This window comes from Amblyomma mixtum, chromosome 3 (assembly GCF_055824585.1).
Source record: "Amblyomma mixtum isolate Tamu chromosome 3, ASM5582458v1, whole genome shotgun sequence".
In the NCBI taxonomy this organism is placed as follows: domain Eukaryota; kingdom Metazoa; phylum Arthropoda; class Arachnida; order Ixodida; family Ixodidae; genus Amblyomma; species Amblyomma mixtum.
The window spans coordinates 102,974,279-103,118,457 of NC_143014.1; the positions used below are offsets into that span (position 1 = coordinate 102,974,279).

At 46.3% G+C, this 144,179-nt stretch overlaps 3 protein-coding genes across 3 annotated transcripts in view; 2 read left to right on the forward strand and 1 right to left on the reverse strand.

The window, feature by feature from the left end:
- Nucleotides 1–12,813: 12,813 nt before the first annotated feature.
- Nucleotides 12,814–93,764, reverse strand: LOC149351197 (annulin-like). The gene is given in 23 exon segments (XM_089580492.1): nucleotides 12,814–13,141; nucleotides 18,772–18,911; nucleotides 22,550–22,710; nucleotides 24,172–24,316; nucleotides 25,861–26,006; nucleotides 28,502–28,581; nucleotides 29,371–29,536; nucleotides 30,089–30,195; nucleotides 33,693–33,831; nucleotides 34,595–34,769; nucleotides 34,917–35,027; nucleotides 35,644–35,762; nucleotides 35,924–36,062; nucleotides 36,419–36,510; nucleotides 36,513–36,551; nucleotides 40,197–40,415; nucleotides 70,045–70,308; nucleotides 73,092–73,307; nucleotides 80,891–81,112; nucleotides 83,547–83,705; nucleotides 85,862–86,143; nucleotides 91,133–91,396; nucleotides 93,610–93,764. Coding segments are annotated over 23 exon segments (3,603 nt in total). The 5' UTR covers nucleotides 93,632–93,764; the 3' UTR covers nucleotides 12,814–12,945.
- A 10,739-nt stretch (nucleotides 93,765–104,503) lies between these two features.
- Nucleotides 104,504–109,023, forward strand: ast (single-strand DNA endonuclease protein asteroid). The gene is made up of 3 exons (XM_089580494.1): nucleotides 104,504–104,938; nucleotides 106,386–106,590; nucleotides 107,095–109,023. Exons 1-3 carry the CDS (start codon nucleotides 104,778–104,780, stop codon nucleotides 108,808–108,810), a joined length of 2,082 nt encoding a protein of 693 aa, XP_089436620.1. The 5' UTR covers nucleotides 104,504–104,777; the 3' UTR covers nucleotides 108,811–109,023.
- Nucleotides 109,024–111,455: 2,432 nt separating this feature from the next.
- AlaRS (alanine--tRNA ligase, cytoplasmic) overlaps nucleotides 111,456–144,179 on the forward strand; it is a 43,083-nt gene continuing 10,359 nt past the window's right edge. The window contains exons 1-18 of the mRNA XM_089580495.1: nucleotides 111,456–111,590; nucleotides 112,903–113,050; nucleotides 113,536–113,724; nucleotides 113,878–114,023; nucleotides 114,785–114,976; nucleotides 118,460–118,604; nucleotides 119,199–119,344; nucleotides 121,375–121,483; nucleotides 121,633–121,671; nucleotides 122,229–122,340; nucleotides 125,442–125,566; nucleotides 125,783–125,936; nucleotides 126,023–126,192; nucleotides 126,507–126,623; nucleotides 129,819–129,959; nucleotides 136,301–136,441; nucleotides 139,518–139,630; nucleotides 143,321–143,429. Of these exons, the coding sequence (XP_089436621.1) occupies nucleotides 112,913–113,050; nucleotides 113,536–113,724; nucleotides 113,878–114,023; nucleotides 114,785–114,976; nucleotides 118,460–118,604; nucleotides 119,199–119,344; nucleotides 121,375–121,483; nucleotides 121,633–121,671; nucleotides 122,229–122,340; nucleotides 125,442–125,566; nucleotides 125,783–125,936; nucleotides 126,023–126,192; nucleotides 126,507–126,623; nucleotides 129,819–129,959; nucleotides 136,301–136,441; nucleotides 139,518–139,630; nucleotides 143,321–143,429 (2,286 nt within the window). The 5' untranslated portion in view covers nucleotides 111,456–111,590; nucleotides 112,903–112,912. The remainder of the gene's footprint in view (nucleotides 111,591–112,902; nucleotides 113,051–113,535; nucleotides 113,725–113,877; nucleotides 114,024–114,784; nucleotides 114,977–118,459; nucleotides 118,605–119,198; nucleotides 119,345–121,374; nucleotides 121,484–121,632; nucleotides 121,672–122,228; nucleotides 122,341–125,441; nucleotides 125,567–125,782; nucleotides 125,937–126,022; nucleotides 126,193–126,506; nucleotides 126,624–129,818; nucleotides 129,960–136,300; nucleotides 136,442–139,517; nucleotides 139,631–143,320; nucleotides 143,430–144,179) is intronic.

Genomic DNA, 144,179 nt, shown 5'->3' on the forward strand with positions numbered 1-144,179 from the left:
TGCGATGAAGATCCGCCTGTTTGTAGAAGATTGCGTTCTGTAGCGATTGTAATCATCAAGTTACTGAGGAAGGCAGTCGAGCACAGCAATGGGACATCCCGCCAGTAACGAAGGAGGAAGTAAAGAAAGCCTTAGGAGCAATGCAAAGAGGGAAAGCAGCTGGTGAGGATCAGGTAACAGCAGATTTGTTGAAGGACGGAGGAGAGATTGTGCTACAAAAACTAGCCACCCTGTATACGCAACGCCTTGTGACCTCGAGAGTACCAGAAGCTTGGAAAAACGCTAACATTATCTTAATTCATAAGAAAGGAGACGTCAAGGACTTGAAGAATTACAGACCAATCAGCTTATTGTCCGTTGCCTACAAGGTATTTACGAAGGTAATCGCTAATAGAGTCAGGACAACCTTGGACTTTAGTCAACCAAATGATGAGGCAGGCTTTCGTAGAGGATACTCGACAATAGACCACATTCACACTATCAATCAGGTGATAGAGAAATGCGGAGAATATAACCAACACCTATATATAGCCTTCATTGATTACGAGAAAGCATTTGACTGAGTGGAAACCTCAGCTGTCATGCAGGCATTGCGGAATCAGGGTGTAGAAGAGTGTTATGTGAAAATATTGGAAGATATTTATAACGATTGCACAGCTACTATAGTTCTCCATAAAGTCAGCAATAAAATTCCAATACGGAAAGGTGTCAGGCAGGGAGACACGATCTCGCCAATGCTCTTCACTGCCTGCTTACAGGAGGTATTACGGAGACTGAAATGGGAACAGTTGGGGATAAGAGTTAATGGAGAATACCTGAGTAATTTGCGATTCGCTGATGACATTGCCTTGCTAAGCCACTCAGGACAAGAACTGCAAAACATGATCAATCAGTTAGACAGGCAGAGCAGAATGGTGGGGCTCAGAATTAACATGCAGAAAACCACAGTAATGTTCAACAGCCTAGCAAGGGAACAGCAGTTCTCAATTGGTAGCGAGGTGCTGGAAGTAGAAAGAGAATATGTCTACTTAGGGCAGGTAGTGACCGCAGATCCGGATCATGAGAGGAAAATAACTAGAAGAATAAGAATGGGGTGAAGCGCATATGGCAGGCTCTCTCAGATCATGAATGGTAGCTTATCAATATCCCTGAAGAGAAAAGTATACAACAGCTGTATCCTACCGGTACTCTCCTATGGGGCAGAAACGTGGAGGCTAACAAAGAGGGTTCAGCTTAAGTTAAGAACAATGCAGCGAGCTATGGAAAGGAAAATGATAGGTGTAACGTTAAGAGATCGGAAGAGGGCGGAGTGGGTGAGGGAACAAACGCGGGATAATGACATCTTAGTTGAAATCAAGAGGAAGAAATGGGCTTGGGCAGGGCATGTAATGCGAAGGCAAGATAACCGCTGGTCCTTAAGGGTAACGGAGTGGATTCCAAGAGAAAGCAAACGTAGCAGGGGACGGCAGAAAGCTCGGTGGGTGGATGAGATTAAGAAGTTTGCGGGGATACAGTGGCGGCAACTGACAAAGGACAGGGTTAATGGAGAGACATGGGAGAGGCCTTTGCCCTGCAGTGGGTGTAGTCAGGCTGATGATGATGATGATGATGCGTTCTGTACACATAAATTGCCATGAAGATCAAATAAGCCTGCAAACGGACTTCAAATCTGTGCATAACAGGTGTTGAGCTGCAGATTCAACTAAATGTTTCTAAAATATATTCCTCACTTTCCAGATGCAATCTGCCCTACTCAGATGCAACTGCTTCATCGGCGACTCCTTATTACAACCGGCTATCGTATAAAAACACCTCGGTATATACTTGACCAACAATATTTAATTGTTCGTTCACATCAACTTCGTGATCTCAGCAGTTTGTGAATCTTTCTGCTTTCTGCAGCAGATGTTAAAATTGTTTTCAACGGGCATTAAGGTTCTTCCCCACACATGACTCATTACGTTAAAATGGAGTGTGCGGCCTCAATATAGAACCCACTCCAAAAGTGTCTCGTCAACAAGTCACTGCCGCACGCAGTGGTTACTGATCTCTGACAAGTGTCGGAGACCTCAAAATACCGGCCACTCTTTGCCTCCTTGATGACAACAGAAGTGTTGCCAGGCTTAGCTTGTTCCACGATGTAACTACGCATTATCCTAACCACTTTCAACCTCCAAAGCTCGCATTTTTCAAATCACAGCAACAACATATTGTGGGTGACGTACCCGCACGGAACCCACCTCGCATTGTTTTCCCATCCAAATTGTAAAAGACTGCAGCGACCTTCCAAACAATACTCTTCGCCTCCGGAGCCTGAATAAATTGAAAGGGACCGTGGCAAATAATGACGCCAAAGTATGTTTCTTTCGTTTTCCCCCTCTTTTTGACCTGCCCGTGCCGATTTCTCCATCTCGCCCACGTACTAGCTTGGTCATGTTTTCTTTGTGAGTTCAAGCAACTGCTAGTAGTAATGCACGCATTAGACACCGTTTTTACTTCAGTGTACCTGAGTTTTAGTTTAAGGTTTGTGTTTCCCGTTCATTCTGTCACTGCTCTGGTATTTTTTGCTTATTCCTTGCTTCCATCTGTATGGTCAAAAGTATGTTTATAAATTCGACCTCATTTCTTGTACCCAACCCTCTTGTGCTGTCCCTCCTACAGGGCTCTTGGGATATTTCAGATAAGTGAAAAACTGCCTGTGGCTCGGAAACAGAGTTTAGATTTAGTGCTTGAAAACGCTGCATCCCTGTCTACACCATGTGTTACGCTCTTATGATCTCAAATGTATAAGACACAACGCTAGCATTTTACTAATCCACATGAATAGTGATACATATATATACAACCATTGGCTCATTGTCGATGTGTACAAAGCATTTGCCAAAGTCAGTTCTAAGAAAATTTGGGGAACTCTTGAATTTAACCAGGCCAGGGAACAAGCGAGTTTTCGGCTACTAGTAAACGAATAATATTCATGTTATAAACCGAATTACAGACATCCACAGAGTCCAGCGCGTCTATACCTATGACCCACAGATTGAAAGAAACATCGGGTTCAGTGAAAACGCTGGATTAAGTGCAAGCCCGGCGCAGCCAAGCCATCCGGGAATCATACCTAAATCTACTAGAAAATACTGCGAGGACTGCACCATCGAGGTTACCATCTTGAAGTACGAAGTACGAGAAATTTACAAAAATGGCAAGCGGCCATTACTGATTCTGCGCATTTCAGCAGTAGCTGTTGTGCTCATTTGTGTTGACCTTTATGTTATGCATTCTACCACACCATCGATGAGGCAACGACCAGTCTGACTGAGGTATTTAATGCATCAAAGTCTGCCACAAACGGAACATGAGGCCAGACGTATTGAACTGATACTAAAACACCCACATATCGTAATCAAGCATTGCTTTTCTTTCTTTTCTTCCAGCTGCTTCTGCTTCTCAACCGAGGGACCCAGGATCCTGGTGCTCTTTACGTTTTGTCTCTGGTTCACAATTTTCAGGGTCTTTTCTTCGCTGTCGGTTCCATTGAGCTTTGCAGGATTTTGTCGAAGTTGGCGCTTACACGTCCTCAATCGCGCTCACAATCCACAGCGCTGTTGGGCATCTTCTAAAGAGGCCTCATGATATCTGCAGAAGTCTTCTTTAACAGAGTAACGTAACGGGTTTTTAATCATGAAACATTTTTTGCTCTCATTATCGACAAGCTCAGGCACTGTGAAGCCCAAGCCGAAACTGAAGCTTTCCAAAATATTCCAAAATTCTATGTACGAAATGTATTCAGGCGAAAAATAAACTTTCCCTTCTCAGCGCCTTGAGAGATATTCGAGCCAACGATAGAGCAAATAGAGCAGCTTCATTTCCCGATGCTTCAGACCAGTCGGCCATCGCCGCAGCGCCTCGCCTATGCATTGTATTTGGTACATAGCTCTTGCTCGCGACTAAATCGTCGCCGTAATCTTTTATCCGTTTGTTCTAAGCTTCCCAGTACACGGTGACAGTAGCGCTACCGCCGTTGCCCCGCAATGGATGCGAATGAGTCAAGAGGTAGAAAGAGCGCCATGGCACAACGTGTTTCGCTCTATGCATGGTGGGATCAAAGACCTGCTTTTCAAACCGGCAGGTACCGGACCGCACTAGGGATCGAACTCCTCACTTCCCGCATACGAGGTGGATGGACAAACCACGAAGCCACCGTTGCGGCCTGTCATAAGGCAGGGGCAATGGAATCAACGGGCGAACAGGATTTCTGACAACATTGTTAACATTATTTTCGCGGGAACTGGCGTGGCCAAATAGAAAAGAGTAAGCGAAAAGTGGCAAAGTCAGAGAAGGCCAGAAAAGACAGCTGCACTGAACATGTGCCGGCACGCATGTCCGGAGGAAGAACTGGCGTTAAGGAAAGAAGTAAGAAATCTGAAAAATACAAAACTTAAAATTCACACCTGCGAGCATACATTTCAAAGTGCAGTTAACTACGCATGCACAGTAGGAGACAAAAATAGGCAGTAGGGTCTTGCTGTTCACAAGATATCCCCTGATTTTCCCACCAGGCAACATCGTACGACATCTGTTTCTTCCTGAACTGCAAGGCTTGCGCATGTGACCTTGACGTCTGCATTGGAAGCATTTGGGCTACAATTATCCTCATCCAATTTGCTGATCCCTTGTCTAACCTCTGCAGATTATCCACTCACGGGCACTTCACTCAACGGAGAAAGACTAATCAATCCCGCCAGCACCAGTGCTCAGGCAAGAATTTTTATCATTCCGTATGATTGAAGCCGTCTTGGAGTATATCGCGAAGCCAACCACCAAAAGAAGCAAACTGCCCGGCATTTCTGCGTCTGAAAGCGTATTCTATTCTGCGAACTCGGACGGCTCTCTTTTCGTTTAGCGTTGAATATTATGTTATCGAAAATTCCGGAGTTTGCACACAATGCTGCTGCTTTAAATCGGTATCTCTACTCAAACCTTTCTTTCGCGAATGTTTATGGTTTGACGTGCATAGTTTCGAAATGTGCAGCAGGGTTTGCGGTGAATGAAATAAATGAAAGAATCGAAAATTTCAGGAAGTGCCCGCCGTAATTGTGTAGCACCGTTAGTTAACGCGCCCAACTCCTACCTCGTTAATGTGCTGTCACAAAAGTGGAAGCTAGAGCTGGCGCCAGCAAATCAGGGACCGAGCTCTCAAGCCATGTCACGTGGAAGAACGGCTCGTCAGCGGTCACTCGAGAAGTCGCGATAGCCCGGCGCAAGGTAAGGAAAAGCGCCGGCTGGCCACGCGCTGATCCTGTGCGCGAACAGCTGTTATTTGTTGGCGCGAGCTGTACAGTGCCAATGAATTGTGCAGGCAGGGTGCAGCAGTTTGCGGGGCACAATAAGAACCAATCCGTGAAAACATTTACGCTGCTATCAAAAAACGCCATCATTTCCTTGCTGCCGTGGCCAGCCAGGGCAGGGCGAGTAAGTGCGCGCGGACAACGCAAGTACTGACGTCACGCAACCATTGTTACCACGGTTAGCGCTCTTTGAGCGGAGCGACTAAAACAACTCGTAGATTTACTAATTTAATAGCTATAAATTACCAAACTGGAGGGCGGAGGGTCAGATAAATTAGAACCCTTAAAAAGCCTGCATAGTCATGATTAAAAATACAAACAAAAACAAAAGAAAGCTTTTGCGGCGATGGCCGCTTCCTGCGCACGTGATGACGGAGGTCATGGAGCCGAGCTCCTGTTTACGCGGACGTAGCTCGGCGGCCCGGCGGGCGACCTTGGAGCGGAGCGAGCCTGCTCCCAGGCGCGCGGCGCAGACCGCAGCTGCGCGAGACCTCCTCTTATTCCTGCTCGCCACTGCCTCATTCGTATGCCGCGGCATTCCCATATCGCGAAGACGGGACAATGAAAGCTCCAATGAAGCCAGTGGTTAGCGACGCGCGAAACCTGGCCACCGTTCGTTCGATGCATTGTACTGCGCGGCACTGCGACCCTGCGGACAGGGCATTCTCTGCCGGCCGCCCAGCTGTGCTGTTGCGCGGCCACCCGCCAACGCACACTCTGCCTGCCCCACGCGGCCGCGTGTTTCGCAGGAGGCTGCAGCTGCACAGCGGCACTGCGAACGCAGCCTCACAAATAGGCCTGCGACAATGGAATGGGCAGGAAGCATTGCATGAGCCACCGCTAGGCCTTGTCCTCGAGCGATGAGCGTAATGCTTCGCTTAAGGCTTCGGAATTCTTTGAGTGGGATTGCGTCCGCTTTAGGCATTTTAGAGCGGGATGACAGGGTGAAGAGGGCTGCGCGCAATCGCTTGAAGAAAGGAAAAGGAAGAGACGCGAGACTGAGCTATTAGCAAAACGCATTATTAGCTACTTGTGACCTGTGAACGCACTAATGATTCAATCAATCCGCATCGATCAGTCTGAACGAAGACTCACCGAATTATGTATTAACTATTGCACGTCGCTCGTGAATTCCGATCGCTACGACGACACCGCTCGAAAAGTCTGCTGAGTTCCGTCAGCCGTTCGCATAGAATTAGGACAGTATCTGCTGCCACGTATATTCCCCAGTAATGTTGACTTCCGCATTGATTGATGCCGGCATGAAGCCCGTCGCCAACGAATTAATGGTCCCTTACCACCCGAGGAAGAACAACCATAAGCTACGAAGGCCGCTATTGTGCGGGAAAGCCGCACTTTTAATTCCGGTTATTGTGCTCTTGAACTAGCGTTCCAATATGCACACTATACGCAAGCTGTTACACTTCCGTGGCACAGTAAAAACATTACTGCCTCAATCACGACGCATTTAGAACCACGAGAATTTTAATGACTGGCACATACACCACTGGCGGGGGTATCAAAGCACCGCTCCCTGCTTGAAACGCTGAGCGACTGGTTTGTCATGCGCTGAGATGCTGCTACGCTTCCGACGTCGGGAGAGGGTTGGCGCGACCGACAGAGCTCGCATCTTTGACGATGGCGGAGTCAGCAGACTGTACCGCATTTTCCAATACCTGTGGTGTTGTCAATCACGTTCATTTGAGGAGTTCATGAACATGCTCAGCCTTCTCAGATACATACTGAGGCACCTCGCGGTCACCTCCGAAATTTTCTACTGTTATTGGCTGCCGGCGTTTTCATTGCAAACACTGACGTGTAAAATGTGATTCACGTGCTTGCTTTTCTGTATGCACGCACCAACGTCACTGAAAATTCTGTTTATCACCTGTCGGTGACGGGATCCTTCTTAAAGGGCAACTGCAGAGGTTTTAAAATTCGACGAGATTGAAGAGCTCGAATGTGTGAAACTTGCAGGCAAAGCATGTGAAGTTCTTTTAGACTAGAATTTGAAATGGTGACATATTCGCGCCCGCCACAGCACCAAGTGGCGGGCGCATGATGACGTCATCTGCGGTTCCGGTACATTTCCAGCGCATAAGCGCTTACTTTGAAGAAAAAAGAACCATAGTACCGAAGGCAAAGCCCATCGAGCGTTGTTTTGTACATCCAACGACGCATGGCAGGGTGTGCTTTAGGGCAGCAGAAATTTCAAATCTTATTGTCACTGACGTCACACCGAGCTTCTCCGCACTGCTTTAATGTTGCGAGAAGCCTAAAATTTATTCCTCGATCACGTCGTCATTTTAAACGCTAGCTCAAAAAAACTGGCAATGCTTTACCTACAGACTATATAGACTTGGATCCGTGAATATCACCAAAATCTAAAAACTGCTGCAATTGACCTGCTTTTCTCAGGCCAGCTGGAAGGGGCCCTGAAGCACGTATTCTTGACGGTGTAGTTTTCGTGCTTGTGAGGCTTTCTCTCGCCTCTGAGGAGCAAACACACACACACTCGCACACGTAGACACACACACGCACGCACACGCACGCACACATACACGCGCACGCGCACGCGTGTTTACCAGCCGTGTAAAAGAGCGTTAAAAAGAATAGCTAAATGCTACAGGCATGCTGTCTTCGCTATGTCTCTCTTCAGCTGGGCGGTCTTCAAAGGGCAAGGAACCGCTACGGCCTGCCCGTAAATTAACAACATTTTGAGTAAGTTTATCTACTGCTAGCGGCCCCGCGAACATATCAGCAAATGTGATACACTCTAAACACAAATACATCTATATGGGAGTAAAAAGGGAGTAAGTTGTCCTCTAGCGCAGTCCCTTGTTTAAAAGGTGTGCGCTAGAGGACAGCTTTACACCCTTTTTACTCCTTTCTGTTTACAGTGTATGTTCCAGAATGACTTGAGCCTGCACTGTAAACAAGAATAAACCCAAAAGGAAGCATAAATGGTGGCGGCCACCCTCTTTACTCCATTTGTGAAAACATTTACTCCGTGAGTGTGGAGTAAAAAGGTGTACTGTCCTCCATTTTACTCCCATGAGGGAGTAATGGAGTAAAAAAGAGGATTTACCTGCATTTACTCCAGTCTATAAAGGGAGTTAATTCTGCCAAATACTCCAACAGTGCCGAAATGGAGTAAAAAAACCCATTTTGTGCAATCTTCCCCGCCACTTAGCGTCTCGTCTGCTTCTGGTTTGTCGTCGGATAATGGCGGTGAGTGGAGACCGCTTGGTTACCATCGTCGCTGGATCTCTGCTCACTTCTGCTCCTTCACGGGTGCCTGCCGCGGTACAAGATATTGGTTTGTCGCCGTTTTCCGCTACAGTACGCTGCATAATTGAATTGCTCCTGTGAAGCCTCCAGTGCTCTAACCGTACCTGACTCTCCTTTGCAAGTGTCGCCACCCTGTTACAGCCCCCGCTTAGGCCTAATTCTCACAGGCTTTTTTCAGTGTGGTTCTCGCAATGTGTTGCAGCAGATTATGTGTTTCATAAACATGGAACTGTGATAAAACATAGTGTCAACGCTGAGCTCTTGGCTGAACTGATGAGGCTACATTTTTCCTCCGTGATATTGAAAAGACAAACCCTAATGAAGTGAATATGTAGGCAAACATGGCCATTCCAAACTACAATCAGGGGTGTTTTCAGGTTTTCTGCTCTGGTTTTTAGTCAAATATAGTGTGGTGAATGACCGTGAAAACTACCCAGTGACTCCTTTTCAGTTTTGAACTATTGACTGTAATGTTACATTCCTTTATCTACGAACATGGCTAACCAAACGAGCTCGTACAGCAAAAGAGACGACAAGCAGACGACTCCCGACGCCTACGCCGCCGCTGGGCTTGCAGACGGCGAAAAGAATGCGTGACGCGGGGTAACATTATGGCAGCGCAGTTTGCCAAGTTGGTTTGCCGGCGCCCCACAGAGCTACTGCCCGTTTCCGTCGCTGTCACTGCTGTAAGAATGAGCCTGAATGAGAATAAACAAACATGACACCATTTTTGGGTAGAGGACAAGCCATTTGCTCCCTTTTGGGTGTTTTTTTGCTAACAGTTTGGGCTAGTTGGTGTCACATACTAGAAAGCAGCCAACAAACGGACGCCACGCAATAAGGAGCACACACACACACACAAGGCTGTGTGTGTGTGCTCCTTCTTGCGTGGCGTCCGTTTGCCGGCTGTCTTCTAGTATGTGATATGTTTGCAGCGCCGCGGGTTTCGAATCCCAGTCCCGGCAATGTTTTTTTATTACGCGACAGCGTATACAGCTCTCTGTCGAAAAGCCATCGGCGTATAGTAGTCGGCATCGCGTGTCGGAAATAATGGGCGGCTGGGTAAAAAAAATCGTATCATGCCAACCGTTTGCCGCAGAATGTTCCGGATGGTGTCATACGATTCGCCGTTTCGTGCAGCCTAAACTTACTAGTAAAGTTAGTCTAGCTTGGGGCAGAGATTCGAACCAGCGACCTATAATCGCGGGCTACGTAAAAAAAATGGATCATGGTAATTTGTGGTTCTAGTCACTGATGTCTGATTACTCTGGGAAAGGCGATGACGACTGAATTAAATTATTGCAATTGATTGATTAATTAAAGAAATTGAAAATGAAAAAGAATGGAAAAAGGGGGTTCAATGGTGTCAAAATGCTCAGGATGAAGAGCCAATGCTTGATGACGCTAACTAAGCAAATTTATATTGTGTAATTGATTAATTAATTGAAACAATTGAAAAAATGAAAAGTGCGTTCAACGGTGTCGAACTCCTCAGAATGAGAAGCCTAACCCACTACGCTATCGCGTCATACCCTTAAGGCGGAGCTTAAGTGTCCTATCTAATTTTGAAGCGAAAAGCTTGGCTAGGCTCGTGAACACCGCGCTTCGCGTGAGCCGCAGGCCAGATTTGCCACTTCTGCGCATGTGCGAAACCGAGCGACGTCACGCGCAGTGCAGGCGGCCGCCGTCTCCGTGATAATAAAAAAGAATAAAAATAACCAGAGAAATGAGAATAAAAAGAAATGAAAGAAATAAAATATCAGAAATAAAAAAAATAAAAGACAAAGAGTGCGCCAGGAAACTCTCATATCTCGGTGGACACTCAAACCGCGCCGTAAGGGAAGGACAATGAAAAGAACATCGGTTTTAAGGAAAGGAAACGACGCCTGTCTCTCTCATATCTCGGTGGATACCCGAACTGCGCATTAAGGACCTTAAGTAAAATGAAATGAAATGAAAATTGGTTTTAAGGAAAGGAAATGCCTGTCTCTCATATCTTGGTGTACACCCGAAAGGAATGGACAACACAGTCCATGTCTCTAAAGCAACCTTCTAAGACAGCACCGTATTCACTACACGCGCGGCTCCTCCTACGCCTCCGTACAGGCAGTGTGTGGACGGCCGAACGCCTCCACCGTTATCGTGGTGCTCCCAGTGCATTGTGCGCCAATTGCGACAGCCATGACGTCAAACCAAGCGTAACTGAACCTTTTCGCTGGTATGTCCAGGCTTAACCACAGCTAAGCCACTGCCAATTTATGGTTTGGCTCGGTTACACTGACAGCGGCGACGCAGCTCAACCCAGGAACGGACGCTTCTGAAAGGAAGAGGGCGTATCTAAGGGTTTAACACTACGATTGACTGGACAGAGTTCTCTTGTGTGCAAAGAAATTCTTCATATTTTTTTAATTTTGATCAAACGTTTACAAGACGATACAAACAAACTGATGCACTCCCGTCCGCTTTCTTGCTCTTTGCTTGCTGGTTGGTAGGATCAAGAGCATAAAGTGACATCTCCAGCACATGTTTCAATGGTATATTAGTGGCAGACAAGAGCAGCCGCTTACATGACAAATGTAGTTTATTTGTGGGCAGGAGAGTACAACGCGCCTTTAACAAATACAATTTGGCAACCTCGTAGGGGCTTTTTCTTCCTCGTATTCCTGTGTGCGTGGAGTAGCGTGCAGGTAATTATATACACCGTGTCGCCTTTTCGATAAAACTCTTATTTTCCGCGCTGTGTTCCCGTTTAAACTTTATAGCATGTCCAAACAAAAGTACATAAGACGGCACCATCGTGTTACCGCTGCAGCGGAACTGGTGAGGTGTGTGCTCTCATTGCAGCACCGCCGACAGCGGAGAAAGCCAGCAGCGGCGCCGCAGCGCATGGCAAAATGCAAGAATACTAAGACCAGCGCCAACAACGCAGACAAAGTATACAGAGGGCGACGCTTTACGGCGTCTGCGCAGTTCCCGCTGGTTTTATTGTTCCTATCATGAACTAACTCACCCTGCTCTACAGACTGCAAAATACAGATTCCTGCCCAACTTCTCCCCTCTTACAGTTATCTGCTTCGAAATTTCATACACTACTATTGTTTTAGAACAATGGGTATCAACCACTGCATATTCGAAGCTGTAATCACCTACTTTCTGAGTTCCTAATTTTAGCGTTTTTATTCTTTGACACGTTCCGCTCCGCTCCACTAGCATTTGCAAGCCGAAGCAGCGTCGGCGCCGGAGGCATGCTGGCGCTGGGTGAAACGGGAGAAAGCTGGAAGCGCAGCGGCAAGATGCGAGAACGGGAAGACTCTCGGAAGACTCGCCGACGCACGTTTGATGCCGGCCACAAGTACCTGATGCTCAAAAATCCTCCGGTGATTTGAAGCATTCTTTGAGAATGAACCGAGCGGCGTCCAGTGGCTCGGTAACCACCACACGGCACCCAGTATAAGCTTCAACGCACCCACTTGAATTAACGAGCACCCTTCTTCGCACAGTCGATCCCCACGTCATCTTCAAATCAGCCTACTTTGAACATAAGTCTCCTTTCTTCGGGTTACAAAAAAAAATACTGAAGGTAAACTCTGGAGGGCACGGGGGGGGGGGGGGGGGGGATGGGAGGGCTATGTTTGCGCTCTGTGCACCCAAAGAGAGGACACTTTGCTGGTTTACTGTACGGCATGCTTACTGCAAGGCCAGAGAAATGGCGATATACCGCCTTATGATTTTTTTCTCGTTAGTTGGGCAGGCTGAAGGAAAAGGATGCTATGCACGAGGTGGGCAATACATTAACTGCATTTTGAATCGTGTAGCGCAACTGCAGGCAACGGTTATGGACGACTGGTTTTTTTTCCTATTAAATTGTGGTACTATAGAGGGATATTAAAGTTGAGCACAGCACTTCCACCCTTGGATGCCAGAGTGTCCGTCGCCAGAGTAATTTTTGTATTTATTGTGGCACTGAAAGACTGACCTTACACAGTGGTATAACGTGTACGTTTAATCAGGTATTGCCCCTACATTAATCATGACAGGCCATGCCACGTTAGGAAATTGCACGTGGACAGGATAATGACGCGTAAAATAGCGTAAACAAAAAGCGCATTCGAGATTATTGAGCACTCTTCTATTTACCTTTTCAGTGCGCTCGATGAGTTTCAACGAGAAGAGAAGACCGTATTCGGAAAATGTTTAATGCTCAGTATCCAGCATGACTTTTCAAGTGACGAGCTAACTTGAAACAGGGAAATTTTTTGGTGGCGAAACAATCATTTCATAAACTCTCCGCCGGGCACTTTTGTACTCATCAGGCGGTGGCGGCTATGGGCATGGTGACCATGTTGGTAGATTCTAAGAAGGACGACTCTCTGACATCGATAGCCTTGAAGCCATCCACGTCGCTCAGCTCCTTAGAGCTGAATTTCGCAATGATGGCTTTTGGTCCAGCGGCTTTGGGAGTCAGGTAGAAGTTGACAGTCACTTCTTCACCGGCGTGAATTTTCCTGGAAGAAAACCACTTCGTGTGAGGAGGGACATAGACAAATCATTTCCATTTCTTCTATCAACCCAGTAGCTTAACCCCTTCCAGCCCAAATTAAAACTGTTTCATATATAAAAAATGATATCCAGACCGCTGTGGCCGCTGTTCTCTATTAGTTTTTTGCATGATTCCAAATAGAATCTGCGCGGCTTAATAGGTGCAAAATGCTTAGTCCGGCGATTTCTTTGAACATTTTGTTTATTATCAACTGCTTTGAAACCACGCTTGTCTTTGCTGACGATGAGGTGTGTGTCACTGTTCTCACCAGAATGACATGGCACACGTGCCATCTACGCCACTATGACATGACACACAGCTTACTTTTTTTGCTCATTGCATGCGGGTCAGTGAGCGCATTCTTGAGTCAATTGAAGACAAGCACTGGTTCTTTTGAGAGGTGGCATGTAAGAGGCAGGGCGGCCACGCTCCCGGTATCCAGATTTACAGCTGCTAACTCACAGCATCCAGCCTTCTGCACTGTCTAAAAATTTGTAGTGCGAAATTCTCAAAGGCTGAGTTGGTGCAGAAACTTTTGAAGCATTCGTACGGCAAAAGTTCTCCTTGCGATGGGGGACCGTATTCTTGATTCCTGTCTTGTTCAGCAGTAACGTGCTGCGTCCACAAAATGGGACTTCTTGCCATTACTTTTTTTGGATGCACAGATGAATTGTTGGGCAGTATTTCATAGCGATTTCAATGCTTTCGTATTATACTTTGTCTTTGGGTTCATGCGATCAATGTTAGCTTTTCTTCATCTGGTGAATTGCCATCCCAACAAGTGTGATAGTGGGCCGCTGTAGACACTTCTTCCGTTCCACATTAAAAGTGCTTGCACTGAAAACGACCACACTCTTATTCTGCAATGAGGCATGTAGGGTACCAGTGGTTCCATTTGGAATCATTCATATTTGCGAAATGCTTTACTGCCTGCAAATTCGTTTCACCAAAAGGGTTTATTTGGAACGAGTAACATGAGGCCTGCTTCTACCCTTCTACGTGATTAGAACGAAATTAATTTTCTTTTTCTCCTGCATGGTGCAAGGGTAGAAGCGGTGTGATGGGGACAGCAAAGCGTACGATATATGCCTGTAGGTAGGAAGGTGGTAAAAACTGTGATCAGGTGAAAGGTCAATAACATATGTTGAATTGGCAAATGTCGGAACTTCTGCAAAAACGGTCTGAATTTCTTGTTAAATTCAAGGCTGTTGGCCTCTAAATTTAGTGATTCCAGTTTTTTTTAGTTTTCTTATTGTTTTTTCCTTTTGTACAGAATTTCAAAAACTGCTTGCCCTTACAGCCATCGGCTAGTTTAAGGTCCAGAACATGAAATAACATGCAGAAAACGTCAGGAAATATGAAGCAATGTGCGATTATGTATTGCAGATTGACGCATGACTAATAGCAGAATATAAAAAATGTAAAGGCAAGAATTTCAAGTACCGGACAACACTTCTTATCTGAATTCAGTTTAAGAGAAAACACTGAATACAAAGATAACATAATCGTTACAATGCACGGGCCACAAAAGTTTAAAAAAAATCCGCAAATGTGTCAACAACTAAACGCAATTAGATCAGAGCAAGAAATAAGCACAAGACCACAAGTAACACGCTTAAAGAGCAATGCAATAATACGAAACACAAGTCATACAATTACATATCAATGTAATAATGCGAAACAATCATAACATACTAATGAAATATTTTTTTTTCAGAGTATTAACAGAGCTAGTGGAGAGGTTTAGTTTATGTGGAAAACTATTCCAGACTTTAACACCAGCGAATTACAGAAGTTTTTCACCGTAAGCATTACTAACAGGCGCCAGATTAAAATTGCCGTAAGAGAGGTTTCTAGTGACAGGGGATGATGGCCGAAAAAGATATACACTGAATGGGTGGTTGTGCTTGGCTATATTTTAATGCAAATAGCTGTTTTCGATTGTCACAAAGATCAAAAGGCAATATTTTTAATTCCTCAAACAACGGCTAACTCGAATCGTTGAACTTATTGTGGGTTATAATTCTAACTGCGCGTTTTTGTAATCGCCGAAGGGGTTCGAGGTATGCACTGAAGGTTGAGCCCGAAGAGTCAATGCGATAGGTTAGATGAGCATGAAAAAAACGCGAAATAAAGGATTCACGATATATCTTTGTCGAAGCATTCGCGTGCTTGTAATAGCGCAATGTAGCCAGATGCTATCTTCTCATAGGCTGTATCAGTATGATTATTCCAACGAAAATCTTTGTCCACTATGACGCCAAGACATTTAATTGGATTGATTTGCTCAAGCAGACAGCTGTTGATGAGAATTCTGATGATATATCTATTAATATGTTTACTTCTCGAGTGACATATGATGAATTTCGTTTTATTAAAATTAAGGGTGAGTTTATTGACAAAAAAAACAATTTTTGCATTTTTTTCTAAATCTGCGTTTGCCTTCACTTCTAACTCATCGGAGTGTCGGCCGTAGCTATGATCGCTGTGTCGTCGGCCTACATCACAATTCGGGACGAACTCAGCATGTGAAGCAAGTCATTTGCATACAGAGAGAACAACGAAGGCCCCAACACGGATCCTTGAAGTACGACTGTATGAATATTCTGTAGTGATGATTTGTTGTTATTTATGATAAGCGCCTGTTGATGGTTATTGATGTCGATAGAAAATAAATCAACGACCTTCCCACGAGAACCGCCATGTTTTAGTTTCTTGTGAAAGGTAGTGTGATTTATGGTGTCAAAAGCTTTTTTTTGCATCTAAAGATATGATTGCTGCAAGTTTGTCATCATTTAATGCTTTGTTGATCACCTCAGTCAAGAAAAGACTTGCAGAAGATAAGTAATTCGGGCGAAAGCCATGCTGCTGCGGGCATAGTACATTGAACTTGTTAAGGAACTTAAAAACATGACTTGCCAGAACTTTTTCAAAGATTGTATTAATGACACTGGGAACAGAGATGGGTCGATAACTAGATGGATCCCAAGGGTCACCGTCCTTGTATATGAGATTGCTTTAGCTACTTTAAGAAGAGAAATGTTAACCGTAACTTGTAGAAAATAATGAAATAAATTGCATAATACTGGCCCAATAACGTCAATATTATTTTAGATTACACGTGCCGGAATTTGGCCAAGTCCAGAGGCTTTATTGGCTGACAATATGAGTATAAGTTATTTCAGATAGCTTAATAACGTGCATAACGACCGTATTCATAATAGGACTGGAAAATACGTGGGTCTCTGAACCCGAGAATCCCAGAGCTAAAGGTGTCCTAATACTTGCGAATAAAGAGTTAGTTTTCTACCATGCTTCGGTCGATATTGGCGGGAAGAACACGGTTTATATGCGGATCAGATCACTTCTTTAACTAAAGCCCATATTCGTTTTGTATCGCCGGAAAACAGTCGGATATTAGGGAGACAAATTTATTGTGCAGACTTTTGTACTGTGCCAAATAATAACGGTTAGTTTTGTGATGCCTCCATTATGATGCCAATATTCTTTAGATTTCAGGAGGTCCAGGATCTGCTGGGTCATCCGTGGACAGAGTGGGGTATCATATGAATGCACACGTATTGTTTGCATACAGTTGACCACGGTCTCTAAAAATATTTACGATTCGACATCAACGTCATGGTCATATAATAATAACAGGATGTTGTGCTAAAAGAGTGTTTCGTATCATGGAGTAGTGAGTTTTCGTCATGGGCTTATAGTTTTCTGGTTTTAGTTAGCAAGTAAAGAATTGTATCGCAAGTAAAGAATTGGGTTGTGGTCAGAAATAGGTTCCTGATAGACACCAGCATGAACTAGTATGCTGAGGTTTGTTAAAGCATGGTCAGTAATAGAGGATGTTGTACGTGTTACAAGCGTAGCACTTCTAATTACGTTGCGGAAGTCGAAAGATTTCAGCATAAATGAATAGTGTTTATTGGATTCCTTCTTAATGTAGATATTGAGGTCCCCAATGACGACAGTGGTTTTTATATTTATTGTTATCAGCGTAAAAACAGATTCTAGAAACGAAAAGAAAACTGGAAGACTACCATATGGAGATTGATAAATGGCATTTATGATTAATAGAAGTTCAAGCTTAACGAACAAAGATTCGACACCAGAGGAACTGCACAAATATATGTTGGAATGCATGAAAAAGCAAGAGCGCGTTTTAAACAAGCACAACAACACTGCCTCGAGCCCGCGTCGTTCTTGGATGTGAAATTATTGTGCAATCGCCAAGTGTAGCTATTCCGTCGTTCTGTAACTAGGTTTCTGTAACAGCGATAATTTCGTAAGGCCAAGAAAGTAACAAGGTGGTTGAAGGTTTTTCTCGAGTTGTCTATGCAACAATGGAATATAGACAAATTGGTATCACTGCGAAGTTCTTTAACTTCTGTTACGGTGTACGACATGATAAAGGAAGAGGAATATAAAGTTCGGTTTTTTTAGATGGCTTTCGTGAGACCATCTTCGCAAGTCACATAACGTAAGTACCTTCGAGTTACCAGTCTTCCTGGTTAATATTTTTTCTTGAGACACCAATGCATACTTCCAACTATTTTCCCGACTGGTCAGCATAGTATCTGCTAGAAGTGCCGTATTTTAAAGGCAAAGTGCTCATTCGAGTAAACTGGATCACTTAACTTGATACCAAGCACTCAGGTGTTAAGTTTTTGCTGCTCTCAAAAGTTTGCCGCGGATAGATCTCTAAGTGAACTTTACGATTATGTTGGGAAGTCCTTTGGATGGAATTCGGCGTACGGCGTCGATGTCCTGGCTTGGAAGATCCGCTTGCAAACAAGTGGAAATCCTCTGAAGTGTATCAGCTAAGTGCTGTTTTTCGCTTTCTGGGATACTTTTCAATCCAATACTATTCCTCCCACTGTATTCTTTTAATTCATCGAGCTGCATTTTCGTTTCTTTCAGGTCTTTCACCAGTGAAGCCATCGGAATCACTGGTCCTGGACAGTTAATGATATTGCATGGGGGGAGAAGGGGTGGCGACAGTCTTTACTAGTTATTGCTGGTTATGTCCGCCCAGCTCGTTTTATGACCAGCAAAAACATACAATATAAGCCGAAGAGTCTTTGGGCTTAATTATTTGTTATTAAACTTATGAGCCTGTCGAGTTTTTGTTCGATGAATGCCCCCTATGCAATACCCGCAAAGACCCTAAGGGTATTTGCGATAAATAAATAAATAGTAACAATTCGCAAGAGACAGATATTCAACCAGATTTTCAGTTACCGCAAAGTCTGGGGTCCTCAGCCAGTGTTCTAGCTTGCTTCCTCATGTGTTCTAAACAATCACGTATATGCGCACCGTATTTCCTGTTACTTCAGAAAGGTTGCAAGCACCGTTTAACCGACAGCCTACTGCTGCTAGGTCCAGGCTTGTTGGTTGCCTAAGAAAAAGAATAAGCTTCGTTGTGGTATAGTGTTTAATACCCACGTAAGACTTTTGTTGAGAGCTGTGGCTCAAAAAGCGCCTTGTAAATACTTACGTACTTATTGCTTTAGTACACTCGCGAAGAACATAAGAGAATACTCACACAGTACGCACTACTCAACACCTTTTGCGAACACTTACTGCTTAACTGGCAACCTCAGCGGTTCCGGGAGCCCAGGTCCCTCGATGACGAACATCCCCTTGGTCAGTGGCTTTGGCAGCGGGTTCCTGAATGTGGCCTTGACTTTCAGTGGCTTCTTCACCAGCGCGTCGCCCTCGGGCTGCAACAGCAAAGGTTCACAGTTTTCAACGATCGCTCTCTCTTATTTCAAGGAGTACGGCAAAATGTTATGTCAGAAAAAAATAAAAAAATTACAGCACCGAAACTACAGGAAACACATTACAAATTGACGGTCGATTTGCGTAGTTAGGCCAAATGAGAATTAGGTGCGCTGGCACTACGGTTTCCACCTCGGTTCCTCAGTTCGAATCCATTGTTCACGGACGGAAGCTGTTCGGATAAAGATAATGGGATGCCCACATATGCGGAATTTGTCATTCTCTACTTTACATTCACAGATCCCTGGGAGTCCTCGTACCGCTCCTGGCCCAGTGGTTCAGCGGTTAAGCGAAGCGCCACTGAGCTGCGGTGGCAGGTGCTGCCATCGATGGGGCTTGTCAGACCCAGGTTGCTCTTCCCGAGCAACCTCGAGCGTTGAATCATATATATACGTATACTATATACACACACACACAAAGGAAGGAAGCCAACAGTCATCAAAACCAGAGCAAGCACAGGGAAAGTTTACTTTTTTTGGTGTTCAGTGCGAAAAGATAACTGATAAGAAAGCAGAAGAAAAAACTACATGCCACCGTTGGGATCCGAACCCACGACCCCCGAATTTCGTGTCCGGTGCTCCACCAACTCAGCTACGGCGACGGCTGTACAATCTTCGGATTTCAGGGGTATTTACGTGTAGTGTAGTCGAACCTTGAGAGTATTCACCAGCGCCACCCTCTACCATAGCGGCAGAATTACGTCCTGTATTACCGCGAGTGCCACTCGATATACGATCGAACGGTCTGGCAGGTTGCCCAAACCCGGTGGGCAGGTGGTCAACCTGCCAATCAGGCTGCATACCAACAAACAAACACACAACGGCGAAATGCGGGGAATGGCCTCTATAAGTATTATCGCACCAAAAAAAATTTTAAACTTGATTCTGCCATGAACTGGGCAAGCGAAGTCAACAGTATTGGGGAGCTCTTCAGTAACTAAAGCATGACGGAAATGTTAGATGCCTCGTAACATCCCGAGGTCACTTCTGACCAGTACCAAAAAGGGAAACCGAAGGCTTTTTATAGGGGGCGCTTTTATAAATACGCCCTACGTATCAGGACAGCGAAACACCGTTTTCACGATTACTGATAGTTATGTTAACTAAGTCAACGGCTGTTCATATTTTACTGCAGGATATATGTGTTGTTACAGACATTTCAGAATAGTAGCTTGAATTTTCCTTCCTTCTCTTGGCCTATGAAACAATGGTGTTTTGTTCTAAAATGCAGTCCTGCTCCCTCTTCACCATTTAAAGCTTGCTAGTAGTTTGCGTCTGAACATATGTATCATGCGAACTTTTGCCGAAAATTCGATAACAATAGGCAACAGTGTCAAGCTGCACTCCCAGCTTCGGAACGCTACTTTTTGTTGTCTTTTGTTTGTCTTTCATGCATCATCTTGAAGTGAAAACCCTACAAGGCGAAGATGTAAGTGTTCGCGGGAATTTAGCCACATTTTTTTTTTATAGAATAAGTACTGAAGAGATTTTAGCTTTCGCGAGAACACACGTACATGCAGAAGTAGGTTTGAAAAAGGTAAGAAATAAAGACCCTATAAAGAGTCGAGGCATAGAACAACGGACCTTTTTCCAGAACAAAGATCCTTAACACCAGCACGCGAAATAAAAAAAAAATAGTCTGTCTATAAGGCAACTGCGCTCCAGAAAAGGATGGTGTGAAAGGATATCTTGAATATCTTGAACAATGAAAATGGGGACATAGGGAAAGGCGAATTTCCACGAACGCCTGCGTTCGTGGAAATTCAATGATCCCGCAAAGATTCCTTGAGCGGACCGAACAGCTGAAAGTCGGAGGGAAAGAGATCTTCTGGACTGCAGGGAAAGTGTTCCAGTACCTCAAAACCGAACTCCTTGATGGTTTAAATGGCGTAGCGAGCCGTGTGCGGGCATGTGTTGTCATGCAACAACAGTTTCTTGCGCTGTTCCTGCAACGCGCCGTCTGCGACTAATACGTGCGCAGACGGCCGTCATACTCCCTCGCATAAGTCGAGTTGTGCACCTGTGGTCACGCGTGCGTAGTTTATCCAGCATTTACCTTCCAGCTAATGCCGCATAAACATGTCCGCTCCACTAGCAGTTCGCGCCAAAGAGGAACAATGGACAATGATCCGATATCTCGGGTCGGAGGGTGTAAAAGAGGCTTAAATTCATCACAGACTTATCACATACGGGGCAAGTTCTTTACCATGCAAATGCTTTTTCATAGATAGAGAAGTTTAAAAGTGGCCGGAGGAATATGTTACGTGAAGAGGGAGTAGGGTACCCATCAAACTCGATCACGAACGACAATATTCAGCAAGCTCGAGAGATGGTTCTGGCGGATATGTGATTTACGAAGCCATAAACCAGTTGAGTTTTGAGTCGCCGGAATACCCTCCCTATAGTCCAGATCTCGGTCCGCCCGACATTCTTTGGGCTTTGTGAGGTCATGGATTTTCCACAAACCTAGACGTGTGGGAAAAGGTGCACGAGTGGCTTGAAGACCAACTGAAAACCTTCTTAGTGGAAGGAATACCCAGGCTTGACGCCTGATGGACTGTAGGGCATTGAGAAGGAAGGGGGCTATGTAGAATAATGATGCACGTGTTATTGACCTACCTTTGTGCAAATAATTCGGGGAACGAAAAGTATGGGTCATTTTTTACTTATTCTCGCACTAAAAGATAGTTGGAGGATTAGTACCGTAAATGTTAGGAAAATTCGCAATGAATGAGAATAACAGGAATAATTCAAGAGACATGGGAGAGGCCTTTGCGCTGCAGTGCACGTAGTCAGGCTGATGATGATGATGATTGTCTGAGCCATAGAACTAGAGCATAAGACAAAATTTATTGCGTCCGCCATCACCCTGTTTCAAAGTATGTGCTCAATCATCAATCTATTCATTCATCTAAACGCCAGAGTGGGTGACATAGCCCACTGATGTCATGATGCTACGTCATCCACTCTATGCGGTTTTTATTTATCCCCAAAAAAAAAACGGTTTTACATGTAAAAAAAAAAAACTCGGGGACACTTAAGTTCATCTTGAGAGTATGATGAGATAGCATTAAATGGTTACTGCGGTCGTTTGCGGGTTCCCTGGCGCAGCCTTTTGCAGACATCAACGCGCTTGTTGCCATCACATACTGCTTTATTGCACATCTTGCATATTAATTGGTGATGCTAATTAGTGACACTACCTAACTAAATGTTCCTGTTATGTAATTCACTTACTGTGTGTCGTGAGGTGTGTGTACAAGGCCTCCATTTATCCCACTGGTAGAACGTTCTTTAGTGGTGTAAAGGTAGCGTGCCCGCCTCCCGATTCAAAAGACCGCGGTCCGATTCCGCTTAACCACCTTTTTTTTTTTCTTTTAAGCAAAACTACTTTTCTACGTCACTGCCCTCTCGACCAAGCAGGGTTTTCCAGTCACAACGGCGCCGACGGCGGGTTTTGCGCCGACGAAGAGCTTTAACACTCTCGCGTTAAACGCCTCTCTCCTGACTCCGTATGCTATATGCGACGTGCTCAGAGACATGACGTCTGGCTGCTGAACGTGACAAGGAGTTTGACTGACCTCAATCTTGACGTCCGGCATGCGCACCCTGAAGTCGTCCTGGGCAAAGTAGTCAAATTTGGTCTCCTTGATGGTGGCCAACGTGGCGATGTTGAACATGGCTTGGTCCAGCAGCAGCTTCTCGTACTCCGGGTAGGTCACCTCGAGAGAGATTTCCTCCCCTGAAAAAAATGCGTGACGTGGTGAAGGTTCACAATTCGTCGGAGCAATAGCGCGAACAGGACAAGGGACCAAGAACGAGTAGACGTGTCTACTCGTTCTTGGTCTCTTGTTCTGTTTGCGCTATTGCTCCGAAGTATGAACTAACAAGCCCGAATTTCAACGTTGTTCACAATTCGTATATCGTTGCTGCAAAGGGCACCCAAAGCACCCCTTTGAGTATCTCGAACGGACATTTCTAAATAACGTTATGCGTAGCGTGGAGCGCTTCACAGCCTGAGCCGAAGTACATCAACGAGTCTTTACGCCTGTTTATTGCCCTCCATCATTAGAAGAGCATAAAACGTTAGCAGTGCTGTATCAGTTATCGCCAGAAAATGAGTGCATAACTCATACCTGTACATCTGTGCTTTGCTGGACAACCTGCATAAAGTCTTTGTCGGAAAATACTCAAGAAAATAATAGCCGGTAGTGTGCATTGTACCTCACTAGACAACATTAATGGCAAAGAAAAATAAATTTCAAATTTAATTTATTTATTTAGTCCGGATAAAACTAAATACCGAGAACATAACCACTGCCAGCGACCAGGGCATAAAAAGCGAGGCCAACGATCTTGTGTGTTGAACAGGAAAGATGGCACAGGTAAGGTGTGGTCGTAATTGGAAAAAATATTAACGAAAACGGATAAATTTATGAACTGCCGCACGTGGGCGAAACTCTCTGAGCCGAAACTCTGCTTCACCTCTCGCCTCTTCGTTTCGCGATACGTAAGCGAAACGAAGAGGCGAGAGCGGGATCAGAGTACACATCTTTAAAAAATCGTCTCTTGAATACAAAAAAAAACTGCCGAAGTCTTTGTCTGGTCCTGTCCCAGACATTCTGCATATTGCGCCACCGATGTTTGAGGAATCGCGTAACTTATTGCGAAACAGAGCGTTTTTATCACTTCACACAGTTTATTTCCACATATACAGACAAGTTTCTTCAGTCTAGATGGCAACGCGTGATCAAAAACTTCCTATTTCACTGAGCTGTGGCTGAAGCGCCTGGAGTGTAGTAACTTGCTTTTCACGATGTTATTATCAGCTATTCTCCAGGTCGCATGTCATCTTAATAATATCGCCGAGCCTGGGTAGAATGACAGCCCAAGTGGAAAAACGTGGCAGGTTCAACACACGCTGCTTACACTGGTCGGTGAGAAAGCAGAAGGGTCTATGTCTTCACTCTTTTTTTCGCGGTTTTTGGGGTGTCCCGATTACGTTGCGCACTGACCTTTCTTTTTTCACACCAAGTATATCCGTGCATGGTACAGCTCGCTTTTTTCCTATGAAACGGACATGTCAGGCCACGCCGGCAGTTACGTAACTTAGAGATGCCCTTTCGCACATAATAATGACAAAAAAAAATTCAGATTACTGTCTTTTGAAAATAGACAGTAAATTTTGCTTCATTTCACTCACTTGAGTTTGGCTTGATGGCCACGTCGAACTGACCACTCTTGACCAGCTTCTTCTTGTTGCCCGTGTAGTGGGTGCTCTCGACGCGCATGACCACGTGCGCCGTGTACTCTTTGGTCGGGTTCTTGTTCCGGGCGCTCAGCTTCACCTGCACCGGGCGGCATATACGCTCGTGGGTGGCACGCTTCGCCGACATTTTAGGCCGATCCGTTTGGAAAATACAGATACAAAAGCATTGAGACCTCTTAAGAAAACTTTAGATGGGCGTATAACTGATTAAAACTAGATTATTGCTTTGCTTGTTGGAGCCTGTTCCTCGAGAGATACCTCTACCTGGAAAATGCTCGTAGCATGTGCGCACGGCAATGCTACCATCCCACTCGGCGCTAACCAATCGCAATCCGTGCTTCGATCACGAGCCCATGCGGAATGTGCTATGCGCCTGTCTTCGGGCAATCAGCATGCAGGCGCCGTGAGCTACACGCTCGACGACAAACGCTGGTTTCGTCCTTGGAGAACGAGCCCAGCGGAAAGTAATCCTACGAGTCTGCCTTGGTTCAAACGGGCGGTGTCACGTGTCATGCCTACTCAATGCATATAGAACACACACACACATACCAAAAAAAAAAAAAAACGTACTCCATGCATTGCCGCTTGAAGTACACCCACGTAACTCCTTTCTTTCTTTAGCCTCGCCATACAGTGTAACCGTAGGCGTACCATACCGAAGAAAATGGCCATTGCGAAACCCATCGCGACGCTTTCCCCAGAGCCAGCGTAACGTAGGTAGGAAAAGTAATTGTCGGCTGCCATGTATCACAACGGGCTGGGGCTGAACGCGTTTAGTATTCAGCCTATTGAAAGGAAAAGCTAAAATAGTTAAGGCTGACCAACGACAGCGTCTGATTCGACATCCGTGGAAAAGGTGATCAGAAAAGTGAAGAAATAAGGACAGTCTCGGTAGTCGTAAAGGAGCATAAGAGGATAGATATAGGCACATAATAACGCCATGTATACGAATAGCATTTTACTCGCCCTCAACCACGTCAACGTTTTGTTTTCCGCGAACCAACCTAGCTCCAGCTGCTTGGGTAACCCTCACAGCCACAACACTAGCACACTTGCGCCGAGGGCAACAAAAAGAAAAATATCTTTATTGCAACACAGTTTCATAATCTCTTGCTCCCAGATTAAAGCCTGGATACACTCAACGCGAATTACTGCTACGCCTCAGCTTGCGTCAAGAAGCGTAAGTCTGGTCAAAGCGCATATGACGGCCAACGGTCACCAGAGTACACGGGGGCCTTCTCCGCATAACAGGAAAAGCTCGCTTCCGGGAAGTGGCAAATTGAGTTTTCGGTAGTGTGCTGACATTGCTTTTTTTTTTTCTGCAGTGTAGAATTATGCAGGCAAGTGTGTCCGTTCAGAGATATGAAGATGCGACGCGGGACTGAACGGTGCAAACGATAACACTCCTAGTCATTGCTTAATTTGAGGTAGCGCTCCGAACGTTTGGAGTTTTATGCCGCGCGAAAAATCACGGATACAACACAGATATCACTTAAGCTTAACCCCCCCCCCCCCCCAAAAAAAAAAAAAAAGGAAGCAAGCAACAGCAAGCGTTTGGTGACTCAAATAAAGGTTGCAAGAGAGGACCTCAAAGGGGCCCCACAAGCACAGTCAATGGCGTACCGAGAACGGCGATCCGATGATAATGTCGTCCAGAAGCTCGAAGTCGAAACTGACATCTTCCAGCTCATCATTCAGGTAGTAGCGGGAGTAGGCGTGGTTGCACTTGCGAAGGGCCTTGAGCATGGCGTTGCGTTCCTCTTGCGTGTCTGCGTGCGAATGAGGCGAACACCATGAGAATTGCGTGATAGTGTTGGAATGCTCTGACGCAGTGCATTCACTGTGCGCAGAGTAGCTTTCGGCCCCAGGCTCTCTATGGGAGAGCGGAGAAGCCAGGAGGAACCCCTTTTCCGTGGCTATGTGAACGCAAGCTCCATCCTTAATTAGCTCGCTGAAAGTTAATAAACAAAACCAATGAATTTGTGCCAGATGTAGTAGTGAAATGCTTGGGACTCAACTGTTTTTCAGCGTGCGGCAAACTACCAACGCAAGATGAGTATTCGCTGTATGAAAATGCGGCAGCCGAGGCCTGTTTTAAACCCGGGACATCGTGATCAGCAGAAATATCACAGCCGCTTATCGAAACCGTTTCTGTTTTCGAGCATCACTGCATCAAACTGAAAACGCGTCAATACTATATTTGTGAACCCAAACCATCACGTTAAGGATATTGTTGGCCTTTTCAGAAAGTTTTGAATGTCTCGACAGAACAGTAGGCATAAAAATATATGCCAAGACAGCTAAAATATGATCCCATTTCTAAGCGCGTTGTGGACGGTAAAAAAGTATGAAAATTAATAATAATCATTAACAGCAGCCTAACTATCGTCCACTGCAGGACAGAGGCTTCTCCCATATTCCTCTAATTAATATTGTCCTGCTTCAGCTGCACCTCCTTATCCGCGCAAACTTCCGAATCTCATCTACCCCCCTGAAATTGACACCCTTTGCTTCGCTTTCCCTCTCTTGGAATCCACTCCGCTACCTTTAACGACAATCGGTGTCTTGCCTTCTCATTACATTCCCTACCCATGCCTATTTCTTCTTAGTTTCGACTAGAATGTCATTAACTCGCGTTTGTTCCCTGATTCACTCTTCTTTCTTCCTGTATTTTAACATTACACCTATAACTTTCGTTTCTATAGCTCGTTGCGCTGTCCTCAAGCTCAAGTTAACCTCCAAGTTTACGCCCAATAGATAAACACTGGCAAGATACAACTGTTATTACTTTCCTCTTGAGGGATACTGGCAAGCTCTCATTCATGATCTGAGAGTAATTGCATTCCGTCCCATTCTTAGTATCCCAGTTTTTTCACTCTCGTGGCCCGGATCTGCTGCCATTATTTTCCCCACGTAGATATAATCCCTTAATGTTTGATTTGGTTAGGTTTCAAAGAGTGTAATGTCCCAAAGTGACAGAGGCTATGCGGGACGCCGTAGTGGACAGCTCCGGATAATTTCTACCACCCTGCCGTTCTTAAGCGCGCACTGACTTGACACAGTACACACGCCTTTAGCACTTCGCCTCCATCGAAATTCGACCGCTGCGGCCGGGATGGAACCCGCATCTTTTCGCTCATCAGCCGAGCACCAAACCACCGCGCGACCGCGGCGGTACGAATTCCAATGCTTCGCTGCTTATGGTAAACTGTTGTTCCCTTCCAAAGCTGTTTAAAATTACCTTATTTTCTTCATAATTTTTTAGATTCTCTGTCACGCTTTTTCTGTCTAGGTCCACACTCTAAAGTTCGTCCCCTAAGTTACTTAGAAAGGCAACGTCATTAGAAAACCGAAGATTGATGAGACACTCCATTAACTTTTATCCCCAATTCTTCACATTCAAGCTCTCTGAACACCTCCTGCCCGACACCCTTCTTGGATGGGAATTTATCCTTTTCCCCGGAGAAGTATGGCCACTGTGCAGCCGCTGCAGACATTTTCTAGCGCCTTTACATATGCCTCTTCTATAGACGAACACAAATTGGTGACATAATCAAGATGCAATGGCACTGCTGTCGTCGGCTGGGCCGCCAGTGGGTGGAAATTAGGATTAGCGCCCGTAAGAATGCGCGTAAACATAAGTGTTCAAAGCAGTTTCTGATTTCGCAGTGCGTCTTGATGTTATCTCTTCGTGAGCAATAGCGAACTAGTTCCTAGATTAGATTGTGAAAATATGAAATGTAGTTTCAAAGGCGATATATTTTTAAAACACCGCGATAAGTGCTGGGTGTCACCCCCCGCTGGGGGCTACGAGGAGGGAGCGTGACTCGTAGCCACACATGTAAGCAAAACTTTCCGAAATATTTGTCTCGTTTCACACCCTTCGAGGCTGCTGCTCGTGAACAGTTGGCGAGTATGACAAAGTATGCTAAATCGCTTAGAGGCGATATTTTTTATACACTTCAATAAGTGTGTGTTGTGAAGCTGGACATACCGCCAAAACGCGCTCTATCCTCTGGGTGTTTCGCCGAATCGCGCAAGCTCCTCGTGGAGTCCGACACTGTGGCCCATTCTACATCGCCACCGCTCAAAGCGTGGTGCAAAATCACGACAAAGGGACTGGGGCTGCTGCCCGCTCAAAGTCTCCTCTAGACGTCCGAAGTCGCTTCCGAGGCTTTTCCTTCCTTGTTGCATGCATGTGTGAAAAGAAAAATTGCTCGCTGCTTTATCTGACGGAGAGAGAGAGAAAGGTCAGTGAGCTTACGTTCTGGATGTTTGTAGGAGTCTGTGATGTCTTCGCGTTCAAATTTACCAATAGCTTTGGTACTGATGCACTGTCCAATCCTGCAAAAAAAGGACACTTGTAGGTATCGAAATGATTAAGCTGGCAGCTTCAGAGCTGCTAACCGAATAACAACTCAGTGAATAGGTGTTTTTCTGTGCCATGTACAAAAGTTGCAACACAGTACAATTGTCGAATATGTCATTGCACGTGTGTAGCGTGGGAGAACGAGTGAATTTGAAGCTGGCGGTATATGCGTCCCATAATTTTTTTTTGCATACGGTACATTACTTGGACTTGTTTGTGACGTGCTTAGCCAGATAATGAGCAATGCTCGGATCAGGCAAAACCCATCATAAAGCTGCATGAAAGTGACGTCAGCTTAGACGGAAATATTTTGCGGTGCCAGGTGTAACGAATTCCTATAATTAAGGTAGCTTTTGAAGTTGCTCAAGACCTCCAGGCCACGAGCGAACTTCGACATCCAATAGCGCATTATGCTACACATCCACTTACTTCAGAACAGAGAGTCAGCTGCCTACGGTGACGTATTGAGCAGATTAACTTTCGTTACAGAGGAAAGTAGTAGCTTTGCTAACTACACAGGGAGTCAGTGACCCATTATTCAACAGATAATAGCTGGTTTTCAGTTTTACTGTATTGATTACAGAGCCTTGATAGTCTAAGAGCACGTAACATGGCATTTTGGGTGTCAATGAAGCATCCTAAAAAATGATACCGTTAAAATCAAGCACGAAGACAACAGAACTCCCTCTTCAATCCACGGTCAAGTAGCGCTGAATTGAATATGAGCACTGAGTGAAGGTTTGCGTTATAACCCGGGTTCTTACTTGTCCGTGGCCTTGCGAATGAGCTTGAGCGGCTGCATGGGCCCCTGATAACGCCAGTAGATTTGGTCCGCGTTCACCTCAGCGAAGATGAACGTGCCGTCATAGGGCTTCAGAATCTCTGCTCGTTTGATGGCTTTCACGCTGGCCGGCCCACAGCGGTAGATGCCTGCGTGAACAGTGAGCCAAGAAACAGCAACGCATGGACGTAGTGATAGTAACTTTCTTGCTCTGTGTCTCGAAAGCGCAGTAACCAGCCATTTTGAAAGGACACCTGCCGCAGGATAGGAGGGTCAAGCACGAGGTGCCATCTCGTTACATATTGGACCCCATTTTTTCACTACTGTGAAAAACTTTTTTCACTACCCATTTCGAAAAATGCGCTAGCGTAACAATGCATGGTCGGGGACTATTGCCTTTCATCTGCCACTCACTGTATTGTCATCTAGCAGGCTGATGAGAATCGGCCGACGCCATTGGCTGGAAGAGGGTCGTTTGACGGGGAAAATCCGCTTCATTCTTGACTGTAGTGCTACTGCACGATATTCTGAGCTTAGCTATGATAAACCATCTGATAATGTTTTTCCCTAGTATAAGCACCATTTCCTAGCGCAGACTGGACACTTTAATGGAAGCAGTGCATATCAGTCATCTAAAGACGAGCCTTTCATGGGAGGGGGCGTCAGCTTTCAAACAACCGCCTTCAGTCCGTATGGCTCACCATCGGATGCTTCTTGCGGCGTGGCGTCGATGGCCTGCCAGCCAGAGTAGTCGCCAGGCTCCAAGTCAGGCCGCGTCATCCACGCCTCGTTCCACACGTGGAAGTTCCTGCGAGTGCCTTACTTTAGCGCCAGTCACAGAGCAAAGCAAAACATTTGCTCACAGTTATCTGCGGACGAGTGCTAGGAAAAGTGCAGGTAAGAAAAGTGTGCTCTACAGGAAATAAAATGACGGTCGTTTGCCTCGTGAGGTCGAATGCAAATTAGGTGCGCTAGGAATTCGGTTTTCACCTCGGCTCCTGTGTTCGGATCCACTGTTCACGAATTGAAGTTCTTCGGGTTGAGCTAATGGGTTTATACCCATATATGCGGAATCGGTGATTGTCAACTTAACATTAATAGACCACTGGGAGTATTTATACTGCTCCTGGCGGAGCTGTACAGGCGGTTAAGCGACGCGGCACTTCCCTGCGATGGCAGGTGCTGCCATCAGTGGGGCTCATGAGGCCCAGGTTGCTATTCCTGAGAAATCTCTGGCGATTAATTGGATTGCTACCTGTCACGGTAGGCACTTTGCTCACAATGTGGTGGGCAGGTTTCCAGGTTTTTGTGTTTATACCATGTGTTTCAAATTATTCAATACAGATTTTTTTTTTTTTTGAAAAGGCACGAGAGGTACGACAGTGTGGTTTCTGCAGGTGGATTCTACCGCATGGCGGACATTGTGTACCTGGGGCGATCAATTAAACACCGACCAGTCTGTCCTACATACTGTTTCCCACACGATAGCCGAGTCTGAGGTATATCAGAGCCCGCTATCGTGTGGGAAAAAGTATGTAGGACATACTGGTCGGTGTTTAAATGATCGCCTCCGAGAGCACAAGCGCAATGTAAAGAACAAAAATTAACAAGATAGGTTGCTAGTAGCGCATTGCAATGAGTGCCAAGGGTTTCCACCTCTCTATGACAAGATAGCTTTAATCGGTAAAAACAAGGATAAGCGCACGCGGGAAATAATTGAAGCGGAAAAGATAGATTAATTAAGAAGTGCCTGCGTTAGCACCCCCTCTGTTAATCTGTACCAAAAAGAATTTGCGTTCATTCGGGCTCGATGATATCAAATGTGTCTGATGATATCACGGCAATGCAGCGTGTATATATAGATGTGTTTCTTCACAATAAAGTTGTTGTAAGTTAGCGCCGTGTGTGTCCTCTCGTTCTGTGTCCTTTTCAGTTGCGCTACAACGATGGTTTTAGGTCACAACCAACAAGCCCAAGTTTCTACCTTATGGCAATTTAACTAACCAAATTATTATTTTTTTTTATTTTAGGGGCCAAGATTATAAGTCTAAATTAAACAGCAAGATTGAAGTTGAGCTTGGTTTTTAAATTTTCTTAATTAGCAAAGCGGCTCGAAATATCTAACTTAAAAAATAAGCAATTTAAAATTCGGTTAGTTGGCTTTCACGCATTACACATTTATAAAATGTCGTAACTCGCATTTCTGATGCAGCTAGTAAAGAAGCAGTTTGTGTATTTTATGAAGTAATAACAGTTAAAGTGATTTCCGCGAGAAGACTACGCGCAGGAGCGCCATTTCACAGACATGTAATGCGTGAAAGCCAACTCAACGAACTTCGAAATGTATATTTTTGGCTTTCAATCTTTCGAACCACATTGCCGATTAAAAAATTTTCAAAACTGTGCTCACCTTCGATCTTGCGAGTCTTCCATTTCGCCATATAATATAGCCCCTAAAGCCAAAAATAAAAATATTGAATACCTAAAATAAGTTATTAATTGTATAATTACGGTTTGGTTCATGATCTTTTTTTTTTTTTTGGGGGGGGGGGGGGGGGGGGGGGGGTTAACGGCCCAAAGTGACCCAGGCTATGAGGGACGCCATAGTGAAGAGCTCGAGAAAATTCGAGCCACCTGGGGTTATTTAACATGCACTGACATCGCACAGTACTCGGGCCTCTAGAATTTCCCCTCCATCAAAATTGGACCGCCGCGGCCGGGATCGAACACGCGTCTTTGGGTCAGCAGCCGAGCTCCACAACCACTGAGCCACCACAGAGCTTGTATGTACACCCCCCGTCAAAAGTATACAGCCCAAGGGGTTTGCTTCGAAGCTGTTTAGCGTGGCTCCCTGGTGCATCAAGCAGTCCAAACATTAAAACGATTGAGGACGCAATGCCTTTTCTCTTTCGAGAGATCACCGTTGCTGAGGATGCATAACGAGCCATGCTGTAAGCCTCACAATCAAACCCCTTGGGCTGTATACTTTTGACGGGGGGTGTACATTTATAGAGCTGTATAAAGTACATAACGTCAGCCACGCTGTAGATTTCACTTGCACAAACCTCATTGTCTTCTCTCTCACGCCTTTTCAAAGGAAAATCTGTATTGAATAATTGAAACATCCGGTATATACACAGACATCTGGGTGAGCAGGCTTTAAACAGACAGACAGACAGACAGACAGACAGACAGACAGACAGACACAGACAGACAGACAGACAGACAGACAGACAGACAGACAGACAGACAGACAGACAGACAGACAGACAGACAGGCAGACAGACAGACAGACAGACAGACAGACAGACAGACAGACAGACGGACGGACGGACGGACCGACGGACCGACGGACAGACAGACACAGACAGACAGACAGACAGACAGACAGACAGACAGACAGACAGACAGACAGACGGACGGACGGACGGACGGACGGACGGACGGACGGACGGACGGACGGACGGACGGACGGACAGACAGACAGACAGACACAGACAGACAGACACAGACAGACAGACAGACAGACAGACAGACAGACAGACAGACAGACAGACGGACCGACGGACCGACGGACCGACGGACCGACGGACCGACGGACAGACAGACAGACAGACAGACAGACAGACGGACGGACGGACGGACGGACGGACAGACAGACAGACAGACAGACAGACAGACAGACAGACAGACAGACAGACAGACAGACAGACACAGACAGACAGACAGACAGACAGACAGACAGACAGACAGACAGACACAGACAGACAGACAGACAGACAGACAGACAGACAGACAGACCAGACGGACGGACCGACGGACCGACCGACAGACAGACAGACAGACAGACAGACAGAAAGACAGACGGACGGACGGACGGACGGACGGACAGACAGACACAGACGACAGACAGACAGACAGACAGACAGACAGACAGACAGACAAGACAGACAGACAGACCAGACAGACAGACAGACAGACGGACAGACGGACCGACCGACAGAAAGACAGACAGACAGACAGACAGACAGACAGACAGACAGACAGACAGACAGACAGACAGACGGACGGACGGACGGACGGACGGACGGACGGACAGACAGACAGACATTCAGACAGACATTCAGACAGACAGACAGACAGACAGACAGACAGACAGACAGACAGACAGACAGACAGACAGACAGACAGACAGACAGACAGACAGACAGACAGACAGACAGACAGACAGACAGACAGACAGACAGACAGACCGGCTAAATGCGGGATATGCCAGTATAAGTGCTAACGCACTAACGAGCTTACCAAATGGAGTCCTTGTTCAGCTTCTCGATAGCCTCCCCGTTGTCGTCGTAGAACTGGTCAACGGTCAAGCTGCTGTGAGTGTCATGGGCCGAATAGTAGTTGGTCACCGGTCGGGACGGAATGCCCAGAGCCCGCAGCACTGCGCGAACATTTGCGTCTCCGGACAAGGCACTTACGAAATTCGCGAGTCTGCGCTCTCTATAATCCAGCTTTAGAAATCCTCGTTATACTTCCAAATCTTTTTTTTTTTTTCAGATATTATGGTGTTAATTACATCTCACGCCCATGAGCGCGTCTTTTCTCCATAAGAATATGGCAACTTTTTACTTGGTTTTCAGCAGTCGTAGCAAACACGAAAAAATGACCATCTTTATGATAAAGGGGTTTCGTATAACATGTCGCCCTTAAGCGCACGCATCCCGCAAATGAGTTGTGGCGCTGTAGTTAATCGCATCGGCAAGAATTGTAGTTTAGCGTTATGCCGAGTTGTCGCTAATAGCCTCAGCGAAGATATATTGCTCATGGGGCGGACTTAGCACGGTAGAAACGACGGAAGGATCGGTCTGACGCGGGTGGCTTTCGCTTCTCAGGTCGCCACTAAGCTCTAATGGGAGCTTCTTTTACGGTTTACGTTTAATGCTCGGAATAGTGTCACCATGTAAAGTGTTATGGGCGACGGCTTTCAGACAAACGTGCGGCGTATGGAGTGCGCATGCGTAATGCACACTTGCCGTTGCTTCGCGCTAGTTCACGAAGTTGCTGCTATAATAAAACTAAAGAAACCAGCAAAGGGGCTGCTGTGAATTTTGTAAACTTGTACAACGCAAGATGTTCAGCAGAGAGCACGCCAAACTGTAGTGCACATTTAAAGACGCGCCAGAAAGAAGCACAAGGGCTCTTACCGGTGGTCGCTACGCCTGCGAAGACCCAGCACTGGCCGTACTTTACTGGCTTTTTGCTCTTGTAAAACTGCTGCAATATTGAGGCACTCCCCATCCATCCCGTCGGAGGAGTCCCGTTGGAAAATTTCTCAGTCCAGTTGCCCACGATAACTCCTTCATCGTTCGGGGCGTTGACCTGGACAGTGTGCACCAGGGTTGTGACATTTGTGCAACGTTGCCAGGTGGTATCAAAGACAGAGGGTATCAAAACACTGTAATGCACTGAAAGTAGAACTAGCTAGGGTCAAGATGGAAAGCGCTGGCAGTTTCCTCTGGTCCTTACCACCGCGGAGACGTGCCTGGAGACCTTGACTGGGTCCGCGCACGCTGGAGACGGCAGCCGACCAACGTGCCGCAGCAGGTAGACGCAGCACTCAAGCACATTCTTCTCGAACTGTGCAAAAGGAGCAGGCGTAAGGGGCGAATCATCGGCGCATTCAACAGAATACACTGTAAGAACGTATCACTTTACGTTGCTTCGTGACGCTTACGTTATTAATATAGACTTAAAAACCGCTACGATCAATGAATAAATAAGAATAAGAAGCAACTCTTACTTTGTGCGTAATATTTCATGGGTGGAGTTTCTTTCTTTTTCTCTCTCCAGAAACAAAAACTTGGAAGCAGTGTGTGTGATTGCTACAGAGGAAGCTTAACGTAAGAGAACCGGAATTAATTACGAACGGCATCATAATATCGAAGGCCAATCACGGTTTCTAATATGTTTTAAAGCTATCTGTTGATAGGGAGAACGATGTTCGCGGCGAGTTAACGTCATTAATTTCATGCACGGTGTTAGAATATTCTCACATCGAGATTTTATGGTGGTGTTACCTCGACAGAGCCCCACACACGCAAGGAAGTTAAGACTATGCATACAGGTTTGGACTACGGATAGTCGATTTTTACGTCCTTATGCCAACAGTACTTCCCGTAGAAATCTACGTATATTCAGATTGCCATAGCAGGTAACGACCCCTAAATCTTGAACAGAGGGAATGCAAGCAAACCTGGCCGTAGCTCCAGACCGTGGGTCTGAGTCGGCTGTGGCTTCCTCGCCAGATGAGGCCGCTCTCCATCAGAACGCACTCGTACCGCATGCCGGTGTGGTCCATGTACACGGTGTCGGCTGCGGAAAACACCGCATAAGGTTCTCCGGAAATAAACTGAGCGTGTCATATTAATTCTACACAATGAACGAAACCTCCGGAGTCTGCGACCTTCGTTCACATGTCGAAATAATTTACAGTTGTAGTACAATTTTACCTTTTTCGAACACTTGGTGCTTACCCCTGTTCCACGGGTTGAACAAAATGTAGATTGGGTCCTTGTGTGTGTACCGAAATCCAGTGTTGTCGTTCTCAGAACGGATCTTGCTATCAATGTCCATGATCCAATCTCCAACTATGACATTTGGAGGCGGAGTGATCTGAAAGCAGACACTCCGTAGGTCAAGGCGCAGCTTTCTTTCTTTAGTCATAAAGTTCTTAATTTTTTTTTTCAGATCAGGTTTTTAGGAGCGACAGATAGCAGTGCAGTGTGAATCAATCACAGAAAATTGATTTTTTTTTTTACTCAGCGATTTCACCAGAGGAAATCGAAAAAGCTCTACTTTCTGTCCTCTCACGACCGACTGAACGATATAAAGCATTTTTTTTTGCAGTACCAGATTTTTTAGAATGTACATTTAAAGGAGAAAAATGTTATGACTGCGCATATAAACATCATCGCTGTCCACACCAACATCATCCAAGGAAAAACCAACGGTAAACGATGTGAACTCACCTCAATGTCGAGGACCGTGTCCCGAGCGCTCTGGACGAGAGCCGTCCAACCAGTGATGCTGCCTAAGAATTCGTTGGACGAGTGGAAACCGACGGAACGACAGCCACTGTGTTTTTGGTGTAGGACGGCGCCTCTTCCACCTGCATACGCGCGCACGCAAAGGATGTTCCACAGTGCCAAGTTTGTGAAATACTGTTTTCACTCCGTTACACTCGTGCACAAGACTATACACAGCGGCTTGCTTCCATTTTCTAACGCGAGTCTAACGACATCGACTCTCTGTTCGAGTTTCCCTCTCTATTTGTGCGATACCAATAGGCCAAGGCCTTTGTAACAATAGGTGGCACCAGTTTTCTTATTGTCGCTGTTGATCCACGACAGATGAGCGCTTAGCACTGAGTACGCTGTGAGTAGGTGCATTTGTTCGCACTAAACATTAGCGATTTAGGCAGAAGGAAAGAAAGAATGCATGGTTCAAAGCTTTTTCAAGGCTTTTTTGGTAGCTTTAACTTCATTATTTATTTTCGCTTTCTTGAAATAAGGCTTTACAACATAAACAGACCGGGACCAGAGGCTTGATGACACAGTGGATGCAATTATAGCGAAAAAGATAGCGTGCTATTTATGTTTGGCTCCTTTTATACGGGAATAACTGAACCTTACTGAGATTCATCGGATCCCTGCCTGCTAATGCTTCTTTTCGATTAACAAAAGCTAACTATCTACAAAGGGCATGTGCGATCCCGACGAGAACAATATGCGTTTTCACACACATATGATGAGGCAAAAGTTTCACTGGTAACTTCATTACAATCTTGGAGGTTGTATTCGAATCAGATTTTTGGAGGTCCCTGTGCAATCCTCTTAACACCCCTTTTCAAAATCATCCTGACACTTTCTTTTTTCCGCTCCCTCTCTCCCATTCTGTAATTGCGTCATTGACTCTGAAAATACTTTACAAAGCTCTTCGCAGCCCCTCCCCCTTCCGAAATGTCAGTGAGATATTAGCTACCCCCCTTCAAAAGGCCATCATACTCGCTCTCACGTGAACTATGGAGCCCTACTGCTACATATACAGACGTAGCATCAAATGCACATAAAGAGGTTATAGCGCCCTGCGACGCTACAAAGCGCAGGCGCTGAGATCGGCGTTACCAGCGCGCGCTAGAGGAAAACAAAGATGGACAGCGCGTGCTCGGAGCACACGCCCGGCACGGGCTGTTCGGAACTAGAAGCCTGCCACGCTGGTCATCTTGCTCTGGTGCTCCGCTGCGACCCCGCAAATCTTCAACAGTGGTGACCCGGCGAACCGTGCCCTCCATCCCAGCGGCGTCCTAGCATGGCGTACTGGCAGGACCCAAGTTTCGACCCGCCGCTCCCAGCGTTCCGGCCTGCAGGCGTCGGCGGGTGGTTCGCCCAACTGGAGGCTGCGATGTACCTGAACGCCATTACCATCCAGCCGTTTAAACACGCAGTCCTTTGCGACATCCTCCCGCCCGACCTCCTGCGTCGGCTCACCTACTTTGCCTTCGGCTGCCGGCCATACGATGAGCTGCGTGCAGCCGTCTTGGCTGACTTCGGCGCCTACTATGTTCCGCCGCCGCTCTACGACGCAGCGGACCCGTTTTCGGCGCCGCCAGCCTCTGGCCCTGCACCGGCCTCGCTCGCGCCCACGCAGCCTTCATCAGAACCCGGCCCGCCTCAGCAGCCCCACGCCGCCTCGCCGCCACTCCAGTCCAGCGTCTCCTGCCCGGCTTCTTTAGCACCGACCGCACCAGACGCTACCGCATCGCTTCCGACAGCACACCCTGCTACTCCGGACACGCTAGCAGCACTGTGCGACGACTCCACGGCCCGAAGTCCGCAGTCATTCCCTCAGCAGCTCGTTGAGGTTCCTGGCCCACCGCGGTTTGCCACGTCAGCGAACTCAGCGACAGATGCGCCTCGCGCCACCCTGTTCAGCGCCTCCGGCCATACCGCCTCCCATAAGGACGATACAGCGTCTACGGCACAGCCCGGTGAGCAACTTCTCTCATCTGCAATCGTGCCGCCGTCAGTCGAACTCTTCCTCGACGAGTGCCCCATTCCGCCAACTTCTGTACCGTACTGCGTAGCATCGCTGCCAGCCGAAAGCTCACCTGCCGCCTCATCGCTCATGCCACTAAAGCCGTCAGTCACTGACCTGAGCGATCGTGCTAAGGGCGAAGTGAGATTGCTGGGACCGCAGCATCTGTCAGATACCAGCCCCACTACCCAGGCGGCCACACCGCCTGCCCAAGGGGCCCCACGCCAAGCCCTCAGCACTGTCAACCACTTCTCGGAGTCTGACCCTGGCAGCTCGACACTGTCGCAGCAAGCGTCTGCTTTGGTGCCTGACTTGAGCAACCTTCAGCAACGAATGGTAGAGCTACCCACACCGAGTAGTGCACCAGCTGTGTCTCTTGCTGTCAGCCAGCCGTCTGATGTAGCAGTCTCAGCTGCACGGCCTGTCACTGCCACAACCTTCTTGCAGCCACCCACCGCCGACCATGCCCACACGCGAATCACCACTGGCCAGTCGCTCCGGACTGCCACTCCCGCTTCACCCAAGCACCTGCCATTGAGCTCAGCAACTTCTTCCGGCATCGTCACAGCTGTCGCCGTTATGTCGACGGTCACACCACAGCTGCTGTCAGTCCATGGAGCCGTTTCGGCCGCTCCTGTGCTTGTGACCGCGTACACGGCGCGTCAGATCCCCATGGACATCAGCCGCAACGTTCCAACACCGACGACACTTGTGTCCGCGGGCAGCACTACAGTCGGTGACGGCCCGACCATGGCCTTCCCTGCCCTCATGTCCATTGCCAGCTCGGCACCCTGCATCATTCGCCCGTTGCGCAGCAGCCAGGCTCGTTCACCTGAGCTCGCGCACTCCACCCGACGGCTCTTCCCGGCCCCTGACATGAACTTATACCGGACCCTCCATCGTGTGACCTCCATCTGTGCCCCGTCGGCGCGTATATTTCGCCGTTCGGTCTAGGCGGGGGGCCCTATAGCGCCCTGCGACGCTATAAAGCGCAGGCGCTGAGATCGGCGTTACCAGCGCGCGCTAGAGGAAAATAAGGATGGACAGCGCGTGCTCGGAGCGCACGTCCGGCACGGGCTGTTCGGAACTAGAAGCCTGCCACGCTGATCATCTTGCTCTGGTGCTCCGCTGCGACCCCGCAAATCTTCAACAAGGTCTCAGGTAATCGCAGACTTAATATCAAAGCCCACATTGTCAGAACGTTTAAAATAAAGCGCCAAAACGACAACGACGACGTGGCAATAGAAATACACAGGGCTAGACTGGAAGCACAGCAACGGCACGGTGTGAATACAGATTCTGTCATCAGGGGGTGTCACCAGTAGTCTCTTCCAAATCGCCACATAAATATAAGGTGTATCCTCTGATATACCAGAGCTTAAAAAAAAACGAAACTACGACATGGAAAGGTTTTTTTTTTCTGAAAAACCAGAACACGAATTCTTTGTGAGCCTCATTGGTTGGAGATAACGCACGGTGACACGACTCGACAGCAATATTAAAGAAACGGTTTCTGAAATGCGAAGCACTTTACGAGTTCATTCATAACTTCTGTAACATAGTTCTGAGCACCTGAGAAAACGTGGGAACTGCTCACAAAAAAGTAGCGCTGTCCTCTTCCCGGAGGCGGAAAAGGTGTCGGTCGCCCTTATCTCAGCGCACGAAACAGATGAGGGTGAAAAATAAACGGCAACCCATGAGCTGGTGTTGCACTCTCACCTCTGACGGTGAAGACGAAGGACAGTGCGTCGCGATCCGGGTTGTAGTGGCGACTCAGCTCTAGGGCGACCTTGAACGGGTCTCCCCGGCGCACCACCAGCACCGGGTCGGGCTGCTTGGTCAGCTCATAGTCCTCGGTGCGATGCTGCTGCGCATTCTCGGCCACGCGCAAGTTCACCTCCCGCACCTGCACAATGCTGTCGCCCTTGCCGTCTGGGCAGCGGCGGCAGCGATGGCCGAGCCAGCATGAACACGCTAGGAGTTGTGCAGCACGCACCTTACAGCGTACTGGCACTTTATAGTGGTTTAATATGATGAAAGATTGATTGCCTAATTCGGTTTTGTAGAGGAAGCTACTTCAAAATGTATGTGGCTATCAACAACGGCAACTGCGGTAATACGTTTCTCACTTAAAACGATTGTCTTCACTATCGTCTACAGCATGTGAAAAAGCATGCCCCTAAGGTTCTTTACTGCTCATCCATGAGACACTTCACATTGCTCAAGCACCAAGGTTAAGTACAAAGCAAAAGTTTCTTCATACAGCAGCTCATTTGCTTTGTTGTAAATCAGTTCCACTTCGCAGTTCTCATCCAAGAAAGAACAGCACAAGGATGTTGTACCTACTGAGTTGTTTTTGTTCATTTGTTTCTACACTCGGTCTTTCTCATGATCAGTAAGGCCCGAAAAATCCTTGGTTATTGGACGCGCACGTTTACGCTCATTGTAGACTTGACTGAAATGGCTCCGTTAATCCGAGCCATTTTTTTGTAAATATTAGATGCGTACAGGTTAATGCCAGGTTTGTTTTAAATGACGGTTGCTTACTCAATTTAATGAATCTTTCAGCACAGCGCAACTATTCTGTCATCCATACCGTTCCAGGAAAAAACTTGTCTGCTCTATTTTTGACTTTGTTCGTCCCATCAATCAATGTTAGTTGAATGGGACCCAGACGGCACAAGCGCATTGTCAGTTTTGAGCGGCACTTGTTGTAGTTAGGTTAGTGCACAAGAACTTGTTATGCTTCACTAAGATAATTATTTGTGTTATACCAGCCATAGCAGCCACTGGCCAAGTTACAAATAAATACTTGCGCATTATTTTGACCTACTGCGTAACTTGTGCATGCATGTGCATGCTTGTGCATTACTGTCTTGGCAATTTTTGAAGTTTCAGCAAACGAAGATCAGCGCCTTTCTTTGTATTACAACTCGCTTTCACTTTAAAGAAAAAAATTACCGGTAATTTTTTTCCAGGCATCTTTACGCAGCCCGATCATCAGTGAACAGGCGCTCGTAAGAACACGGCAATGCTCAAGTTTGTCACGGCACCAATGTACGGCGCAGTAAGTCGCGGTCAGTGTGCCTCCACAACCTCTTATCCTCTTAACCCACCTTTCTTTTTGTCAAAAACATGTAAGAAATTTCGTCAGATTCCTCGCTGAAGGCATATATTAATAACGCCGTCTATGTGTGTTTACACGTCAACTTCAAAGTAAAACACTCAACGTTTTTTGCGAAGCGGAAAAAACCCCTGTTCGCCGCAAACGATCCGGTTTCTGGGGGAAAATTTTTTTTGTTTCCGCAATATCACGTTTCGTGTTCTGATTGGGCCACCACTAGAACAGATTTTTATGCTCTGAGCCCACATGCTAACGTTCGGTCATTTCGCGTCTCTTAAATGAGTTGTCTGTCGTGTGTCGTGTAATACGAATAAGGACTGTCTGCTTTATTTCCTCGGGGGTTCAAAGCACGGGCCCTTTCACTGGTTTAATTCATCTAAGTCTGTGCGAAGTGGCCCTTTGTATCTTCCGTGTATCTAGTATTTCAGGGTACATGTTTAGAGTGCGCATGGCAGTAAACTGGAGGTGCTTCTCTTACAGCGCTACTGTTAGTGGCTTACTCCAAGCATGAGCGTCATCGCTGACGTCAGTAATGCAACATGCGCCTCAAATATCATTGAGGATTAATCACTTTGCGCTGAGAATTGTTTATCTGCTGCACTGACTAGCTCTCATGCGCGTTTTATGGACGCAATACGTAGCGTATTCTCTTTGTTTTTCGGCACTGCCACTCCGTGTATACATCATTATGCTCTTAAAGGACTTCGAGACTCTAAGTATCGCTCCTTAGCTGCAATTCAAGGACAAAGAAACTTTTTTTGCTCAATCTCTCGTCGTGATGTACAGGTCCAAGCAATATGATTGAGAACATTCTATTAATATGCTGCTAACGATTGCTCCCCGAGTTGAGTGAGCACTACGCTTGTTTCTTTCCAAGGAGTTTTCTTTCGGACACATGAACCTTTTAACGCACTATCGCTTTAATATTGCTTGTAGCCGCGCAACATACTTGTCCCACAACGCAATCGCATCGCCCACTTATGGCACTTAAGTGCTTGCTATGCAAACCCTGATGTTGTGCGGCAGAGCGTTGTGAAGCACTGCCTTTCGAATCCTAGCCAGGTCTGTTGACAATCTTTACCGCTGGAGCAAATTTTCGTTCATAGTCAGGATCCTAGTTAAAGAGCAATACATTGCACGACAGATAAGGCTTCTGCGATTTTGGTCTGCGTAGAAAGCTATTGTTTAACAAAAATCTGCCTTAACACTTTGCAGTTTGTGATAAAACAGAACCGGAGTGAAAAAAAAATGCGGCAGCCTTCGTCCAGTTTAACTGGCGTTAAAGTGGACAAAGTTACAAACTAGCAGCTGATGAGCTACAGAGGGCGCCGACAGTTTTCAGCTACCGGTCGGAGCACCCACTTGAATCGCTTCTACGCACTTAGAGCCCCCCTGAACGAAAACCAAAACGAATGACAATTAACTTTGACCGCTGGAACTGCGTACGTGGGGCGTTGTGATCAGGTGCATTGCCGAAAACCGACCACTCAAGGCCAATGCGAGGCCGCGCAGACCGCCTTCGCCTTAGGCCATCGCGCACGTGTGTTTGTTGTCATATCGGTGCGTCAGAACGGCCAGACACGCTGTTTCCAAAACAAGCCCCCATTGTGCGCGCACGGAGTGATGTGCCCGTGATGCAGCCGCAGCTGTTCGTGGCAGGCGTGTCTTCTTGCAACCTTTTGGAGAGAGGAAAGACCCATTGTCAGTGAACTCGCGCCACGGGCTGAAAGCACCACGGAACGACATCGCTCCGTGCAATACGAGGCAGCTTTGACTGCCTTGGACAGTATGCGTGCGCCCACGCAGTACGGCTCCGTCTGTGCGTATTATCAGTCAGTTTGGACGTCAATAGGCGAATATCGAGAGCAAAAATAGGAAATACAGGCTCCGCTGACAGCTTCACCATTTTATGTTAGCCGGCTGAGCCGATTCTGCGTGCACTTAAGCAGGCTCGAAGTGAGCCTGCCCGCCTGCCCCCCCCCCCCCCCCCCCCCCCTGCTCCTATGTCTATAAAAAGGTAAATAATAGGAGGGAAAAAGGGGGACAGGATGAACACTTTGGACACTTGGTTTTTTACCTGCTGTCTGACGAGCAGCGCCGTAAAACATTAAACTGTCCGGAGTGTAGCTAACAAGCACGCGCCTACAGCGCCCTGTCATCCAGTGTCCCAATTACGACCATTCATAACTGCGAACCCGCACAGGTGGTTTTCGAAGTACACCCGACGCGGCGTCCAGAACGGGACCGACCATTCCCAGCGGAAAAAAAGGACGACGCGCGTCGTGTGGGCATCATCTCCGCAGCCGTCCATCGGCGACGTGGGAGGTGTGTGTGTGTGTATTACGCGCGAGAGAGGGCAGACAGCGCCGCGTGCGCGCACTTCCCCGCCAGCCAAGGCCGCGCTGTGTCTGCCGGTCGTGAGAGGCCCACTTCTGAGGGCGCACCGGAACTCCCGCAAAGGAGCGCTTCGTTGCGCAATACAGGCTCCCCTCTCCCTGCGTGTCCCCCCAAGGCCGGCAGGGGTCAGCGCTTGCGCCCCAAGCAACAGCGCCGACCCTTTGTCGTCGCCTGCCGCCTTTTGTGGCGGCTGCGATCTGTTCGAGAGCAACGCCGTAAGCTTTCACGAGTCGCGCGGGCAGGGTTAGCAGACATCTCCCCGAGCTTGAACCCGCGCAACGTGCCGGCGATCGAGAAAGGAAAGAAGACCAGCCCAGTCACTCTGCACCGCACCGTTAGCCAACATATAAGCCATATCGGCCTGAGTGTCAGTTCTACTGGCTGAAATTATGTCTTCTGAGCTTTCGTGTTCACGAGTCATTTCGTGTTTTGAGAGCCACAAACCTTTACAGGAGAACCAACTTGATTGAACCACTTATCGGTGGATCGATCGATCAACTGACTGACTGACTGACTGACTGACTGACTGACTGACTGACTGACTGACTGACTGACTGACTGACTGACTGACTGATTGATTGATTGATTGATTGATTGATTGATTGATTGATTGATTGATTGACTCATTCATTCATTCATTCATTCATTCATTCATTCATTCATTGATAGATGGATGAATTTATTCGAACTAATAAATTTTTCCAATTCAGGAGGAAAAAAGTGTTTTAAATGTAATTCACAAGGGTAGAAACTTGGGCGAGTAAATGTGGCCCGCAAGTTTTCATTTTTCAATGTATTCTCAACTCGTTCTCTGTTTTTCCTTTTTCAAAATATACTTGCAAATCTCGATTTATAACTTCGTTCCCTTTCTTTCTTCTCATTTTTTTCAAAATTTTCGTTCACATAACAAGCCTGCCTCTTTTCTTCATCCTCAGTATACATGAGAAAAAAAAAACGCTTTACTGGTTCCGCCATTCGCGTTAACGAACGTTTCCCTATCTGCTCGTTTAAGTCAACAAAACCGCATTGCTCCCAATGGCACGTAGAAAGTTGATAAATGTTTCAAGAGATTAAAATAAGCCAACTGCAAAAACAAGAAGCAAAAACTAAGAAGGTGTCATTGGGAGCACCGAATTCTGTTCAAGACTTCGGCTAATGGCCGGCAAGATATACATAGGTGCTCTCCTTTTCATCCTCTAGAGGTTGGAGGAGGGCGCTTCCCTGGCAAAGCCCTAAGCACGCAATATTCCGGACACCGGAATACTGTTTCGGCGCGATTGTCAAAACATGAGTAACGCCAGGAACATTCCTCTGGTTGAGTAAGGCATGTAGCAGGTGGATGCTATCCGTGCGAAGGCCGTGACTGACTCTTGTAGTGCGTATGTAACGCTAGGAGCCTGACGTTGTGAATTCTGTCGGACAAAACCACTGCTTTGCGCTGTTGCCGTGGGCGTGCTTTGTGCTTTATACTCACAGCGGCAGTCATAGTAAAGAGGTTGTTTAGGGTGCTTCAGTTGGGGATCGGTTCTGTGTAGCGCTAGACATGTTGCAATTCGACTGTTTAAGGTCATGCAGCTTCTTGGAGCGATGTCTTGCAGATGGTTATTGAATACCTTGACAATGAAATACTTTGTGTTAAGTGACTGTATTGCTCACAATCGCAAATGAATTCCTCTAATGCTTCGAGAATTTCTCTAATGCTGAATGGGATGCAAAACAGCTTCGAGGCCCAGGCGGAAAAGCGGCCAGTTGAATGCTTATTTGCTACGACGATGACGTAATCATGGGTCAGCATATGTCTTACCATGCTTTATAGTTGAGAACCGCTAGCATTTATGGGGGTATGAAAGCAAAATGATGAAACAGAGCCCAAAGCCTTATGCTTAGAGGCCAGAAAGTCCCATATGTGGGAGGATGTTCACGACAGATCACTCAGCAGCTGATCACTTGCGGTTTGCCTCTAAACGGCCACGAAGCCCTACACGCGAGCGAAAACACGGTGCCGTTATGCCATGGCCGAGCCGGTAAAGCCCGGGAAATGTTATGACCGGAAGTCGACGCCGGAAGTCTGAGCGCAATGTGTATCGTTCAGGGTCAGTGGTAAGGAGGTTTTGTAAAGGCAGGAATAATGTATACGCAGCTTTATTTTTTTTCTGCGCACGATTGAGGGTTGTGAAACGGGGACATTTTCAAAAGCGACTTCCTCATACTTTTATTTGCCCTTCTGAGGTGACGCATGGCTATAGCACAAATAACACTGCGCATAACCATGACACTCCTGTTACCCCCTCTGCCCCCACTTTTTGGCTTTCTCTGAACACGAGCCATTCCCCCCCCCCCCCCCCCCCCCCTGCCTTGTCCTTCCTTGGAAATGCCCCCCTTCCTTTCTCCTTCCAGTGCCAGCCCCCCCCCCCCCCCCTTTTTTTTCCCTTGTTATCATTTCCCTGTACCACGCTGACTAATCCTTTTATCTGAGTTTTGCAGGTTCACCCAGCGCCTCCCCCCCCCCCCCCCCCCCCCCGTCGCAGCCCCTTCAAAGCCTTTTGTTCATTGCATACCCCCCGGATATAGGTTGTTGCACTATTGCAGCCTAGAGAATGATGATTCACCTCCCTCCCCTTCCTGACACGCATCCCCTCCCACACCACTTTCCTTCCCCACCCCCGGGGCCTTCCTCCTCGGAGCGAAGGCCCTATATAATCCCTGCCGATGATGAACGCTTTGCCCAGACGAAGACAAGTCCCCTTGTCGAAACGTTGGCTCTAGCAAACTGAGGTTTTCCCCTCCCTTGTTCATTTTGTGACTGCGCACACAGGCATGTCATAACGCGCACGCACTAGTGACATGCAGCATGGGGTAGTACAGACTAAACAACAGTAACCTGGAGATCCTTAAAGATAATCTGTAACTGCATAAAAATCGCCCTAACGTAAATAGTGAAACATCATGACGTCGGGAGAAACTAAACAAAAGTGGCGCACACACAAGCGCCGGTTATCAGTCATCTTATTGGTGAAGAAGTACAGACTGTTCCAACTCAGATTTTCCGGGCTTTTAATAATTAAACACGGGCAGTGCACGAAAGATGTGTTCTCACGCGGGCTATACGAGCAGGCGGACACAAAGTTGGAGTGCTATTGTCCCGACAGTCCATATTTAACTAAAATAAAAATCTTAAGCTCCGCCTTAAGGGTATGACGTGAACGCGTTAATGGGTCCTTTCAGCGGCTTGGGGGCCTATTTGTCATTCTCTACTTTCCCTAGACCACGGGGAGTCCTCATGATCACGCCACTCATGGCGCAGTGGCGCAGAGGTGAATCGATGCGCCACTGCCCGCCTGGAGGCTGTCCTAAGCACAGCCACCGGTGGGGCTTATGATAACCGGGCTGCTCTCCCCAAGCACCCTCTCGCGAACGGGGGTCAGTTTGTTCACAATCCGGTGGGCAGGTTGTGATGACGTCACAAGATCACGTGACCTAGCTATAACGCGGGCAACCTGCCTTTTCGCTCGCAACGCCGTCGCCGGATTTTCTGCAGAACGGGAGCCTTAACGCTATCGCGTCCATAAACAAGCGTCTGGCCATTGCAGCGTCTGGCCATTGATTTCTTATAGTAACGCGCGTGTTGCGAGAACTTCGCGTCCAAAGTTTAGAGTCAATCCACGTAATTACGCATGCGAAGCAGCGGCGATCGTCGTGAAACTCCTCCCTATAGTGCGACGCGGTTGTGGAGCAGGGCTTTCCTCATATTAAAATAGCCGAAAGTGAAAAGAAAACAGTTTTAAGCTTCCCTGTCGCGCTGTATACAGCTTCTTCCCAGTCAATCGTAGAGCCTTTACACACATATTAGCGAGAGGAGTGAGCAGTTTTTGACGCACCGGTAGTGCATGTCCAAGCCACTGCCTGCGCTTACAGGCACGAGCTTCCGCGCTCTGTCCAGGCCCCACTTGTCTTGTGTCAGCTAACTGGGCAACAAGAAAGAAGCTAAGCAAATAGTGTATCAGCCAAAGCGGGGCTATAATCGTCCAGAATGTGCTCTCGCGTTCGCAGCGGCCCAAGCGGCTGACGGCAGCAGTTTTTGGGTACGCAGTGGGACAATATCAGCGCCTTCTGAGCACTGCAGGCTGCCTGAAGGCTGTAAGCCGCTGGCAGAACAAACGCCATACGAAAGTCGCGACACCTCAGGAGTTGTTTTGCGCTGATCATCACCGCCTCTCATGCACTATTCCGCGGATGGAGCTAAAAATTTCGATTAGATTTTGGGGTTCTAACGTCCTTAAGCGCCTCAAGGTTTGTAGGCAATATCTTGGAACATGCGCGTGCTGGGAGCATTCTAGCAAAGAAGTGGTCTAGGAATGCGACCGTTTTCGTGTTCACAATATAAACATGCGCGCTAGCAGGAGTGGTTAACAAGCTTATTGTCTGATTTTAATTAACTATGAAGTTGGTGACCACAATTGGTTGGTGACCAACCTCTTCAGCACTCGCAGCGGCCCTGCCTAGCCGCACCCATGCCACTGCGCGTGCGCAGGAGGTGTCCAATAAACCGGTACGTGTCTCTGCGAATACGCCTCTGGTATGCTTAAACGTCTAATGTGATTTCAGAATTCTTCCCGACTGCAGTGCGTTATGTTCTCCGGGATTCAACGGCCACTGTAACTAGACGCCAAGGGACAGCGCCACGCGGTCAGGTAAACTATACCTCCTTTCTTACGCTTCAGCCTTGGCTGGCGTTGAAGAGGGCGATTCCATCTACGTTGTTTGTTGCTGGCAGTATTATATGTAAAGACAATCATAGGCATGCGCACAGGCGGGGCAGGGTGTGCGGCCTCCCCCCTCCCAATAATTTAAGGGGGAGGGGGGGGGGGGGGTCCAGTCTTAACCATACATTTACTCTGTTGGATCTGTCCCGTCATTGTTTATAGTGAAGTGTAATGCCCATGCAGCTTTTTGAGGATACTGGCGGCCGAGGACCCGTGATATGTCGTGTTCCAAGAACTGTTTACTTGCCTTGTCGAGTTAAAGCAACTTTTCCAGGTTTTTTTTTTTTTTTTGCAGCTAACAAAACACAAATGTTGTATCGCATATTTTTGTGGTTAAAAGAGAATGAAAATTCCTTCGGAATCGCCTTGTTACACTGATGCTTCAGTGGTGCAGCAACTGCCTTCCTGTGTCGATGTTACACATGAAAGTAAAAACTACTGCCGAATATTTTGTATATTCTGCAATTTCCTAACAATGAAATAAATGTTTTATAACCATTCCTCATCTTTGCGTGGCATTTTGACCGCAGGGGCCTCGATGGGAGAGGAGTTGGGGGAGGGGGGTCGCTGCGATGAAACTTGACGGCCCCTAATGGAGAACCCTGCGCATGCCTATGAAGGCAATAGCACAGCGAACAAGACTAAGGCACACTAGCTATTGCGGTTCAAAGTTCAAAGTCAAGGAAGGAAGACGGTTTCTTTGGCTCGCGTGTGTTCGTACATATCATATGCAGTGTACAGAGCAAAATGAAAATGGGGAGAGCCACTGAGCGTAGAACACAAACGCCCGCAGAATGGTCAGAGTCCTGCGTGCACGCTGTCATATACACTCAGACTGCTCTGCGCCGCAATAGAAAATCGAATGATCGGGGAACTGATGTGGGCTAGGTTAACTTGCCCGCATGCGTAGAAATTCAATTTTCGCGCATATCAAAAGTAGCCAGGTTTACTGTGCGCATTTTTTAAAAGGTAATTTCGAGAGGTCGCGTGATAATTAAAGACACGTTTCCTGAATCACGAAAAATCTCCTTTTGGACCGATTTTTCCCTGTCGCAAAAGCGCAGTATAGTTTTTCTTTTCCGACAAGGAAGACAGCTTCTCGTACAAGCTACGTGTACAAGAAAAGTTCAAAATGGTTACTGCGCGTCGTCTATCAACCAAAGATTGCAAGTTTCGCGTCTTACGTGAAGTGCGTTTTTGCTTCGCCGCATACATTATCCATTAATGCAGCCAATCACTTTTTAGGGGTTAATATGGGTATTATGTTGCAAGTAATAGGTAACTTTATTGTCCGACAGATACAAGATTGGCTTCAGTGTCTCCGATATACGGGCATCGAGCATGTAAGTTCGCCTAAACTCAGGAAATGGTTGCCAGTTATTCGCTGTTTAGGAAATTGCTTAAAGAAGGACACTCGATTATTTTTCAACTTTGAGCAATAAAGGTTGAAAATGCGTTCAATAAGGCTCTGCAAAGAGTCTTGTTCGTTAGGTCTGCGTAGTAAAGGCGGAAAAAGAGCCGCTGGCTGTGGATACAAAACTCTAGAAACTTTCAAGTTAACAACGTCAGTACCGACGATGATCTCTAAAATAAATGACAGATATGAGAACGGCGACAAAGAAAAATATGAGCCCATTTTTGTCTAGTGTAGTAGGATTCGCCCCAGGAGCTTTGCTTTCGTGCTGCCTGTTTGCAGAAACAAAAGTGAGAGGTCAGGTGACACTGCGGTTGCGGCAGGCGACAACGACCGACGCCGACACGCGCACGTGGTGATGGAAGACGATCCGGCTGGGATCGCTATGCATGACAGCACAAACGTGTGCTGTTTACACGATGTCGCGGAGACGCGTTCGTCACCGACCTAATCGACGTTTTAGTTTCGTTGAGCGTCACATGATGCTTGTGCTTTTCGTCGTTTATTTAGCGTTGTCTCGGTATGACGTAGAGAGAGGCGAAGCAGACAAAAACTGGCAAAGAAAGCGTGGCAATGAAAGGATTTTTTTGCAGCGCTGACAACTCAGAGACAAGACCACTCTACCAAAGGCTCTTTTCTGGGGATGTACGAATATTCGAGAATTTCAAATAGCGAATGGAGTATGCTCCCATTCGATTATTCGAAGGAATCAAATAAGGTAGGTTCAAAATTATTCGAAACGAATGGAATATATTCTAAACATTTTGAATACTTTCAGAATAATAATTAGGCCCGCCGTATTTATCACCAGCGGCTGTTCCAAAAACGGCACCCACACCGGCTTCGCGTACCATCCTGTCACGATCAGTATGCGTGGGATGGTAGCATGAAGGGTTCAGCGCCGGGGGGAGTGTTCAAAATGCTTCCATATGGCCTCTAGCATTGGGCGATGTGGCATGGCTCAGAAAAGTTTAGCAAACTCTGCTTTGATGCCCGATCTCGGAGCCCCTGGCTCATAAGCAGCTGTCGTCCACTCTATAGTTTCTCTTTCTTCAACAAGAGCAATATGTACTTGTCCTACGCGTATCACTTGACGGCCTTGGAGTTAATATGCTGACTTCGCGTTGCGACCCCTTAAAGGAGATTAGTGATTAGTGTTGCGCCTTTTAATCTTAGCACCGTACCACAGCGCCTTCGCCGGCGCTTCAGTGTTTCGCACGATTGCTCGTTTTGTACGAATATTCACACAATTTGCTAATAACTCCACAAATGTTCGATTAGGTTCTATTAATTATCGATTCGTATTCGATTTGGTTTGGAAAAAGTACTATTCGTGTACCCGCGCACTCTTTTCCCGTTAATGGTTTGATGGACAATGCAGTGACATCTTATACGAGACATCACACGAAACCATAGTGTTTGCGATACCGTTACCGAGTGTTATAGCAAAGCGACGTCAAATGTGGGAGTTATCCTCTTCGCAGGCAGCTTTTGACTGCAACAATGCGAACAGCCGGGTAAGGGAAGCGCAGTGGTGAGGTCTTACTGCGCACAATATAGCCAATATGATTTTGGCTGATCTGACCGAGAGTGATTACGCTTCCAGGGGAAATTATTCTTGCTGCTGGTAAACTGCACTCTGCTTTCAGAACTCTGCCTTTTTACGGTGCTTTATCAAAATTTCTTGCTGGAATATCGACTTTCACTTCTGTGTGTCTAAGATTCACCAAAACATGAAGCCTTGAAGTGTTTTCATGATATACGTACTTCGACCTACAGGTATACCGGATCCTTCTCGTTCAAAGGAGCTGTCTTATTCAAGAACTTTCGATTAGGGGCCAATTAGTACGGCATGGTACGATCTATCGTAATGTCTTAGGTGTCGCAGAGAATGTCAGTCACTGTGTCAAGACGCATACCTTGCAAGGTAAGCTGTGTGCCGTAATTCCAGAATGCCATTATACGCCAAAATTCTGCACATTGCCGCGAGAATATATTCCCTTTAAATTTACCAGAAAGCATCTGTGCAAGCTGATCCGTCAAGGGAACTCTCGGTTGTTAGTAAGGTAGGTCGCCTTCATCGCAAATGTTTGTGAAAGTTAGACCTGCATTTTTAAAAAGTCACATATATGACGCAACAAAATGCAATGAAATCTTTCTTCAAGAACAAGCAGCCTTAAAACAGAGTTGTAGCAACGGATTACACTGCTTTCCCGAATTCAATACCCGTATTTTAACTATCTCTTATGAGTAGTACGCAAAGGCGATGGAACCGGTAGTTGTCAGCAGGTTGTGATAAAGACACTGTACGTCAAGGTGCACACACGACGGTTGACGACAGCCAAGGGGCCTGTCAATATGGACTGTTTCAAAAGGACCTCTCTGAACTGAATCCATCGTTTGATCCCGTTTCCAGCGGCTTCCGCAACACAGCTATGCTTCAGTGAACACGAAATATGAGCGGTTCTTACCTGATGGGTGCTTCGGCTATCATCTCGGCTGTCTATTGTCCGTTACACATGTGTCGTTCAGTCATACTGATCAATTCGCGCTAAAAGGACAGAAAACACAAACGGACGAAGCGCGTTTAGCGCGAATTGATCAGTATGAAGCACCAACTAGCCCCCGCTTTTGCATTGCGTTCAGTCATAAACCCGGCTTGCGTACGAATAACTTTGTAGAGTATAAGTCTAGGTCTTGATTTTCGTGTGCGCTAAAGTGAAGAGCATTGCACCTGAGCTATCTCAAGCAGAGGTCGGCGTACGTATTGGCAACTGCTTAATTAAAACTGCCAAGATCGAATTTTCGCTATACAGCAGCCTCTTCTAAGGGCAGTCACTGAACCATACGGAGGTTGCGGCGATTGAATGATGTCCACGTAGCGGACGACCTTAGTACATGAAGCGTAACAACCTGCAGGTACACTACACGGCCCATCCGGTCGCCTATAGCGGGGGCGGCGCGCACAAAGACGCCCCTTGAAGAGCGCCGAACATACGATACGCGGATGCCGGTCGAGACAGGCGGCGTCCACGGCCTTCCTGCTGTGTGCGTGCCCCGAGCAGAGCACTCACGGAACTGGCCGTTACGGAGCAGTGCATCGGACGAAGTCCAGGTGCCGGCCAGCGCAAAATAGCAGCGCCGCAGCGGGCCTTTTAAAGCTCCTTTCCCCGCGCGCTGCTCGTCTTACACGGGGCCTTCGGGGCATCGTCCAGGAGCACGCCTCGTAGAGCTGAATACGCTCCGCCTTTTCTCTGCTTGTGCGCGAAACTATGCGGCCGCAATGCCAAACACAACAACTCACTTTGCAGAGCACGCTTCGAAAGCGCTTGACTCAGAACACTCGTGAAAACCCCCACGTATGTAATAACGAAATTGGGTTCAGTGTATCAGCTTCCTTTTAGTGAAAGGGAGAAGGAGGGTTGAGATTGCACTTAAAAAGGCTGGGGACTAGAAAAAAAAAATGAGCTTCGACCACAGAAAGGAAGCACTTCACTAGTCCGTTCTTAGTATGCGCGATTCTCACTGCCAGGCTATTTGTCCCGAGTCGCAAGAACACGAGGCGACACAGCTGTGACCTGGTGCCTCCTAAGACAACATGGGCGATCTTTCCACAGTCGCCGACGCTAGCTGAGCTGGTGTCCAGCCTTACTTTCGTTGCGCGATCAGTCTCGAAGTGATGCAAGAAAAACAATCGCTGGCGGTTCGGAAATAGCCCGGCGAGTCGACCGTCTGGCCGTCGCTAGGGTAAATACTGAGTTTATGGCGCAGAGTTGAGTGAACCGTACACAGGAACAGTACCCCGCGTTCCGGAAAATGTTCAAAATGATTTTGGCTCGAATGAACGCCATACACTTTTTTACGTTGCTTCCAACGAGTTGTAAGTATAACGGTTTGGAAGAATGCAGATCTTACTTCGCTGGCAGTCATAATGTATGTACTGAAGTGTGTATGTCGCTTCCGCACGTGTGAATAGTGAAATGCATGCGTTCTTATAAGGAACACTCAAACGCAACTACATTCTGAACCTGAAATCAATGACCAGAACTTAACTGTGTGAAAAAAGGGAAAGGCTACGGGGCCTACTCAAATCTGCCGCCCGACTTCGAGCTTTTCTAGCAACCTGTCGTCGTGTACCTGCGTTGTGAAGTCGCCGTGTTAACAGTGAAGCCTGTAAGTCTTCTCTATCCCACTGTCCTGTTTGTTCTCGCAGTTATCAAATGGACTAATTCCTAATGACCGGGAGATAGCCTAGATAAAACCTATACTCAAATCAGGTGACCGTTATTCCAAACTATCGGCCCATCTCATTAACCAGCACATTCTGTAAACTCCTTGAGCATGTCCTTCACAGCCAAGTCATTAATTACCTCCAGTATCATAACATATTCAACCATCAGCATGACTTCCGCATAGGTTTTTCATCTGACACTCAATTCGCTGGCTTTGCTAATGGTTTACATTCATCACTTGACAGGCTTTTGGGTTGACGCAGTATTTCTGAAATTTTCAAAAGCATTCGACCGGGTCCTCCATCACAGACTTCTACTGAAACTAGCATAGCTTACCATTCACCGTAACGTACTCGCATGGATTAATTAAAACTTTCTGCCATCCAGAGTTCAGTTCACCTCAGTTTATTGATCGAGAGAAAGTTCTTGATTTTGAGAGGAAGGCACAAGGCCACTGTGAGGATCATTCATCTGTTCATTTCATAGCTGGCGTACCCCTTGGAAGCGTGCTCAATCCTTTGTTTTTCCTAATTTATAGTAATGACTTGCCCAAATGAGTAAAATCGCGAGTTCGGCTTCTTGCTGTTTGCGTAATTTACCTTAACATTAGGACTGGTACTGCCCGCCATTCACTACAGTGTGACTTGGACGCAGTAATCTCTTGGTGCTCATCCTGGTTTATGGCCTTAAACGTTTCTAAAACAAAACATGCATTTCACTCGTCGTTCATATCGTATTCAACCACTTACATTCTTAATAACAATGCTGCAGAACTAACGACTTCATATGTGCCTTCATAAGCACCTTCAGTTTGACTTAACATGGATTCGCCATATTGACATCATCCTAGCGGCTGCTAATCGCCCACTTGGCTTTCTGAAACGCAACCTAAAATAATGCCGCTATCCAAGTAAAAACAAAAAAAGCCTATACCACTTTTATCCGCCCTAAAATAAAATATGCCGTGGCCATTTGGGACCTTTATCAAGTCTACGTAATCACTAACATCGAATCTTTACAAAGTCATGCTGCTCGATCTATCTTTTTAGACGACTCGCATTTCAGAAGCGTCTCAGCATTAAAAAATCGTGCCCAGTGGGAAAAGATATAGATTCTTTACGTCTGTCATAGATTCTTTACGTCCGGAAGTCATACCTAATCTATAAGGGGGGCAGCAGTCGGGAGCTATAGGCTGATTCCGGCCACATGCAGTTTTTTCGGGCGCAGCAAAATGTCGACCATTTTTGCATCGTGCCTTCATTTAAAAGCAGCTGCTGTGGCCCGCCACTTTGACTTCAGCGACAGGACGTCACAGCCGTTGGGACATCACAGCGGGTGATGAGCATGCAGCCACAATATGTTGGTAAGCTACGTGCCACTTACGCGTATTGTGCCATTTGCCACCTGGCAACAATGTTCTACGGAGCAAGCTCAGAGTTGCACGGTTGAACGTGCAATTGCTATGCGGCTATTAAAGCAAGTCCCAAAAATAATTTTGTCAGCACTTGCCTCAGGCCTACTTAACACATTTTGAGACAATTATTAGAACGTTTTGAAAAAAAAAATGTGACGATATTTAAGAGCCCCACACTGAGCAGAGGCTGGAGCGGAGGAACAACCTGGCGCATGTCTTCAACTTTCGTGTCTTCTGCCATGTATTATGGTTCCGTCAAATATGTATTCTCAACAAGAAGAGGCCGGATTCTCGATTAAAACAAAACGATTTGTTTAAACTTAGCCGGATACACGAATAAAACGAATTGGTTCATTAAACCTCAAGCATTAAGTCGTACGGAGGTTCGGCGGATGTCCAGAGCGCGGGATGACGTTGCTGACGCATCTAGTTCCATCAGCGTTCTCTCGCTCGTCTCTCTCGAAATGGGCCTCGCTGAAAGCATAGTGTTTTCGCAACGCGCCGGTCGGCGGATCATATTCCGGCGCTCTTTTCGGAAAGTTCTCGTTCGTTTCCCGTGTGATGCCGAGACTCGAGGAGATTAAGAGGCTCACAGTCCGAATGCGGGCTCGGGCATGCCTCGTGAGCGCCTGGTTTATGTGTGCAGGAGCGTCGAGTACCCTCCCTGTGCCACGGAGTCCGCGTGTCCCTGGGTCATGGCAGGCAGAATGAATATGCAGCCGATCCCCAGTGGCGTAGCTCGAACTTCGGAGCCCTCGTGTTTAGGCAGCCCGAAGATCGACCGCTCCTCTTCCATGCGTTGTTCCGCTCGGCGCTCATCGCGTGGTCGGGGTAGTGAATCGGATGCGGGACGTCTCGTGATCGCTGCGCAGGTGCGTTAAGTGTCCTAGGCTCGTGTTGGGTCCGCGTGTCTTGTGAGTGACAGGATTGCTGACAGTATCGTCACCAACTCGCCCAGTGTCCACTCCAAACCTTCCTGAAAACCCCGATGACTTCCCAGACCCGATAGCCACAAGGAACAAATGTTACGCACCAACCTTATTCCCGAGTTTACTGCGAAATCTTCTAATCTTTTAATAACCATACTCAAGTTGTTTGGTTTTGGTTTTATGGGGGTTTCACGTCCCAAAGCGACTCAGGCTATGAGGGACGCCGTAGTGACGGGCTCCGGAAATTTCGATCACCTGGGGTTTCTTTAACGTGCACTGACATCGCACAGTACACGAGCCTCTAGAATTTCGCCTCCATCGAAATTCGGCCGCCGCGGCCAGGATCGAACCCGCGGCTCTCGGGTCAGCAGTCGAGTGCCATAACCACTGAGCCACCGCGGCGGCCATACTCAAGTTGTACTTGAAAGGGAAGGTGGAAGTGGACGGCGCAACAAATTTTCCCGTGGAGCACCGGGCGGCTTCCGACAATGGCCCCTGGATTTCAGGAAAGGCGAGAGCTTCATTGTCCCGCTGTGGCCTCCCTAGCGCTGTGTACGCTCTTGGCAAGCGCCCCATCCCAGGGCGCCATCGCCGGCGTTCACAGTCACGCTCTCCGCGCCACATTCCGAAGAGTTCGCTACATGGCATCACAGTTCATCGTCGACCACTGTCGCGAAGGCTACGACGCACTCTCCGACGCCCTCGTCGTCCGGAGGCGCGATATGCGAGCGGGCGGCGGTGATGCATGGCAGGCGCGGGAAATGCGGACGATTCAGGCGGGAACAATGCGCGCCCCTTCTGCTACCGCGCGGCGGAAGGCGAGAGGACCACCTCCGCCTGGGCGTCGACTGAGCGCCGGGCCCACGCGCCTCATTCCGACCACCGGCCCACGTGGTCCCCTCCACTGCCGCAAGATCGCGCGCTCGCTGGCTGGTGTTTACCATTGCTGCCGTCGCAATGTGTCGTTTTAGCGGGCTCGACGCATACTTTCACTTAGTGAACGACGAGGAATTTTTGAGGAAAGGGGCATCGCCGGCAGGGTGGCGTGAACTGAAAAAGGGTATTCCTACCTGTGATCGCCTTCGAGATCGCCTTTGTCATCTTTGTTATTTCGTCGGCATCGTCTTTATCACCTAGAACCGCTTTCGTGGCAAGCGTACTCAGTTTGCACGTGTTATTCTCCGCCATTTCTGCTACTTTTTCACCTGTCTGACCCGCTGTGTTTTAGTGCGCTAACATTAAGTGCCTAGCAAGCGAAAAAGCAGTCTTTTCTGGGGATGAAGCTTCGGAGCTCAAATAAACTAAGATAAAGCACTTCAACGCCGCGATTGGGTTTCCATCCCGGGGCGGCGGAAACAGGTCCGCTGTATTGGCCACTGCATTAGACCACTGCGCCATCACCGCGATGCGACTCGGGCACGCCCACTTCCCGACTATAGCCGGAGCAAAACATCCCGCATGCTAAACTGAAAGCCTCCCGCGCTGTGCTTTGCACGTCGTCTTCATCAACTTCCATTAGTGCGCAATGGATCCAAAAATCAACACCGAAGTGAAAAACGAGGTGCTTGCGCACCGAATACGCATTCGGACTAAGTACACCCCCCGTCAAAAGTATACGGCCTAAGGGGTTTGCTTGTGAGCCCTGCTGTATGCCTCGTTACGCATCCTCAGCGACCGTAACCTCTCAAAAGAGGAATATGACTTTGCGTTCTCAATCCTCCCAAGCTTTAGAGTGCTAGACGGGCTAGGGAGCCCTGCTAAACAGCTTAGAAGCAAACCCCTTGAACTGTATACTTATGACGGGAGATGTACCTCGCCAGCGAAAAGCAGTCTTGTCTGTGGATTAATTAACAGGAGAGCCACCTGCCACAGTTTACAGGTGGCAAAATATAGAGAGAAATCTACCCTTTCATCTTTTAGGGGAGATGTGGGAGAGACAAAAGACTCAGTTATTTAAAAAAAAACGGTTATAACGAAAGGCTTGGATATAACGAAAGCCTTTGATGTGCTTCTCAATACTACTTTAGCAGAGCCGAAGGGGCGCATGCTTTCGCATTGCCTCCGCATAAATAAAATTGATCGCCCTAAACTTAACCCCCGGCATCACAATCGCCAAGATTAACGAAGATACACAAAGATAACCAAAGTAAATGTGCTAGCGCGCCTACGTCACATTAAGTTTAACCAAGTAAATCGGGGATAATTTTTTTTTCTGTTGGCGCATTTGCTGAAACGTAACGGCGACACAAGCATGAACTGGAAGGAGCCACTGCCCTAAGTGCGGAAACGTGAGAGGGCAAAGGGGAATAAAATGGATAAGTTTTCGCCAGGGAGTAATGAACTGCATTATTGCCACCTCCTCCATCACTGTGCACTTGAATGATTTGTTGTATGCAAAAAATTAATAAACAAATAATACTTTTCTGCGTAACCATGAAGTAGAATCGTCTTAGGCACATTGTCTTTTCCTATTCGTGTATATTTCGCTCCGTTAATGTTGCTCTCTTACAAGGGAACTTGTATAGTGCACCTGAAGTGACGAATAAGTTCTTACTCAAAGCCATGACTTTGTGTAACGACATCACTTGAGCACAACCCATCTTGCATTTTCAGCAGTCTGACCGAGATGCGCGTGCGCATCCTCATCGCGACTACAGTGGGATACAACTCAAGATCGAAGCAGCAGATGCCCTTCAAAGGGGGCCCCTCCAGTCATTGGCACCGACCGATTTTAATGACGCCGCGTTTAATCCAATTGCGCCACGATTGTTCCCCATTCATATGCGACCCCCTGCGATTTCACGCTAGCCGCCCCAAGCGAATCAGTCAAGGGGGAGATTCGGTGGGCACCATTGGCTGCAGAGGCTCCTTTGAGGGGCATTTGCCGCTTTGTTCAAGAGACGTATTCAACTACACCTGCTGCATTCGAGCTGATTCGGCAGAAAAGTTGTAGTCCGATTCGCCTCTTCCGAATCCGACTTCAGGCAAAATCATGGACAAACTCGTAGATAATGCACCCATATGTCGGGGGCCCGCAGCGCCCCTTTAACGAAAAACCGAGCAAGGAAAGTCAAACAAACGAACGGTAGTAGCAGGACAGAAGAGAAGGAAAAAAACAAGAGCATTACCATGTTTACATCACCACCACGTCTAAATTAGCCCATTAAAGTAATACAGTTGCAATTAGCAACTTACACATTGCATTCTTAGACATTGATAAGATTGATCTTTGGGAGATAACAGCTACGTATTCCAAGGCGTATTCTTTCCATTCTTTGCGAGGGTTCAAAGCGGGGGAAACTCTTCAAAATTTTCTATTCAAAATGTCTGGACAAGGAACCTCGAGGAGCAGCCCTTGAGCGCGTACTGCATTAAAAGGATGCCTAAATTCGGATGTTAAGCACTGCTGCTGCGCTACGTGCCAATCGCTTCGACCGCATTATGATTGCAGCGTCACCAGGAGAGGCCGATTTTTGTGACCTTAGGTAGTCACCCTGTAAACAGCTGTACCGTCCTCATTTTTTTTTTTTTTTCAGAAATGAGGGTTACTAATTAAAGATGAGGCGGTTGAGCTCACAGCGCGGAGGTTGGAAAACAGCCGTTCGCATAACCATATGGCTGCATAACCATAGGGCCGACAGAAAGGCTTCGGCGCAATCAAAAAATACGAACTACGAAGGTTCAGCTTAAGAGCAGGCACCAAATGCAGGCACGATCCCTGGCTTCCCAAAGCACTTAACTTCTCTATGCGCTTGGCGCCTGCTACCTTTACATGAAACGAACATCACACTCAGAGGTAGCCTCCCTTTACATGTATATTCTATGACTTTCTCATTAGGTACTGAAAAGTATCTCGCACGGGCCTTTTTCACCAAGGACCGAATGACCGAATACAACGAAATAACCAAGGCGTTCCGCCTAGCTCGCAGAACCCTTCCACCCCCTTGCTCGGGGCTCAGTCGAGAGCAAGCCGTTAGACAGCTACAAACGGGCTCACTTCCCAGCCCGTCGCTGTTGCACAGAATGTATCCCGAGACGCACCCGACAGACAAATGCAGAGTCTGCCGAACGGAGACGGCCGGCTTCGAACACATTCTGTGGAATTGCAGCAAGTACCAGGAAGAAGCTAAGTCTGGGAGGATCCCGCCGCGACTGGAAGCAGCCGCAGGGAGCGAGAAACAAAAGGAAGAACTTTGGGCCGTCCAGCAGGTCATCGAGGCGCTGGCCCGGCAGGGGCCCAGCGAGCCGGCAACGGCGAGCGGGGACCCAGGCCGTGCGGCCGGCGCCCAGAGGACGACGTAGGCCCCGTCCTGAGCGCGCGCGCGCGAGCGCGCGTTCTACTGCAGGCCCCAAATAAACGTTTTAACAATCCAATCGCAAGGCCTTGGTGATTTCTCAGGAAACAAAACGAGAAACTAGTTTAAAAACGCTACTGAGAGCGTGGTAAAACGGCGGAACTTTCAAACTAAACTAAAACCAGTAAGCAAGGTCAAAATCTACTACTCCAGTAGCCGCTGTTAGCCTTTCTGCTGAGACTATATCGGCGCCGCTTGCGCCATCACCATTCAGTCTCTGTTTTCTTGCAAGAAAAAATCGCTGAATTAAGTACTGTCACTGTCATTTCTTGCTGTTTTCATAAGAAAAAGTTCAAGGGGTTTGGGTGAACGTATTTGTGGGGCATTCGATCCGGCTACATCAGATGCGCACCTATATGCGAAGAATTGGGTGCCTCTGCGACTAAAATACGTTTCCTCTTCCTTTACTCGTGTCGAGCCAGTAAAGAAAACAGGTCATGACACCCATAAAGCATGGCGCGCCCCTAAGGGCCAGGGACGCGTATGCGCAGCTTCCCAGCCGGCGCTCCAAGGCGAGAAAGGCGGCGTTTCCGAGGAATTTCCCGCGCAGAATGCGCCGGAATCCCGTACGGTGTGCACAGGGGGTAAGGACAGAAGAGATGGGGCAACCTCACACACAAGCACGACGTTACGCAACCGATCCACCACCTGCCGCCGCGCACGCGTTGAGACGACCTCTCAGTTTCACGAAAGACCCAGCGCCTACAGCACGCGCGCACCACTCTCGCTCTCTTGATTCGGAAAGAGCCGACCAGTCTCCGCCCTTTCGGCGGAAAAAGCGGAGACATGTCGTTCGCTTCGAGCACGGCTCTTGTGCAAACAGCCTCTGCACCCTCCTGAAAAAAGCAGAAAAACTGCCATAGACGGTTTAGGAGAATCAAGAGGACACGAGATCCTGGCAAAGAGCGCGAGCTCTGCCTGGTGGGCCGCTCTAAGAAGTGCGAGTGTCCCCTGCAGCTGCAAGCAACTCGGCAGACGGCGATCCCCCGACTTCCGGCGCCTGTTTCTCAATGGCGAGCAGCCCGCGGCGGAAAAGTCCAAACACTGCCAAAGCACTTTCACGCCCGTATTTCACTGAAGGTTCGCGCCGCCCACGCGGGGACCGTCGGAAGCCGCCGTGCGGCTCGAACACGGCGGCAGCGCCAGGAAGCGCGAGGAATTGCGGCACGCGCGGGCCGACGTGGGCGCCGGCGCGCGCGCAAAACCTCGCGCGCCTCCTCCGTTCGCGCGGTGGGCGAGGCCGACGCGCGACGCACGAGCGGCGGCGGCAAGCCGCGTCATCCGCGTGTCCCACACGGGTGATTAGGCAGCGGCGATTGCGGCCGGGGCCGAGCGAGCCGAACTGCGGCCGACAGCGCTCCGGACAAGCGCGTCCGTTCGCTCTCAAAGGATGTCTCTTTGGGAGAAGTGCACGATGAGAGACGAGAGTTGCTCAGAATCGCCTAGAAGGGAAAGAGGTGCTGTGGTCGTTTATCTGCGACAAAAATACAGTCAAACCTCGTTACAACGAAGTTGAAAGGGCAAGGCGCTAACTTCGTTATATCCGTAGCTTCGTTATAGCCAGTATTATGAGAACAAAAAATAACTGCGCAAAAGGACGGGACAAGAGAAAGAGAACCACACGGGAGTTATTTTTTGTTCTCATAATGTCATACCAACTAGCCCCTCACCGCACTCTTCTAGATTTTATAGCCAGTGTTGACCAATCTTCGTCATTCTTCGTTATATCCATTATTTCGTTACAAACCGCTTCGTTATAACAAGGATCAACGGTAGCGGCAAGTGTCAACTCTGTATTCGGCTTGGCTAGAGATTGGGCGAAACCGTGGGTTCCGTCAGAGAGCATGGTAACCTTAATCGTGGCGCAGCTACAACTCCGCAAACGAAATCCACGTTTTCGACCAAAAACTAGTCAAGGAAATGCGAAGTTTACATATCCCGTCCTTCTCGTGGTGAAATAAACGCCTTCAAAAAAAACTCGCATATCTCTATTGTCTCTAGGAAGTTTTGAGAAACTTTATGGTGGGAGTCTGGGCAACTCGAATGTAAGTTGTCAAGCTGACGTTCACTGATGAAAAACGATTATTGCGGCAGTTTCTATACAAAGTAAAATCCAAAGGCAGCCACACAACGGCGGAGCATGACATGACCAAAGCGGACAAGTTGGCATCCCTCATAACTCGAACAAACATTATCTTTCTCATTTTTCGTGATAACCTGATGCTTTGTTTTATTGTGCATGCCATATTAAAACAACGTCCGTAACATGCCATGTCTTTCTTATATAAACATCAAGAGCCCGTCCCTTCACCATGACTCACTCAATTATCATTACTATGAAGACTTCGCCATGCGATCGAAGATAAGGATTGATAGCCGTTGAGGTGTACGCTTTCGCCGCGAGGCTATTACGGCAACGCTCAAATACGCAAGACAAACGGCACCTGGACTGTTCCCAAGGCAAAGCGTGAGAGGTTTCCCCGCCACACGGAACATCACGTACCCACTGTCAATATTCGGCACGGATTTCCCGCAGACGGGCAGCAGCGCGCGGTAGGGCTGGAACAAAGGACGTGCCGCTCCCAACACGCATAAACAACGGCACGAGCGCCCGTGCGTTGTGCGGCCTGTCTAATCAACGCAGCAAGCCGCCAGGTATGCGAGAAATCATTTCGCGTGGTGACGCGAACAGCAATGGATTGAATGTACTGTTTTTTTTTTTTCGGGAACAAAAGTAGATCCGACGGAAAACGCGGCTATTTGCCTTCTTCGTTACTAGTCATTGGAACTTACTATTAACCATCTTGAAAAGGGCAGTTGATCGCGATTAACTATAATGCTTCGCAAGATTCACGAATGAATGTTCATTTCCGTGCTTTCTACCTTAATATTACCGGAAATAAATTAACTAGACCACTTCTGAGAAGTCCCACATGTGCAGCTGGCGTGTGGGCTGCGTTCGAATTAGCGAAACCGGAGGCAAGTGCATGAGACGAGTGCATGAGCTAATCTACCGTAAGCGTTCGATAGGAACCTCATGAAAGCCACCGCCAGCGTAAGACTGTGAAATTCCGCCGGCTTTCATGCACACCAAAGGATATTCACTTCCACTCTATCTAGCCTTTTGTAATTGCTATTGCGCACTAGCGCGCCAATAGCTGCGTGGAAAAAAGTGCGCACCGGAACAAATCGAGTGTTCTTGGCGTATGTCGGTGAGACGAGTCATCACAAATCAGTCGCCGCCAGAAGACAGCACCGCCGAGGCCTGACGCGTAGCTGTAATCCAAGCGCTACGTGCTGCTAGTGCGGCGCACCATTCGGCACGCCGCGACGCGCGCTGCATCCGTCACCACATAACAAAAGGGACCGGAGGAATTTCGCGCCCACATGAACCGCGTCTGCGTGCTGCCCACGCCAGCTTCTCCGCAGCACGACGTCATGGCTTGCCCGCGCACATCAGCTGCGACTTATTAAAAATGCTTTCGCCTGCATGCTGCCAGCGAGGATGCCGTCACCGCGATGGCTTTGAAATAGGCGTGGGAACAAGGTTCGCATCACAGTTGTGCACCGTCGTCGTTAATCAGAGATGATTAACCGACAGCCTGCAGGCTGTAATGAAAAGCTACTCATGCACTGTAGCGCGAAGGACAAGGATTAAGCTTATGTACACCGTACGCGCTTGTTACAGTGAAGTTTAGTTTTGCTTTTAGGATCCAGTTCGCGCCACGTTCGAAGCTCGAAACTTTCAGCGCCATAATAAGAGACGGTGCCTGTAAGAGTAATCAGGTCTTTATTTTTATTATTTCATACGTTTTTGGCTGCACGTACAAACTTTACCAACAGAGCGAATATCTAATTTGTTTAATCTTCCGCAGAACGGGAGTAACGAGGCAGTACAGATGTCTCCAGTGCAGACTCCTTGTTATGAAAAAAAAAAAATTACTTGTTAGTTGGATAAAAACTGTTCCATTTCGCAAATTTCTCTAACAGTTTTTTTTTTTATTGCTTTGCCCGCTGCTACAATGCTTACACCAACAAGAAAACACTGCAGCTATAAACTTAATCAGAGAGGAGAGCTCGGCTAGTAGGCTGTTCAGCATATCATAAAGAGACTAGAACTTCAGACGCGGAACAAGAATTAGAAGGGAGGACGCAAATTTTTTACTTCGATGAAAGGCACATAAGCCGCCGCAGTGGCTCAGTAGTTATGACGCTTGACTCTCGCCCGAAAGACGCGGGTTTGATCCCCGCCGCAGCGGGCACTTTAGCATTTCGAATACGGCGTCCCTCATAGGTTGAGTCGTTTTGGGGACGTTAAACCCCGGCTCGCCGCGGTGGCTCAGCGGTTACGGCGCTCGGCTGCTGACCTGAAAGACGCGGTTTCGATCCCGACCGCGGCGGCCGAATTTCGATGTAGGCGAAATTCTAGAGGCCCGTCTACTGTGCGATGTCAGTGCACGTTGAAGAACCCCAGGTGGACGAAATTTCCGGAGCCCTTCACTACGGCGTCCCTCATAGCCTGAGTTGCTTTGGGACGTTAAACCCCAATAAACCAAACCAAACCACGTTAAACCCCAAAAAATCGAAACCAGATGAGCTTGGTTGCGAAAAGACCAGTCGTTTTAGTTAACGGTGATACATGCATTTCATACATTTTTGTTCATGACATGGCTTACAACACAGATGAGTGGCATAATTCAGAATTTGTCTTCCGTATTAAGAGTGCAAGTTTTGTTTTTGTGCAAATTCGGGCACATTTATTGCTATTCATTTCCAATGCCAACATTCTGCGATATTTTGTTATGGCTCAAAAACCGCATCTCAGATACTCTAGAAACCACTATAGTTTATTCTTTTGAGCTACTTAGCAATAATATTCTCGGTACTCCACTATTTGGCATAATTAGATGCGTTTTTTTTCAGTGATTTTTTTACTTGACGAACATCTAATTAAGCCCATACGCTAGTATGCAAAATGTTCCAGAACTAATTCTTCCTCCTATTAAAGCGCTCCTCGTTACAACCTCGGTATCTCAAGCTCTTGGATCGCAGTGAATTGTTTATAAAACACTTCCAGCTATAGCCACGGAAAATTGAGAGGACAGAAATTTTGTGAATTTTGTGGCAGTTTGAAAGTAACATGATGGAGCTTGATATTCTGGTAAAATTTTTGAATACTAATTCTGAGTATCCTTTTTTTTTTTCTACACGCATTCGTCTAGCTAACGCTTTTTCGATAATTCGTTCCATTTTGAGAAATTACGCCAGATTACTGTTTTTCGAGCAAACGTTGCATGCACCACCTATTGCAAACTGAAGTTCCCTGGCCGAGGGGCCTGTGACTTTACGTCTGGTGGCACGGCGACACAGTAAGCGCTGCCAATAGTTAGCTCAGCTATTGAAGACGTGTAGAAGGAGTTCCACCCTTACGAGCTCACGCCAGCAAATTAAGTTGGCTGTTTCACCAGCATACGCGTACGACCGAACTCTGGCCATGGGCGGTTAGGCCTGGTAACTTTTGCAGCAGATGCAACGGAAAAAAGTACGGCCAATTTCCATAATACGGCTACTCTACTTAGTAGCGCACACAATGACATTTCTTGCTTATTTTGAAGCAAATAAAAGAGCATTGAATAACCTTTGACTCGAGGGCGTGTTTGTGTTCTTCGCGTACTGCAATTTTGTACAAAATTCTGAACGAAAGCAAACTTGCGGGTCATTCTGCCCAAAAGAAAAAAAAAGTCCGGCTGTGCTAGCTTCGCAACGGGGTCAAGAAAGAGGGACCAGTCGAAAGCCTGTGACTGTCTCAAAGCGTGTGGAGGGCACCAGAGTCAACGGAAGAGAGACCAAGAGAGAGAGAGAGAGACTCGGAAAGGAGGGGAGTGTAGGCCATAGGGTGTTGGTGCAAGACTACGTTTGTCCACTAGGTCCTCGCAGCCTGTCTTTGCAGGCGCGCCGTCGCTTCGTCGCGAAATCATGCCTTCCGAGAAATACGCGTGCAAGTCCTGTACTTGCGACCACCTAGCTTCCTCTTCGGTGAGCTACACTAGCTGTGACTGGAAGTTATGTTCACATTTCTTTTTATATTTTACATTTATTGAAGTGTTTATAAGTGGAGCGGTCAGAAAAAGAGGATGGAAGGATAGCCCAATAGTCATGGCGTTTACCGATGCTTTTCAGAAAGCAGCTGTGACATGACACACAGATTTAAAAATGTATTATATCAAAATTGACGCTCTCATGCATATCTGTTCTTTTTATTACCCCCAAACACTTTTGCATTCAAGATACTAAATTTCACGAAAAGCGGCGGGCATGTTAGAAACTACTAATCCATAGGCTTAGTTTCGAAATAATTTTATCAATTTTTCGCTTATTTGGGGGGAGTAAAAGGTTTCTCGTGAGTTCAAGCTACAAGTGACTAGCCATATTGTAATTCAAGAAAATGATTTAGTCACAGGCGACGATAATAAAAAGGAAATTATCTTTTTTCCTCGTCTTTCCTTTTTCTCCTTTTACCATTTCACCTCAAAGGTGCTCGAAGGAATCGCTGTAATGACTTCTTCCAAACCCCCCTTTTTTACTGGTACTTTTACGCCGTCGGCGTAATCTTAATTTATGCACTTTTCTTAAAAGCTATAGAAAAATCTACCAATAATTGTTTTTGAAATGAACGCTGACTACATGCAATATAATGAAGCACACAGTCATCAGTATGCCTGTCTAGAAAGTCGAAACACGCTGTAAAGTTTGCGGAGTGAGTGGCAGCCCGTTCTAAGAAGTAGCCGCTGCAAATAAAATTATTAAGAAATAGGCAAGCACGGCTCCGTGACCGGCTTCCGTTTATACCGTTGCCTGGCTGCTTTGTCACACACTCTTTCGTCCTGCAGATGACGCAAATTCGGCGAAAAGTACAATGCCAGAATGACGTCTCCTCCGCAGTCATTATGAAAATGAACGCATCGAGAGATAAACTTTCCTCTGTTGTAACATTGAACGTGTGAATACTTTCACTGCAATCGGTAATCAAATATTTTTATTTTTTTTTTCTTTTCAATTTCAGTTCGGGTTCACACCCGTCGGTGTAGACCTCTTTTGTAAACAAGTCGAAAAGTGCCACCATACTGGACTCTGTACTGTGCTCGAAGGGCATGAAAGAGTTGAGTATTATGCTCTCCCACGCTTCCCCACAGTCCAAAAAAAAGGTTCCTCCAAGGGTCGTGAAAAAAAAAAAAACTTTAGTATCGGCTCGAAGGTGGTGTGAATTGTAGAAAAATTAAAGCTCAGGACGCTGCTGTCGGTTCGACACATTGCTCGTTGAAAGCAAGGACACTCATTTTTTCAGGTCATTGAAACTATAGCTTTGACACCAGTAGAGGGAAAATTCGGGCTGGTTGGTAAATTTTTAAAGAACTGGGTAAAACAGCGCAACGAAAGAGGAGACAGGAGAAGGACAAACCCCAACGCTGGTGTTTGTCCTTCTCCTGTCTCGTCTTTCGTTGCAGTTGTTCAAAAAGCTTTGACACCCACATAATATTTTTCATGGCGGAAACCAGTAACATTAAAGCTGCAGAAAACAAGTATACTAAAAGCGTGTTTAGGTTGCGATCGACACGTCAACACCAGCGTGGCAGCCAGACCGACGACGCAGCCCACGCCGCGCCGGCCAAGCTTGCTTTCCCTAACAGAAGCTGTGCCATGCAGTGCAAGTCAGCCGTGTGCGCAGGCGGGACGTACAGCAGCCGACGTATGTAACTACACAAAGTGCCGGGCAGTAAAAAAAAAAGCATACAGTTGTGTTCCCAATGACCTTTAGCAGTAAAGTTGTGTGTTCTGGTGCGGAACGTGGAAGTGATGTCAGAAAGTATTAGTTCCTTCTGTAACTCTTTTACCCTTTTATTGCTCCTCTCAGCCCGGAAAGAGAGGGCTTCCCGTTAAGTGACCGCCTGTTCATTGCTTCTGTGGTTTTGAATATAGCCACAAAACACAGCTCACGCTTCGCCCTTTCCATGTCACCGCGAATGCAAGAGTACTTGCTTGAGATTTCTACTACAGCATAAGAATTTCTAATCGAAGTCATATGACTGCGAAGGCTTGTTAGCATGGGATTATTTTCACTTGCAGATTATTCATAGTCAAGTTGCATTGTACCCCGGAAGGCGCAACTACTTTATAAGGAGCTGAACACCACGCACAACAAGAAAACAAGTATGCGTTGCGTAATTTCTCAAAAGGCTTCCTGTATTGCTCAGACTGGCTGCGGTTGGTCCGCAAAAATAGCATTTTTATAATGAATCAACATAAACTTCGCATCAGTATAAGTCAATGAAGAAATTATCTTTCAGCACAGTGTGTCGAATTGTTCCCATACAGCTGTGATCGAGACGAAACGCACGTGAAAATGCTACTGATCACCTTTTCAACCGAAAACTTTCCGCCAAAGCAGCGACCAGGTGAAAATATAGTGGGGACGCTTTCAGAACGATAACTTAATACCCAAACAGCGCGACACGCCAAGACAAACAGAAGAAGGAACGCCCACACAGAGCGCTTGATGCTCGCCTGTCTGTGGTTTCCTCTCCGCCGCCGTCTTAGCATGCGCAGCTTAAGCACAAACGGAGCAACATCATGACGCCATGGATAAAAAAATCCATAATCACCAGTGCATTACCACCCGTTCAGAAAGAGGCCACCGTAACCTGAGACATGGGTGAGGAAAACCAAGTACACCGTTTTCCGTCGCATTCTAGACCCTCGTATTTTCCTGTTACTTCAGTAACCCTGGGACAGAACGCGCGCGGTGACAGCGTTGTGTGCCTACAGTGGAAGGCTTCACCTGGAAGGTTTCACGCGTGCGGCGATTTTCAGCGATCAGCTGGTGCAGAAATCGCGGGGCGAAAAGCCGTTCCGCGGGGCGGCAACGAGGCACTCACCGGCCGGTGGTTTGGGTGCGACGGGAAGCAGCTTGTGGTCGGTCTCGGCTTCGCTGGGCGAGAACGAGCCGTGGAAGCAGGAGAGGACGCTACCCATGGCTCCCCGACGGCGCTGCTCGGCCGGACTGGCGCTGCTCTTTGCGTTGGATGTCGACTTGGCTGCTGACGAGCGCCCCCCGACTGAGACGGACCAGGGCGGATGCCGGAGCGCCTCCTCTCCGCTTCCGCCACCGCCGCCGCTGCCGTAGTCCTCCTTGAAGCAGGCTGCACCGCCAGACTCGCCCGTCAGGGACGCTTCCCCGCGTCACGGCGGCGAAGCGCGCAGCAGGCCGCATGGCGCCATCGACAGCGCGCGAATTAAGCTCTTACGTGTATACTGCGGGGCCACTTGAAAGTTTAGCCGGTATCACAGACATCTACTAGTCAGCGCTGCAGCCGTGCGGTCGTACAACCCAAAGGACGACATACGTATCTTTTACTCCGTTCTTCGCGCACAGATGCGAAGCTGCATCCTTTAGTATCTCTAAAGCTAGAATAAAAAATGCGTCTAGGATCTCATGTTATTATAGCAGTACTGCATAATTAAAGCCAAAGTCTTACCAGAAGAGCAGGAGTAGAGCGCAACGGCCTCAAGAAGGCAGTTTATGCATATATACGTGGCCGTATATATGTATGGACTAATTTCAGAAGTCGAATGCCAAGTGACGTGGAAAATGTTTGGATTAAATCCGCAAAGTGTTCGCGTGCATACGTTGTGCGACCGTGTCCCGCCAAAAGACAGCGAGAACAAAATGATTACTTTTGCGCACTTCTGCGTTCTCTCTACGTCGCGAGGCATTCGAATTGTAGAGGGTGTTGAAGTGAAGCCCACCAGTGACACTTCAAAAATGGGCTTTTTGAGGGATATGTATGTGTATGCCTTTGGTAGTATAGTGATACCCATGACGGAGGACGTCAGAAAAGGGGTGTATCGTGTTAAACAGAAAGCTGGTTAAATAAATTTCAATGTTCAATTTTTTAAACCATTACAGTTAGGCGTTTAGTTGGAATTAAAATTGTGTTGTTGGCCGTAAGTAATGGCCATATCAGTTTTCGATGTTCCGGAGATCCGTAATTCTTACCGCCGTTGCGTCGAGGGTAATTACAATTTTCCGCATCCAATAATATCGGATGTACTGATGGACTCCTGCAGTGTGTAAATTAGAACAAAATGCCTAACGGCTATAATTAAAAAGTCGGTCTGCAGATATTAGCTAAGTACGTGCAGATTAGCACACATCGCACATTTTACGACGTCCGCCCCCCCCCCCCCCCCCCCTCATCACTACGAAGAAACGAACGTTTTTTTTTGTCAAAACGCGTTTTTGTTTTAATTATTTAGTCCACCTGCATTATGGGAGGAGTTCACTGAAACGTCCTGTTTATTCTCACAGTGCACCTGCGGCTGCAATGCTGCGGCTAGTTCAGTTTGCCCATGCATTGTTCAGTGTTCAGTTTGTCGTTGCCTTGTCCTCCAATTATTTGAAACGTTCACGCGTGAATGACACTCCTCAAGCTGGGCTTCGAGAGACATGGCTTCTACCTTATCTTGAGCCATATTAGTCCGACTTGACGTGCAGATTCAAGGGGATATAGATGAGATATGATTTTTTCGTTGAATGCAATCATTTTCCCGGTCGAGTACTGATATAGACCTTCCCGCCTAAGTAAAGGCAGTTAGGACAGCATACACGTCCGCACGAAGTACCCAAGCTCTCAACATCCTTTGAAACCCATAACATTTCATCTTGCGTAAGGAATAATTTGTCATGGCACAGTTTTCCTGGCACAAGACGAAACAGTTTGCGAAGCCACAGTTCAGAAAAATTTCGATGTGGTGCGCCATGAAGTAGTAAAATCTAACCTAGGAGTACAAGCTAACTGTCTTGGTATGTGGCATGGACAAGCCAAGTCTTAAAGCAGAAAACTACAGTGTTATTAGATTCGCTTTCAAGCCTGCATTTCCGACTCCTTGAGAAGTGCTATTGAGCCCAACTAAGGCGCATCGTGCCAGCAGCAGTAACGGGCAACTCAGATACACTCGGCGTTATACGGGTAACATCGCCCGCAACCACATTGGTCACCCGTATTCGCCTCAGCCGTAAAGAAACACTAGCTATGGAGTTCCCGCAGACCCAACCGGCTCCTACGGCCGACCTGGCCAGAGCGTGCGCTCACTCTATTAGGACCGTGTGGTGGCCAGGGTCTGTTCCGGATGGTTCGTCATCGACGCACGGCTGACCGTTGCATGGCGGGTTGCTGGTCTTCTCTTACTGCCGCTACATGTCGAGGACGCCCTGGGCTGGGACCTGGGCCCTCAGGAACCGCTGGGGCGCGTGACTCTGCCGTCGTCGCCGCTGCCGCCGCCACCACCGCGATTTTTTTCGTATTGTGTGCGCGCGCGACTCGTGCGCGCGCTTGAGGGCTCGTCTTCCTCCACCTCGCCAGACGCTGACTGTTGAGCCGCTTTTCAAGCCGGCCGACGAGCGTATCCCCGGCGTAAGCAAGACACAGAAATTTAGCTTGCCCTGTTATTTCCTTCGCCGTCGTATTAGAAAAACAGAAGCACTGTGTGAGCCTGTCGGTGTGCTAGACCTCAGGATGGTTCGGAGAGGAGTGCACCTGCTCGGCTTCCAACCTGCGCTGGGAGTGCCAAGCCCACACATTCAAGAATAATAGTAGTCTTCAGGTTAACAGTGCGCCTTTGTTCATGTTATGAAAGCTGCGAGTTCGTACTATACAGCCTGCTCTCCACTTCACAATCGTAGCCTAAAAGAAAACTATCTGCATCTTAACACGAATATTACGAATATTGATTAATGCGCGCTTGAGCAGCAGCGCATAGCTTCGGCCGCTCACCCTCTGGGGTGTCTCAGTGGCTTTGGAGTTCGGCTGCCGAGCCCAAAGGTCAAACCTCGGCAGTGACAGCCGGATTTGCATATCATCGTCTCTCGTGGGTAACCTCACAGTGAGGTTCTGTCAAGAGGCGCTTTAAGCGCTGTGCTCACCTTGCTCGGGGAGGTGTACGGGTTCGGCATCGTCGTCGTAGAACGTGGAGTCCTCGGACTCGGGTTCGCGCAGGAAGTTGTACTCATCTCGCATTCCGCTCTCGAATGAGTCGTGCATTTCTTCGGACGTAGCGCTGTCCGAGGCTGGCGCAGCCGTCGGCTGCCGGCTCCGGTAGAGGCCGTACCCCATCGGCGACTGGATCGCTGCGAGGGGACCTGGCCAGGAGCATGGTCGGGTCAGGAAGGAAACGAATTGTCATGGTGTCGTGGCACACTGTAAATCTTTCTCGCGATTACCATTACGGATTGTCGCACTGATGTAGATACGGGAACCGCAGGCATAGGCCAGCCTAACCCCCCTCCATGGCCCCATGCGCATCCCGCGAGAAGGGCGCGCCCATAAATGTTTCCAGCAACAGCTTGTAAGCACTTGGTGAGGCCGTGGAATGCATGTAAACCACTTCGACAAGACAATCAGGGATGTTCCATGCTGTAACCCAAAATTCCCTCAATTAGACCTCAAATTTCCTATTCCGGGTCCTTGCTTCCCTGGAGCAGCTTGAAAACATGCCTCGCTTTCCTGCATCGATGGATTTATGGATGTTAGGAGCATCCAGTTTGAAGCGGGGTGGTGGCAGATGCCAAACATACTCGGTACTTCTTTTTCTTTAGATTTCCCTAACCAACATGTCGAATTCAATGGTGTTATCTATAAATTCGTCATTTTCCTTTTCATATAAATTCTTCTGATTTTACGTTTGACCTGTTTTAATCCTGAACGCTAACCTTACGTCACCACCCTGCTTTTGAGCCACAAATCTTGCAATCACTTTTTCTTAACATGTATAACAAATTCACTCACATTACCTTTGTTATCTATAAACCTTAGGGACTCGGGGAGGGTGACTCTGCCCGTATCGACATGGATGGTGCCACATTCTAGTAACATATGTTGTATTGTTTCTGCGGATGTATCATACACTTCACATGTGTCATCTTCTTGGTTAAATTTCATTTTGTAGCTTCACGTTCGATGACATCCTGATCTAGCTGCAAAGAGTAAAGATAGTTGGATAGATGTTAGGAGCGTCCCCTTTGAAACAAGAGGATGGCAGATGCCACCATGCTCGGTATTCTTTTTCTTTATATTTCTGTAACCAGTCTGCGAAATTTAAAGGTATTATCTATAAATTCGTCGTTGTTTTGTGCGGTATTACTACTAAAGCGCAGTTTCCGATTTTGGTCATAAGTACCTACAAAAGTTTGCTGAACGCGAGTTCGAGGAAAAACGTTTATTGTTGCTCCACCTCGCTACACAGTTGCCTGATATTGTTTGAAGGTATTAAAGGCCTAAACGCTCCTTCCTCTGGTAACAATATCGTCACATAGTGGTGACTGCAGTCCGGAGAGCAAGAAGATGGCGAAAATGGCTTCCAAACAAAACTCTCTATATGGGCTGACTTGCGCCCGCAAAGAACTGAATGAGTCGGTTCCGGCGTAGCGACAAGCGTGCTCGGTGGTCGTCGAACCGAATGCCCGCAGATCTCGGCCGTGCTGAACTCAAAGCCAATAGCGAACCTTCGAGACAAAGCGGGCAAAGCCACTAGAACACTCTGGAACAATGCAGAATCCGCTCCACTCGAATGCGATTAATCGAGATAAATCCTGTCGCCTCCCGCGTCCCAAGCAAAGTGACAAAGCGGCGCTCCGGCAGCCTTGAAGAATGAACAAACAACTACTACAAAGATTCGTGGCAATATCAGGCGACTGAATAGCGAGGTGGAGCTACAATAAACATTTTTCCAAGAGCTCGTGTCCCACAAACTTTTCTCCCCGAGAGTATACATACGTCCCTGAAGTCTGCTTTGTGGCCGGCGGCCCACCGGGTTGTGGACAACCTGCCAGGTGGGTACACGTGGTGTGCATTCACCAGGGTGAAGGGTACACCTGGGCGAAGGCCTTCAAGGTAAATGCTTTAAGGATAAAGGAGACGGTTTAGCATGGATAACCCCGCAATGTAGCGCAGTAGCAGTAGTTATGGTGGGCACTTATATCCTTACCTGCTGCTAATGCGAAAGCATCCTTTGACATAAAGGCCTTCCCACTAAATGCCTTGTCCATAAAGACATTTGATTTAAAGGCCTTTATCCTTAGGGCATCTACCTTGAAGCTCTTCACCAGGGTGAAGGGTACACCTCGGTGAAGGCCTACATACATATATATTCTATTGGTATTAATGCGAAAGCATTACTAGTCCCATTACGAAAAAGCCGGCAGCGTGTGTTTGTTTGGTAGTGTGTATGTTAGTTTGAATGCTCTCAGGTGGTACAGAAAATCCCAGTAATGTCAAGAAAACTAGGGTGACGTCATCAAACGGCCGTACGACGCACACCGCAAAACGAGCACCGCCATTTCAGACAATCAAGTACATGTTCGTTCGTCCATATATACACTCCACTGACTGGCCTCATTGTGGCGACAGTTTTCGCTACTACACTCATACCAAAATTGTCAGCAACTGTTTGTTGTACAGCGTTCCGGGTGGTGTTAGCCGATTTCTCGATGCATATAGCTTACATATGCTAGTGAAGTTGGAGGCTAGCTTCCGATACGGATTCTAACCGACGATATATACGCCTTCAATTGTATGCCTTCCCAAACTCTTTACCTCCTCCCTTAAGGCGCGGTTGAGGTGTCCATCAATATGTGAGACAATTACTACGCATTTCATTACCTGAAAACCAAATTTCGTTTAAAAACTGTGACGCAACCGTTCGTCGTACGTCGTTGCGGGTGGTATCATATGATTTCTCGTTGCACATAGCATACGTCCCTTAGTCAGGTTGGAGGCTAGCACTCGAGAGCTATTCGAGACGAGTATCCGAGTGTTTCACTCGGACCTTTGTGGATTCAGGATATGTGGAGTCAGCGTTCGGAGGCGCGTCTTCGAGCGTTCAGCGCCATGTGACACGGGGTGGCAGCTATGCAAACTAGACACCATTGTCCAGATTTCCTGTGCTTGGTCGTAAATTTGGTAAACGTGAGACAATTTCGGTTCTTAGAATTCCCTGAAACACCGTAAAAAAATTCTATTTTCGCCAAATATTACCCCGCCCATTCCCTAAAGAAAGAAAAATTCCCCGAATGGAACATCACTGAAGTCGGCATTCCCAGTACTGCGAGGGTCAGTTCTCACAAAGTGCCCGCGACCGCGTATGAATGAATGAATGAATGAATGAATGAATGAATGAATGAATGAATGAATGAATGAATGAAAAGCGTTTGTTCAGAAACCTTCTCTGGCGTTTGGGTGAAGCTCCTAGTTCAGGGCTCCTATGGAGACGGCAGCAGCTCTTGTCCTGTCCGCCAGGCGTCGCTGGTCTTCCATGTTTGAGCTGTACAAAGCCTACTCCCTCTGCTCCTATGATGGGTTTTGTATATTGGGGACTGTCGTGTTGCGTTGGCAGCCCCACGAGGCGTGCTATAGTGCGGCTACCATCCCGCAGTGCATAAGGCGGCCCTATAGACCTCTTGCATTGCCCAGGGGGCGCTGCGAAAATGGTGCTAAAGAGCGCCCTCTGCCCTCGGCTGGGTAGTACCGGGCTCAGGCGTCTGCTTCGGAAAGCGCGTTGGCAGTACGGACCCGCGACTTTCGCTTGTGCTTTGCCATGGCCTACAGCGAATATCGGGCGCCGAAGATTTTTTTCAGGGCTGGCACGCTGTGTAAAGGGAAGAAATTATGCAACGCCAAGTACGTGTACTCTGTTCAAGAAATAAGCGGCGAAGTTTCAGCGCGGTGTCATTCGCAAGTGAAGAGAGTCGCGTACGAAGTTGAACTTCATGTAAGGTCTGCACGCTTCGAGATTCAAGCGCACCAACGCGATGAAATACTTGCAATATATGAATTCGCAGCAGCGCTAAACAGACATGTATACGGGACTGCTCGATCGCACGACGGTACACGCCGCGCCAGCACCGGTCTTTCAGCATGCCACGAAACTGTGGGCCTCCTGCAGTCTTTGCTGACTGCATCTCGCTAAACAAGTAGTCATGCCTGCTTTGTAGTAGCCGCCTTCTGTTCCTTCAGCAAATGCTAAAATGATGCAATGCATATATGAGCTCGCAGCCGAATAACGCTGCAGCGCGAGCTCGTGCGCTGCGCGCTTGATGTCGTTTTCTTGCTGTATTAACACGTTTTGCCGGGCTAGTTGGTTAAGCATCTTGAATAAACAACGCGAACGAAGACGAGCACAAAAGACAAGCGCTGTGTCGTCCGTTTTCTTGTCTTTTGTGCTCGTCTTCGTTCGCGCTGTTTATTCAAGATTCTTGATGTAGCTTTTCATCCTTAAAACGACCTCGCTCGAACACGTTCGCTGTTATCAGTGATTCCGCGCTGCCACATACGTGCTGGTTTGAGGTAGACAATGTGCACATTTCACTCTCGACGCTGGGCTGCTCGTAGTGCGCAGCGAATTCGCCCCCCCCCCCCCCCCCCCCCATTTGTGGTCATTTTGCACGCAACTGGCCACCTCACCACGTTGCACCGGTCGAATCGTCAATTGTCTCAGTGGCCGCGGGTCTCTAGTCGTGAACCACCAGCATGCCTGCTGATATGCCGATTTGCCTTAATAGTGATTATCTGAGAGATGTTGACATGACATAATTATACCATGCATTTTTTTTTTGTGCTCTTTGATGTGTTGTGCATTCCCTTGATATGATCTCTGAATTATGCTGTTCGTTTCTCACCTTTTGCTGCTTGCTCTGTTGCGCATTCCCTACTGTTTGGTGATTGTCATGGTACACTTTTTGCTGCTTTGCTGCTTGCTTGGTCCTATGTAGGGATGTACTAGACAAGTTGTGTTGTAGAATGCATAAATTCTCATTCTACGCCTGCATATGCGGCTGCTCGCTAAATATACATTTTTTGAGAGAGGTAAGCGCCAAAAGAAGACGAACACAAGGAGGATGAGGCCGGCTGTAGACCGCGGGGAAGATTGTAGGTACATATGAGGGATGACTGGTATTGTTTTGCTCGTTACCCACAAAGTGGCTTGCATATGCTGGTGTTCGGCACTGCATCCCACGGTTTGCCGTCCGGACTGCATGTGCAAAAAGAATGAATTTCAGCAACGCGGATAACCAAACAAACATCAAGGGAGGCGAAGCAGCCAGCACAACGCGAAGGTTCGCTTACTCAGTGCGTCGAACTGCAGCTATCCAGCGCGCCCGGCGCTCCGCTTCGTGAGACCTTGAAGGAAAACGGTGGAATTCGATATTGGGATTCAGACCTTCTTGCTCGTGGCAGCCCACGACGCAGCAGTAACGACGGTGATGCTTTTTCGAGACTGAGCGAGGCCTCTCGGGCGGATCGGCGTCGCCGATTCCTTCTGCTGCCTGCATTTCGTCATAAGGCACACGGAGCGTCGGTTTTCTCAAAACTAAGCCACGGCCGGGCTGCGGCGTGGTTGGTCACAAGTGACGAGCCTATTCGCACTCACAACAGAGCAGAAAAACGTGCGAATCCAAGCAAAACGCAGGCTAGAAAGGTACGCCGCCACAGCCAGCGCTCACTACTACCCAACCTGGTACTACCCAGCCAGCTTTTCCTTGCTGCCACCAGGCGCCGCCACGTTACCTCAAACTCCAGCGCAAGAGGCCTATAGGCTGCTGAGTGAATTTTTCTGAGGATGTGTAAATTAGGTTGGCTGGTTTCTGGAGTTTAACGTCCAAAGCGACTCAGACTATTATGGACACCGTAGTGGAAGGCTTAGGAAAATTTTGACCGCCTGGGGTTCTTTAATGTGCACTTACATCACACAGTGCATGGACCTGTCGCCTCCGCGAAAATGCAACCGCGCTCTGCCGGGTGTAAATTAGGGTAAATGTCTGTAGCCACGTTCAAGCGATTGCCTGTTCTTCTGGGATCTGGCTATGAGGTGAGAACAGGGCCATCGTCCACACGCGATGTTGTTGCAAGATACCACTATACGCCGGAACCACTGGTCTGTGTTCTAGCGGGTCCTCCGCACCTCGGTTCGTGTATCATCGGGCTACGGTATCGGCTGCGCAGTTGCCAGCCAGGCCGATGTGTCCTGGTGTCCATGTAACTAGGTGCTCGCCGATGCCGGCCGTGGGCCTTACCGCATGATTTGGAGCGCTGGCTTGCTGATCCTACCCCTAAGATAAGTCCGGCAGGCCACCTAGAAGTCCGTCACTATAGTGTAGAGAGTGTCCCTCCTGGAGCCTTCGACTATAGCGAGGGCAACGGATACTTTCTCCGCTTTCGTTGGGTTGTCGTAGTTGGCGGTGACGGCTGCGCTGGTGATCTCCCAATAAGTGAGGTCGACCATCGAGGCTACCGCCGCTCTGATTCCTGGGTAGTTGGAGGCGTCTATGTTGACCGTGTCTGCCCTTCCTATCTGGCGTTTCTTCAGGATCCTGGCTCTTGCCTCCCTACGCCCCTTGTGCAGTTAAGGGTGCATGCTCCGGAGGAATGGCTGGACCGAGAATGTCCTACCTAGCTCATCTGGGATCATGCCTGTTTCCTGAATTTTTCGAGAACTGTCAGCATAGTCCAGCCTAGCCAGCAGGGCCAAGCCCGTTGCGGAGAGGAGTATGCGCCCCTTCTGTGCTATAAGAGGCGCCTCCTGGTGTTCGGCGAAGGCATTATGGATGCTTAATTCTAGTAACTTCTGAGTGGAGGTGCGTTTGGGTAGGCCGAGGTGCCGCCGTACAGGCTTCCCTTAACTGGGCATCTCTTTAATCGATGTCTCTCCGGGTGAGGCACTGATAGGGCAGGCTATATGTGACCCTGCTGACCACCTGAGCTCTGACCATGCAGAGTGCCTCTTTCTCTGAGTCCCCTCTTCCTGTTTCTCACTCTGGTGATCGTCTTAGTTAATGGGCCGGTGGTTTCGGCATGTCGCTTGAGTGTATAGTCCGCCTTGTGGTCTGACTGAAGCAACATTCCCAATATTCTTACAGTCGGCACTTCTCGCACGTCTTGCCCCTCAATGGTGATGTTGAGGGATTGGCTTCGCTTGTCGTATTTGCAGCGATGGATTCTGATGACTTCAGATTTCTTCAGCCGCATAGGAGGCTGATCGAGTTTTTCTGACGCAGTAATTAGGTGCCTTCTCAAAGCTTGCCCAGAAGAGAGAACAAAGGCGATGATAACCGCGTTCGTTTGGAATGGGTTTTCGCACTTTGTAGTATATAGCAGGCTCGCGGATTACGATGAAAGGTGCACCAATGAATCTGTATGCCGAGCAACGTGGCAGCAAGCAAGGGGGGATAGTTTCACTTATGTTGACAGGGTTTGTTATTAAACAAAAAAGACACAACGTGCGATATCAACAAAGAAGGCTGCGCGTCAGGAAAATTACTCCAAGCTGCACACTTGAGAACCCTCCTGTTTCTGTAAGACAGGGGAGGGGGGAAGATGTGGTAATGCCGCGAAATTTTCTCAAGTTCAGCATTTTTTTTCATCACCGTTCGTGCATGGTAAAGATTTTCGTCTTTCATTGCATGGGGCGAATTTCCTTGCCTTATGATCCTGACTTCTTTGTTTGCGAATGACCGAAGCCACACATGGGAAATTTGGCAGTGCTAAGAACTGTTCTCAACGATGCAGGTTTGTTATCTAGAGGGTTCTGCATAATGTTCTGAGATTTTACATCACAATGTGACCATGAGTACGTGCACGTGTCGGTGCACGTCGGTGTCAAGCGTTCCCTATGCTCTTTTTTGAAGCTCTTCGTTCCGGAGCTCGCATCTTCCCACCGGCGTTCACTCACCAGCGGCTCCCTGGGCTTCGCTCACGAGCTGCGCCAGTAGCTGGCAGGACTGCATCTGCGCACGGCAGACGGCGCACAGGCACAGATGCTGCAGGAAGCCCAACTCGCCCTCGGGCGTCCCGATGTCGGTCGAGTTGCGGCGGGAGGCTTCCTCAGTCACTGCCGGCAGTCGCGGCCGCTGCCGCGGTTTCCCATACGGCAGGCTCGTGCGCCCGGCGCTCCCTGCGAAAATCGTTGAACCCGTACCACAATGAGTGCGCTCTGACATTAAGCTCTTTGGACCGCACTTCCTGCTACCTGTAACGGTCTGTTACGTCGCTGCAGAAGTTAGCGAATACAACTGAAATGTCGCGTTTAGTTGAAAGCGGTCGAAGAATTCTTACTGGAATTGGTTTTTAGCACAGAAAGACAGTAAATGAAGGAACGAACTTGACAGCGCTAAACACCAATTCCAGTAATGCACCAACTAGCCTGCAAAAGCGTTCTCGAAAAGTTCTTCCTTGTGTGTTCATACACCTTTCCTCTGCTTGCTCACGACAGTTATGAAACATTCCCTTTAGACTCTTGCAAACGAGTAAGCTGACGCTCACAACACTCGAGCACTCAACTTTTCAGTGCTTTGTTTAGCTATTGTGGACTAGTGATACCAACTTGTCCAGACCTGTGCAGACGAACAATAGCTTTCTGATTATCTGTGCATGAATGCTGTCCTCTTCATGCATATGCTGCCATCGCGCATTCACGCTCTTTCTCTTTTTGTCGCCAACGGCTGAAAGCCAGTCAGAACTCGAGGCATCGATCAGACCATGCATATTTTCTAATCTGCTGTCTCTCTTTTGGTTTGTTCATGTTTTTGTTTGTTTTATGTTCACTTTGTTTCCCTTCGGCACACAAAATTGAGCTCTTCTCCTTAATGCTACTGCCAGTTCGACAGCTAAACCCAGTTGTTATTTTACCACAGACCTTACCACGACGAGAGGCTATACCCTTGTGTACCGTCTCAGGGCTGCCGTTGCATTGACGAACGCGTGTTCATTACTCATTAATTGCAAATGGACAGCAACCCTGTTTCTTTGGGAGATGAAATGTTTGGCAGCCACCTATTATTAATAAATGGTTCTAAAACTCAGCTTCTGATTGATGTCATCGCAAGTGGCTTTAGAGATGGTGCTACCCTTTACACTTCTCAAAACCAACAGCGGCCGGTTACCCCGATCGTTGCTCGCTTAATCCCAAGTGCACGCCTCTTCTCTTTCTTCCTTTCCTTCTTTCTTTCTTTCTTTCTTTCTTTCTTTCTTTCTTTCTTTCTTTCTTTCTTTCTTTCTTTCCTTCTTTCTTTCCTTCGTTTTCATTCCTTCCTTCTTTCTTTTTTTCTTTCTCTCTTTCCTTCTTCCTTTTTTCTTTCTCTCTTTCCTTCTTTCTTTCTTCCTTTCTTTCTTTATCTCTTTCTTTCCTTCTTTCTTTATTTCTTCCTTCCTTTCTCTCTTTCTTTTCCTTTCTTTCCTTCTTTTTTATCTTTATTTATTTATTTATTTATTTTTCTGCCATTCTCCCTCTCTCTTTCTTTCTTTCCTTCTTAGTTTCTTCTTCTTTTCTTCCTTTATTTCTTTCTACGTTTTTTTATTCCCTTCACAGATAAAGCAGTCAAAAACACCTCTGGTCGATCTCCCTGCCTTTCCTTAGCTCTGCTATGTATCACTCAACTCCTCTTGCTAATCAGTTGCTTCAGAAGCGCACTTGTTCCGTTTTCCTAAAAAAAAAAAGATCCCCTCTTTTTCTGTCTTGTGTGTGTTTTATAGCGCATAATATACTAAGGCTATCATGCGTCAAACTCAAGGTAAAAGATCCGGACTAATGGAGTATCTTCAAGCTATTACATTTTTTGCAAGGATCATAACTTAGTACTGTTCCCTTCCGAATGAGAAATTATCAACCCTTTCCCACTTCACGTGGGAATGCCCCAGTCCTCCCCACAGTACCCCGGGCCACTCTGACAGCTACGGCAAATGGAGCCTTGGTCTAAGGGCTCCACCTTCCGGAGGCTTCCGTCCAACCTTTGCTCATAACAGAAGTTGCTTTTCTCTCTCTTATCAACGCCATCTCCATTTCGAACCCACAGTGAAGCATAAAGATACCGAATTTGTTGCGGCTCTGAATCTTTCCTTCTTCTGAACACAAAACTGCGCAAAACGCTAATGCTCAGCCTGCGCATGTGTCTATGCTCTAGGTCAGGGGTTCTCAAACTGGGTTCCGCGGAACACAGGGGTTCCGCGGGCTGTCTTTTTGTGTTCCGCGAGAACCCTCACTGGCCCTGACCCGGCAGCTGATATGAGACTGGCTCTGAGTGCTGCTGAGCCACGCTTTGACTTGCTCTCAAAAGGGAAGCAGTACCACCCATCACATTAGTATTTGTATTAATCGGTGCAATAAACATTTAACTTTTGCAACTCTCTCTTTGCAAAAATGCACTCCACAACATTGCTGGTAAGTGAAAGCGGGGTGTGTGTGTGGGGGGGGGGGGGGGGGGGGGGGGGGGGGGGGGTTCCCTGGAACTTATTGAAGGCTTTTGGGGTTCCTCCAAGCAAAAAAGTTTGAGAACCCCTGCTCTAGGTGTACGCATCACCCCGAATATGTAATGAACTAGTGAGGGGCCCACCTTTAGAGCACAGACACCACGGAAGAAAGTCGAATGGCTTCGGCTTGGTGACTTTCGTTGACTTTCCGCCAGACTCTGCTGCGCCCGTTTGACCGTCCTTGTTTTTCAACTTGGGCTTGGAAGTGTCCTTTCTTCTTGGAATTAGAGGGGCTGCGGATCCTGCATAAAAGTGATTCTGGCGTTTTACCACCTGTTTCCACGCTCAGCGTTCATAGAGACGCATGTCATCTGTAAAAGTCTTTAATACATGCCGAACTAACAGAGGAGTAGCCGAAAGGAACTGTATAGAATTATCTAGCAGCGAAAGCAGACTCCACTGTGCATCTACTGTGCATTTCAGCGTGCATGGAATGATGCCATTGTAGGTGTGTCAAGAAAGAAAAAATAGGTGCATTTAAACTGGTCGGTTGAAAATCGGCAGTTAATCCCTCAGTTGCTGGTCTTCAAAAACATTTAGCTCTTCTCTAAATTACACTAGTTCATGGTCAACAGAGCCCCAGATTTCTGAGCAGTATAAAAATACGTTTACTTTCAAGACACCCGCAAACTACTTCGCGACACACACGTCGCACATTGATAAGTACATGTCTAGCAATTTACTCTTAGGGCCATTGCATATTTGTGGAACAAGCGACTTTTAATCCTGTGGACATTAATAATAATAATAACAATTTTTATTCATGAAATATTTGCATAATTGTACGGGCACGCCAAAGCCACAAGGGGGCTTGTAGAATGTTACCTCGTAGCAGCGACAATCCAAGAACACAATATGCACGTTAAGAAAAACAGAAACAAAAACAAAAAATATACAAAAAATAGAACATATGTACAAGTGCACCAAAAGCTGGACGCTAAAATATACAATGCATAACCAATGAACCAGCTATAAGTACGCAATATATAGGGAAAAATACTCTAAGAAAAATTTAAGCACAAAGCTTGAAGCTCTTCTGGTTATAATTTTTGTAGGGGTAGTATAACATTTCTTAGTTAAGTGCGTGAGGTCAAAGAGGATACATAATCTGGAAACTCATTAAAGATAGGAGGTACATAATACCATCTCGTTGCTTCCCCAAAATAAGTGCGTATTCTTGGCACAACATAGCGCGGTATATTTCTTAATTCTGTAGTGTTAGCCGTTTTAATATTATGAGGGCTTTCTCAGACGTGTTTTAAAACCACTATTTGCTTAACCAAGTTGCCAAAGGCAGGGAGTCCTGTGGTTTTAAATACACCTTCTAATCGTTGCTTATCGGGTTTATAAAGTACACTTTAAGCAATGTTTTCAAGGCTCTATTTGCTCTATTTTTCCGCGTGGAAGAGCAATTATTGAAACTGCGCGTATCATATCTTAAAGCCTACATCCCAGGGGCATGCGCACCTAACTCTCTAACTGATGAAAACATGAACTGTTTTATATTGTAGAGCAGGCATGCGACGATACGAAGTCTCTTAGACACATGTTGCATGTATGTATTCCAAGTGAAGTCATTATCAGCATAAATGCCTAAAATAAAACGCAAGCAACACAACAAGAGCTAGATGATCATTTAAATATATTGAGAAAATTGGAGCAATCCGATGTCACTGCTGTATTAGAGTTATGGAAACAAACAAGCTGAGTTTAAGCTGGGTTAATTTCTATTAGATTGGACTGACACCAATCGGATAGCCTAATAGCATGGAGGTACTGTATGAGAACAGAAGCTCTCATGTATGGTGACTTCGGTGTATATCAGTCACAACTCGTCAGTAACTCTCAACTTTTCTGTTTCTCTTTGTATATAAAAGCTTCTTATGATTCCAAGATTGCACTTGAGTTCTTAATTCGGTCGACACAGTTTTTCAGAGGATCAGTAACTACGCGATAAATTCTGGCTTCAGACCAGCCACACTGCCGACCTTATCGTACCGTCTCGCCCTGAGCTCTCGATTTTCTTCAGCTTAATCTAGAGACTTGAGGGGCCCAAAAGAGAAAACTTAACTGAACTATATAGGACGTGCGCTTTCCGAGAACTGCGCCAAAAATGGCGGCTATAAAGTACCAACCAGTCGCAACCATGCTCCTGCAAACGGTACTTCTCGAGAAACACAAAATGCAGGAGTCTTCGATATTAAGTTATTTTTAGGAGCGTGATACCTTCTGCACAGGGGACTCGGCGGTGAAGATAACGGCATGCATGGAACAACCGATTTCAGAAGTTAGCCCACTCCTGCAAATCAGTACGCAAAACAAACTAGCCCCGTTTCGAGAATCATTGACATTTGATCATGAGAGCAAAACACTGTCGCCGTTATAACTGCCATAGCACCTCGATGACCGTAGACGTGAGTGGAGCCCATGGACTCCCTGGACGAGCCGACGGGCGACCCCTGCGGCGGGGCGGGAAGTGGCGGCTCCTCTCCGCGCACCAGCAGCGGCACGTTCGCGTACACAGCGTCGCCGGCCAGGGGCTCGACGGTGGGGAACGTGCGCCGGGACACCACGTCCCCCATGCGGCGATAGCAGCCGTCGTCGCTGGCCACCGAGGACACCGATGCGCGCCGAGTGGGCCGCGGCGAAGGCTCGGCCGACGCCACTCCGCGCCTGCGGCCTGCACAGACCGAACGGGGCAGCCGCCGCTTGGATGCGCGTCGGTTTTTATTAATGTAGGAATGCATTTAACGGCTGCATTTTCACCTCTCTTTGCCCGCACATTTCGTATGTCCGTCGGTCCGTACACAGAACGAGAAAACTCGACAAAATAACTGGGCCCCTATGACTGTCGCGTGCAGGAAAATGGATTTGGTGAAAGAAAAGATTCAAAGAATATGCATGCATCGCAGCAACCGTGTCCGAAAAGCAACGACGCCGGCTACATCAGCAACAGATTCACCCAACTACCCTCTCCTTTGACCTGGCATGAAGGTTATGGGAGCTTATTAATGCGGAAACATTATTAGTCACATCAATCGGAAAATCAAGCATTTACCGTCCATGAGAAACCGACCGAAGCTCCCTCGTGACCTCATCACGTCCTCGGTACCGCATACATCACCAGGAAAGAACGAAAAATAAATTTTCTTCCGAAGTGGGTTCGAAGCCAGGCCAGGCCACTTCATTAGGACACTAGACCATCACCGCAGCACTACACCCTGTGCGCTAAACTTTCGATCGTTGTTGTTGCTGTTTTTGGCCTCATAAAATGGCAGGTACCCATAAGGGGGATTGGTCATGACCAGGCGCTGACTATCAGTTTTGTAAACATGAGGTTATTTCAAAAATTTGAGCTACTCACTTTCCGTGACAGAGGTGGTTGAGGATGGTAAAGGGGCTAATAAGCTTAAATTTGAGAGAGATAGTAAGAAAAGGAAAAAATAGAGAAACAGATATAGGAATAGCAAAAAACAGAAGACCGAAATTAATGGATAAAAGGGGCATAACGAAAGCTTATGATGGAAGACGTTTTGATAGAAGAAAATTTTAAACGGCAGAGCAACATTCCCATTGCTACGTCCAAGTGTATAGAAGAGCCAAGGGATAGAACAACCGCAGAAGACAAGCTCAAACTGAGTTTCTGAAATTGAACTTCTAACAGTCGCCTCCTCAGCGATGGGTAGCGATGACAATAGAGAAGGAAGTGATCTGCTGTTTCCGGCTGAGCACAATACAGACACAATGGGGATTCGGGCGTCGCGAACACATCAGCTTCGCTGTCAGTTACATTAAAGTAGTTCGCCATCGCCGCAGCCGAACACCCCGCGTGCATGCTTCTGCATTCGCAACACGCAAGTAGTCTTACGTGCCCTCCGTAATTTTATTAATGCAGGAATGCAATTAAGGGCTGCATTTTCACCTCTCTTTGCCCGCATATTTTGTCCGTCCGTCGGTCCGTCCACACCACGGGTGCAGGCAGAAGGGAGTGGATGAAAGAAAAGATTGAAAGAACAGACGCGCATCGCAGCAACCCCGTCCCCAAAGCGTCGACGTCGGCTACATCAGCAACAGATACACCCAATACCCCCTCCTTTGACCAACATGGAGGTCGTGGAAGCTTATTCAAAAAGTACACTTGCTCATGTAATATTTAACTTGCAATTAGTGCGACATTAACAACTTGCTAAAACTGCGATAATTTTGTACGCAGCGAAGCACGAGAAGGAAAGGTAGAATTTGCAGGATTTATATACAAGACACCGTACGAGAGAGAAATCTGACCCGCTCATGAATGCACAACACCCTCACGAAATAAGTGAAGAGGGACTTCTTGAAAACGTGGCCGCTTTTTATCTTTTTTGGTACGCGCAGAGTGCCTTTCATTGTGATGCGTTTGTTCTCTGTTGCGTTCGAGCATGCGTTCGTAGCCTCCCTCGCACGTGCTTTTTGTGCCCGCATTTGTTCTCTTCTTGTGTGATAGTTTTTGTGTGTCTGGTTGGCTCGTCGCGTGCATAATATGCCTATAAAAATGCTTGTGCCATCGCTAGCGCCCTCGTTGCTTGCATCCGCCAGACCGACCTCACCTGGAACGCGTGACGCAATTGCAAAGCAAATGAAATAAAAAAACAGATAGCTTCGCCGAGACGCCAATAAAAGACCAGGGTTCTAAGTAAGATATCGTACACGCTACGTCATCGCTGTTGCCACGTGGGTACTTGCAAGTGACGTAGCGAAAAGTGTGCATAAAGGTTTTTTTAGTGACAACCTTCCTTGTGTTGTTTTTTTTTGTGTATGCAGAGGATCAAAACATTGAACAACAACCTGCGTATTCCTGCAGTGGGGTAATCTAAGCGTAGCACGAATTAGACCGCAAGCTCTTATATTTTATGTCTTTCAGTTTCAGTTTATTGAGCGCTCTTTTTACATAAGAGCATTGGGGGGAATGTCAATACAGAAGGAGGCACCAAGGTTAAACCAGTTAAACTGCCTGAGGGACCTCGTGTTCAAAAATGTTTAAAGTAGCAGCGTTAAGCCCAATGATAACTTAAGCAAATACGCATGAAGATCGCGGACATTCGTTGCCCAAGGCTGCAACAGCAGCTTGCTGTTGGTCGCCATGCCAAGCGGATTAACTGCGCTATGATCGACGTTAAGGTACCGGTAGAGAGTTTTATAATTCTCGGCTCTTTGGTATATGGTAACCAGCCTTTCGGGACACGTATCAGCTAGCAATCCTGGCAAGAAGCTTGCGCGTTAATAATAGTAATTGGCTATCGGGAATGGAAAGGCGCAGTATCTGCCTCACTCTCGATGGACACCTTAACCGCGAGCGGGGGAAGAGATGAAGAGGGTAGTTATAGAGAAGGAAGAGCAGCAGGCACCGTAATGTGGAGGGCTCTGGTTTAATCTCGACCACCTAGGGTTCCTTAATGTGCACCGACGTAGCACAGCGCACGGGCGTCTTTTGCGTTTCACCTCCACGGCCGGGATTGAACCCGCGTTCTCGGGCTCAGCAGCTGAACGCTCGCACGTTGTTTTAAGCGAGACGAGCTGGCTTCCTTTTTAAGGCAAAAGCCTTTAATGGCTCGTACTGTCGTCCGTTAGCAGAGCGTGTCACACCTTTGGCAGCGTGTTACCTCGGGAACTAAAAAAGATTGGAGAAAACGAATGGTTGCTTCAGATAGAGGAAAAAAATGAACCTAGAAGCCACGTTTGATGACTGTAAAGTAATTCGTTAATTGATTATAGTCAAAAATGTCAAAACTGCGTCGAAATAACGCAGACGTCGATATAGCCACAAGAACAATGTGACGTCACATCCACTGGAAGTCGTCACGGCATAGTTAAAATTGTCACAGAATGGTCGGAAAAACGCCGTATTTGTGTCAAATTAGATGAAAAATGAGTAATTAAGCGTAATTACACTTAATATCTCCGAAAGATGTATAATTTGGGTATGAATATAGCCATGGGAACGGTATGACGTTACATCCACCGGAAGTCGTCACGGCATAGCGTCCTCGGCTTTCGCCTCTCAACACTTTAGTTGCCAAAGTGTCCTCGCAATTTTTCGTTGCTGCCGTTGCGAACGACTGATTTTTCGGACAAAATTTGGATATTATGCTACAAGAAGCAGTTTCTAGTAGTCTGTCGCCCGTCATCCATGCACTTCTCTGTATATACGTCTACCCGACTTCGCTCCCACAACAGGTAAAACTGAAACACCAATGCAAGCGGTGATAGCTGCTCTCCGCTTTTTTAGGGCCAAATCAGACCGTATGATAGAAGCAGTGACGAGGCCATTTTTTATCAACGGGGGTAGGGGGCAGGACGAGTATAGAAAGGAGGAGGTTAATTAGTGCGAACATTTGGCTTTGCGCCGATGTAAACGAGAAGTTTTTTTTTTTCCCGAAATGGGCCAAATACACCTAAACAGAAACTGAGAAAAACGCAAATGTTTCTTATCCGTATAAACGTTTGCGCTATCCGAGCTGCAATATGATATGCTTTACATATAAGTTAGAGCAACTCTGCGCCACGATGTACTGAAGAATTATGAAAATAATTTGGTCAATATCAGCAAGTAAACTTTTGCTTTGGCTATTTTCGATGTGAAACTCTTGGTAATGAGCCAGTTTAACTCCATAAATTTTACTTCTACAGTATCAATTCAAGCTGTATTGATGAAAATAGTTTTACCAATGTAGTTAGTATGAGACGCCCTTATAAATCAGTGTTGTTTTATGTTAATTTCATTTTTATCTTTTTTAATTGTGTCCATAACTAGTGCATAACTGGATTTCGCTCATTTCGCAGAAAAAAAAACTCTTCAAATCTTTGTTATCAGCACAAAAGTATAGATGTTCCGCAATCACACCTTCTGAGCTATGAAGGACGAGAATACGAGTGCAAAGAACTAGCGAACGCCTCAGGCATGACAAACCGATAGTCGTGTCCTATTTCAGACGGTCACATAGTTTTTTAACCCACTGTGTAAGTTTTTAGAGTTTTGTTAGGACAGATGCTCTGCAAATCGCTTGTTTTCCGGTCCTTCTGAGCTACGTACAGATCGAAGCAATGTGAAAGAAAACAGGCATGTAGTCAACGATTACTCCCAAGCATGTGCTCCCAAGTGGGAGCGACAGGCGTATCTTTTGAGAACGGAAGACGCTTGGACTTGTTGGCGCATGATACGAATAAATACTTAGCTCGACCAAGACACGGACAGACGCTCGTGTCCTGTCTCTCCGTATCTTGGTAGCGCTACGTATTTCTTCATATCTTTCCTTCTTTCTTTAACTGGTTTCCCTATACCTAAGGTCCCTCTGTTGATATTTTTTGTCCGATGCAGAAGCAACAATAAATTTGCTCACAGAGTGTGAACTAAATGTTCCTTTTCATTTTTCTTGCACCTTCACCAGCCGGTAACGAGAGCCCCTATACCTGCCTGCATTTGTGTATGCAGCGAGCTCGGCGGTAATGCAAGCTTAGGCGTTCATCAGTTCCATCCCGTCAGAGCAAGCCTGCTCGGCGTTCCAGTGTCCCGGATGTAACCAGTACGTCTGACGCACTTCCGCGTGACTCATCTTTTGGTCGCGATCGAACAACCGTTCGCCGCTCACAATGGTGGCGTCAGAGCTTGATAGCTCTTTGTTTTGTAACCAACCTGTGTGCACTTGGGTGAAGTCTTCCAGTCGGTGCGACCTGGAGGGTGGCGCCCTGAAGCGAGCGCTACCATTTTCAGAGTGGAAAGCGTTCAGCCTAGAGTCGATGTCGACGCTTTCGAAAGCCACCTTCAAGTTCTTGGGTCTGTTCTTCTTTGACGGGGACGCTGCGGGGCCGTGCTTTGGCACGGGTGGAGGCGACTGCTCCTCGGAGTCCGACGTGCGCCTCGGTCCGCGCCTCGCGTCTTGCGAATGACTTCTGAAGCCTGCGTTGAGAGGTTTTAGGCTGGACTTCGACGCCCCCCGCATGTTTCAAAGCAATCGCATATTCCACAGCATTCACAGAGTGGGCTGATCTCAACAACTTTTGTCGTCTACTTCTGCGCGGTCCCCGGTAGACTTCCAGCATGTTCCTTCTAATACACAGCTATAGAGAAGAGGGTTATTCGACGACATAAAACGCTATTAATGAGGCAAAATCTGTGTGTACAAAAAAGCAGAGGCAATCCCTCGCCTCTTATCATTCTTTAAGTCTGTGAATTGATGCCGTGCAACCATATGGGTAGCCTCTTATAATTGTGTCTTCTTGCGACTGTTAGGCGCTGCAATAAGGTAACCGAAAGGACTGAAATCGCTATCCAACCAGGTATGACTTTAAAATTTTTCAAAGCAGAGCGCGCATCTAATGGTATCTAAATGGTTTAAACAGCATTGTAACACAAAGCGCTTCTTGGAGTGTTCTCTGGCTAATCCCGGTAGCCACTCACCGGCCTGTGGCTTCAGTGTCGAATTTCCTGTTCTAACAGTATTCGCATTTACATCGATAAGACACGTGTAATCGCAATCACGCAGATTTAACCTTCGATTGTTAGATAGGTGAGATCACTTTAAACACAGGGGGATATCCTTTAACTTTATCGTTGATCGATCGTTTATAATAAACTGATTCTGATTCTGAACTTCATTTGCAGAAAAAAATCATGTGCGTATGGGGGTATTTGCTCATCAAAAAAAAACTCTCTCTCTGCGGGGGCGGTCGCCCTTCTCCCCTTCCATGTCATGATAAACTTTAACCTGAAATTCCTTTTTCTGGTCATTCACTTCTCTGACTAATGAATGTTGCGCTAAAACGCTGATAAGAATGTTGTTCAATGCCTCCACGCGCCGCTTTTTTATGATTTACCCTGGAGAAGCGGTCACGTGCCGGTTCGACGTAGTGAAGACACCTGATAGCACTCATTTCGGGATTTACTGCGCGCCGCCATGACTTAACATTTCATCTTGACAGAGAGCACTTACGTCAAAAAAATAGGAACAGGGCGATGAATTTTTGGTTCGATATTCAGTCTAAAGCAGTGCGCTTCTCGGTCTACCTACTCACGTTTCGTGTGACAAAATAAGGTGAGACTTGAAAGTGAAAGAAGACTATAGCCAATGAGCCCCTCGTTTCTCTACCTTTGTCTGATCAATAAGGTACAAAAACAATAGAAAATACGTATTAAGTCCCTGAAAAGCATGGAAGGACATATAATGGCATGCGAGCTACAACGCACACTGCGTACAACTGCCTTATTTTCGTCACTGAGTGAATATTCTGTAGTATTCTCATTAGTATCTTCCCGCAAATATTCCCTATCTGTAGTGACAGAGTTGGTATACGAACGGCACGAAAGCGTAACTGCATACCGCTGTCCGTAACATATGCCTTATAGAAGTGCATAAAACACATAACCTACCGTGACCTTAATTGCAATCTGTGATTCGACGGAAATGAGAGTCGCGCCGATACTTGTTCTTCACTGCTCATGTGCCAGAGGTCCAGGCATTTTGGGCCTGAGCCATTGCCACAAAATTTACCGAGTGCCTGCTCAGCTGCGTTTGAAACCCATAAAAAAAGACTGAAAAAAACCTGTCATTCTAAAACACAAAGAAATGCTTATAAACATTTTTGGCCCCAGTAAAAGGTTGTTACGTAACACAGAATCAAAGCTCAGCTTACGTTCACTCGTCAGCTCCAAGAAAGATTTCATTTGCCTCCCCTTCCAGTTATCTTCACCGCCTTTTCCAAAAATAAAGCAAGAAAGTGGTTTGTGCTCAAAATAATAAAAGTGTTATATATTCGCGTAATTTTGTACCATCCTAATTAGTCTGCATCATAATAAATGCGATATATGCCACGCAGTACCAAAAATTAGACAGCAGGTTCCTGTAACGAACACGGACCAGTAATACGCATCATGGCTTCTAGGCTGATTTTTTTTTTTTCGGTTGATCTACAGCCACGAGCGTGTTGCGTCAGCGATGTGGTAGGTTGCCATATCGGTGACGCAAGACTCTGCGCTGTAATCAAAAAAAGCTTTTTGTACAAGCTCGTCATGCAAGTTCACGTCGTGACGTTCCTCAGCAGACGTCACGTTGCTCACTAAAGTAAGCTCGATGCACGCGGCTACAACGACGCAGAAGGAAAGATTGGACTTACGAACGGATCTTGGGACATCCATCACTGTCCGTAGATAACCAGTTTTGCAGCATGCAGGCACAGTTTTGTCTTGCGAAATCCTCAACTTGACTCGACAGGGGTGCCGGAGCACCCAACGGACGGGCCTGGCGTCAGGCTCGTAGCTCGCAAAAAAAATGGAGTCGGGGAGGCGAGCACCGGAATCAGTCGCGAGTACAGGGTGGGGAGATGGTGGCCAGCTTCACGTGACGGTCTCGCCAGTGCCTTTCCTGCGCCGCTCAAGCGCGTAATGAGATGCACCAGCGAAAGTGACGCGGCCGTTGTGCTGGGCCCCCATATGTGGGTAAGCAGTGCAGGATGTGTAGCGGGGCCAGGTCGCGGCTCCCGGGGGCCTTGAACGCGTTTATACGCATGGCGGCGGCCAACCTCCGGAAGAGCCGATCGGGCCACGTCGTCGTTGGGTCAGTCTGGCAGCCCGTCGTCTCGACCCCTACGTCAATGCGCCTCGACCCACTCGCGCGTTGAGCGCAAGATAGCGGGCGATGTAACTGAGACAGGCGTCGTAGTTCACGCGATGAGCCAGCGCGCAGCCGTCGATACATAATGGACCATTACAACGCACAAACGATTGTGAAATTTGGTCCCTGACGTGTTGACGTCAGTTGCACCTTCCTCGACGTTGAGCGATTTCATTGAGACAGAATATGCGATGACATGGCCCTATGATAGGTGGATTTCGAAATTCCAATGTCAATTATTATTAACCATGGGACCCCCTTGAATACCAATTTCCTGCACTTATTTTTATTGTGTGCATAATGTTCAATAAACTCTGTTGATTGAATGCGCTCCGGAGTGGGCCTCACAGCGCTAGTAGTGCCTACCTTTGAGACAGTATGGCTTCCGCGCGACACTTCAATCAAAAAGAGCGTAACCTGTGTTTTAGGCTACCTGGCGAACGATACAGCTGCATCGTCGCTCGCGCATTCGAGACTGAAAACTAAACATTTTCACTGAATTGCCTGTCTGGTTGGGTTAACTTATGATAAACTCTGACAAGTCTCCAACCAAAACCTTTTTAAGTTGAAACCCAACATTTTGAAGCCGGCTCGGCTTCTTCTTCAGGGGTAACTGGGGGTTGTGGCTAGCGTCTTTAAGCATGCATGGTGTGGAAGCAGGGGGCCGAAAGAAGGAAAGCGGTGGTGTGAAGGATGCTGGAGGGGGATAGGACGTTCACGCGTACGCCGGGAGCGTTGTCATTGCGGGACGCGGCTTGCTCAAATCGCCACAACGAATGCTTGGTTTCGAAGCGTAGTGTGTCCACATCCCGTTCCAACTCACCTCCCTCGCCAGCGGCTTCCGCATGTACTCTTATCTCCGCTCATTCCTCTCAACCGAGTGGCTCGATTTAGTGTAGACACCAATCTGTCCGACCCCCCCCCCCCCCCCACCTTACCCGGGGCACTCCACAAAGTGCTGTTCTCCCTCCTACCCTTTTCAATTTAGCAATGGTCCCCCTCCTCTCCCGACGAGCCCCAATTCCCAACCTCCATCACATTTTTGCGCCGACGACATCACCCTCTGGCGTTCGTCTGGCTCTCCGGGTCACTTACGGGACATCCATCTCCATGGCCTAGATCTAAACTCATTCCTCATCACCACTGGTCTCTCTTCTGCTCCGGACAAATTCGAGCTTGCCCTTCTCAGCGTCTACTCATACCAGCACTTCCACAACCACATCGTTTCCCTCCATCTTTCTGGCTCTCCCATTTCTCTCGTCACCCAGTGTAAAATACTTGCCTTCCCTTTGCATGCTTCCAATAACGTGCAAGCCCTCCACCATGCTCTCACTACCTGCCACTCGGTAACCCTCCTCCTGCGGTGTGTGGTCACTAGGCGCTCGGGTCTCATCCGAGCGTCTCCGTTTCAGCGGGTAAGCCCAGGCTACGCAGGTGGGCCATGAACTGCTGTCAGTAGGTGGTCAGTAGATGCCCCAGGGTGCCATCTTTTCCGCAGGACTGCACGCTGGGGAGCGGGCTCGCTAGTGGAAGTTATTTCTGGATTCTCCAGGTCCCCATCCCGAAAATACTTCCAAACCGCTATCCGCAACACAGACAACCACTCCCTACCCCGTTCCTTCCATCATGAGGTCGAACGAATGGAGTCCGCACTACAGCCACCCACCGTTTTCGTCCACTGGGTCCTGAGAATGCAGGGATTGGAGGAAATGAACTGGCCCATCGGCTCACCCATGGTACTCTTCACCAGATGCCGTTGATCCTTGGTTCAAGCCCTTGAAGTACGATGGGAGGCTCTCCCTGTGCCGTACCATCAAGGAGGCCCACCTCCAGCTCCACATAGACAAATGCCCCTTCCCACGCCTTCATCCATAACTCACCATGTTGCATACTCGCCTTCTCCGGCACATCCAAATGAACGCACCCATTAACCCCTCCTGCCTCTTTCTCTATCGCTTTCAATCCGACCCCTCCTGTCCCAGCTGCTCCTCTCTCTATGCTGACCTACCAAATTGTCTTTACTACGGCCTGGCTGCTCATCAGTCGGGCTCCTATCCCCCCTTCCCTTTCCATCACCACCTGGCTTGACTGGCTTGGCGCTGAGAGGGGAAGAATAAAGCATCGAGTGTTCCTCCAGGCGGTTCGACGCGTCGGCCTTTGCTTCTTGGCCAATAAAAGTCCTTTACTGCTACTACTACAATTAGCGGTAACAAGAAATATTCCGATCTGAGACAGCCAGTTAAGTTAGTATTGATGAGAGAAACATTGCGAAATAATACTGTTGGAAAAATTTTAATGAGGTGATAGATATGTTGAATTTGAACAACTTCGTAATCGATAATATTCAGTGATCTCGGAACAATGGTGAAGCATTACAATGGAAAGAACCGAAGGTGAGTATTCGTATGGACTGGTTCTGCAAGTACTGAAGCGGGGCTTTATGGTTCGGACGTCTGTTGCTTCATTTAGAAATAAAATAGTTAATATGGCTGTGAATGAATGTGAAGTGGAGTGAGCAATGTTCTTGTGGAAAAATAGGATCTATCATTTTTTGTTAATGTTGCGATGACATAAGCTATCTTTCGTTTTAATTGGGCAATATGTCTAGTAAATTTCAAATTAGACCCTAGAGACTCCCAGGAATGAACACTCGCTATCTTCTGAAACCTAATGGTTTCTAAGAATGACTACAGGGCTGTAGTATATACAGTACTTTTATTACTGAAAGAGAAGCTATGAACCTACAGTGTTTTAGGGGTTAATTTTGAGACGGTGATTGTAGCACCATGATAAAATATTGTAAGGTTCAATGTTTATAGTGACAGTTAAGGATCTAATGCATTTATCAGTGAAAAAATTCTATTGTCGCCATAAAGAACTTGTTCAGAATTAGTAATACAATTAGGAAGATCATTCATAGCTATCAAAAATTAATCAATGAATAAACTTTCCCTGAGGCAGAGGAAGGCCTGTGGTCATGGTTGGGGATGGGGAAGAATAGCATCCATTAGATGAAGTATAGAGATAGAAGTCGGAAAGAGGGTATGAGTAACCCACTTAGTGGGGTGAGATGCACCGACTCACACTGCTCGTATAAGGCCACTTTGTCCTTAATGCTTAATGCTCTTCAATGCTTAAAGCAGTTGACTAAAGGAACTAGCGTCTGTGGGTGTGGCATGTTTTGTTGCCGAGGCGTCCCTGTCTCGATCAAAGAAGGACCAGTGGCATATTCGGTGAAATAAATCTGGTTTGCAATTACGGGAACAGTACTGGCATTTAAGTAACCTGCGTTCATGCGGGATCGGCGACGACGATCGTGGGCGATGGGGCGCAATCCATTTGTGGAGAATGTAACGGTGTAAGCAGCGTTAGTACAAAGCTTGTAAATGAAAACTTGGTTCGCCCGAGAGAGCTTGGAAGTGTCAACGAGGAAACCCTGAGGGGTGGTATTATGAAGACGGAGATAACTGACGTTCCCGAGGTGATTTATTTGAAGATGCAAGATGACAACGTTCTTCTGATCGTGTCGAGCTTCGCGAGACACGTACGGGATGTCCTCGTCAACAAGGAGGATGTGTGGAGGCAAGGAGACGCTCCCTGGCCGCTTCTTGGGCGGACTGATTCCCTGTGCTGGCATCCCTGTGACCCGGAGTTCATACGACGCGAATGTTATGTCAGCGCTCTTCAACCATGGACACAATGCGATGGAGCTTGGTCGCGATTGGGTTGGTAGAGGTAGGGCGATTTAGTTCAAGAGTGGCGGCATGACAATCTGTGATGAGTCTAATCCGGAGTGAGGCGTCTCGCATGGCGGGTTAATGAGTCGATTGAAAGTGTTTCCGGGAATCGCGTAGCCTCAGAAGCTCACTATAAGCAGTTCGTATAATTTATACAGTTGGAGTCACTGTCATCAATATATAGATATTAATGTCACCAATGGCGATGACATCTTTTTTTTTTTGTAAATAATATGTTAATAAGTGCGCTTAGTTGATTGCAAAAGTCAGAGACCGAAGATGACACAGAACGATAAACCCAACCGACAATGATATTTTAAGCGTTCAGCGGTATTGGAGATTCATCCATTTCTAACCAGACCGATCCAGCAGCGTATCCGCGCAGGTGATTCACGCAGATATGCCTTCCACGCACTGCCCTCGATGCGCTGCGTAGCGTAGGTGATGTCTGTCGTAGCCGCGCAGTCACACACTGAAGACTAAACGCTTTTCGCTGGAAAGAGCTTGGTAAGATGTCGCGTTAAGTGGTCGAGAGTACATAGCCCTCGACGACTTTGTCAGCCTACTCCACCGCCAGAACTTGCGTTTTGCTTCTGGGATGGCTCAATAGAAGCTCTGTCTGAATTGGCTATCGATATCCTACTTATCGCTTGTCGCAGATCACGGCGCTTTCCAAGTTCAGGAAGAATGCGCTGGCGCATTTTGAAGTCTATGCTGAGAGCGGCGTCGGCCGCTCACTTCGAGGAGGGGAGCGCGCACGTTTTGTTCACTCAGGACGCATTTGGCAGCCCTACAATACAGTTGCGCAAGAGTGCATTCACGTGATTTTTTTTTTCATATTTCAGGGTCTTTCTTTAAATGCTGGAAAAAAGGACCACGTAGAAGTTACGTTGATACAAAAAACTGGATCGGTTGTTTCGTAACCCCGTCACAACTTAAAGGTGCACTGAAGAGGAATCTGAACTCGTCTTTTTGCCGCGGGAACTCGATCTACACGTTCTAAGCATTCTTAGAAACTTCGACGTATTGCCCTGTGTGGCCGATTTCCCTAATTAAATCGAATTAACGTCCGGCTCCCGCCTTTATTTTTTTAATTCTCTCCGTACGGTGGGCGGAGTCGATCAACGCGTGGAGTGCCTTTCAGCCAGCTCCGTGGAGGCTTTGCTTTCGCTTTATTTTGTTTTTTAGCTTTCCGTGAATAAATAGCTTCATTCGCAGATAATATAGCCGCAAAATAAGCCGGCAGAAATAAAAATACGCGCGGACTATTTGCTACTACGGACTACTACGTATTACTCCGCCGATGGCAGAGCGGCAAGCCGCCACGGGACTGGGTGAGAGGCACTCCACGCGTTGGTCGACTCCACCCACCGTACGGGGAGAATTCAAAAAAAAAAAAAAAAAGGCGGGAGCCGGACGTTAATTTAATTTAATTAGGGAAATCGGCCACACAGGGCAATAAATCGAGGTTTCTAAGAATGCTCGGAACGTGCAGATTGAGTTCCCGCGGCAAAAAGGCAAGTTCAGATTCCTCTTCACTGCACCTTTACGAAAGGCACGCGACCCTAAAGTGAACATTAAATTTTTTTGCATAATTAATCTAAGCTAATTAACTAATTCAGGGGAATTGCAAAAATACTCTCAGGAGCGTCACACTACGGGAAACAGTGTCTGGTTTCACCCAGCTCCACTGCGCCACATTTTTTAAGTTACGTGAAAAACACATTGCATATGCTACTACTTCTACACCAATGCGAAACCTAGGAGCGGTGGCGTAACAATAGGGGATATTCAAAATTCCGCAAGTGCGCTTTCCCGCATAACAATGTTGCCCCCAACAAGATGGCTGACCATGCGTTTCCAGCTGAAACAAAGCAAGAAAGACTGGTTTTTTGTTTGATTCTTCCAAGATACGTTTCTCACATTCTATCCACACCTTTAGCGCCTGTCCTGTAGACCACGTAGTTCATTTATAGCGAAGTCGGCCATCTTGTCTGGGGCAACATAGTTATGTGGGAAAGCGCACTTGCGGAATTTTGAATATCCCCTATTGTAGCTGCGAAAACAGTGTCAGAGAGCATTTCTTTAGGTATTGTTAAAGGACGGCACACCTTGGGATAATGAACAAATATGCGGAAACGAACGAAGACGAGCGAGAACGGACAAAGTGGTAGCTTTGCGCTAACTCTGGTCCGAGGAGCGAGAAGACAAGGTAAAGCTTAGTGCCAGCTTGCATCCGTATTGAGCTGAGATGTCTCTTGAGTTCGTCACCGATCTTCCTGGCCGACTTGTAAATTTACAGTATTAAAGTGTTATAAGAATGAAGCCCCATCGTTTCCTGGAAGACGTCGCCGCCCCATACTGAACCATCCACTACAATGGCATCGGTTCATTACCCCCCTGTGATTAACCGGTCACTTTGCCTGGGTGGCTCAGTGGGTAGAGCGTTCGGCTGCTATTAATGGCGCTTGTTTCACTAATTGATTTGTAATGCGACATCGCTGACTGTACTGCATCATCGCAAGACCAATGCGACATCGACTGTGCCCCAGCTGCTTCCTACAGTGTTTTGGCGCTAAATGCAACCAAAATAATGAAATGGTACGAGCCACCGCGGTGGCTCAGTGGTTATAGTGCTCGGCTGCTGACCCGAAATACACGGGATCAATCCTGGCCGCGGCGGTCGCATTTCGATGGAGGCGGACTGCTAGAGTCCGTGTACTGTGCGATATCAGTGCTCGTTAAAAATCTCAGGCGGTCGAAATTATCTGGAGCCCTCCACTACGGCGTCCCTGATAGCCTGAGTCGCTTTGGGACGCTTAACCTCAAAAACCAACCAAAATAGTACGAGCTTTTCAATGAGTATGCAGTACGTGCGATGTGTTGCGATGCGCTGTGCGCACAGTGGCATGTATGGGTCGTTTGTTATCCCACTGGCAGCGTTTACACGCTGTGAGGAAAGTACATCTATCGTCTGCTAAACTGTGCGCGTTTCAGCACCTCGCTGTGTGGCGAAAATCAAATTACCGAAGTGTTAAACTAATTCAAATGCGCGTGAAACTGACTGCAGAGAAAATTGACGCTAATCTTTGTTCTGTTTGTTAATTCATGCTCAAAGCCGCCGGCACACAGCTTTACCTTTCTATTTGTGACGCGAGAAGCGTCCAGGCTTACCTCGATTGATCGTGGCCACGCGCTGCTGCTTCCACATTTACCAGATTGTTGTAGTTGCTTTTGGTTCCTATCTCGAAGGTTCCTTGCGAGTGTACGTTAAATAGAAACTCAGGTGGTCTAAATTATTCGGAGCCCTCCACGTGCACTATGGCGTTCTTCATAGCCTAAGCAAAAAAAAATGCATACGTATCACATAGAAGCTGCAAGCGATTCTTCTATGAGAAAACGAAATGACCGCGCCATGTTATATTACCGTGTTATATTAGGATCAAACTATTTTCGCGACGCACTAATCATCTGATGAAATTAAGCGCACCAAGTTGCAAAGCGAAAAGTGTTTTCATTCCTTTCTTTGAAATACCAGCTCTGCGGGACTACAACCAGGTGGCCACCTGCAAGTCTCAATGAACTCCCGTCGTAACTTCCCTCCTTGCAGTGTAGTCACTGTTCGATTGTGTCGACAGGTCACTTGTATAGCCCCTTCAGTAACGCATTATGTTCTGCTATCGAGAAAAATGTCTATCCTTAAACACCGGAGGTGAGCGGACAAGGACTGCACCGCCTCTCGCGGTCGAGAGCGGTACCGCTGGTGGAAGAAAAACAAAAATGAAAACCCCATACAAACAGATGAAAGAAACAATGCGACCCAACAAGAAAGAAAAAAAAGCCCCGCTACTCTGGGGAGCAGAGGAGGGCGCGACATTCTAACACACCATGGCTGCAGCTTTGCAAGGCTCGGGGAAGGACGGAGGTACTCTCGGAATTCTACTGTTCGCCAACACGACGTTGTGCGTTTTGCACTCGTCGGGCGAAGAACTGTCGCGTGCAGCTGCTGCAGAAAGAGCTTTGGTGCTATTTTGGGCCGTCTATTCTGACTTGGAGGACGCATGCTCTTTATTGAAAATGTGCCGGCACAATTTGCCTTCTCAGTTCCGAAGCGAGCATAATGAGTGCGATACAAATGGACCTGCCTACGCAATACGTGCACCGTCAAAGAATTTGAAAGTTTCAAGACAGCAGGACAAGCAACTCGTGCTGACTTGTGAAATGCGGTGCCAACCTTGTAACAGTCTCTTCAAATCATCTGTCGCTGAGATCAAGCTGTTGGCATTTAGAGTTGATTGTATCTTACAATAATTGCCCTTCTTCGACCATCACTATAGGCTCGCTCTCTTGGCTTGTCGAAAAGAACGCCAACGTCTCCACGCGACCAACTCTCAAACTTTTCTGCCGGGTTCCGGCACTCGTGCGGAACCATTTCTGGCGGTCGCGCTCACCCCGCGAGGCGTCCAGACCAGCCCAGACCGCAGGAGACGAGGCCCATGTCAAAGACAGGGATGAAGGAGGGGGTGCTTAGCGCTGAGCAATTGTAAAGTGGCGGGAGGGGAGGTCGAGTTCCTTCATGGCCGTGGGCGTTGTGTACAGCTGGATGGTCTTTCGAACTATACAGATGTTGGCACTTTTGCTGCCTGGAAGCAGGATTAGTCGACTGAAAAAGGCACAGTTAAAACGAACGAAATATTTCTCGCTGCAGAATTAAGAGCAGAGACCGGCGCCAGTTACGTGTCGTTTTAATATCAAATCGCAACACCCGCATGAGTTCCGTAATTGTAAAAACCAATTTGAAGACGGTTTTTTTTCGACAGCCGTGTTCATTGTAAAAGGGTTAAATGTTGGGCTAGTTGGTGTTCAGACTTCACAGGCATATTTTAGCGCAAAAGACGAGCTGTCTTTCTGTCGTCCCGTCTTTTGCGCTAAAATATGCCTGCGAAGTGTTTACTGTACACTGCACACACTGCGTTCGTGCCGATATATATCACTTTAGCATCGTTATCAAGCGCTCACCACATGAGGGACTGAGCTCCATGTACGCGAAAAAGTAAGCGACGCGACGAGTCGGCGCGGCGACGACGGCTGGCGTTCGCTCTGTCGCCCACCGGCCAAACTCCATGCGTTGCGACAACGTGAACGCGAAATTATAGTGCCTAGCGAAATGGAGACATCGATCAGTATTGCTGGCATAATACACCGCAAAGCTGTTTGCGCCTATAACGAGAGTCACATTATTTGCAAGGATTAAAATTTTGGGCAGAAAAATGCGAAATAAAATGTGTTTACAGCTTTGTCATTGAATACAGACTGTTTGACGAAACGCTTACGTAAACTTTTGGTACTTGGTTGTGGAGTTTTGGTTTTGGCGGTTTTCTCCCGCCCTTTTCCCCTTCTGAAACGAAGCGCGCCTTAAAATTTTTTTGCTGCAGGTCCCAAAGAACCTGCCCGCACTCCACGGCGTCGATGAGCCTAACATTGAAGCCTTGGGCTTGGGCGTGTGCCATGGTAGTGCAAGTGTAGTACCTACGACCTCTCGAAAAAACTTGCCAACGCAAATTGCGGCACTTTCGAGAAAGCGCTCGAAATTACCGGCAGTGACGTACGCTGCCGGATTAGCTACTATTGGCTAATCGCGTAAGCAACTTCTGGGCGACGAGCGAAATTTTCTGTGAGTGCAGATCCGAGCGACACGACAAGCAACACGGGCATTTCGCTTCGCGCGACGGCGTCGTTCATCTCTTGCCGCCGTCGCGTTCGCGTGAGTTTTCGCGTACATGTAGTTCGAAAAGGACGCATTCACAAGGAGGAGAAGTACACAGGACAACGCTGGACCAGCGTTGTCCTGTGTACTTGTCCTCCTTGTGAATGCGTCCTTCAGCCTGAGCCGCTGTCGCTGATCGCGTTTCCCAGGTTCTGGTTTTGAGGCAAATTTCAGCCACTGCCCGGAAGCCGCACGCGAGGCAAAAAAGCATTGCGGGTGCTTGACTTCCAATCTAGTTTGCGAGCAAAGTTCGTTTTTCGTACATAGTTTCAACGGAAAGTTGCGCGACACTCAGTGTGGGTCCTAGGGGTTGGAGTTTTCAATATTGAGCGCTTTAGAAGAAGAAGACTCAAATGAATTGCCAAGCACCCCTTCAGGAATTAGGTTTGACCTGTTGATACTGCAGACGAAACCTCGTACGATCTGTTCATGCCCCTGGGTCTACACAGTTCATGGAAGACTAGGACAGCGGTACGGCACGCAGACCTCACCGTCCGATGTGTTCGTGCTGCTTTGTTCTGTACCACGCCTGTACTGTGGTGGTTCTTCGGGAGAAGCCCATATATAACATGTTGAAAATGTTTGCTGGAACGGCTACACGGTAGTGCTAAAACTCTCTTATAAGGAACAAATTAGAAACGCTAAGTTACGTTTCAGTCCTGCGCATGCAGTATTGTGCATCTTTATCGTGAAGATTTAAAAAACTTTTCCCGCTTCAACCGCTGTCTCGTTTGGGGTAAAACTGACTGCGGAGCTTGCGTATTATGTCTCGTAGTAAGTTTTTGTATAGTTGTGCGCGCTGGATGCGTTTTGTGCATAGAGAAACATACGTATGTTTTATTTATGGTTTGTGCACGGCAGTCCAAGCCAAACTAATCCGAAAGTGAATTGATTGAATCCATGGTTGAATCCAAACACGTCCATGTGGTCGACGTGCGTGTGACGTGCAGTGGTGGAGTGTTCTACGGTGTGGTGGGACGTCAGTGTCAGCTTGTTTGCGGCTTTGGCAGTTAATTCGAGAGCGCGTGTGTGGTAATTAACTTCATTGTGCGTTCGATGCTGCTGCATCGCATTAGCGATGTGACGACGTGAAGTAAGGGGAACGGTTTGCACGCCGATCTGTCTTGCATAGACCAGACGCAGCCTGGCTGCTTCCCATGAGCACCGATGGGTGTCCACGGCTTGAGTTCCTTTTTTACTCTTAATCCTGACTTGTCGGAGTGGAAGAATTTGCACTCTACTAAATTAGTCATTGATGGAAATAATCTCATTTACATGATATACTTCACCTCAAACCTCGAATGCATCTACGGTGGTGACTATGATGGGTAAGAGCGCTCGCTTCCTCATGTAAACATTGTTAGTTCCGCCCTGGAAAGAAGTGGTTTGTTAATTCCACCCTGAAAAGAAACAGCTCGTGAGTGTGCGTGTGTTCTCGCACGGATCGCAATTTTTTACTGGAGGCTATTAGCAAAACTTTTTTTGTACCCATTCGAAAATGAACAACTCGGGTTACGACAGCATTCTGTATGATTGTGTTCTGTTTTAACCAGCAATGATGCAGGGTTATTACCAAGTGCAGCTCATTAAAGGTCATTTGGTTGGGTGGAACATACAAAAGTTGCTGCACTCTTCGTACTCGACACTTAGCAGCTCCGTGCAACACTGCAGTGCATTAATGCTATGCATGATGCATGGCATGATGCTTGTCAGGAGCTGCTCGCCCAAATTGTTAAAGTGACGAACAGGAAGCGTTTATCTGCGGTCCTTCAGACAATGCAGAAGGCCCAGCTTAAGTTTTAACCGTTTAACCACCAAACTGTAAAGAAATGAAAGGGGAAAAAAATTGCAGTTACTACTATGCGAATTAATGCACCCGCAATGAAAATCAAGTTCATATATCTGTTAGTGCCGGTGCAGTTTCAAAAGCCACGAATTTGCGACAGCGGGAATTGAAGCCATTTTGCGCAGTTAGCACATATTGACAGAAGACAGACTCGTAAGCCTACATTCTGAATGAAAATTGCACAGACAGTTGTTGCTCAGGCAGAGGTGCAGGTTACTTTTTTGAAAATTTATTTGGGCATTGCAGTTCAGTCACATGCTGCCTGTTACTTACATGCTGCCTGTTACATTTTGTGTGACATTCTCAAAGCAGGTTGTTCTTGTCCATGAGTTCTTTGAATTATTACAAAGAACAAACTTAGACTGTTGCTGGCTTTTGTTGCTGTCCTCCTTAATCTCACTGTTGCTTCTGCCTATATTCAACTATGGATCACTTTCCATAGCGCACAAACAGACTCTATTCTTATTGTTGCTGTCATTCGAGCTCCAATTACCCTATTTTCTTGTTAAACGCACCTTCAGTTGACTGCACCCATAATATCACACGGTATGCATTATCTGAAAAGTGAATGCCTGCTGTGCCACATCGTAGTGCTTGTTGATGTACCAAGCAAAGTTGCCACATAGATGTACACTCCAGCCATCGACAACTGTGCTATGAGGCCTTGTGTACCATCAGGTGATGCTGCATCGCGAAGGTTGTGGCAACATTGTTAATGTTCCTCATCCGATAATTGTATACATTGGTGGCTCCAGTGACTGTGATGTTGTAGTTAAGCCAGGCTGTTCAATAAGGTTGTGAGATAATTGAACAAACAGCATATTTACCCAAGTAGATGCTTCATTGCTTTCTCATAAGCAGCCTGTGACTGATCAGTAGTGACTGCTCTTTTCTGATTACCCCTAAATTTGTTTCTTTTGCTACACTAGGTATGCAACTGCAATACGCAATTATTTCGCTGCTTTTAAAGCATGCAACATCGAAGTCATTCTTGTATTTGATGGTGGCCATGATGTGTCGAACCGCAAACTGAAGACAACCCAGCGTCGTCTGCAGGAACGTTTGGCTACTGCCAAGACCATTGCCAAGACAGGAGCTCCAAATCTGAAGATTCTTCCCATACTTGCTCATGAAGTAAGTTGCGTAAGAAAAGAATTTCCTATCTGAGAGTGCAGAGTGAAGGATAAAAACCTTTAAAGGGCATTACTTGTGGTCAAATGTATATTGTAACCGAGTGAACGACAAGAGATGAAGAAAGAAGCAAGCAGGACTTTTGCATGGTTGCAATATGCGTTCAAGTACAGGTCACCAACTAGCTCACCTTACTTCTGGCGACTGTTGCAAAATTAGCATGAGTGAGCTTGCACTGAGAGCATGAATTAGTGTTTATGAATATTATTTGTTTTGTAGCATCCATAACAGAACAGTTCAATAACTCTTTAATGGTACTTCTACATGTGAACTACAGGTTCGTGAAGCATTGATCGGTCTCTCATTTGAAAGCTATATTCCTTTTGTAGTTCAGTGATCTGTAACATAGATCAAAAGTGCTGTGAATGAATAAATTACGTTAGAAGGTGTTGTTGAGATTATGTGGCTATACTGATTATATTAATTTATTTTTTCACTTACCTTCAGGTGTTCAAGGATGTTGTTCGAGAACTTGGCATCCAAGTCCTACAGTGCAGTTTTGAAGCGGATGAGGAAATTGCAGCAATTGCTAACTACTATGAATGCCCAGTTGCCAGCCAAGACAGTGACTTCTACATATTCAACCTTGTTGGTGGCTTTGTTCGCCTTGACTCTCTCTCTGCAGCACCACAGGCAGTGACAATGGAAAGTGGTGAAAAAGTGAATGTTTTATCCTGCAGATGGTATCACGTAGACAACTTGTTATGTCATTTTCCAGGCTTTGACAAGTCTCTACTTCCATTGTTTGCTACCCTGATGGGAAATGACTTTGTGAATGGCCAGATGTTCGAGGGTTTCTTTAGTCGCATCAAGCTTCCTCGACTCCGAAGCAAAAAGTTGAAGATCAGTAAGCAGCACACAAAGATGGTTGGGCTTCTTTATTGGTTAAGTACAACCACTGCTGATTTGGCATTACCGCAAATATTGCAGACACTGAAATCAACGAGGCGGGAGTTGACTGCGAAAATAGTTTCAGAAACAGTGGCACGTTATGAAGGATTCACATCCCCTTTTGTTGACAACTTGAAGAAAGGAACTCCAATGGTTCTCACTGATGCAGCTGATGGTACTTTCCCAGAATGGTTTTCAACACTGTATTTCAGTGGAATACTCAACCCATATCTCATAAACATTGCTGCTGTGCATAAGGTGTTTCATTTGACACAGATTGACTGTTTTGATTTGGAAAGCAGTTACTCCTGCTCTTTGTCCCTCCGACAAGCTCTTTACGGGCTTGTACTGAGTGTGAATTCAGCTTCTGATAAGATGTCTTCAGTAGAAGAATTTGATAGAGATGGTAGGAACATTGCTCGTTGTTTTGTCGAGCCTGTTCTGGATGCACCTGGTTATGGAAAGCTTCCAAAATTGGAAGAAATTAGCACTTTGACACTGGAAAAAAGGAAGGAGTTATTCTTTTGTTTATTTGGCGTTCAAAACATGCCAGATCAATGTCCAGAGTCTTTACATGGCCTTATTGCTGTTATTTGTTTCTGGCTGAAGAATTCTAGAGTAAAAGCTAATGAGAATCTTCTTCGCTCATTTCTTCTGGGCATTGTACTAATGAAGCTTCTCCCAAGGACGAAATTGTCTTCTCGAAAAGCTTCTGAGAAGCTGAAGTTCCTTAAGAATGGTTGCACAGTTAGAAGCTGCGAAGGCATTGGGGACATTCTTCTTGGTGTGAAAGAACAGCTTAATCAAGACATCCTGTGTCGTGTGAACAACAACTTTTCAAAGTTTTTCATTCGTCCGACACACAACTACGCCAAGCGGTTTGATTCTGAACTTGTATATTTGGTTAGCCAACTTCAGACCTGCCTCTTGTTTGCAAGATTTCTTAACAGGCTGCTGCTGGAACCATGCAAGAATGTTGAGTTTCACAAGGTTTTGAATGGCACTTTCCTTTACAACTTCACTAAGGAGTTGGATGGGCGTGTGAACCCAGATCTTTTCATTGCAGAATACTTGGGAAGAGGAACGGTACTTGATACAGGGTTTGCTATCCTCTACAAGAAAATCCACAGCTTCTTGCCAGGGGACAGTTTCAGACCAATACAGTCTGCAGGTGGAGGAAAGAAAAAGAAAAAAAAGAGGGCTGATGCTCTTGGTGTGACTGAGGAACAAGACTCGCTAGTAATGTTGTCAAACCGTTTTGAAGGGCTTTGAGCATGTCTGTGATATGATGTCAGCTGTGCAGAATTTTGATAATTTTGGGGTTTCTCTAAAGTTTCTCCAAAGTACACCCCTGCTTCATATTGAATGCTTTTATGTAATTCATCCCTTGTGCTATGTATTCAAGGACACACTTGCCTTGTTAATTCATCTACCTGCGTGGTACCTTTCACATTTTAATATCGAAATAAAGCATACTAAACGGTTTTTCTCGTGTACAGTGCCCATGTTTACGTGACAAATATTTCTTTGCTGCTGTACTTAGTACTTAGTACTAGGAAGAACACTGGTGTACACCGGTGTAAAATTTCTTCCTTTTCGAAAGAAAACTCTACAGTAATGTGAGGATGTTCCCACTTGTGGCATGAGCTACACTGCCATTTAAATTTGTTCTCTGCATGATGTCCATACAGAAAATATTTGTTTGCATTGTCTTTTCGAAATCATTCAAACTGCATTAATTTGCTATTAACCTCTGTCGATAAATTCTTGATCAAGTCAATTGTACAACTCGGCTGACCTGCTCAGAACCTCCATGTTGTAAATTTAAAACATTAACTTTGATCCCTGGATCACAAGCTGCATACAAAAAAGCTATGCTCTTGGCTGGATACACAGCACACACACAAGTGGTCACGAGTGTGGAAGGTACACTGCTTAGCCTGGCAGAGTGGCTGCACTGGAAGCTGCAACAGGAGGTCCTAACATTTCTAAGAAGTTTCTGCATGCTAAGCACGAGGGCAAAGAGCACATGCTGAAACGTGGCACACACCATGTAGGCCCATAATCTGATGTGTTGTCAGCAACCAGCGCCTTAAGGAATAATTGAACCAACCTCCAACTGACCGTAATTACAGATACTGCTTTTTTTTTTACTGCTCTGCAGAAAAGAGGCATTTTTATACTATTTTTTTTTCTATTTGTAGCTTTTTTCTTATTTCTTAAAAATGAAAGTCATTTACTAGAGCTGTGCTGTCACAATGTAGCATTACACTTTTAAGAGTAGTGTGTTTTCTACTGTAGTTGTGACAGAAAACATGCAGCAAGATGCATCGAGAAAGGTATATATAGAAGTTGAGACGTTACAAAAAGTAGTGTACCACAAAACTAGCGCAATTTTCTTTTTGTGCACTCAAAAAGGCATTTTTATCTGCAGCTAATTCAAACTTTTAAGTATAATATAAACTTTCAAATGCTTCGGTATCAAGAAATGAATTGCAGAAAATCTGGTTCCAAGCATTTTGGTTACACCCTGCCCTTGTGAATTTTTCCATTAAGAAGGCGAAGGGATAAGTCTGGAAGCATTCTTTCTGGACTTTGTTTAAAATCTTGGACGTCAAAGCGTTATGAGGTGAGCCATATGCTTTTCTTCAGTGGTGGGAAACTCGTAGATTGAATGCTCGGCTAGATGTTGAGGTGCTGCATACTTTATGGCTTCCATGTATCTGTTTAACGACGACTGTTTGCTACTAATGCTAACAAATTCTTGCATGGAATAATTTAATGAAAGTCTTTTTAGATTGTATGATATAAGCATTCCATGCCGGTTGCATTTGTTCATTAAGCTTTGCACAGTATTGAAGTGTAGATTCATTCATTCATTGCAATGAACTATGAGGGGGACATTATTCATGCACATTGCAAAGATAAAAGTTGGCATTACAATAATCTAGGTTATTTCTACAAAAAAAGAAAGAAAGCTATATATTCGAGCAAAAATTTGGCAATAATGAAAAACCAGAAGTAAATCTGGCATGCTTGTGAATATGGGAAATCAAAAATAAGAAAGAGAACAGGTGAAGTACACAAGCAATGCAGGTTATTCTGGTGTTGGCCTGGGGCACACTCGTACACAAAAAGCAGTTGATTGCAGACTTATGCACAATTGGCTATTGGAATTTGTTGGTCCGGTTCTGGCATATATGTGTAGGTATAGTCATACCCTCATCTGTGGAGCGGGGAATAACCGGACGAAAAAAGTGGCATATATATGATTTAATTCTGTAAAGTTACGTCACGCAAGTGACAGCTGCGCTGAACTAAAAAAAAAAAAAAACTTACCGGGAAGCGAAACGAGCTAGGCAAGTTTGCGACGGAGAAGACCTCCATCTAGGTTTGCTTCTTAATTCAGAAAAAAAAAAAAAGAAATGAAGCTAACGGCACGATTTTTCGGAGAGAGAAATATTTCCAATGCGGCTGAAGCCACGTTCGATTTTCGGATGCGAGGGAGGCAGCATCTTCAAGTTGCGCTTGAGCAGTCCGATTGAGCGGTTATTTGATGTGTGAGTGACAGTTCAAAGGAAGGAACGGAGAAGATGGAATTGTATCGAATTTTCACGTTAGTATCACGTTGGTGCCACGGTGTCGGAGGCCTCTAAAGAGAATTAATAACAATAATAATAATAAACACGTTTGCAGTTCTTTTCGCTGTGTTCTCAGCTTCATTACGGCTGGTCGAGATGTGTCCGTTTGTCGAGCGATCGTGCATCTGCACTCCTTGCGAATTTCGCGGTCAAAACTGAAAAGCGCAGTGTGCCGTGGCCCTGCGGTTTCCGAGAGGCCACGCTGGTCGTGCTCTTTCATAGGTCTATCTCTATGGGTCTATTGCGCCGGTAGCGCCACCGAACGGCGCGCGCGGTCGGGAGCTCTCGCGCTAGTTGCATCATCGACATCACGGATCTGGCCGTAACTCAAGCCGCTCGGGTTTTCGTGCGGTTTCTGTCATAGGCACGTGTTGCGTGGTTTGCTGTGGATCCACACCGCGTGCGTGAGTGGTATGTTACGGAAACATTTATTTGTTTTTCATTGGTTAGATCACCGTGGCATCGGCTGCGTTCTTGCACTTTCTTTTGCCCGCGTGGAGAAACGTATGGTAACTCTACTACAGAATGAATTGTTGCTTGATCTAAATCGCGAAGTTTATTGCAGTGTTATATGACCACCGGAAGACGCGAACGCGTCTCTGTGTCAGAAATTTAGCACGTAATGTCATTTTTTGGTGTCAGTTCTTTCCCATTGAACACGTACAGTACCATCACCTTCGTGCAGTTTTAGTGTTCTCTTCACGGTATTCACAAACACTTTGAGAAGTGTAATGTTTATTGAGCTTTTAAGAGTGTGTTCTTTTTACTGTCTCTTTGCGAGGGTTGACTTTGCATTGTGTGCTGGTCGGCTTAGCATTGTTTTCGTTTTGAACCTTTGTGAGTTATGCCAGTTGCGGAGTTTCAAATTGGGTTACCTTGAAGTTCACATTAGAACCGGTCTCGCCGGCACACTATCATGCCGTCGTGCCGGCGTGTCTGCCAAGCTGGCACACGCGAATGCGACCACCTGAGTTGTCGTTTTTGCATGTTCAGCGAATATTGCTGCTGTTGCCTTGGATTTGCTCGAGCTGCAGTTCTTTTTTGCGCCTGTGCTAACCGAATGCTAAGCACCACATCTGAGTGTGCTGCCTGTGTAGGCGTGTTTCATTGAAATTATTGGTTTCTTGTCGTTGCGATCAGTTTGCTTTGCTTTGCCTGTTTTCTGTCAAAACACGTGAAACAAAGACTGCGGTACGGTTTCTTTTCATTTTGCTTTCAGCTTTTACTTATTTTTTGTTGAACATTGTGCGTATGTAGTTTCGTTTTCTGTCTTCATTGCGATCATAACCATTTTTTCCTCCCTGGGCGCCTCAGTGAGCTTTTTCAGTCTCATCTAGCGTTTCTGAGGCGACGCTTTAGTAGATTTGACTGTTAGGAGTTGTATTTTTTGACAAGATGGCACTGTTAATGTGACTCAAATCTTAGCTTGGGCAATTTACTTTTGTATAGATAACCTCGAAAGAAGTGTTTTATTAACTAAGCACGAAGTGACATATTTAAGTGGCTGTTTTATGTTTTAAACTCCCATGTTGATCATATGTAGCTTTCATCACACGCACTTCTTAAAAGCCTCATGAATGGTCATGAGCAGCTGACCAAGCTTTGCTGAGGTTTTGTTTTTTAAATATTGAATGAGTTTTCTTTTGATTGCATTTTAAAAATTGTAATGAAGTTCTGTGAGGTAAACCTGAGCCTAAGAAAGTTTTTTTTTTTTTTTTTTCAGAACTGTCACAATGACATCTGCAGCTGAGATAAGACAGAAGTTTATGGACTTCTTTGTCCAAAAGTATGATCATGTGTATGTTAAATCATCATCAGTGATCCCTCATGATGACCCCACACTTCTTTTCACAAATGCTGGCATGAATCAGGTGAGATGTTTTCCTTTAAGTATGCATAGGTTATATGGGTTGCACTCTTATTGTTGCAGGCAGAATTTGAGCTTGCTTTGCATATAGCGCACGAGTTCTGGAAGAAAAGTCTGCAGGACAAGAATACGTTGTAAAGAGTTCTGAGATTTTTTTGTGCTTTTCATAGTACTATCCCATATTTCAGGATATTTTTGCGGTTTACAGAGAAGTGTCTCTGGACCATGAACTTAGTCTTTCTTTGATCATACCACAAATATCAATATGTGTGAATATATTTTAGATAAATGACTATCTATATTTGGCTCTAGTCACAGTAACACAATTCATGCGTTAAATATGGTGCTGCTGTGTGCTCTATCCATATGTTCAATAAAATGTGCCTTTTTTAAATGTATCTTACTGCGATTACTTAGTGTGGCAACTAAATCAGGTGTGTTGCACTTCCTAATGCTCGTTTCTTTTGTGTTTGTTCTTTACATAAAAAGTTCAAGCCCATCTTCCTGGGGACAGTTGACCCGAACAGTGAAGCTGGCAGGTACAAGCGTGTGGTGGACACACAGAAGTGCATTCGTGCTGGTGGGAAACACAATGATTTAGATGATGTGGGGAAAGATGTCTACCACCACACTTTCTTTGAGATGCTGGGAAACTGGTCCTTTGGGGATTTCTTCAAGGTAAGGCTTGTTCTGTTGGGAGTGGCAGTTTTCTTGCTGTCTTTGCTTACTATACTCACATAATGTAGGTGTAGTGGGCAACTAGCTGAGTAACTTTGCATCTCCCTGTCTGTGTTGCAAGTGTTTATTTTAATGGCTACCCTTCCTTTGCAGAAGGAAATCTGTGCCTGGGCATGGGAGCTGCTCACCGAAGTGTTCAAGCTGCAGCCAGATCGCCTCTATGTTACCTACTTTGGGGGTAATGAAGCAGCTGGCTTGGAACCAGACTTGGAGTGCAAAGACATCTGGAAGAAACTAGGGTATGCCCCTGCAATGTGTGTTCATGAGGAAAGCTTAGTCCCCAATTCTACTGAGTGCTAACATCATTTGAACATTCCGTCTGCCAACCATAGGTGTAGAACTGGAATGGAGTCAAAGCCGAGGACATTAGAATTTTTTTTTTAAATACTGGTGCTTGAGTTGAACCAATAATAATCTTCCAGTCTTGGACTGGAGCTTAAACTGGACTGGGTGGAAATGCGTATTCTAAATTGTTTCAACACACTGTTCAGTTATGTGTGGCTTCTGCTAAGGTAGATGTTATGCTCTTAGACAAATAAATGAACCTCTTTGTACATCTTAAGATATTTTGTCGCAGTTTGGGGCAATAGAAGCATTGAGCACAACATGCAACAGGGTATAAAATCCCATGTGAGTGTTCTCTTCTGTCAGAGCCCACTTTGACCATGTGGCCGCCGTGGTGGCTCAGTGGTTGTGGCACTCGGCTGCTGACCCGAAAGATGCGGGTTCGGTCCCAGCCGCGGGGTTCACATTTCTACGGAGACAAAATGCTTGAGGCCTATGTACTGACCCATGTCAGTGCACGTTAAAGAACCCCAGGTTGTCGAAATTTCCAGAGCACTTCACTACAGTGTCCCTCATAGCCTGAGTTGCTTTGGAGTGTTAAACCCCCATAAACCAAACCACTTTGATCATGTAGTATTCTGTAGGTAAAGAAATTAAAAACTGATACTATTGTTATGCTTTATTGACACATAAATTGTTCTCTTTATTTTTCCAGTGTTCCTGAGGAGCGCATTTTGCCTGGGAGTATGAAGGATAATTTCTGGGAGATGGGTGAAACTGGCCCGTGTGGTCCATGCTCTGAAATACACTATGACCGCATTGGTGGTCGCAATGCTGCACATCTTGTGAATGCTGATGTTCCCGATGTCTTGGAAATCTGGAACCTTGTGTTCATTCAGTACAACAGGTTAGCAGCCACTTTAAAGCAAATCTAACAGATATGAAAGTTGCTTAGTTTTGCTAGTGGCTGTATTGTTCCTTAATTTTTTTCTGTGATTTGGGTGTATGTATGTGAAACGGTATACTTGTCAAATAATGGCATGTGTTTCATTGTGGGGAACATGGCTAATTTATTTGCCGGTGATATTTCCGTCCCTGTGGGTGACTGGGAAGAGAAATTGAAAGTCTGCAGCTGCAAGAAAGATTATACGCTCAGTCTGCATACACTTTCGAGCAGTGACAATTTCTATGCATATGTTACGAGATTACTTCAGGTGTTGGGATTTGGTACTGTTGGGGGTGGGTGTTCATGACCTATATTCAAAGGAAGTTGTGATGAGAGCTCGAAGGAATTATTTTAGTAAAACTTAAAAAGTGAAGTGAGTGCTTATAGTTTTTTGCTGTAAAGTGGAACATTTGAGTAACTTGCTGTTGAGGTTTGAAGGTGAAGCTGATTTGAATCAATACGGCATTTGCCCTTGTTACAGGAGGCTTGGTGATGAAATAAAAATAAGTCAAAGTAAGCCTATATAACGCCACAAATCACTTCAAATGCAAACATTTATACTGTCAATGTAAGGTTAAAGGAGTGTAGACACCTAATTTTTGGGTGCATGTTTTAGGCGCAAGGCATTATTATACACGTATTGCCATGCAGTATCATCCTACTACCGCTAAATAATTTATAATTGAATTTCTTTCTCGTGCTGTTTGGTTTTGGTTTCAACAGCCGAAGGATGGCTGTGATGTCAAAGAGAGGTTATAGGTCACATGAGGCATGAAAAACTGCAATATAATTCGTGCTTCTATATACGTTGTCATTCTGGCTCATGAGGAAGGCTGGCTTCAACACTGTAGTCAATTAAAACAATTAAGCAGCAATTATATCGCAGTTTTTTCATGTCTCGCGTGACCTATAACCTCTCTTTGACGTCACAGCCATCTTTCGGTTGTTGAAATCGGAACCGAAACAGCACGACAGAAAAATTTGTTTATAAATTATTTAGTGGTCGTAGGCAAATACCACATGGTGATTCATGCATAATAAGGCCGCCGCGGTGGCTCAGTGGCTATGGTGCTTGGCTGCTGGCCCGAAAGACGCGGGTTCGATCCCGTCCGCGGCGGTTGAATTTCTTTGGAGGAGAAATTCGAGGCCCGTGTACTGTGCGATGTCAGTGCACATTAAAGAACCCCAGGTGGTCGAAATTTCCGAAGCCCTTCACTACGGCGTCTCTCATAGCCTCAGTCGCTTTGGGACGTTAAACCCCATAAACCAAACCAAACCAATCATGCATAATAGTGTCTTCCGCATCATTATAGAGAAGAAATCATGCCACCAAAATTAGGTGTCTATACTCCTTTAGCTGATTGATCCATATTTCCCAGCTTTGTGCTTTGTGTGCTCGGTGAAAATGTGGGGAGCATCGTGGAAAGTTTCTGAGCGTATTTTGAAAGTAGCTACTGTTACCCATGCCCAAGGAAAGGTAACATCTGGAAAACTGTTGCATCATGCATTATTGTTGTCCTGAAATGTGCAAGCAGTTCAGCTCTGAGCTCTCAGTTTTCTGTCAAACTGCCTGTGCTTGTGTCACACACACCTTTGTGAAGTAAAAGGCTACTAATTCTTTGAATTTTAAATATTGACTAACTTAAGGTGGGGTGAGACATTGCAAGTAGTAATCAGAAAATAATTCATGGCAGTGGTACAATTAAAGTTGTGTTCATAAATCTTGGCATATATGACACACAGAAGCTGCAGTTTTAAAAAGAAGTTAAAATTTTATGAAAAAGTTTTTACAATTTATTTGTTTAAATTTCTCATTTTTCTTTTTACAGTTTTGAACATTTTATAAATGAACTGAAACACAGCACCAAAATTAGCATCGCGGGAAGGCACTTATGTGTTACAGAAGTGGTACCAGGTTTATAAGCCTAGAATAAAGACTACATTTACTAATTTTTTTCTGTCTTCACTGAGTGAATTTGTTCAAGAAAAAAACAAAACAATTGTAGAGAATGTAGCTTTTATACTGGGCTTAAAATTATGGTACCACTTGTGTAACACATATGTGCCTTCTCGCACTGCTAATTTCAGCACAATGCTTCAGGCTATTTTTGAGATGAAGGTACAAAAGTGGAAAGAAAAATTAGAAACTTAAATAAATAGTAAAAACTTGCAAGTACGGCTTCTGTGCGTCATATATTGCAAGTTTCTTGAACATAGCTTTGATTGCACCATTGCCATAAAATATTTTCTGATTACTACTTGTAAGTCTCATCCTGCCTTAGGAGTGGTGCTTATGTAAATAGACACTTTTAGTTGGACGTACGCAGTGAGCTTGCGTACGCAACGACACTGCGGGTAACGAATGCGCATGCGCAGAACGCAACGTATCTAGCCGCGCGTTGCGGACGCCCGCCCGCTGTAAAACATAGCGTAGCGTACGCAACGCGGGACGCTACGTGCTGCGTAGAGAACATGGCGGCGACCATCTCGCCCGCTTCGGACCGATTTCACTTCGCCGCTGCTTTCTTCAATGCGACGGCTCGCTCTAAACTGTGCTGTTAGCTTTTATTTTGTCTACTCTCACCCACACGCCAAAATATTAGGGACAAATGCCCCTTGTTTTTCAGATAATGAGGCGATTTTGGACCTTTTAAGCCTAACTAACGTTGTGTACGTTTATCGTCATAGCAACCGCACCTGTCGAATATTTTTTTTTAGTCATGTGCCTACTTTTGCACTTCATTAAACATTATACATTTTTTCCTCCATTAAAAACAGTAATATACTATTCATATTGTCAGAAACTGAAAATGTTCAGCCGAGCGCTACAGCGCTTTCAGTGTTTGTCACTAGATGGCGACACAACACGACGCGCTACGCGACTGCTCTGCGGTGGTACGGCCAACTATAAGTGTGACGGGGGTGTCCTGTACAGCGTACGGAACGTAGTGAGCGTTGCGTACGCAATGTCGCTACGTACGCAGCAACTAAAAGTGTCTAATTCTGCATCTTTTAAATCCTTGCTATGCGGAGGAACTTGTACTGGTTGATTCTCATACTTTTCCTCTATTACCCTTAAATATATCTCTTTCTGTGGTGGCAGTTGTCTACATAATGTGTAGCTATCATCTTGACATCAGTGAGGTTTTGTTAGCCTGGAACATATTTGAACTGTTGGTTCCTTCTTGAGGTCATTTGGGACCAGGGCTGGACTTATGGTGCCTCTTAAAAGGGGTGGTGTTTGGGAGTGTTTTTATTTTTAATTTGTGACAGCCCTCACTGTGCCCCCCCCCCCCCCCCCCCCTCTCTAAAGTTCACCTTTGTTAGAAACATAATATTACTGAATCAGAAAAGAAAAAAAATGGTGACATTTCAGTTCAGCATGTTGCTTGCTATTGTGGTAAATGGCTGGTGCTTTATCTTTTTGCTTCAACCATGTTCCAGGGAAACTGATGGCACATTGCGGCTGCTGCCAAAGCAGCATGTTGATACAGGCATGGGCTTTGAACGGCTGGTGTCAGTCATTCAGGACAAGCCTTCAAACTATGACACAGATGTTTTTGTGCCAATTTTTGAGGCTATCCAGAAGGTATGATTCATATTAGTTCTTGCATTCAGTTTTACTTTATTTGTATCCATTCCTTCTGAAACAAATAGGCATAAAGGTGCATTTGATTAAAATATGTGGGTTATTTCAGAGGAATAGTTGGGCTCGTTTTCAGGATAACAGTACTGCTGTGCTTGCTTTTAGGTTTTGTTCTTGATTTCATTGTTAGTCAAGCTTTGCTTTGTCAAAGCTTCTTTGACTGGTTGCTGGGAGAAGTTCAACGTAAGGTTGCATCAGCATTTAAATCTTGAAATTTGGCATTAAGGAGGTCTTGTGGTGTGGTCATGAGGAGTCTAAAGGTGTATGGCACAAGAATCTTTGTTAAAAGGTCAGGGTCTTTCTATCTTGTTCTGGGGCTGACATTATTTTGTTAGCTTAAGTTGCTTTGATTATAGTATACTTCATAATCAGAAAAATTGACTGTAATGCACTGTTCTCAGTATTCAGCTGTATGGCTAATTTTTCAGACAGATGATTTTGGGCATGTTTCCTTTCACTGCTGGTGTTTCCCATGGAGAGTTGTCAGTTTGAGAAGAATAAATTGTGAGCAAGAGTGTATGCTGTTTTTGCTTACAGGCTACAGGTGCTAGACCTTACAGTGGCAAGGTTGGCAAGGACGATGTTGATGGCATTGACATGGCATACCGTGTGCTGGCAGACCATAGCCGTACTTTGACCATTGCCCTCTCGGATGGTGGACGTCCAGACAACATTGGTCGTGGGTCAGTGATGCATGGAAGGAGGATTTCATTTGCTGTGTCCGCCTGCTGCCACAGTATCTGAGCAGCTGTGGCATTATGGGGCTGCTCTCGAGACTGGGGGTTTGTTTGGGCTGAGACAGCTGTATTTTCATGTAGGTGAAGCGCAAAAGCAGGCTTTATTGTATCGGAAAACGTTCTAGATTGTTGGGATCAATTCAGAATTTTTAAGTTTGACATTCTACCTCATGTTCCAGACGTAGCTTTATTTAAAATATTATCTTTTTTTTTTTAATAGCAACTGCATCCAACTATTTTTTGATTTAAGTGGATTAAGTGGAATTTAAAACATACTCTGAGGGGTGCCACACAATGGAAAACAATACGTCATTGGTTTGGTTCAGCTCCGGTCAGCCTCTTTTTTTTTTTAACCTTTGGTTCACGTTACGTTAAACACCTTGTAGTATAAGCATATACATGAAAACACATCTTACATGTGTTACGTTGAAAGTCTGCCATCCAGATCTTGACACAAAAGTTGGGAGCCAAATTCTTGACTGGTGCATGTCGTATTGTTTTCTTTTCCAACAATATCTACATAAAGACACACTTCTTTGTTCACTTTGAGCAGTTTTTGTGGAGTTTGTAGGCGAATGGTGTGTGCATTTTTAGTGTACCAATACAAAAAATTGACTTCTTTATCAAAAGCCTTGTGCGTGAACAATTTCATGGGATTCACAGCGTAACCAACTCAAGAAACTGGGCGTAGGAGCACAGGAACTATTAGTGGAACTGATGGTGGGGGTATTTCACAGGCATTGGTTGTCAATTTGCTCACAATTCCCACGATGCCTTGCTAAATCGAGTGACTTTTATGCTGTGTAAACTGTAGTCTTCTTCACCAGTCAGGGTTGTTTTGCCTAAGTTTACGCAATTGACATGCAGGCGTGGTGTCTTGTGTTGCTGTGCCAATGAGTTGGCGTAAACAAAATGACATGTCAGTGTGACCATATGGAAACTGTTCTGATCATCTGCAGTGCTTTTTAAAACGATTGAACTGTATAAAAGCATAAGAACATAAAAAAGGAAGCATGTGATGAGCACATTCATCTGTTTGTTATGTATGTTTCATTTCTTCTCTGTCCGTGTGCCTTTCACACAATTTTTTTGTCTGTCGGTATGCGCCAGCTAGCCCTTGAATGAGTACTGTTCTGCAGAAATTTTCTTCTGTAGATTATGGATTTATATATGTCAGTAAGTTTTGACATTGAAAGTAATATTTAAAGATTCTAGAAACATTGACACCTTTTAACATGTTTACCGCTTCATGGGTCACCAGTGGGCCACATCTTGCATGCATGGTGTGCAGTTACGAATGTTGAATCACGCAATGAAACTGTGGGACTGCTCGGTTAGTCCAAATACCCCATGAGAAACATACATGCAAGGTCACTATTGCCGTCTGTTAGCGACTCAAAGAAGATGGCTTCGTCAGTGGCTCATTGGTGGGTAATGCCGCACTGGACTAAATTTGAGGATTGCCCACTGGTGGGCCACTGTGGGCCAAAAATTGCTGCTGCAGTGATCGCGTTATGTGTAGAAATGCAGTGCGAATTTAACAGCTAACTTTGTTCGCCCAAGTGTGCATGTACAAATGCGTAGTAGCGGTTTTGATGATGGCTTCTGTGGAACCGCCACCACACAACTTTTGTGGGAACTAGTCAAGGTATTTTGCATCCTTGATTAGGTCTACCCTTTAATGGGAAGTCCAATATTTACTCCCCTCCAATCTGTCCTGTGGTGCCGATGTTGGTTGGGCAGCGTTGAGTTAATAAGTGACAATTTTGTTCTTTCTTCATTTTAACGGCTGTAAATATGAGTGAGCAGTATCGGAAGCACTTACACTTGCTGCTATTCATGAACAAGTGTCATCTGGATACTGATCCCGTTAACCATCATATTTCGGGTATAACGTGCTGGAGCACCAGGATGCTTGTTGGTCTTATGACTGGTTTTATTTTTATGACCTTTTATCCATTATATTTTTTTGTCAGGTATGTTCTTAGAAGAATTCTGAGGCGAGCTGTGCGTTACGCCACAGAGAAGATGAATGCTGTTCCAGGGACATTTGCAAGCCTCGTACCAGTCGTCGTTCAGATTCTGGTAAGACTGTCTGCTGCACAGAAAACCAGTAGCCAGGTTTAGATGCATAACAAGGACCACTAATGGCAGTGTGGTGTGTATAAGCATGTATCTTGTGCTTGGCAATATTTTTCTTGGCTACATTTGCAACTTTCTTTTACTCAATTCAGGGTGATGTCTTCCCGGAACTGAAGAAAGACCCAGAAGGTGTAAGTCCTCTTTGCTGGTTGCAGCATCTGTGATGTATGTATGGATAAAGTGGTGGACGTCTGTGTCATTGGGCTTACTAGGAAGCTTATTTTTGTTCTGTATGAGATAAGCGTAGCTTCTCATTGTTTACATTGCTAGCGGGTACTGTGAAGGTTCCCAGGCAAAACACGTTTGTTGTCGTTATCATCAAAAAGCATCCATGCAGCCAAGTGGGACTGGTAGGGTAGCAGCAGGGTAGCAGCAGGGTAGCAGCAGGGTAGCAGCAGGGTAGCAGCAGGGTAGCAGCAGGGACACAGGCGACTCACACAGGTGTGGCCACTTGACTACCCATGCACTTAGTCCATGGTATGCGCCAGCTTTCTCTAAAAGTCTGAGAGGCTTTCTGCGAAAACATGCCAGGAAAGGCATATTTGTGTTCCTAGTCATTTTGTGTGTGTGCGGCCAAGTGTGACCTGGAGGAGGGGCACCTTTCTCTGTGCATTCTTTGTTGTATGCTGGCTGGCACTGATCTTCTGCATTACCAGTTGTGTAACCATCATTAAATTTTCTCTCTTAGGTGATGGACATTATTAATGAAGAGGAAAGCCAATTCCTGAAAACGCTTTCTCGTGGCAGGCGTCTGCTTGAGAAAACAGTTGGCAAGTTGGGAGATCAAAAGTTTTTGCCAGGCAAGCATTTTGTCTTCTTTGTGCTCCTTCATTCATTAATCAGTGGTTCTCAGCTGTATGTTGAGGACCCTTTGAATGTCTTTGAAGATCACTTAGGAAGCCCTGGGAGTAGGGCTAGAAAAAAAATGTAGGTATGCAAATGTTTGTGACCATGAATTAAATTTATTTTATAAATGCGCACACACACACAGGAAAAGGAATAGTGTGATCCAAGAAATCCAATTGAACCCTCCTATTTCGAATTCAGATATCTGCAGTTACCGTATAAACATGTTTAAGGGCTGCACTTTTTTTTCCGGATTCTAGGGCTAATTTTTGGGGTGCGGCCCATACACGTGATGTGTGAAAAAAATTTTTTTCTTTTAAGGTAAAAAGACACCAATCAGGTAGTGAGTGGCATTTATTCTGCGTTAAATCGTCACTCGCGGAGTATTTCAACTCTGAGTTGGTGCTGCGCTCTGGTGCACGCTCATCCCAAAAGAAGCCGTGCAGCATATCCGCTGTCAATGTGTAGCCGTTGTTCCGCACTTCCATCACATAGCAGAGCAGCTCTTCCAGTTCGGGAAACTCTCACGGCTTGCCTCGGAAAGCACGCTTTTTGCAGCTTGTGTTTCTCAATGCATCCTTTTGGTTGCACCATCATCGGACGCACTTCTCGGCCACGTCAAATATCCTGCCCTCCGCATGCTTGCCGTGTTCGAGAGCTAACTCCCAGCTGTGTAGCTTTTAAGGTACTTGCCCATCGTCCTAAAACTGCTACACTCGGCGGCAGCATGCGAAAGCCACAATCACTACAACTACGGCGAACACGCCACAAAAGCAACAAAAGGCTGGAGCTGGCGATACTGATGCCGATGAGGATAGCGGGAGGTCGTTGATAGGGGAGAAAAAAGTTGACGATGATGATGACTACAATCTCGGGCGCCATCCATGGGCGGCACTTGAAAGCTCCTGTGCGTGTGCATGGCCTCAGAGGCTATGGCGCATGCGTGGCCTCCGCGATCAAGCGCACCATTGCTTGCAGCTGGAGCCGATCGCAGAGGCCATGGTGCGTGCATTTAGAAGGCTATTCCCGCCTGGGTCATGGGAAGTTCGGGTGTGGCCCTTACATGGATTTATTTTTTTTTAAACATTTACTTCAGGAAAACGGGGTGCGGCGCATACATGGGTGCGGCCCTTACACACGTTTATACGGTATTGTCTCTAGTGGATGTCTGAATAAAGAAGATCACTTGTATAAGTATAACCATGCTATGCACCTATATCAAACCCTGCTTGCCGTTGCAGTTGACAGGGGCATAGTTCTCTATAACGTGGTTTTCCTGAGTTCTTGTGTCCTGTGGAGAGCCTTTCTTGAAAGAGCTGCTTTGGATGCAAGGCCTTAACCCTTTGAAGGTTTTTGCCGTATATGTACGGCGGCGGTTTTCTGTCCCGCAAGGTCTTTGCCGTACGGGTACGGTTTCGATCTTCCGTTTGAAATTTTGCGCCAAAAGAACAATGCGTGCTCACTGAGGGGTGCTGCCACCTCTTAGGACTTACAAGAAGTGTTTGAATTTTGTGCTGCCTTCTTACGGAGATAAGTAGAACTTATGTCTAGCTTTAGCGCGGCGGCACAGACTGGGGCAACACCCCTTTTGTAGTTTTGGTTTTGCCGCGTGATCGCAACGGAGTCGCGCGAAATTTGAGTTTTCTTTTTGTCAGCACTATCTTGCAGGGGCTGCCGAAGTTGATTTCTATCTTTATTGGCGCTGCTCTTAGCTTGCTTATCACCGTTGCTCACGAGGTATTCTCGCCCTCTGTGGCAACGCGCCTACGCGGTTTCGATTCCGCCGCGGGATCGCAACGGAGTCGTGCGAAACGTGTTTTCTCTTTGTGGGCACTGTTTTGTAGAGGTGGCGAAAGTTGATTTCTATCTTTATTGGTGCGGCTCTTAGCTTGCTTATCACCGTTGCTATTCTATTCTATTGAACATTTTCCATTTGTGAGTGATGCTGTCACCAAAGTACTGTTCCTAATTTTTTTTTACTATTTATTCTCGATTATATACATTTTGTAGATTCAATATCCGCAATAAAGTAATTTGACCACCTGGGAAAGTTTTCTTCAAAATAATTCGACCCTCAAAGGGTTAATCAGGTCATCCCGCTGATCCAGCCTTGCATTGGCAGGCAAAGGGCCCAGATGGTGTGGCAAACAGTACAGTAGGACACCAACGAAGTTCGAATTAAACGAAGTTCTAACTAATGAAAGTGAACCTGATATGCAGTGCACTGCAATTGGGAAGCAGTCTGGTAGTGAGATTACCCTATTTTATTTTTCTAAAATATTCCTTCATCACCCCGGCCAACATCTTCTGTTCTAAAGCCCGAACTTATTGGAAGGACTCTTCCAAAACTGAAGAGGTGAGTGGCATTCAGCGCATCTGAACTTGTGCAGCGGAGGACTGCATTGGAGTCATGAAGGGCTTGCAGCTGCCTGCGAGCATGGTTGCAAGGCTGGAAAGTCGAGCAGTATGCTACCGTCCTGCGACTGCGGCTTTTTGACCAAAGCGATAGGGCAGCCTCCGTGACTCGCGAATTTACACTTGCATTTTTTTACATTTACGACTTTAAATTCCCCCCCCCCCCCCCCCCCCCCTTCCCCCCGTGCACGCTGCGTGCTTCCTCACAGCCCCAGCCCTTCGAAAAGTTGGCTTCTCCTCGCAGCTCATGAGCTTGGTGGCTAAACCATCTCAAAGAGCTCCATTTTTATTGTCTTTGCTATCCACCACAGTGCCATCATTCCACAGGAAGTACGTCATTATGGCCAGATGCTCTCTACTATAACCATTTGTTTATTAAAGGTGTCTTTACTATAAACAAAAAAAAGTATAGCCTTCACGAAAGGGGAAAAGATTGCAGGTTTACTTTACTACAGCGAGGTACAAGGTTTTGGATAATCTGTGATCTAATCTAAGAATTCTTGCATACATGCCTATGTTTATAATGCGATGTGAAACTTGAGATGAAAATTTTCTCTTTTTTTTTACTGTACCTAGTCAGTACTCAGTTGTACTGCTTATGAAAGGTAGGTCGCTGACACAACAAAATTTTTGTGTGCAGGTGATGTGGCTTGGAGGCTGTATGACACGTATGGATTTCCCATTGACCTGACCCAGCTGATGGTTGAAGAGAAGGGTCTTGCTGTTGACATGGAGTCTTATGAGAAGTCCAAAGGAGCAGCTCAGGTTCGCTCACTCTCTTTTTGTACAAAGGAGCCTTCTGCAGGCAGTAGAAATATCAGTGGAGGTAAAAGTGTGTTCTGTCTGCACTGTCTGCTTTATAGTTGAATCTACATGCTTTACACATGCCTTGTGCCAAGGAATGCACTTGTGAATAGCTGTTTTCTGTGTTATGAAAATAACAATTTAATTGTGGCTTTTTGCTTATGCTCCTCTTTTTAGCTTGCATCTCAGGGTGGAGACAACAAAGTGGATGATGGCCTCAAGCTCGATGTGCATGCCATATCAGAGTTGCAGGCGAAAGGTGTGCCACCTACAGATGACCTCCCCAAATATGACTACTGTGCCAAGTCAGATGACAGGAATGCTGTTTATGGTACGTTTTTCACAATGTGCCCTTTTGTTCTTTCCTTGTCGACAGTGGCTGTGCAAGTTGTCATAAAACCCCCTGTCCCTGTGCAGAATTTGCTCCATGTCAAGGGACCGTTCTTGTGCTGCGGACATGCAAGAAGTTTGTGGACTCAGTGGAGGCTGGTCAGCAGTGCGGTGTCATCCTTGACCGCACAAACTTTTATGCAGAATCAGGAGGCCAGTCTTGTGATACGGGCTTTATGACTTGTGACGGAAATGAGGTATGTGTCGACAGTTACATTGTTTCCTTTGAAAGAGTACTTTGGTGCTTTTCAAAAGTTATCTTGGGGAAATGACAAAATCAGTCATGCTGTTAGGAACTTCAGTGGTGTCACTCTCATGGGGTGGGGGGAGGAGGAGTTTTTTTTTGTTTCTTTTTTTCTCTGCCACGCATATTGCTGCTGGTAGGAGTAATGGTACATTGGCTATTTAACAGAATTCTTTGTTTGCTCAAGTGAATGAACCTTGTTTGGGTTCCTTTTTGTGTTCTTGTAGATTTGTGGCCTCTCAGTGTGTAGTTTTCTGTCTCTCCTAGGATGTGGAGTTCGCTGTGACTGAAGTGCATGCCCAGGGCGGCTATGTTGTTCACATTGGAAGGCTTGGAAGTGGCACACTCAAAGTTGGTGATAAGCTCAAGCTCGCCATTGATGAGGTCAGTACCATTGTGCTTGTGGTGGTCTTGTTTTGCCGTTTCACTTCATTATAGCATAGCTCATCTTGCTGTACCAATTTGTTAACCATTGCTCTTTGTTGTAATGAAGGGGACTTATGAAATAGGGTGGTAACGAAAGTAATGCGATTCCCTGTAGAGGCTGTGTGGCAGTGCAAGTGCAAAATTTTGAGGAGTCTTAATAAAACACTCTTTTTTAATTCAGACTTGCAGATAACTTGGAACTGGTCCTGTGGTCACGTCAAAGTTGTGTACAGTATTTACTTGCATAACAAACCCACCCCTGCTTTTGGCGTTGAGAATTTACTTTCTTTTTTTTAAGTTTTAAATTTTGTTGGTGAGTTCCTCAGTTTCACATCGTCTGCAGCATGCCAAGATGCTATGCACCGATAACATCGCTATCTGTTTATCTTTTGACAAGATCTTCTTCAGGGGTGGCACGCTTCATGACCTTGGCAGAGCACCAAGACGCTGTGTGCCTGTGACAGGAGCGCCGGTGGTAGTGGCTTGCTCGGTGCACTGCTGCGTGTCTGGCTGTGCTTGTGTATGCATAGAAAATCAGCGAATGCTCGAGCCTAGGAAAGGAGCTTAACCGTTTAAAGCATAACGCTATACGATATCCTCTGCATTGAAATGCTGTGGAGGAAGCAGGACCTTCAGATGCCCAAGCGATTTGGCAAGCTCGAAATCGAGGAGCGAAAATGCCTAACCCCTCTCACACCAGAGCTAACGCTTGAACATTTGCATTACACACTAATAACTGTCCTGCGAGTTTGTTTTAATCTTGGGTAACAAATGCACAAACTGGCACCCTCGACTACCACAAAATCATCTGATCACGTCATGGTACAGCAAACACCTTTTAAAGTAAATGATGCTAAACACAGGTGACACGAACGCGGCTAGCCACATGCTTTTGTTAGTGATGGATGGCGGGCTGAATGGACAGACAGACGGTGGGTGTATGTATGATATTAAATTCAGACTCTCGCAAAAACAGGAACTTTACAGGAACTTTTTTTACCCTGTGTGATGAATCCTTCCTTCAGATTGAATGACAACTTTTATGGAAATAAAGTGGGGTTATTGTGAGGGAGTAAATACAGTTCAGTGAAATCTCAGTTCGAACTTCAGTGGACTGGGGAAAATGTTTTGATTTATCCGAAAGTTCTAATTATCAAATGACCCTGAAAAACTATGAACTACTTGAATCATGGTAAATTTGTTTGGTGAAAGACGTAGCAGTGGATACTTGTAAGAGGATTCTGGTGTGGGCTAGTTGGTTCATGCTTAATAAACAGATTCACAACAGCGCTACGAAACGAGGACAGAAGGAACACGAAAACTTGAGCGCCCGTCCTTTAGCGCTCGCCCTGTGTTTTTCGTGTTCCTTCTGTCCTCGTTTCGTAGCGCTGTTGTGAATCTGTGGATACTTGATTTGAGATAAAAACAGTGTGGCACTTACTGTTTTTCATGTTCCCACTAATGCTTTATTGCGTGCATACTGTTGGGAGCATCGAAGCACATTTGCTTCAGAATCTTGAGGGCCTTCCACATCCTTCACAGTGCGGCGTGGTGGAGCTGCACCGCTACCATGTCACACGCATCATAAGCAGTGGGTGAGGAGGAAGGTTCACTGCAGAAACAGCAAACAGCATGTGTCGAACGCACAGTTTCAGTGCACTGGGGGAAGAATGCAATCATGCGAATACAAGTGAATGAAATGGTGGTGAAGCCGGAGGAAAAAAAGGGTGAAAGAAAACACTAGTGGTGTGCCAATCAGTGCCCGAAACGGTGTTCAGCTGGTTGGGTTGGGTTGCGCCTGTCATCCAGAGTTGCACGAGCGACTATTAACATGGAATTCAGGTTTTGAATTCGACGATCTCGTGCCACGCTGGTCGTACCTGGACGCTGCAAGGAGCCCGTTCAGGAGCTCGTTCGAATTAACCGGTGCGAGACCCATGGCGTCCAAGTACTAGCAAGCGCCTGACGCCATAGACACATGGGTGTTGGCTGGGACTGAACCGGCAGTTTGAACTGGATTTCCAAATTAATGATGGTCGAATTAATGAGCTTTTGCTGTATTTTAACAGGAGGGGGGGGGGGTTGCTTCTAGTTACTCAAACTAATTCAACTGTAAAATAGCTTAATACACAGCACATGTTCAGTTTAGCTCTTGTGCCGGTTTCAGGTGTGGATACAAGAAAAAATAGACACCTTGGTATCTGCTGTAATAATTTTAGCATTGTTTTCAAGTAATTCATTTTAATCTTTGAGGCTAGTCAATTGTGTCCTTCACCCCGCCGCGGTGGCTGAGTGGTTATGGTGCTCGGCTGCTGGCCCGAAAGACGCGGGTTCGATCCCGGCCGCGGCGGCTGAATTTCTTTGGAGGAGAAATTCTAGAGGCCCGTGTACTGTGCGATGTCAGTGCACATTAAAGAACCCCAGGTGGTCGAAATTTCCGGAGCCCTCCACTACGGCGTCTCTCATAGCCTTAGTCGCTTTGGGACGTTAAACCCCATAAACCAACCAAACCAACCAATTGTGTCCTTCATCAGAAAGGCATAGCTTTGATGTGTGGGGCAGTTTTAGATTGGATTAGATTCGACACTGGCTAGTAAACAGATGACAGCTTTAAATGAGCATGTGGAAATTAACAGTAAAAGAGCAGGTTAAAACAATTACTTTGGTGAATGTGCAGCTTGATCGGTGAATACAATGTGCGGGTAAAAACGGTAATTTTTTGATCCACAATTTTTGTGAGTTCTCTGTTTGGGAAAGCGAAGAAAACTTTTGGGTAGTTGAGATTTTTTTCATGTTGTTGCTTGCTGCCATTGTTAGTGTGCACTGCACTATGCCTGTCTTTTCTTTGGATTATATAGTATACTATTGGTAATGTACCATATAATCTTGTGTAAGGGCTGCGCCCATGTATGGGCCGCACCTCCTGTTTTGGACTAGGTAATTGTAAAAAAAATATCGTTATACAGTTTTTTTTTGTTTGTGCATGGGCCGCACCTTGAAAATTCACATCCCATGTTTTGAAACAAAGTGGGGCCCTTGCACGAGTTTGCACGGTAATTGTCCTAGGCTGCTTCCACATCTATTTGTGTAGGAGGTGTGAAGATGCCTTGTCTGATGAACAGTTTTAACCTATGACAATGCACATATCTGCAGGAGCGCCGCAAGTTACTAATGAACAACCACACTGGAACACATGTTTTGAATTTTGCACTGCGGAAAGTTCTGACAGCCGAAGCTGACCAAAGGGGTTCACTGGTTGCTGCTGACAGACTGCGATTCGATTTTGCAAACAAGGTAATGTTGCACTTTTTGTGTATTGATTGATTTGGATCATAATTAGTTGTGACATTTTCATTGAATAGGCTTAGCTGCTTGCTCATAAGTGCTACATGACTCACTAGGTCTTTTTTTTTTCTTCACTGAATAGTATTAACCAAATTATCCATCTTCATGCAATATTTTTTTGTGAAGAAGCCGTTGAAATATTTTTAAGCCTTTGCTGCATTGTCATGGTAATACCAATTGGTTGCATTGTAGCAAGCCGTTTGCATGTGTTGTTGCATGTGTGTAACCATGTGTGTTACCACGTGCATTGACATGCGTAACTGCGTGCAACCTCTCTCCCATTTTTAAATGCTTGTATATTGTGTTGTGTATTAGTTTGTTTCTTTTTGTGTCATATCTTCATTGCACACTTTGTATGCTCATGGTCTCGTGCAATGAATGCAAGTGTAGCTGCGTTCTGAATCTGCTACTTGCATGTTACTGCAATCTACAGCTTTGTAAATTGCACCCTGTTTGCACCATGTTGCAAACAGGGTGCCTGGTGTAGACTTTTGATGTTGCTCTGTGCCTTTGCTGGAAAGGAGGGGCAAGAGAAATTTTGCTTGCAGGGGCTAGTTGATTGATGGGCAAGAACAGCCATCTTGGATAGAGTACTACTGAAAGGGATGGCTAAATCACTTGATTTCAATGGCAGTAACTCATCTGTTAATGTGTCCCTGTATGGAATTTTTGTGGAAGTGCATTCCTTGAACTGTACAATCATGGGAGTATAACCAAATTTTTGTCCAGAGGGTTTGTCAAGGACGCTTTAAAGGGACACTAAAGAGCAATGTCAAACTAGGCAAGACAAATAAATTATTACTCGGGAACTCTACTGACCATTTTTCTACGTGGAAAAGTGGCTGTGTTGCAGAGAAGACTGCAAACGAAAGTCCTGAAACCCTTCCTCATTCAGCAAGCCTGCAAAAAATGAACTGCTGTGACGTTCCTATGATGTCTTCATAATCCGACCAATCAGAGGTGCCACTTCCAAAGACAGAAAATGCAGCCGGAGACCAAAAAATGAAAGTCAATACAGTCAAGCCCACTTATAACAATATTCAAGTGCCATGGAAATACCATTGTTATAACCAGTAATTGTTATAACAGGGTTGTGCCGAAAAAAAAAGAAAGGATGACAAACTTCAGAGCATTTATTGACAGTAAATACCCAGAGGGGTTTGATTGTTCTAATGCCTGTAAAAGCTCGTTAAATCGAACTTCAGGGAACCGGAACAATGTTCACCGTTCACCGATGACCAAAGCACCGCCATCACTGCGCCACCGGGAGCTTTGCGCACCTCAACGTCACAGGAATCAAGCCGGCTTTTTGGAAGCTATTCTTATGGGAAATTCAAGAAGCATGCAGAACCAAGGGTGCGGTGACAGCTGACAAGAGAAAAACCGTGCTGGCCGCATGCACGCGCGCTGCACTGACTGATTAGGGGTACGCATGGCGTGCGTAGCCAATGCAGCAATGCAGCAGCTCTCCTGACGTGATGACGCCTGCCTCTTTTGCTTTCGTGGCGTTGCTGCACCAGCTTAGTCCATTGGTCGGCCCCACACATGCGCACTTTTGTGTTGTAAGCATGGTTTTGCTGGTGTGGTTGTAGCATTTCCTTCTTTCTTTTTCTATAATGGTTGACACTCAAGTACCAGATTTAATTGTTATAACCAATAATGTGCCTTGACAGCATTGCTATAAGCAGTTTATTTTACCATAGAACACATGGCAAAGCTGATGGTGCCATGACTGACCATTGTTATATCCGATATATTGTTATAACCAGTATTGTTATAAGTGGGCTTGACTGTAGATCAGTGGTCATGGTGGCAGGCTGCCTCCCACTATTTCGATGGGGGCTGTCCACTGCATCGCGTACGTCTGTGTCTCGTCGTAAGCTCTGTCAGTGCGGAAGAAGCTATGTGAAGTTATCGAGGACAGCCGCAGACTGTAGAACAAACTGTCGATTACGCTCATGCATGTATACATTGGCGACCATAAAGTGAGCGTGTGGCCTTCAATTCGTTCTGTGTTGTCATAAAGTGTGCACAGAAACTTTAAGGGATCCTCAAAAGCTTGTGAACAGCTGTTGAGCTGTGATGTATTCATTCAACACCACATCTGAGTGCAAAATTGCACGCACATTCCTGATCAGACGCCGCACCGTGCTGTTGATTATCGCGCGTTTGTTAACCAACTATGCTGTAAGTATGATCGCAGATAACCCTTGTTATTGACTCTGCTGTGTTCTGCTATGTTCTGCTATGTGAGGTGCAAGGAGATGTGAGCATGCCCTCTTCCCCCTCATACATGCACCGCTACGCAAAGGTATGGGTTGCACCTATCTTTGGAGAGCAGGTTCAAATGGCATTCTTCTGAGCAAGTGCAGAGAAGCGCTGAGGAGGTGCACCCTTACTATCGTGAGCACAAGAAAATGCCGGTGCTCACCGAAGTGAAGGCTGTGCACCTGTATCAAAACTCTTCACAGTGCTGGCTTTTTAATTGTGGTACCTAAAATAACTGGCTTTTTACCTCTCATCTGATTTCAACTGTTGAAGGGTGTAAACAATAAGGTATGGCAGTCTTCAAAGTTGGTGTCCAGTGACACCGCTAATACGAAAGCCAACGTCGATGGAGTGCTCGCCTCGGACATTGTTGGTAGCTCTGCATTCTTATCTTTTTCATCATCTTCTTTCGGGCCCTCTGTGCGGCGGGCGCAGCTCAGCTTCCACTGTAGCGTGTTTGCTATCACATCTGGGATTTGTTTCGTATCACGCATGCTCCTCGGCGGTGTGTTGAACCGTGCTGCCGTCAAAGGCTGAGTTTGTGGACGCTGCTGCTGCGCCATATGCAAGCCTCATGCCGACATCCAGAGCGCTGGGATCGTGCTGAATGTCAGAGCATGCATAAGGCCATCGACTGCTTCTTACTGCACCTTATTTTCTTGAATTCTCCGACCTCAAAATGCTTTGAAAATATTCAATATTTTAAAAAATTGCTTTTTGCTTCGAAGCTTGAATCGAATACCACATTATTTGCTTCGACAACTCTATTCGCCTTTCCACTGCAGAAAACATTTTTAAGTGAGGTCAGTGTACACGGGGCAAAACGTACCGCAACTCAGACTTTTCTATCGTAAAACTGCCAAGAACTGGTGTTTTGATGACAGGCAAGACACCTCTCACTATATGCAAGCCACTGCAGAGTTCATATTGACAGTTATGATGCTGATTTTGGCTCTAGTCGCTAGGCCTAATTGGAAGGCCAATGCCGACGGAGTGCTTGCTTCAGCCAGAAGAGATGAAATACGGGCTGGTTGGTACATGTCTGAAGAATTGGATCGGACCACGATCATCGGACCACGATCATCGGCCGTTATAAAGATGAGACCACGAGGCTCATTTCGGAGGCCTGCCATATTAAAAAGCTAGGTAACACCTGTATCAGCAGCCCATCGATAAATCTACTACCTAAGGAACATGCGTATCTTAATCAGTGATGTGCCTATTCTCAGTCAGGTTATGTGGTCGTGCGGTATCTTTTTCTCATGCCTTTCTTGTGTTTTTACTTGTGTCATTTCATTTATATGCTGCCTTGCCTGTAGCAACAAACCATTTGGTTGTTAGTCAGCGCTGGTGTTTGTCCTTCTCTTGTCTCGTCTTCCGTTGCGCTGTTTTATCCAATTGCTTCAGCCGTTTGTCGGTTCATATTGTTTCGCCATCTTTGTCTTCAGGTTGTTCTGGGCCCTTTGTATTGTGGGCGCAGCGCCGCTCCTGCTGCGTGGGTTTGCTTTCGCATCTAGACTTTGTCGTAACCTGTGAGCTCGTCAGTGACATGCTGAAGGGAATACAGTCATCATACACCAAGCTCATGAAAGCGTTCGCTGCCCGTTGGCTGTGTACACGATGCACGATGAGATTTTAGTCGTGAGGAGCTTCAGAATGTGCATGTAACTACGAACCCCTTCCTCCGGCTTAATGGCAATAAGTTAGAGGGACTCTAAAGGGGAATATGAAGTCAATTTAGACTGGTAGCGTAGGCTTACCTAATGGTTTGTGTCATTTTTGCCGAAAATATAGTGTTCATAAGCCAGAAAAGTGCACAAAAGCTAGGTCCATGTGGCGCCGCCACTCGCAGATTCGCACAGCGGCGGTGAGTGACGTATTCATAAATGAACAAAATAAGTCAATTACAGTCAAAATACGAAGAAAGCAGTGCGGCGAGGATAGTCCACAGTGTGAAGGGTCTCATTATTTTAAAAAATACAAAACAGGTGATGGAGAGAAAGGTACGTGAGTTGCAAACATAAGTGCTGAAGCTTTCGTCTCATATTCTGTGTACTCTGACTACGTGTAGCTGTTGTACACACCAAATTCAGAACCACAAGCTTTCAACGACATTCGTGCTATGTGTGCTTGCTATGCGACCGGCGAGGTGGTTTCGTTCTCACTTCATCCGTCAAATCGGCTACTTTGTGCAGGTTGTGGGCATTATGAAATTGCAGTGTTTGTTTCTTTATTTTTAGTACGCACTCATACAGATACATGCGCATGCATGCATGTCGTCAATGTGTAAAGTGCTATGCGAGAGTGTGGGCTTCCATGTTTTCTGTGCAGTGGAAATGCTAATATGCTTTTAGATGTGCTTAAAAAATATCCGAGAAGTACCACATGCATGCACTATCATCTCTCTTTTGGCTCATTAAAGAAAAAGGTATCCCAGCGCGGGTCATCATTCACGCAGTGCATGAGGCGCCGGCGCGCAAGGCAGGGTTTTTCGCAAGAAAAACATGTAACCAGCTAATGCATGTTCGTCGAGATTGTCGCCAGGCTGCCTCGGCTACGTTGTGTTGCTCTTCGTGCTGGCCTTGTGTAGCTGCTCTGTCAGTGCGCAGAACTGACATCCCCCGCCCTCTCCGCACGGGGCTGCTTATAAGAGGCGGTGGCGGCCCGATGATGCTATCACATTCAACTCTTAAAGGCGACGCTAAGTGTCCTCCAAAGTTTTTCGTTTTGGAATGTGCCCATAGGCACACACCCCCCCCCGTCCTTTTTTTTTCCCTGCCATGCGATATGGGGTGGGGGGGTCGACTTACATACGAGTTTACTTACAATCGTGTAACTATGGTACATTAGAACGCGACTGCTGCTCGCATACTTTTGAGGATTTCTCGAAGCATATGTGTTACACATCATTACGTGCGCTTTATTGTCACCAATATATACTAGTGTAAGCATGATCAGCAGTTTGTTCTGCAGTCTGTACCCTTGATAACTTTGTTTCTTTTGCACCCACCGAGCTTGCGTTGAGAGGGAGACGCAGCAGAGAGCCCCCATCGAAATAGTGGGGGGCCGAGACTGCCTGCACTTGCACGTTGCCACCGTGACCACTGATCTATTGACTTTGTTTTTGTATTCCGGCAGAGTTTCTGGTGTTTGGAAGTGGTGCCTCTGATTGGTCGGATTGCAGAGATGTTGCCTGACCCTTCATTTTTTACAGGCGCTTTTCATTTGTGGTTTTCTCAGCAATTCAGCCACCTTTCTACATAGAAAAAAATGTTGGTAGTGTTCCAAGGAATAATCTAATCAGTCTTACCTAGTTTGATATTTCCCTTTAGTGTCCTTTTGAAGTGATTTTTTTTGGTTGGTTTGGAACCATAAACCGATTTTTTTGGTGAAATTTGGTTTTTATGGATGTTTTCATGGTGTCTATTAGAGAGTCCGAAAAATCAGTCTTCAACAGGTGAACCTACCCTATCAGTCTAGCCTGACTTAGTATTCCCCTTTAGTGTGTCCCTATAAAAATGAGTACTGTAAAAACCGGAATAATAGGTCAACCCCAAATCTTAAGAATTCAAAAAATGATAAAAAAAATCATTGAATGGCAAAAGTACCAAAAGGCACCCTTACCTTGAAAAAGTTGCGACTCAACCGGGTTGTACAGTGATGACACTATTTATTTATTTTCATTTGCATTTAAATGGTGCTCTTATATACAGTGCATGCCACAAGGGCACAAAGTGTGCAGGCGTTGCTCGGAGTCATCAGAGTCGTCAGAACTTGAGTCAGATGATGAGTGCTTCTCGCTGCCCACGTCCCACAGAGCATCAGAGCATCGTCCTCTGTGCCATTCAGCGCATTGCTGATGCTGCATTTTCAAAAAGACTTGTGCGTCATCACTTCGGGCAGTTTTGTCATTGATTTCCAATGTATTATGTTGAAGTTTTTCGACTACATGATCATGATGATGCATTCTGAGCCTATTCTTTATTAGGGAGCTTATTTCTTGTGTCTCATAATGTTTGCAGAAGCCCATGTCACCAGCCGAAGTAAAGGCAGCAGAAGAGCATGCTGTAGAACTTATTGCAAAGAATGGAGCTGTCTATGCCAAGGATTCGCCTCTTTCTCTTGCAAAAGCCATTCAAGGTCTGAGAGCTGTCTTCAATGAGGTAGGCATAGAGCTTGTGTTTGTCGGTGATTTTCTTTCATTAATATGCTACAGTTAAATCTTGACATAATGAACTTCAGTGTAATGAGATCCTCATTGTAATATAGTATTTTGGTTTCGACAACTTCATGTCCATAGTCCGAAATACACCATGTATAACATGTATGTAGCTTTAGTATAACAAAGTAAATTTTAGCACACTTTCAGCGTAATGAAATTTTAAATGCTGGCTCTAAATGAAACCGAGGAAAATTTGTACCACTGGCTCAAATGGTTGAGTAGGGCGTGTGCTGAAGCTCACATCTGAGCACAAAGGCACAAGTGGGTGCTACTCGGCTGGCAGATGTAGAGTACATGACAGATGAAAAATGTGATGATGATGGAGCGCGCCACCTGCTGTGCCATCTGGGCTAGTACGGGTGAAGTTTGCAAATGTAGTGCCGAGGCAAGTACACTAGGCAGCACAAGTGGCTGCGCAGTGCAATCAGCCAGGCCAGCCACAGCTCTCGCAGCTTTGCTCAAAATCTGCACTGAATGCGGCGTGCTGCCTGTGCTCAAAAGTGCATGATTATCATGTTTATCATCTGCCAAAGCTTGGTAAAAGGACTGGGAGGGTCTGCACATCCGTCAGCTGTAAGGCTAGGGCTTCACACCTGACAACCTCACTGTCCTGTCATATTTTGCGTGCATGTGTTCAAAGATGGACATATTTCACTTGCGGCGGAAAAGCAGCAAGATGCAGCATGGGCCCAGTTTCATTTCATTTGGTGCTGACTGGAGGATTTCGCTGTTGTAAAGGATGCTCTTTTTGCTGTCGCCGACATGGAGAAAGTCAGTGTGGCCCACCACCACCTACCTTCCCTCTATTCCCTGGCTTCATTCCTACAAGGCCGCAGCGGTGGTGGTGGTAGCAGAATGCGCCATCGGGTCGGCGAAGTGATCAGTGACTTGCAGTTTAGAAGGCTAATGATGGTGACAGCTAAACCAAAACTCTATAAGAGCACTGTCCCTATCACCTGCGTGGTGCTTGATGTGAAAGACGTGTTGAGGCAGTTCACTATGAGCGGGCAACACAAGCAACACACAGTGTAATCCCTTAAGGCACACCGACAATGCATAACACCATCGTTAAGGGCGAAGATCGTGCAAAAGTAACGGACCACATTCACCGCAAATAAACGTTTTCATTGTGAGTGCTCCTTGAAAGTGTTTGGAGGATTTTCTGCATGCTTGGAGACATATTTCAATGATGCAGAATTTAAATTTTACAAAAGAAACTGTGGATTTCACTGACTTCGTTATATCGAAGTTTAACTGTATGTATCATGCTTTTGTTTGCCTCTTGCCTTGCTGTTCCATGAGTAACAAACTTGTTTACTGCTCTTACATCCATGTGTTGCTGTTCGAAGTAGTCATGCCTTGCCTTTGTTTGCTTTGCTCCCCTTTATTGAGGAATCCAAAGACTGCTTTGCACATTGTGCATCTGCTTCAAACTCTTGGAGCCCAATATCTCTAGACTACATGCACGCATGATGGTCTTAGTTGCCTATGTGCCATTAAACCCAACACAACACAATCTAGACTACATGCAGTGCATTTTACACAAGTTTCGTCATTTTTTTTTTTTTTTTTCCAATAAGACATTTTCAAATCAGCTCTTTCGATTTTCTACTCCCTCTTCATACCCTCAGAACAAGTGTTGATGTCATTTGCGACATCACAGTATTATCAGTGAGAACTTAAACATGAGGGTATGTATATATTATGAGGGCTATCATTAATCACTGTGGCTCAGTTGCACGATGTTCACATATGCAGTCTGTGGTGAAGGCAGACGAGAAGCTTACGTATGTCATGCAGAGCTCACTTTTTCAATCTTGAACTACACCTAATGTGAAATGCCGTGAAGGGATACGAATCCTTGTGTAGGCACGTCTCAGTGCACTCAGGAAGCCAATACTGGCGATAAAGCAGAGTGGAGACCTAAATCAGCTTTAACTGCTCATGAGCATGTATGGTAAGTGTGTGACCCAAACTGCTGAACCAGCTTTCACCTTTCACTTTTTGGTGCAAAATTCAAAAAGGATGTTGGTGCTTACAGTTCAGTTCACATTTGTGTGTGTCATTGTTTTCTAGCTCACTCTGTGTTTATCACCGCAGTTCAGGAAATGTTTCAATTTGGGAACGAGATGGAAATGCCTTGTTAATACTGACAGATGAAGTCTGAAAAATCATGCAGAGCAGCTCTGAACACAACCAAAACTACCCAAGAAAAGCAATGGTGCAGTTCATTTACATGAAAGCCTAAAGGCCCTGTGTCGCAGAAAAGCCGGTGTCGGCATGACGGAAAAATTAGGACTAGTCAATTACAAGAGGCTGCCATAGATGGCACCAGCCACACACCAGCAGCGCATCTGAAACCCCTGACCCTTGGGCCCTCAGTTTGCGAGTCAGACATGCTACTGCTACACCATGCAGACACGTTCGTACAGCGTCGTTAAAAAAAGCAGGGCTTTATATGTATGTCGTGTGGTCGTTCACTTAATGATTGTGAAAGTGGAAGCAGTGTCCGTGTTTGCGTGGGCAAGAGGCACTGCTGTTGAGTTATATCCTGAAAGGCAGAGCTTAAGTGTCCCCCAATTTTTTTTCTGTCCGACTTCTAGAAGTGAGATGTGTATAGTGTAATAACACTTTTTGAAAAGAAATATTGTTTAAAACAACCACACTGGCACGAAGTGCAAAGTCAAAATACTTGGGTGTCTCCGAGTGGCATATGAAACGTTACACATGATGGCAGTACGTGTGATGTCTAGCTTGGATTGCCAGTGTCTTTGCATGGTTTCTCTACTTTTGTATTTTGTAAATAAATGAAGCGTTTGGAGCTGGGATGAAAGGCCAAAGATCGTATGGAGCTTACTTCATGACATAGACTGTGGGTACAAGCACTTTAGTGTTCTTCTAAGAATGGTTGTTTCTCACTGCTCTAAGCTGCTAGATGTGATTGCCGTTGCCACTGTGTCTTCTCCCTTGGGAGTGAATGCATTGTGTGCCAAACACTCTGGTGCATATATTTGCAGACATATCCTGATCCGGTCCGTGTTGTCTCCATTGGCATTCCTGTTGAAGAAATGCTTGCAGACCCCTCAAGTCCAGCAGGATCTATTACTTCAGTGGAATTCTGTGGGGGAACGTAAGATATCCTTATTTGAGTGTGCTGTTCTGTTTAGTTCACTCTGGCAAAGTCACATGCACTGCAGTGGACTGCGACCTGATACTTGTGCGTGCGCTGCCAGCCATGTTCTATTTTCCCATCTTTTTTTTTGAATCATCGTACAGTGGACTGCAGTTACAATGAACTCAGTTTAGAAGAATTCTCGGATTAGCCGGAACAGTACGAGAACATTTGGTTGGTTTCCCCTAGAGACTCGGTGTAAAAAGTGTTCAAGACGATCTATTTTGTCTGTCCTTCAGTTAGCACAAAATTTTCATAACAAACGTTACCCATGGCGACTCCACCTAGTGGCACCGAGGAGCATTTGTGAGGGACTCTCGAGGCTAGCTAGGGGAAAAAAAAAAAAATTAGAAGAACACTTACTCACCAGAAAATGTATCTTGGAAGAGAGCTTCCCCGCACCTTTAGCTTGCCCCCGCATGGTAGCTTCCTTGCCCCTTTGCTCGAAGGTGTGGGGAAGTGTTTTTGTGGGTGCAGGTAGAGAAGGCCGGATTCTTTTTGGGCCAGCCTGCATGCGTTACAGGGATCTGACATGGCCATACCTCAGCGTTGCATGCATGTCGTGTGCCACGCATTGCTTCCAGCAGACAAAAAGGCACATATGCACAGAGTACACCTGTTAGTCAACATTGTGCCTGCAAAACTTGCAAGAAAGTGAGCAGAAGTATTTTTTTGAGGCCAGTGGCATCAAGAATTTTGCCCTGTCAACATTGACAATTTGAATGTGGAAAGCCTTGAATAAAAGCAGTGCTGCAAAGTCATGTCATTGGGAAAGGCAGTGAAAAGACTTATGCATGGTGGAAGCAGAATTTAAACTGACACGACGTTGCAGTGTGGGTTTTTACGGCGAAAAAAATCTGATGTGGCTGCATATTAGCACCGAGTTTGCATCGCCTGCGGCAGACAGAAGGATGTGAGCTGTGCACCTGCTTTTAGAATTGATATCAGCCTATCAGCCGCACTGCAGAAGGGGTTTAAGAGAAAGCTGGTTTTCAGAGCCTGGCTGGGCACCTTCGTAGAGATTGAAGCCGTTGTAGGAAAGTACAAAACAAGGAAAAAAACAAATAGTGATCACTGCGAAAGGGAAAAAGAGGTGGTATAAGTAAGAAACTACACCAATACCGATTTCCTGTAGGATGACACGAGCTTTTTCATATCCTCACTTTTCCGCTCTCTTCATATACCCTATTCACTTGCATAATTTGTGCACTTCTATTCTTTAAATTAAGGCTGTAGTTCCCCGCTCAATGGCATGAAAGTGTGTCTGCAGCTCAGAGCAATAAACGCGCAACAGTACAATCGCGAAACTAGATGTTAATGGCAAACTGAACAGCAAATGGTTTGGTAGTTTCGTATTCGGGCACGTGCACAACTGATCGCCTGGGCAAGCGACTGCTTGCGCGAGCGAGCTGGGCATACAGGGCATAATTCGTGCCCTCGCCACTCGCACCTTGCGCAACTGCACACGGCAACGTGGCCGTGCTGTTTTTCCCATGCCTTGCACGCATCCGCATATGTGCTGGTGGTCTGGCACAGCACAGAGCGGAAAATATGCGTGTAAAAGTTGTTTTTTTTAAATCTAGGTAAAAAGTTGGCTGGTGCACAAATTATGCGAATAAATATGGTTATAATGCTAGGTTTGCCATTATCTCACCACTGCAAGGTAATTTTATTTGTTCTTCTCATGTAACAGATTTTGGCACACCAATCATGCTTATATAACCTTTTTGGGGCACTTCTGAGAAGATAAATTTTCATTGTCCCTTCAGTTTAATCTTAAAGGGATACTGAAGCAAAATCTGAAAATTGAACAAAAAGGCTGAATATAGATTCTCGGAATGTGATTACACCGAAATCTAGTCGTCACTGTGCATATTTTTCAGCCGATGGTTTTATTTTCGATGTTTCATGAGCGCGCGCCAAGCCCTCCCGCTCGGCGCGAGGTGGAAAGCGTGACGTCATGGCACCCTCTCGCGGCAACAAATATGGCGGCGCCCTTTGATGCATGAAACGTCGCTTCGGACTGGTTCCGTCGTTGTTACTGGCTTCTTCAGCGCGTTCACTGGCCGTAAATGGGCCACCAGTCTTTCGCTTCATCTCCTGTTGCACATATGAAAGCTTACGAGTAATAAATTTGCTTTATTTTTTATTTAGAGTGACTATTCTGCCCCCTTTAAGCTAAGAGGGGTGTCAGGTTTGTTGACAACAATGCTTCCCCTCCTAACCACCGGATGGCGCCACTAGTCTGAACATCGTCGCGCTTCTGTTTTAAAAGCGAGAATGCTAGAAATGGCACAAGGTCAGGAAAAAGTACCTGCATTTAGCGGACGTAAGCGTGCATATGGTTATGGTATGTAGACAGCATCGATTAACATTTTGACATATCTGTGTACGCCGTGAGCAGACGACAGACATGGAAAAGCTGCGAGTAGCGATGGCAGTCGTGCTTCTGCGGGAACGGTGTGAGCGCGCAGGTGTTATGACGTCTAGTCGCAGCTTCCACAGGCGGCCACCAGGTGCATCGATACGGCAATAAATCGCGAAAAAAAGCGTGTTATCCGCCTTTTTCGCTAAAATGCTTGTCATATTTATCAATTTTAGCAGTCAAGTTCTTGTTTACATGCAAAAGAGCAGCTCCAAAAGTTTGGTTCAGTATCCCTTTAAAGGGAGTCTACTGTATATAGTTTATTTATTTTACTCTTTGCTGTCTTTCTTTTTTGTCCCTCCCATCTCAGTTTTTGCATCACCTACCATCTTCCCTATTCCTTTATTTCTGCTGGCTGCAGATCAGGTGCGCTAGATAGAGGCAGCAGTTTCTGCATGCAGCACTAATTTTTTTTAATGCACTAGCACTAGAGCTTCCACTTAGCTGTTGTCTGTGTGGTCCCTCTGTTTGGGCAGGTGGTGATGGCATCACATCAAAATGGCCAGTGAGGGAATGAAAATTGAAATGCTTGCACACCTAATTCGAATCTGGCCTAACTATGCTAAATCGTCCATAATTTTTTTTTCTTTTAGACTTATTGTTTGTAAATAAAATTGCCAGCACTCTCCTGGTATTTTGCTAGTCTGAGTCTCTACATGCATGTTGTTCCTCAGTTGTTTCAGCAGCCGCTTATGTGTTGCTTATATATTCTGCCTCACTGCATATTTTTACTCTGGGTGCTGCTGCTGCTTTTCGCTTGACTTGCAGAGGTGTTCATAGCTGGTTAATAAATTTCGAAGCACCGTGAAACTAAGCAACCTAGCCATGAAAAATGTTTTCAGGGTACGTCTGAGTCTAATGGAAATTACTCATTAAAAGTATCTGTGCTGTCTCTAATATGATGGCATTTTACAAGCATCTCTTTGTCCTGCCAGAGTTTAATTGTGGCAATTGTGTATCTGCTTGCTGTAAAAGAGTTTGGATATTCAAATAGCAGTGTACTAGGGTTGAGGGCTTTCAATTTGCTCTGTGCAGCTTTTACTTCAACTTCTACCATTTTTCTGAAGGGAAATAAATACAAATACAATGCATAGTGAGATGCCATAAAGACTGTGTGTATAGGAAGAACATGCAGTCATGGAGCACGTTGGTGCTCCTTGTAGGAAATAAACTTTAAGGAAGGATGGCTAGTTTTGACTTTCATACAAACTTTTGCTATGCAGTCATCTGAAACGTGCTGGCCACATTGGAGACTTCGTGATTTCGACAGAAGAAGCCATTGCTAAAGGCATTCGCAGGATTGTCGCCCTCACTGGCCCTGAAGCAACTAAGGTGAGTAAAGGACTGGGTATGGAAAGTGTCTGAATTCCCTGGCTCATGTTTCAGTTTATTTTTGTACCAGAATGAAACTCATTTGCACCCCTTGATGTGCCTTGAGAATAGACTGTTATTGGACTCCACTACTGACGCCACCCTTTCTTTCTTTTTTTTTCTTCATTTCTTTCCTGCTTATACAGTTGCATTAAGGTCTTACTTGATTCTCAGCATGCGACTTTTTTTTTCTTGCTTAGATATACATGTTAGTGATGTCGACCTCATAAAGTGGAGTTGACTGCTCCTTTTCTTGTGGTTCAAGAACCCGACACGCAAGGCGAGGTGGGTGGGAAAGGAGCGATCCCCTTGAACAGTGTTGTGTACACAGCACCTGAAAAAAAGGATACAAGTCCTGGTGAAGCCTTTGATTCCCCACCCCACAAACACACACACGTGCATGCACACACGCAGGCACCCTCTTGTGTGCAACACAATGCACATATGATAAAAACTTTCATACTTGGTTTGGCTGTGAATCTGTATGTGCCTTCCATGCTGTACACAGAAGTCACGCTGGAAAAGCTTGGTATTACCCCAAAATTGTTGGTACCTCTAAAATGTTATTGAAAGCCCGTATACATGACTTTGTAGAGCAGGTGTTGACCAAGAGCTTAGATTTCTTGAGCGCATACGTTGGCTTATCATCCGAGGTGGGTAGTGAATTGCTGAAATCTTGCTGGAGCATGGCAGGCTTGTAGCAGTGTAGCA

Excerpts from the sequence above, each read along its gene's own strand:
- ast (XM_089580494.1), top strand. The coding sequence starts at position 104,778 with ATGGGTGTCCACGGCTTGAGTTCCTTTTTTACTCTTAATCCTGACTTG. Across the intron at positions 104,939-106,385 it reads TACGGTGGTGACTATGATGG|GTATGCAACTGCAATACGCA; the intron begins GTAAGAGCGCTC and ends TTGCTACACTAG. Across the intron at positions 106,591-107,094 it reads TTCCCATACTTGCTCATGAA|GTGTTCAAGGATGTTGTTCG; the intron begins GTAAGTTGCGTA and ends ACTTACCTTCAG.